Below are 144,179 nucleotides of genomic sequence, written 5' to 3'. Positions count from 1 at the left end.
AGAAGTCATGGACTATAATATGGTAGTGCTGGATAGTGAACAGAACATGCTTCCTGGAAGGTGGCCCCAGCCCCAGCTGTTTCAGTAAAGAATGGAAGATAATGCATGGCTTTTGGCAGGCAGGGAATGGTGAACTAAATTACTTTAGGCTCAGTGTAACATCTTGGCCCTGCTCCACACAGGGCTGCCTGTGGACACTGCTCTGCTGGGTCCTCATCCCTCGTGAACTGTCTGTCCCAAGGGCATCCATACTGCACATCACAGGACACACCTGCTGAGGGGGCACCTGCCCTGTGCTACACCAACTCTGGAAAGATCAGAGAATCAGAATTATAGCACACCCTAAGTAGGCAGGGACCACAAAGATCATCAAAATCCAACTCCTGTCCCTGCTCAGAACAGCCTCAAGAGTCACGCCATGTGCTTGAGAGCATTGTCCAAGTGTTCTTTAACTCTGTCAGGCTGGTGCTTTGACCACTGCCCTGGGGAGCCTGTTCTAATGCCCAACCACCCTCTGGGTGAAGAACTTTTTCCTGAAATCCAACCTAAACCTCCCCTGACAGAACTTAAACCATTCTCTCCGGTCCTGTCACTGGCCACCACAGAGAAGAGATCAGTTCCTGCCCCTCAGGTCTCCTTCAGTCTCCTCCAGGCTGAAAAAAAGAAGTGTCCTCAGCCCCTTCTCCTATGGCTGACCCTCAAGGCTCTTCACCATCTTTGTAGTCCTCCTTTGGATGCTCTCTAATAGCTCTGTGTCTTCTGGATATTGTGTTGCCCAAAATTGCACACAGGACTTGAGGTGAGGCTGCACCAGCACGGAGTAGAATGGGAGAATCCCCTCCTTTGACCAAATGACAATAAGAGAGACAGGAGATCACTCTAATACCCAGAGCACCTTGCATCTGTACAGGCATCTGTCCAGTGATGTCTGGAAAGGTTGACTTCAGAGGTACTTGTGGTCTCCACTTTGGGAAATAATTCTGTGTATTTATGCCATCTTCCAGGTCTGAAGGCAGGTGAACTTTGCAGAGAGCTGCAAAGCCAGGCAGTTCTGCCCAAGCCACAAATTGAGGCTGTTTAAAGTATCTCGAGTGGCCACTACAGCAAGCAGGAGGTATGGCGTACCCCGGTTGTGCTGGGACCACCAGTAGGACACACTATCCTCTCCAGTGGTATCCTGACCACTACATCACCCAGTGGGACACCACTGATGTGTGCAGGAAATTTACTGACATACCTTGGCCATACTGGTCACCCACAAGATACCCTTGGTGTGTCTCAGCACTGCCTACCTTGATGATAAACTTGACACTCGGTAGGAGGAAGCCAGTGGTCCACCTGAGGCCATCCAGGTCCTTCACCCAGACTGTGCCAAGGCAGTAGGGACCCTGACAATGCACTGTGATCCGCAGAGGGGACAAGAAGCACATGCTCTCTGTGCATACATCAGCAACGTCCTCTGGCTCTGTAACCTTCCACATTACTCTGCACCATGACTAGCAACACCTATGCTACTGCCTACCCTTGAGATTCTTCTTTCTCTTTCCATCACTTCAAATTCCATCCCTTCTAATAGTTTTCCCTTCTCTGTGCCCTGTCTTTTCTCATGGCAGAGTCCTCTTTCCCTTCTCCACCTGGCTGGATTTGCCAGCCCCTCTCACTGAAATCCTCCTTCTGTGACAATGTACTGGTTTGAAAAGCAAAACCAGTGAGACTTCAAGTCAGTAATACAATTTTTAATAGGGAAGAGAAAAAAAAGAAAAAACAAAATACATGCAATAATAAAAATAAAACCACTGACAGAGCCAGAATACAACCTGATACCCTGTCAGTCAGGGTGCTGGTGCAGTTTTCCTCCAAAGGGTCCAGCGATGATGTGGAAAAAAGCCTAGTTCTTCCTCTGGAATCCAGTGGAAAAAGGTTGCTTTTGGTGTTCGAAACCTCAGTTTTTATCTAGGTAGGAAAGGCTTGGCTTGTCCTTCTGGCTGGAACATCTCCCAGTGGGATGATGTAATCTTATCAGTTATACAGTAGGACTCAATGGCCCATTAACAGAAGATATTTCCCACAGAGATAAGGATGATCACCCTTCTCAGATGGTAATAGAATATATATCTTGTATTGTAAACCAGGACATAATCCACCCCTTATTCTATTACCATCTTGTCCTGGTTTGAAAGACAGGTGTTTGCCAAGGAAAGCAGAAGCTTCCCTTTGGACTGACAAAAAAAAAAAAGTGATTCTTCCGATTATTATAATTTTGGAATTAAGAGAGCTCTCAGGCAAAGATATGGGGGTAGGAATAACAGTTCTTTACTAGTATATCTAACAAGACAAACAAGAACAACAAGAGCTATGAAATTACCCACAAACAGAACAGTAACTCAGTCCCAGTGTTTTTTGGCTGCAGGCACCTTTTCCCTGAGCTGCAGTTCCCAGTGCTGGGGGGGGGCGGGTCCCGCAGAGCTGCAGGAGGGCTGGGGGTGATGGCAGCGCTGTCCCAGGGGGAGAGAGAGATGGAGAGAGAGAGCCCTCCGCTCACGGTGTCGGTCCCGATACTCAGCAGAGTGCTGGATGGTGGTAGTTCACAGCGAGAAGACAGCAGGGCAGGGTCCGATAGCGGTTTCCCGACGCTGGGATGGCAGGGATGGGACACAGGCGGCGATCGTCCGTCTTGTCCGAACTCCGCGGGGGAAATGGGCCGAGGCCCAGCCTTCCGCTTCCTCTTCTGGCTGTTTGAATCTCGCGGGGCTTTCCCTCTTCCCTCCCGTCCCCTCCTCCTTGTCACCAGGGCCCAGTCAACAGGTATCTTAGCATGACAATGGGGAAAATTCCACAGAGGGAAAAGGGAAAGAACCAACCCCCAACATTATCCACCCCAAATTTTCCCCTACCATCATGCCAAATCAAATTAAAATCTTCAAATTATAGACATCCATACAGTTACAGATACAGGCACAGTATTGTAGGTAGTTCACCCTAAAACAAGGTCTCCTTGGGGTATGCATAGTGTCTTTCCATCCCTTTGCATAATCCATCAGGTACACCCTGGCCCTTGAGCAAAAACCACCCCACGAATTGGATTTTCTTTGCTGGAGGCAGGGTTCACCCAAACAGTTTTTCCTAGCATACCTCTCATATGCACCACTGGAACCTTGTCCCCATCTGGTGTTCTTAAGGGCTCAGACTGGGCAGGGCCTGCTCGATTAGTGGAACCTCGGGTGTTCACTAACCATGTGGCCTTTGGTAGATTAATCTCCCAGTTTTTGAAAGTCCCCCCACCCAGTGCCTTCAAGGTGGTTTTAAGCAGCCCATTGCACCGTTCCATTTTCCCAGCCACTGGTGCGTGATAAGGAATGTGGTACACCCACTCGATGCCATGTTCTCTGGCCCAGGTGTTTATGAGGCTGTTCTTGAAATGAGTCCCATTGTCTGACTCAATTCTCTCAGGGGTACCATGTCTCCAAAGGACTTGTTTTTCCAGGCCCAGGATGGTGTTGCGGGCAGTGGCATGAGGCACAGAGTAGGTCTCCAACCATCCTGTGGTTGCTTCCACCATGGTCAGCACGTAGCTCTTGCCTTGGCGTGTCTGAGGCAGTGTGATGTAGTCAATCTGCCAGGCCTCCCCATACTTATATTTAGACCACCGCCCCCCATACCAGAGGGCTTCACTTGCTTGGCTTCCTTGATGGCAGCACACGTCTCACAGTCATGGATAACCTGGGAAATGCTGTCCATGGTTAGATCCACCCCTCGGTCTCGTGCCCACTTATAGGTAGCATCTCTGCCTTGGTGACCTGAGGCATCGTGGGCCCATCGAGCCAGGAACAACTCTCCCTTGTGTTGCCAGTCTAAGTCTATCTGTGACACCTCTATCCTTGCAGCCTGATCTACTTGCTCATTGTGTTTGTGCTCCTCATTAGCCCGACTCTTGGGGACATGGGCATCTACATGATGGACCTTTACGGGTAGCTTCTCTACCCGACTGGCAATGTCTTTCCACTCATCAGCAGCCCAGATTGGTTTTCCCCTACACTGCCAGTTAGCTTTTTTCCATCTTTCCAGCCAGCCCCACAGAGCATTGGCTACCATCCATGAATCAGTGTAAAGGTAAAGCTTTGGCCACTTCTCTCTTTCAGCAATGTCCAGGGCCAGCTGAACGGCTTTGAGTTCAGCAAGTTGACTTGATCCACCTTCTCCTTCAGTAGCTTGTGCAACCTGTCGTGTGGGGCTCCATACGGCTGCTTTCCACTTCCGGTTCATCCCCACGATGCGACAGGAACCGTCAGTGAAAAGAGCGTAGTGAGTTTCATCTGCTGGCAGTTGGTTGTATGGCAGGGCTTCATCAGCCTGGGTCACTTGTTCTTGCTCCTCTTCATCGGCAAGACCAAAATTTTCACCTTCTGGCCAGTTTGTAATTATTTCCAAAATCCCAGGGCGATTTGGGTTTCCAATACGGGTGCGCTGTGTGATGAGGGCAATCCACTTGCTCCATGTGGCATTGGTGGCGTGGTGAGTAGAGGGGACCTTCCCTTTAAAAATCCACCCCAGCACTGGTAGTCGGGGTGCCAGGAGGAGCTGTGCTTCTGTGCCAATCACCTCTGAGGCAGCTTGAACTCCTTCAGAAGCAGCCAAGATCTCCTTCTCTGTTGGGGTGTAGTTGGCTTCAGACCCTCTGTAACTTTGGCTCCAGAATCCCAGAGGTCGGCCTCGGGTCTCACCAGGTACCTTCTGCCAAAGGCTCCAGGACAAGCCCTTGTTCCCGGCTGCAGAGTAGAGCACATTCTTCACCTCTGGTCCTGTCCTGACTGGGCCAAGGGCTACAGCATGAGCGATCTCCTGCTTGATCTGGGCAAAGGCTTGCTGCTGCTCAGGACCCCAGTGGAATTCATTCTTCTTCCGGGTGACCAGGTAGAGAGGGCTCACGATCTGGCTGTACTCAGGAATTTGCATTCTCCAAAAGCCTATGGCACCTAGGAAAGCTTGTGTTTCCTTCTTGTTGGTTGGTGGAGACATCGCGGTGATCTTATTGATGACCTCAGTGGGGATTTGGCGCCACCCGTCTTGCCACTTTACTCCCAGGAACTGGATCTCTCGGGCAGGACCTTTGACTTTGCTCCTCTTGATGGTGAAACCGGCTCCCAGCAGAATCTGGATGATCTCTCCTTTCTCAAATACTTCCATTGCCGTGTTCCCCCACACAATGATGTCATCAATGTATTGCAGATGTTCTGGAGCTTCACCCTTTTCCAGTGCAGCCTGGATCAGTCCATGGCAGATGGTGGGGCTGTGTTTCAACCCTGGGGCAGTCGGTTCCAGGTGTACTGCACGCCCCTCCAGGTGAAAGCAAACTGAGGCCTGCACTCTGCTGCCAGAGGAATGGAGAAAAATGCATTGGCAATGTCAATGGTGGCGTACCACTTTGCTGCCTTGGACTCCAGCTCGTACTGGAGTTCCAACATGTCCGGCGCGGCACCGCTCAGCGGTGGAGTCACTTCATTCAATGCACGATAGTCCACAGTCAATCTCCATTCTCCGTCAGACTTGTGCACAGGCCAGATGGGGCTGTTGAAGGGTAAGTGGGTTTTGCTGACCACCCCTTGGCCCTCCAGCTCACGGATCATCTTGTGGATGGAGATCATGGCATCTCGATTTGTCCTGCACTGCCTGTGGTGCACTGTCGAGGTGGCAATTGGCACTTGCTGCTCCTTCACCTTCAGGAGTCCAACTACAGATGGGCTCTCTGACAGTCCAAGCAAGGTGTTCCATTGCTTAATGTTTTCTGCCTCTACAGCAGCTATTCCAAAAGCCCACCTGAGTCCCTTTGGGTCTTTGTAATAGCCATTCCTGAGGAAGTCTATGCCTAGAATACACGGTGCCTCTGGGCCAGTCACAATGGGATGCTTCTGCCACTCCTTCCCAGTCAGGCTCACCTCAGCCTCCAGCAAAGTCAATTCCTGTGATCCGCCTGTCACCCCAGCAATAGAAACAGGCTCTTCCCCCACATGTTCTGATGGTATTAGGGTGCACTGTGAACCAGTGTCAACTAATGCCCTATGTTTTTGTGGCTCTGATGTGCCAGGCCATCGGATCCACACTGTCCAAAAGACCCGGTTTTCCTGTGCCTCTCCCTGGCTAGAGGCAGGGCCCCTCTAGCACTGGTTATTATTTCCTTCCTGGGCATACATGTTGGAGGTTCCCTCAAGGGGATCTGACAAATTATCCTCCTTTTTTTAGTACCCTGCATCTTGGTTATGGGAAGCTGAGTCTACCTTCACTTTAGTGGAGCTCCCTTGGTCAGTGTTTCCCTCCCTGAGTTGACGCACCCGCGCTGCCAGGGCAGAAGTGGGTTTCCCATCCCACCTCCTCATGTCTTCCCCATGGTCACGCAGAAAGAACCACAGGTCAGCTCGTGGGGTGTATCCTCTATCCCTAGCTGGGGGGCGTTGGGCTCTAACTCTGGCATCTGTGACTCACACTGGTGCTGCACTGACCTTCTTCATCTCCTCCCTCATCTCTCTCATCTCCTCTTTGAGTTCCCTAATCACAGCAGAGACCTGAGCCTGCATTGGGCCATTCATTATACTCTCAAAATTTCTGAGCCTATTGGCAACAGAACCCACTGTCTCGTGGTTGGTGTCAGCATTAATGGCTGCAATGAATGTGGTGTATTGAGATGGCCCCAGGTGTGCCAGATTCCACAACATCTGCCCTGTGCACCTGACCTTGTCGGGGTCATTGTCATGTTGTCCACCCCTCCCAAAGAGTATCTCCAGTACTGCCACTTCTCTCAGCTGTTGGATCCCCTCCTCAGTGGTCTTCCAGCGCATTCTATGGTGGTGCTCCTGCATTCTCTCTCTATGGACAAACCTCTCTCTTACACTCATTAAAAGCCGCTCCCAGAGGGAAAGGGGGCCTGGTTCCCTTACAAATATGTGATCCACACCTGAGTCCTGGATCAGGGGTCCCAAATTCCTTGCCTCAGTACCATCCAGTTGCACACCTGTACCCATAAGGTCCCAGACCCGCAGTAACCACGTTGTAAAAGCCTCACGGCCCCTTCGTACAACATCTCTACACAGATTACGGAGACTCTCGTATGACAGGGACTCCATGACGATCTCAACCTCTGGCTCCCCTGCTGGTTGTGAGGGCCCTGCTTTCTGATCCTTATTATCCAGGCGCTTTGTTTTCACCTTAGACTTTCTAGTTTCCACAGGGGCAACTACTGCTGGCTGTGAGTGCCCTTGCAGTTCAGCTGGAACCTGGCGAGATGTAACATTTGTGGGTTCCACTGCTGCACCATCAGGTTCTCCCTCTTTAAGGCAGGGGGAGAGTTTCTCAAGAGCTGGGGAAAGGTACTCCTTCAGCATTTGGCCCATCTCCTTCACTAGAAACCCCACCCCCTCTGGATGGTTCCTTTCTGAGGTGAGCTCTGGGGCAGAATCAGGCTCAGGGGCAACATCCTTAACCTCTGGGGCAGAATCCTTAGTCTCTGTGGCAGGGGCAGGGTCAGGCTCTGGGGCAGAATCCTTAGTCTCTGGGGCAGAATCCTTAGTCTCTGGGGCAGGGGCAGGGTAAGGGTCAGGCTCTGGGGCAGAATCCCTATTTCTTGGGGGACGTATCAGGGTTGTCATCCAAGTCAATCTCCCCTCATCTCGGAATGTTAAATAGAACAGGTTTACAAGGCCTATTAGCAATGTCAGCCACTGTATGATATCATTACTGCTTAGAAGAGATTTGAACCCCTCAAAAGCTGGTGGAGCAGACCCAAAAAACTGTGTAAGGGGTTGGGACAAAATTTTTCCTGGTGTCATATCCTCACAGTATGTACCATTATTAAAGTAACCCCAGAAACATACAGTTAGAGTGTGATAGCTCTGAATCCATGTGCCCACCTTCCAGAGGAAGTTAAAAATCCATGAATTTCTCATGTTATCAGCCCACAAAAGGAACTGGATAATAGTTACAGCAGCCTGAGTTATAGGACCCATGTTCAAGTAAGGGATTGCAAATGGGAGAGATAAAGCTGTGGCCACATGGAGCCCAAACCACGGTAAGCTGGAAAACATGATGCCACCTAATACAAAACTGAGGTAACTCAAGAACTGTTATTCCTTTTTCACCCTTTTCTCTCAATGCCCTCGGGCCCAACGTTGGGTGGCCAAAATCTGTCCTGGTTTGAAAGACAGGTGTTTGCCAAGGAAAGCAGAAGCTTCCCTTTGGACTGACAAAAAAAAAGTGATTCTTCTGATTATTATAATTTTGGAATTAAGAGAGCTCTCAGGCAAAGATATGGGGGTAGGAATAACAGTTCTTTACTAGTATATCTAACAAGACAAACAAGAACAACAAGAGCTATGAAATTACCCACAAACAGAACAGTAACTCAGTCCCAGTGTTTTTTGGCTGCAGGCACCTTTTCCCTGAGCTGCAGTTCCCAGTGCTGGGGGGGGGCGGGTCCCGCAGAGCTGCAGGAGGGCTGGGGGTGATGGCAGCGCTGTCCCAGGGGGAGAGAGAGATGGAGAGAGAGAGCCCTCCGCTCACGGTGTCGGTCCCGATACTCAGCAGAGTGCTGGATGGTGGTAGTTCACAGCGAGAAGACAGCAGGGCAGGGTCCGATAGCGGTTTCCCGACGCTGGGATGGCAGGGATGGGACACAGGCGGCGATCGTCCGTCTTGTCCGAACTCCGCGGGGGAAATGGGCCGAGGCCCAGCCTTCCGCTTCCTCTTCTGGCTGTTTGAATCTCGCGGGGCTTTTCCTCTTCCCTCCCGTCCCCTCCTCCTTGTCACCAGGGCCCAGTCAACAGGTATCTTAGCATGACAATGGGGAAAATTCCACAGAGGGAAAAGGGAAAGAACCAACCCCCAACACATCTACATTATACCCAAACCAATACCCTCTCTCTCTCTATATATATACATATAATACAGAATGAAACCCTAGACACAGTTCTCTCTTGAAATAAGGTCTCCTTGCGGTACACAGCGGGTTTCCCCATCTTTCTGCATTACCCACCAAGTGTAACCAGGTCCTTGAGCAAAAAGAATCCCACTGATTGTTTTACCTTTGTCTGTGGTGGGATTAATCCAAACAGTCTTTCCTAAAATACCTTTCATGTGTACCACAGGGATTCTGTCTCCATCCACTGTGTGCAGGGCTTCAGATTGGGCAGGACCGGCTCGATTGATGGACTCTCTGGTGTTGACCATCCAGGTGGCTTTTGCCAAGTTCATTTCCCAGTTTCTGAAGGTTCCCCCACCAAGTGCCTTCAGGATAGTTTTAAGGAGTCCATTGCACCGTTCAACTTTCCCGGCAGCTGGTGCGTGGTAAGGGATGTGATATATCCATTCAATACCATGTTCTCTGGCCCAGGTGTTGATAAGGCTGTTCTTGAAATGGGTCCCATTGTCTGACTCAATTCTTTCAGGGGTACCATGCCTCCAGAGGACTTGTTTTTCTAGGCCCAAGATGGTGTTCCATGAAGTAGCATGAGGCACAGGGTAGGTTTCCAACCATCCTGTGGTTGCTTCCACCATGGTCAGTACATAGCGCTTGCCTTGGTGGGTTTGGGGAAGGGTGATGTAGTCAATTTGCCAGGCTTCCCCATACCTGTACTTTGACCATCGTCCACCATACCACAGAGGCTTCACCCGCTTGGCCTGTTTGATTGTGGCACAGGTCTCACAGTTCTGGATGACCTGTGAGATGCTGTCCATAGTAAGGTCCACCCTTCGGTCACGGGCCCATCGGTATGTTGCATCTCTCCCCTCATGACCAGAGGCATCATGGGCCCAACGAGCTAGGAATAATTCTCCCTTGTGATGCCAGTCTAGATCCACCTGTGATATTTTTACCTTGGCAGCTCGGTCCACCTGCTCGTTGTTGTGATGCTCTTCATTAGCTCGACTCTTAGGTACGTGCGCATCCATGTGTTGAACCTTCATGGTTAGCTTCTTTACTCGGGTGGCAATGTCCTGCCAAATCTCAGCAGCCCAGATGGGTTTCCCTCTGTGCTGTCAGTTGGCCTTTTTCCAGCACTTCCAACCATGTCCACAGAGCATTAGCTACCATCCATGAGTCAGTGTAGAGATAGAGCTTTGACCACTTCTCCCGTTCGGCAATATCTAAAGCCAGCTGGATGGCTTTTAACTCTGCGACCTCACTCGATCCGCCTTGTCCCTCGGTAGCTTGTGCAACTTGTCGTGTGGGGCTCCATACTGCAGCTTTCCATTTTCGGTTAGTGCCTACAACTCGGCAGGAACCATCAGTGAAGAGGGCATATCGTCTTTCAGTCTCTGGTAGCTCATTATATGGTGGGGCTTCCTCAGCATGTGCCACTTGCTCCTCTTCTTCAGAAGATAACCCAAAAGTCTCACCTTCAGGCCAGTTTGTAATTATTTCCAGAATCCAGGGCGATTCGGATTTCCAATACGGGCGCGCTGAGTGAGGAGGGCAATCCATTTGCTCCATGTGGTGTCAGTGGCGTGATGTGTGGAAGGAACCTTTCCCTTGAACATCCAGCCCAGTACCGGTAGTCGAGGTGCCAGAAGCAGCTGTGTTTCAGTGCCAATTACTTCAGAGGTTGCTTGAACTCCTTCATAGGCAGCCAAAATTTCCTTCTCTGTGGGAGTGTAGTTGTTTTCAGACCCTTTGTAACTTCTGCTCTAGAATCCCAGTGTTCAACCCCGAGTCTCACCAGGCACCTTCTGCCAAAGGCTCCAGGATAGACCATGATTTCCAGCTGCAGAGTAGAGCATGTTCTTTACCTCTGGTCCTGTCCTGACTGGACCAAGGGCTACTGCATGAGCAATCTCTTGCTTGATCTGGGTGAAGGCTTGCTGCTGCTCAGGGCCCCAGTGGAAATCATTCTTCTTGTGGGTAACCAGGTAGAGAGGACTCACAATCTGGCTGTACTCAGGGATGTGCATTCTCCAAAAGCCTATGGCACCTAGGAAAGCTTGTATTTCCTTCTTGTTGGTTGGTGGAGACATAGCGGTGATCTTGTTAATTACCTCTGTTGGGATCTGACGATGTCCATCTTGCCATTTCACTCCTAGAAACTGAATTTCCTGAGCTGGTCCCTTGACCTTACTTTGCTTAATGGCAAAACCATCCTTCAGCAGAATCTGAATAATCTTCTCTCCTTTCTCGAAGACTTCCCCTGCTGTGCTCCCCCATACAATGATGTCATCGATATACTGTAGGTGTTCAGGAGCCTCACACTTTTCCAGTGCAGCCTGGATCAGTCCATGGCAGATGGTGGGACTGTGCTTCCACCCCTGGGGCAGTCGGTTCCAGGTGTACTGCACGCCCCTCCAGGTGAAAGCAAACTGAGGCCTGCACTCTGCTGCCAGAGGAATGGAGAAAAATGCATTGGCAATGTCAATGGTGGCGTACCACTTTGCTGCCTTGGACTCCAGCTCGTACTGGAGTTCCAGCGTGTCCGGCACAGCAGCGCTCAGCAGTGGAGTCACTTCATTCAATGCACGATAGTCCACAGTCAATCTCCATTCTCCATCAGACTTGCGCACAGTCCAGATGGGGCTGTTGAAGGGTGAGTGGGTTTTGCTGACCACCCCTTGGCTCTCCAGTTTACGAATCATCTCATGGATGGGAGTCACAGAGTCTCTGTCGGTACGGTATTGCCGACGGTGTACTGTTGTTGTGGTGATTGGTACCTGTTGCTCTTCAACTCTCAGTAGTCCCACAGCAGAGGGGTCATCTGAGAGACTAGGTAAGGTATTCAGTTTTCTGATGTCTTCTGTCTCTACAGAAGCTATCCCAAAAGCCCAGCGATATCCCTTTGGGTCTTTGAAATACCTATTTCGAAGATAGTCTATGCCGAGGATGCATGGGGCCTCTGGGCCAGTCATGATGGGGTGTTTCTGCCACCCTTTCCCAGATAAATTCACTTCAGCCTCTACTACAGTCAGCTGCTGGGATCCTCCTGTTACCCCAGAAATAGAGATTGACTCTTCTCCTTCATACCTTGATGGCATCAGGGTACATTGGGCGCTGGTGTCAACCAAAGCCTTATGTTTTTGTGGGTCGGATGTGCCAGGCCATCGGATCCACACAGTCCAATAGATCCAATTGTCCCTCTCCTCTACCTGGCTAGAGGCAGGGCTCCTCTATTCCTGGTCTTGGTACATGTTGCTCTCTTCCTGTAAATAGGTTCTTGAGGTCCCTTCAAGAGGATCAGTCATATCATCGTTCTGATACTGTTTGGAGTTCTGTGCACGAGAGACTGGAGCAGCGTTGACTCTAGATGAGCTTCTTGTGTTCGGTGTCCCTCTTTTCAGTTCATGTACCTGGGCTGCTAAGGAGGAGGTGGGTTTTCTATCCCACTTCCTCATGTCTTCTCCATGCTCCTGAAGGAAAAACCAGAGGTTACCTCGTGGAGTGTGTCCTCTCTCCCTGGCTGGGAAACGCCGGCTCCTAATGGCAGAGACTCTTGTTGGTTCTGGTGAGATCTGGTAGTTTTCTGCCTTAAGTTCTTTTTTAGTTTCTGATGGCCCTCTTCAATCAAGCTCCGGACTTGCTCAACCAGCCTTGTTTCCATGGTCGAGACATGGGTACGAAATGGGGCAGTGACAGTGTCCACATAAATTCTTAGTTTATTGGCCAAGACGCCTACCATGTCCTCACCTTCCCTCCATTGCAGCATTGCCAGGTAACGGGAGTACATCTCTGGTCCAAGCCGTGAGAATCTCAACCACATCTGTGACGTGCACTGGACACAGTCTGGGCTCTTAGGAAATCTCTCATCTTCTGAGAAAATGATCTCCAGCACAGCCAATTCCCTCAGGCATCGGATACCTTGTTCCACTGTGCTCCATTTTCCTTGGTGCACCTGGAGATCTTCTTTACAAAGGTATCTGTCCTTCACACTTGTCAGCAGTCGGCGCCAGAGGCTGAGGGTTCCTTGGGTTTTCCCGATCCCCTGGTCAATGACCACATCCCGGGACAGAGATCCCAGTTGCCTGGCCTCACTTCCATCCAGAACTGTGTCATTGGCTGCAGCGTCCCAGATGCGGAGCAGCCAAGTCAGGATGGACTCATTTGCCTGACGGGTGAATTCCCTCTGCAGGTCACGCAGCTCACCCAGGGATAGAGAGGGAGTGATGATTTCTGGCTCTGTCTCTTCTGCTGGGTGTGAAGGTCCTGCCACGTCCTCATCAGTGACTATGCGAACTGATTTGCTTTTTGTTTTCTTCTTCTGAACGGGGGCAACTGCTACTGGTTCGGTGACAGTTTGTGTGGAGATGCTGATGGCACTTTTGGTTCCTTCTTCCTGGATAAAATGCTTAGAGACGGATACTGTTGCTTTTCTTTTGGCTTTTTTCTCCTCTGTGGCAGTCTGCATAGACACGGACGCTGTTGCTTTGTGTTTGGTTCTTTTGTCCTTTGTGACACTCTGTGCAGAAATGGACACAGTAGATTTGTTTCTTTTTTCCTCTTCCTCAAGAATACGCTGCACTATACCATATAGTGTTTTGTTTCTAAGCATTATGAAGGCTGTGCAGAGAAGACAAAGCAGAACTAACAACAACATTATGCTGTCCTTGGCATCCAGAGAGAACTCAGCATTTCCAAAAACTGCTGTGCCATGCCTGAAAGATTGGAAAAAATTGTCCTTTTCCCCTCCCCCCAGGGGCTGGGTGAGATTGTTGAGACCCCAGATGTAGCAGCCTAGACTAGGACAAACAAACAAAGTTGAGTATATATTCTGAATGATGTTCATTACCTCAGAGGTTATCATGCAATAGACATAACAGACCAATAAAGCAATTTTTATACCATACCCTGGTCTACACAGGAGCATTACAACTGGCAGATAATTCCCCATGTGCGGAAAGATATAGAGAGTAAGATATAAAACCCACGTAAGCATGTTGAGAATCATGGTGAATAGGTGGCTGGCACAATTCAAAATTGTAATGCTGACTTTTTTCTCAGTACCTTCGTGCCCCATGTTGGGCGCCAATAAATGTACTGATTTGAAAAGCAAAACCAGTGAGACTTCAAGTCAGTAATACAATTTTTAATAGGGAAGAGAAAAAAAAGAAAAAACAAAATACATGCAATAATAAAAATAAAACCACTGACAGAGTCAGAATACAACCTGATACCCTGTCAGTCAGGGTGCTGGTGCAGTTTTCCTCCAAAGGGTCCAGCGATGATGTGGAAAAAAGCCTAGTTCTTCCTCTGGAATCCAGTGGAAAAAGGTTGCTTTTGGTGTTCGAAACCTCAGTTTTTATCTAGGTAGGAAAGGCTTGGCTTGTCCTTCTGGCTGGAACATCTCCCAGTGGGATGATGTAATCTTATCAGTTATACAGTAGGACTCAATGGCCCATTAACAGAAGATATTTCCCACAGAGATAAGGATGATCACCCTTCTCAGATGGTAATAGAATATATATCTTGTATTGTAAACCAGGACAGACAAAAAAAACATTAATTCTCTTTTGAACTCATTATCTGAAGCGAGAGGTATAACTCCAAGCTGTGAGGACCAGCTGACTGACTGGGACATCCAAACATACATTTCCCAGCTAACACTTCCAAATGTAGGCTTTGTCTTCTTCATGTAGATACTCCAGCACAAGGGTGAGCAGGAAAGAGGGAAATTTGGATACTTTGTGCAGCCTCCATCACTAGTGGGTAGCCAATTAGACAATTTCACGAATTCCTCTATATGTCTTAATACAGAATCTTCTGGAAACCTAGGTGGTTTTACATGTAATTGTCTCTTTCAGACCTTTGTTGAAATATCGTTTGTTTTGCTACCAGCTCAAGTCATGAGTGGAGTATTTGGAGGGTTACCCTGTTCTTCAGTGTAGAAGCTCCTCCTGAAACTGGACCCTTCATGGGCCATAACATTCTCCATTCTTTGAAGAAACTTTTGGTGGATGAGTGCCCTTCTACCACCCCCTGGTTCATGGTGTATCCAGAAAAGCTGAACACCTCTTGATTGGTGTTGCAATGTCCTTTACATTAAAGGTCACGCTGTGGTCTCAGTCCTGCTGTGACCATTTAGGCTTTTGTCAAGCAAGGATGTAGCCCTGCAGATTCTCACAGGTGCAGCAAGATAAGCGCTGGTAATAGAAAGAGGAAGGCTCAAAAAAAATATTTACCTGGAAATACCCCTTTAAACCCATGACTCATCATCACAAGCACACTTTCGATTCTCTTTCCATTCATGTCTCAAGGACCAATACCTCAGTTCATGAAAATTTTAGGCAGTTGCTTTTCTGTGTGGTATTTCAAATTCTGGCTAATGGATGTGGGTAGCAGAGATGACTTTGTTATGAATGAACAGTGCTCTGGTGAATAAGTCCATGCACTTCTCTAGCTCCTCACCAGAACATGTGAGGCTGTGAGTGGGTTTGACAGGGTCAGACTTTGACATCTGAAATGGAGCAATGATGGAGCAGCTGCTGCTTCATATGCTTGTCAGTCAGCCTCAGAATGCAAAACAACCTGGATTTCAGGGCTCTGTTTTAGAGAGAAAACCCTTTGAGTCAAGGAGCAGGTCTAGGCATAATGCAAGGTCTTATCCTACATTATTGCATTGATTATTGTAATTATGTCCTTTCAGGCAGTTTCAAGCTACACTCTATCCAATTAGAGCTGTTTTAAATACCTTTGTACTGTGCATCATGTGGTGCAGGAGAAAGGAGGTAGTAAATATATTTTATTTAGCTTCTTGTTCTTACAGCGAGGCTTTTCATGGCAAGAGATTTAGCATTATTCATATTCTTTATTTCACTGATTGCTATATATGAAGCTGTCTTCCTGTGCACCATGCCAAAAGTATTCTTATAATTGTGTTTCTGCAGTACAGAGTGTCCAGTTTTATATACAGATGGAGAATAGGCCCTTCTTACTCTTGGCCCATTCTTTTCTGATGGGTTTTATACATTGAATTTTCATACACTTCATTTGCAGCAGAACACATGAAATTGTGGCATCATCAAAGTCTGCAGCAGAAGTGGGAAAAGGATTTCTCCTTGAACATCTACATATGTAGATCAATAGTGTTTAGAGGAGCTGAGTCTCCTGGGTTTCTTATGCAAGTGAGTGATTCTTCTAGATTTATCTCCTCCTCCATTCTTTTCCTTCCTCCTATATGATTTAGGTTTGATTTTTTTGTTAGTTTATTTGGTTGATTGGTTGGGGTTTTTGTTTGTTTTTTTTTTTTTTTTTCTTTTTTGGTTTGCTTGATTTGGGTTTTTGTTTGCCTAAACTTGAAGACAAACTTTCAGCACCAAGATGTTAATTTGCCCAAAAATGGATCCTCCTTCCCTCTGTGCAGAGAACAATACTGATGTGTAGTTTATTTCCACTACCTTTAATGGATTTAAATAATGGCTTTCTTTTTATTCCTTCATGGAAAATAATCTTAGACTGAGAGAACTTCCACAAAAGCCATTTACAGATGGAAGTCACATTGTTTCCAGTTCTTTAAGCTGCTTTTACACCCCACAGAACACCTCTCCTCTCCTCTCCTCTCCCTGGAGATAACAAGTTTTCCTCCTAGGAGACCTTGTTTTTTTCAACATACCCCTGTCAGGATGAACGTGCTTCATCTTGTTGCTATGCATGTGATTATTTCATATGTAGACATCATCGGTGCTCTCATGCTTTGCTGAGCCAGGTGTAATTTTACAACTGAAGCATCAAGTGTCCCTACGAGGTCTTGTTTTACCTCTGCCAGAATGCCAGTAAGCTCACTCTGGGTGCTGCAAATCATTCTTACCTGATCTGTTATTCCTCCTGCCCAAGCTGAGACCCTCTGACCCTTCTGCCCTGATCCTGCTGGTTTCCAGCAGCTCTGATGACCTCTCTGAATTGGCCCCATTGGTGGCAAATGCCTGCAACCTCCCTGCTGCTGAGCAGCAGATGTGCCAGGCAGATCTCCCACCATGGCACAGTTTGAGGTATTGGTGGCTCCTGCTGGGGTGGAGAGAGAAGAGGAAAAGCAAGCCTGTACTGTTTAGCAGCCTGCTGGGTAAAGTCTGCTGGCTTAACAAGGAAAAGAAAGAGAATGAGATTATTATCCACTTTATTTTCTTTTTTTCCCCACAGTTTTGCTGTACACTTTCAAGGAGTGAAGGTCAAAACCGAATGCCAGTACTTCCTGCGCATTTGTCAAGTGTCATCAGGGAAAGGAACCCCAGGTGGGTCTGTGGATGCTCCATGTTCCCTGATGGTCCCACTGCTCAACTCTCAGTGGTACTGGCCCACTGTAGCTAGCTTGTGTAATGAATTCCCCCAGTCATCCCAAACTTCAGATTGTATCTGGGAGCATCAACCTCACATTTGTGTTGTTATGAGTTAATGTCTTCTGGTCTCTGAGTCATTGCTGATGAATATTCGGGTGCTTGGAGCCTCATCCCTTGCACACATGAACATTTTCCAGCAATGTTAATGAGATTTTCAACCAATCCTTGTTGACTGGAGCATAGTCAGAGCCAAGCAGAGCAAATAAAAAAGAAAAAACTGCTGTGCTTCCATAATCCAAATATCCTGACAGCCAGATTCTGACCTGCTGGACATAATGCTTTTAGAATCAAATACTTCAAAATTACATGTACTTTTGCTTTGTTCTGAATAAAAATACTTATTTATAGTCAAAAACAGAAAACCAAAAAGCCCTACAATGCCCAGAAGCTATTTCTCGGACATGACTGAAAAGTACTGACTTAAGACCTCTTAAGTCAGCGTGAATATAAAGTTTCAGTAATTCAGGAGGGAGAATTAAAAAGTTCTAAACACCCTGAACATGTGGGTTTTTTCCCAAAAGTGATCATAATTGTGATAGATTTTTCTGTTTAAGCTCATGTGGACCTCCTTGTCTCTATCAGTGCTCTTCTTATAGTAGCAGGCACTGAGATCCTGTATGTAAATCATGTTGCAGACTCATTAGTGTTACTGCTGCTTGCTTGCTAGCTGAGACACCAGTTCTGATTTAGGGTATTTTGACACTTAGCAACAAACTAGGCTTTGTGAGCAGGTGGCTGAGCCAAAATAGTAGCAGAATTTGCAGTTAGCTGAAATAATAACAAGGAATTGCTGGTCAGAATATGCTTTCTTTCTTGGTTTATTAAAACAGCATACAAAAACTCATTTGTGAAGGATCCACTCCCACGAGACACCTGCTTCAAAGCCACCACAATACAGATGTTTTGCTTTGCACATAGAGTCACCACATCCAGAGTGTTCGACCAGTGGATCCATTCCCCTGTTGTGGCCAAAGTCATCAACAGCTTGTGTTTCTTGCCTGCCCAGGAGATTTTTAACTGCCCAATTCTAAGCTCTCCTAACAGTTGCTTGCACCTGCAACTCTAAATACACCCTCCTTTCTAGAGCTTCATTGCTGTTCTCTCTGCCTGAAGAATTGGAAATTGTGTCAGATGGTCTCTCCCAGCCCTGGTATGGCAATTCCCTTTCTATCACTCCACCTATGCTGTAGAGAGAGGGCAAGGATATCCACCTTTCCTTTGAGGGTCTCAGTGATACCTTGGATCAAGAACCTCATCTCACTGTTTTTCAGCCTGGCTGCCCTTCACAAGCAAAACAACTTTCCAGACACTGGAGATAGCATAAATCTGTCACTGTATGCAGTGTCCACAAACTTTCCCTTTCTGAGAGGGAAGGAGACAACACCTCCTCACATGAGACCTTCTCAATATGTCAGATAGCCAGATTAAAACAAAAGAACAACTGAAAAATTGGAGGAGAGATCAGTTTTCTGCTTTGGACAATGTGCATTGGACTCTCTGGTCACCTTTCACTCCTTTTCTGCTACATGTTTGCAGCCTAATGCAGGGATTTGAAACCCATGGCTGACAGTCAGACACAGCCTGAAAATTAATCTCTCATGGGCTGTGGCCATTCAGTTTTTAAAGGCATAACTGCTGGCTTGCCCCATGGCCTCAGCTTCCGGGGTGGCTGGCCAGGAATGGTTGAAAGAGCAGCAGAGCTCTGGTCAACAGAGCAAACCCCACCCTGGCCTCAGGGCTGGAGGATGGTGCTTGGGGAGGTCCGAGCATCTGTCTGCTCCTCGCAACTCTGTGATTTCACTGCGAGGCTGTGAGCAAGCCTCTTCCAGAGCTCTTGTGTTCTGCAAAATAGGACTAGAAATAGAAATTTGTCTCATGCGCGAGACTTGCCATCTGTTTGGGAACCTTGCTAGCAGGTTCACCAGCTGAAAGTTAAGTGTTGAAGGCTTTGTATGGGAGGATGAGAAGGTGTGTGTGTGCCTGGGGGGCAGGTTGGGGTGCTAGCCTCGCAAAGGTTCGTGCAGCAGTCGTGAAAGCAGCAGAGGGAACTGGGGGAAATAGCTTTGGTTGGGATGCTGCGGGTGTTTCCAGTGGGCTGAGTTGGACATGAAGCTCCACACTCAGGCTCATAGGCCAGTGAGTGGTAGGTACTTGGTAGTTTCATTATGGACATGCAGCCTGAACCTCTTTAGAGGGCAGAACTTATTTTCAGAAGGCAGAGGAACATTCTCTAGGAAAATAAGCTTTTTGCAGCATGAACTTGCAGAAATCGCTAGTCACTTTCTAAAAACCTGCCTGTTTACATTTACAAATCATTATGTATAAAGAACTTAGTTTTATTAACAGTTGTAGAAGAAATCAATGAAGGTATTGCAGAGAATTGTGATCCAAATGAGGAAATTAGCTGCAGGAGAGGAGGAATTGTTGACAAGCAAGAAGCTTTTCCCAGAAAAATACCACTGCCACTATTAGGAATGCATAAGGAAAAAAGATATATATAACTCAGGACGTCAGTGAGTTGTCTGGCTTAGGGGAAAAGGTAAAGAAGGATTGTTTTCTAAAAAGTTATTTTTAAGATGTAAGCATCATCTTTAAAGCACAGGCAAGAATTCTGCATATTATGTTTGCCAGCACAGGGAATTCAGCAAATGAGCACCAAACCCAAAGGGTTCCATTTCAGATGATAATTCTCACGCAAGGGGTATTTAAGTGTACCTCTGGGCCCACATGGAGAGATTGGACAGGGACTTCTGTGACAAGTGCACTGCAGAGAAAGAGGAAGAATCATCAGCAAAGGCCATGGTATATATTGGAGTTATCAGAAATATATTAACCCTGTAGAAAGTGGTCAGATCCTGTTACTGCTTCTATGAACCCTTAGCCTGATTACTGCCACATGGTACCTTCGACTATTTCTTCACAGTAGCTCTTGGAAAGCCCTTCATACATTCATGAATAGACATTGAAAACAAAAAGTAAGCCATTTTCTAACCGATTTGATACATTCCAAAGGGCCAGGGCCCAACACCCTTGGATAGACCAGTGCTTTGAAGATGCCTGAAGGTGAGCATGCATGCGTATGTGTGTAATGCATGTCTGGAGACCTTGAGGGCATTCTGGTTGATGGCGCCCAAGCATTTAAATGGAATGACTTGGAAGACCTTCTAAGATAAAACAAACACAGGGAAAGAGTTTTTGCAATGAAGAGGTGGCAGTAGAGAACCACTGGCCCTTGGGTTTCCGGTGTTCTTGCCTTTACACCTCAGTGCCTGTTTTTTGAGTTGTTTGGGGTCTCAATAATGTGCTCAAGGCTACTGAGTCAAACAGAGCTAGGCTCAGACCTCAAAAGTATTACAGACCTTTCCATCAAACCTCCAGGGAACCAGTTTAACTTTCAGGCTTCAGGCTATGTAATGTACTATCAACAAAGTTGATTCATTTTTACATCAACAACCTGTATATCTGCTAGTATGTCAAAATTCAGTGGATCAGCTGAAAAGGAAAACTGTAGGCAATACTTTAGAGTCATTATCAATTGAAGTGACTGACTCAGATGTAGTAAGAAACCATCAAGACTATGGCAGTAGAATTAAACAATCTTCTAAGGAGGTAGAGCTGTGGCTAATTTTGAGTGATAGCCATCAAAACATCATTGTTGAATGCCATAATTGCATCTTTCTGTAACATACAGGGTGATGGGAAACCCAAAGTTGCCTGGAAAACTGAGACGCTCAATTAACAGCTGGTTTTTGAGAGGAGTTGCACTCCCTGCCACATTTAATGGATTCAGCATATGACTCTCATTAGCCTCTCCCACAGCAATGAGTTGGCTACCCCTGCACCCAGGATCCCTGTGCCAACAATCTATCTTCCAGAGCCACAAACAGCTGAATGCTCATCCCAAAGAGGCTGACTTATTCCTCTTTCTGAGCACTTGGCTTTGTCATCTGTTAATGTCTTCTACACAGACCCAACACTAGTAGGGTAAGGCACATGCCTAGAAAGAAAAATTCCTGGAGTGTCTTTACATGCTCAGACCTGTCCAGCCAGAGCTACCAGCTACTGACTAAGCAGACATAACTGGGGGTACTGTAATGCTAAAATCTTGGAAACCTTTAGCCTGAAGCTGTGGCCCACCACCATTATCAGTTTAGTCCATGCTTTGTTTCTAAGCACCTGTTTTCTAGGCACGGTCTTTGTGCAACAGAGATATATGGGCTGAACAAATTGTTGTGGATGAAAAGCACCCAAGAAGGGGCGTGAGCCATAAAGTCCCCTTCCTGCTGCAGGAAGAGATATTTGACCACTGTTTGTTTGAGCAGTTATATAAAGGAACCAAGTGCCACTTGGTGACAGGAATTCAGACAGATTCAGAGAGTGGCATAATCAGTTTGCCTGCTGGCATGTCTGTGTTGTTCTAGATACAGTCTCTTCTGCCTCTCTCCCTCAACATTGTCCCTAGTTTCATTTGTTTCCTGCTACTCAATTTCTAAATATGTAAAAATCACATGCAGAGGTTCTTTTACTTTCCTCAATTCCTGCACTCCCTGTCTGTTTTTTTCCTCCTTTTCCTCAAAATGGTGGCTTTTCCCATTTGCTTAACCTCACACTTTCAATTGTAACCACAGTTGGATGCAAGTATAGCCTCTGCAAGATAATCTGCAGTTTGATGATGACACTTCCTCATTGCTGAGTCTCTGAACGCAAAGGTATTTTTTTTTTCTTGGGCACCAGTAATGCTGATGAGGTCAACAGAGCTTTGGGAATAGGTTTTATTACTTAAAAGCTCTTCCAGAACTAGCTGATCGGAGCTCAAAGTATTCTTTTATATTGCAAAAACTGTGCCTACCTAACTTAAACCAGTTGAAAGGCAGAAAATAAGTAATCAGCATGTTGCAGTGGGGTTTATAATGGCCCTGTGCAAAGCTTATCTTAGTACAGGAAAAGTCTTCCTACAAACTAAACTGTTTAGGCAGCAGAGGCTTTGGAACATCATCTTTATAATAGTCCCTAAATTAGCTCAAGTTTTTTGTTCTATAAAGGACAATAAATCCAACAAACTTTTAAGCAAACAGCAGGGCAAACTTTTCCAGCTGCAAAGGGGATTTGGAGGCAGTGTACATCACTAGTGAAGTACACAGCACTTGGTTAAAGGGAGACCAGTTCTCAAAGCATGCATCTTGGTACAAGCGCAGATACAGCTAGGTCAGCATAAAGATACTTCTAGGGATCACACAGCATTAGTGTGCCACTCTGGAGAGAGCACCACCAATTCCTGCTGATCCAAAACCAGACCTGTGGGAGACCAGAGAATCTTTTCCTTAAAGCTGGACTACCAGTTATTCCTGCCATTACTTAGGAAAGTGCACTTTCTGTAGCTCCTGTTGGAGTGAGCAGAGGTGATGTGAGAACTTTTGTACCAATACATCTACACAGAGAAATACTGAATGCTTCAATGCTCTCAGGTAGCATTGCCCAGGCAGATCTTTGCCATGCAGCTGCCACAGATGCTGAGCTCTTGACCACCCCTCATATCTTCTGACCAGTAACATGTTTTTGAGACAATGGCTTACAGTGTTTTAAGTCACGTCACAGTGATCTAAGAGCACACATTGGATCAGCTCAGTTTTGCCTAAGTTGATTGAAGAGTGATTGAATTGGAGAGTGCATCAAATGGCTCTCTAAGGGCTCACAACCATTCTGACCAGAAGTTTAATATAAATCCTTCAAAATACAGTATAGCTATTGGGAACTCAGTACCAGCAGCTTCACTCTAAAGATCTGCTCCTGTAAAACTTCCTAATGCAAATATAGCTGAAAAATATTAAAATTGAGTTACAGATAACAAGATTTACCTCTTACTCTGTGATTTTTTTTCTATGCAGTTGTCTGAAGTTCACAGCAGCATTTTACTATTATTCTATAGGTTATTTACATGTGGAGGAATTTTGTAATCAGATAAAACAACTGAATAGCACCATACAACCACAGAGAATCTGAGACACATTTACTTTGAAGAAGAGCAGCAGGCAGATAACATTTAAGTGCATCTCAGAATCCTATGAATTTACATAGTGATGAAAAAATCAGTTGGTTTTCAAACGTTAATGCCCTACTTATTGTTCATACACAGCTGTAGAAAGATGATCTGTGGTCTTTTCAAGGGCAAAGCAGAGTCTTTTCTATGCCAGAGTAGAGGTATTTAATGAAACAATGCATGCAAAAGCACAAAATGTGTTCAACCTTCATGGTACAGATCTTGCAGCAAGGGCAGGTTTTGCATCTGTTTCAGCCACAGTTTGGTCCGGGTTTAACCTAATGAATCTGGGTCCCAAGAGACCCACATTCTCCTTGCACAGGTAGGCCAGTCATTCATTAGCAGTGTCCTTTCAAAATGCAGATGCTTAAACCTGCTGTGTTTAAATGGTACTTAAAATGACATCATGTTGGGAGAGGTTCAGAAGAGAGAAACAAGACTAAGCACAAGCATGGAAGAGCTTCCATGCACAAAATGACTGAGGTAGGACTCCTAAATCTGAAGAAGATGTGATGTGGGTGAAATGCAGTTCAGAAGTCCATGAATCTATAGGTCACATACTGGAGAGGGAAGGTCTCTCTGATTCTCCCAGTACCAGAGATACAGGATGTCAAAGGAGGTCACTGGGAGAATGTGGTTCAACGTAAATATGAGAAGTTTGATTGTATCTGTTGATAGCACACCTGGGAATTGCCTCAGTAGTTGCCAAAATCTCATGAAGGTCTCAAAGATCATGGAAGAAAGTGCCACCAATCTCTATTAAACAGAGATTCTATGTTGTGTTTGTGTCCAACCAGGATATTCCTGTTGCATAAGCAAAATACTTGCATCTGCAACACCTCTCATTGCTACTACAGTTTTCACTAGACCACGTTTCCCACTCCTTCCATTAGGGTTGTCATGATGCATTTAGATTACTTGAAATTACAGGGCAATGTATTAAAATGAATACATAAATTAAACTCAATTCTATGAACACACTAGGAAAGAAAACAGACACTTCAAATTTTGCACAAACTAGTCTAACATGCCAATGCAGTGATTAATCATTTAATTCATGATGTTTCCAGCTTGCAGTTCTCTTATTCATAACTCACAACACACACAGCAATGAACAAAATAGTTACCTAATAGACAGTGAGACTGCTCATTCTTCCTCCCCATCACTTTGTGGGTGTCCCCTGTTTCACACCTGGAGGCAAAAATGCCTCAATGGCCCACCTGTTGTTGGATTCACTTTAAAAGATTTTTGGGTAAGCCAATGTATTTATAACTTCCAGCTTGGAAGCTTGATTCTACACCATTTCCCCAAATTATTGGATTCTGAGGAAACGGTCACACAATCAATATTGTGGATTATGACTGCAGGAGATGGCAAGCTGCAGGTGATGGCAGCTGCATCATGTCCTCCTCCCCTCCCTATCAATCACATCCTGTCTAAGATTTGTTGTGGCTTTGAGTGGTGCTTCCAGCATATGTCAGGGCCTTGTGTCCACTCTGTGGTAGCCAAAAGCTGAGCAGGAGCTGCGTGAGCAAGGGCTCCCTTTTATTCCCAGACTAATTCTGTGGAGACCAGACAGGCACAGCCCTGTTTGAGTTAGAATGCAGGTGACTTTTGGAAAAGGCTGAGCCCAGCTTGGATCTCCTCACAGGGTACACTCTCCCTCACTCATCCAGCTATCATGCCAGCTCCAATACACATGACAATTCCTTCGCTTCCATGGACACTTATAGTATATTTTAGACTTTCCTCTTTCATAACAGGGATGTTAATTCTGGTTTTCCCACCTCGTTCGATCTGGTCGTCTTCCATTGTCTTCCTTTGTTGTGCCATCACTCAAATTCAGAAGTTAGCACCAGCAGCCACAGCCTTCTCCTTGGGAAAAACAAGGATAAATATGAAAGCAACATGCTGAGAAAATGGCATAGCAGGAAGGAAAGTGCCCAGCAGCAGAAAGGGGCGGGGGGCCGGGTGTGTCACTGATTTGGCAGTGCTTATTGATTAGCTTCAGTTCAAACCAATTATCACTGGTAGTACCAGTCACTAGAAAAGTCAATGCTCAGTCACATTCTCTCATTTTGCTGCACAAATCAGAGGCTGCCATTGCTTGTGAAAGGTCACAGCTTGGTGATAACCTAGCAGCACAGGCACTGAGGCTTGTCAAGCTTTTTACCTGTAAAAGCAATTATCTAATGCCGTGGTATCTACTACTGGATTGCTTTAATTGTTTTCTGTGCTTTATCCAACCACATGGGGAAATGCTTGCTGTTATACGTCCTTTTTGTACGTAGTAGACAGTAAGAGCAGGTAGTTATTCCTTGTAGAATGAACTATGTATGACCTCAAAATATAATGCAGCATAAAGGTTCACTAGGATGGGATGGTAATAGGGGACTTGACAGTGCAGGTGGAGGATCGTAAGGGAGGCATCAGGCTACAAATAGCTCACCAGGAGTTAATAAATGGTTGTCAAAGGGTGCAACATTAGGAGGTAGGTAAGAAAAATTCTAGATGTAACCAAAGAGACCAAACAACCAGTACCCAACACATGTAAAATGCATCATGTAGCAAATTAGGATCTACTGTGGAGCTGAATCAATAAAAAAGGGACAAGATGTGGAGGGTACAAATCTGTAAAATCACCTCTGATGTATCATAGGGTGGCAAGGAAGAAATTTTCTGTTGTGTTTATCCCAGTGAAGAGGAAGATAAACTCTCCCCAGTAATATCAGACTCTGCTTGGTGGAGGACCTGGGACACTGGTGACTTGCTCTTACACACACCCCCACCCAGACCGAAGATATCATAGGGGCAGTGTAGAGGTGCATAAAAAAGCAGAGAAAGTGGACTATGCTGTAAAGTTTATCTGCACCAGTTTTACCTAATATAATTTGTACTATAAATGTTAGTATCACTGTAATAAAGATACAGGAATATAATTCCATCCTAGTTATTTCAGCTACTAATAATTCTCTGATTAGATTATCTTTAACAAGACTAACAATGTATTCTCCCCAGGTGTAAGATATGTTTCCTTTTGGTCATAGCAAGATTTGGAATGTGACAAGTTGATGGCTATTGGAGCAACATGCCCCACAGCTTGAATGTAACAAGTTGGTAACAAAACAGGTGTGTTTCAGGAGTGAGTTTTGTTTGTATTTAGTGTCTCTGAGCTGCTGGACTGTGAGAGCTGTGGAAGCAGAGGTTTTGTTTTGGAATGTTTCCACCCCAGTGCATCTCTGAGCTGTGATGGTTGTGTTGAGGACCCAAGTTCAGCCCGCTCAAAAAAGACCCTCAGCTGAAGAATTTGAACGCTGTAACTCTTTTCAGGTTCAGAGCTCCTCCCGATCTGAGGTTGCCAATCTGTCCTCACTATTTACTGATCACACCCTATGTGTACATAAAGTGCAATCACAGCACTCCCTGCTTCTCCAGTCAGGTTTTGCCCTTGCTTCATGTGACAGCCTATGCACGGGCTGGCAAGTGGCTGAAATCCTACAGGCTATCCTCATTTTGTCCTTATGGTTTTTGTGAGCACCTCGGTGCACAGTGAGCAGGCTTGTGGTGCCATGGGCTGCTGACACCCCATGTCTCTGTTCCCAGCCATCACTTCAAAATACCCCTCTATAAATTATAAATAAGAATACTTCCTGTCTTTTGGCAAAGGTAACTCAGCTTAATGTGTGTTAGTAAAATGACTTGAAATATGTAGCTGAGAGAAGAACTCTTTAAAAATGGGACATAGGTAAGGTTTCATTAGGGGCAAACTGGTGCCTTAATGGTCTCTGACAAGGTAAAGAAAATTCCAGGGATTTTCCTGGCACTAGTGATGTTTTCTGGAAATCTTCACCTTCTCCAATTCATCAGGTAGCCAGTTGTTAAAACAGAATGAAAACCAAAGGAAAACAGTTAAAATTAGCCTGTATTTTTTTTCATTTAAATAAATGTAAGTTTTTTCTCCTTAGCATCAAAAAAGGCACTGTTATTAGCATGGCTCAGAAGTGCACTTTTTAATTTTTACAATGAAGATGCAGCAACTGGTGTCTACAGTGCTACTGTGTAGAAGTAATTGATCAAAATACAGAACACAACACACAAGTGCAATCAGACACGCTTTATTTTGAATTCTTATTACACTGTATATATAAAATGTCTGGAATAGAAAGCAGGTTTGTATGCAAGAGCACAAAATGGATAATTGTATTAGAAGATGAAGATCTTGGTAACACTGCTTAATTACCTAACAGAGATTCTCACCTTGCACTGACAACACATTGTCCAGTTTCTTCTACCCCACAGGACTTATATGGGAGACTTTGACATTGCAAGGTTTCTAATGTGGTCACATAAGCTGTATGAAATGAGGGTGTGTCCACGCCTGAAGCGAAAACCCCCAAAAGTCTGGTTTTCCTGGATCCTGGGGTAGTCCCGGAGGATTTGAGGTGGTATTAATTTTTACTTTGTTCCCACACTTTGATAAAAAGAGCAGCTGTGTTTTTCCTCTCCCAAGATTTTAACAGCTGGTTACAGGTCTTGCAGGAGGTACTGTGGGCAGTGCGTGGCAACAAGAGGAGCAGAAGGGAAGGCATCTCCTTTGCTTTTCACTGAGACCACTGACATGGTCATCAAATGATATGGCCATCCAGTAAAGCCTCAGGGTTTAAAGAGCAAGATGTTCCTTTTAACTTTAGAAGCTCAACTTGCTCCCCTGGGCTGTTAATCCCTGATCTGCTCTTACATACACACTGTGGCCAGAGGGGAGGAGTTGCTGTGGATTGTGTAAGTTTCTGACTCTCAGGATACATCTTTATTCCTTTCCCAGATGAGTTTCTGTCCCTCAGTACTCCCGGGGTTACTCATGTAGTTCTGATTTAGCCATGACTCTTGGGAACTTTCAGGCATGATTTAATTTAAATACTCAAATTTTTAGTCTAAAGTTGCCCCCAGCTCCAGTGTAGGATATTGGCTAGGCTTGTGGGACTGGCAGGAGAAGACCCTCAGGTTCCCTGCTCCTCTCCTCTTTCCTTCACCCCATTTGCCAGCCTGCACTGCTCCGGGACAGCGAACACTCCTGACACACTCATGTGGGAGATTGGTCTACAGGGTGGGCTCAGGGGAGAAAAAAAGGCAGAGTAGGGTGAAGACAGAACACATCTTGCACAAGAGATATGACCAGCAAATGCAGGTTTTGTGTGATAAACTCTGAGCAGAGACAGAAAAACTCTGGATTTTTGCCCAGCAAAGTAGAGGAACAGCATACCAACTGCATATGGGGTCTGATGAGGCTATGAAGTGAGTATATGTGAGTGCCTGCGCACATGAGACAATAGCAGAAAAAGCATAGGGAAGATGCAAGATGAAACAAGGGGCTGAAAATATTCTGGAGATAAAACATCCTGAGAGATGCTTCCAGCAAAGTGGGTCTCCACAAACCAGAACGTTATAATTTGCAAAGATAAAGCAGACCTTTTAGCTAGAAATACCTGTTTCTATTGCAGCCTGAATGATCTATCATAATATTGTGTAGTTCAGTATAAGAATTTATAACAATTGCTTCTTTATTTTTTCCATCCCTCTTCAGTGAAATACCAGGCCTTAATTAAAATTAAAGTTCAAATTACTCTGGCGAATGGAGCTTTTCAAATTCCCTTGCAGCACTAATGCAAAAGACCATAAATACAAGTGAACTACAGGAATAATATGACCTAGAATTGCCTTTAATTACATATAGCTAATTTTAAATCATTCAGCATCCAGGTGCTTTTTTATTCTCTCCCCAGACATACCAATTAGTTTGCTTGATAAATTTTTTTCAGCACAAGGATGATCAAAATAACAATAAGCAGATTTATACCTCTCCATCAGCCACCCATGATATTTTTAAATATACCTAAGTGAGAGAAGAAGGCAGCACCTTGGTTCACGGTTTCTGAATCTGAACATTCAGCTCACCATACACATGCCTCAAAGCATCAGAATTCAGGCTTGCAATCAGCTTTCGTAAACCCGGTCGCATTGGGAAAAATTTTACTTCCCAGGTCAATGTAGAGTTCATTGGGATTCTCCTGAATAAAAAAAAAAAAAAAAAAAGAAAAGTAGCAATATTGTAGTCAGTCAGCCAGTGCTTTCAACCTGACACACAACTGGAGGAACTGAAGGTGGATAGTATAACATGTCTAAAATCTTTTATGTTTCACTCACTCTCATAAACATCATACAAATTACTCTCTCCATCTTCTTTTCCTCTCAGAACTGACCCTTTTAAAGCCTCTTCTAGCCTTTCCTCCAGGCTAATTTTAAATTTCCAAAACGAATCAATTTTCTTATGTCTCCTGTCTCTTCCTCTCATGATCACTTTTGGAATGACCTTCTTTATATCTAACATATACTTTTCCAATTTACAATTCCATTTTTCTTGGTTATTATAGCCTATAGCCTGGCGGTGATTCTTTACATGATTAAAGAAAGTCCAAGTGTCCAGGTCATACCCCTGCAAACCCTATGAGATGTTGAAACCCTCTGTAACTCCTACCCTGAATCTCCCTAGTAGCATCAGCAGATCTCCTCAGTGGCCCCTTCAGATGACTTCTTCATGTCCATACAAACAAGTCAAAGTATTCTTGGGAGTCCTGCTGTTGTTGGCTACCCTCTTACATTATGTATGACCCTTGATAACTCATATACAGAAGAACAGTATTCTGCACTGTTCTTGATTTTCAATTTCTTTGCTGCAATTAAGATGCATGGAGAGCCTCAGGTATTGGGTTTCTGTGTTTTCTCAGTGCTTTCACAAGATTCTGTGTGCAGATTTTGAAGGCTGGTATTGATTGATTGATTGATTGATTGATTGATTGATTGTGTTTGGTTGATGCTGGGATGCAACTGCTCCAAAGGAAGCAATGGACAAAGTGGTGTAGTGGGGACCTGTTTATGAGAATTAATGATATTTTCCTCAGCATTAAATAAGAGGGTTCTAAGTTCACTGTTCTTATCTCATATGGCTACAGTCTCCTGAAAACTGAAAAAAGTGGGAGCAAAGCAAGCCTATACTTCAGTCACTGTTTCAAATTCTCATCTGATAGGCTTTGGTTCTCAGGTTCCATGTCCTATGCCAGGGTCAGGACAGAAATGTCTGCCCAGGCTTAGCACAAGCTGCCATGAGACAAGAAACCTTAATTAGTTCTAAATGAGCTAGCCTGGAATCCTCCCACCTGAGTATTTGTTTCAGTGCAAGACTGCCTCTGGTAAAATTAGGTATTCCAGCTCCTTAGACGTTATCTTAGGTATCTCTACATGGCACTGCACTGCATTTTGCAGATACAGATAGAGGTACCTTGGGGCATGTACCTACTTTTAGAAAGAAAAAAAAAGCAGAGAAATACCATATTTTTGATGTGAGCATGTGCAGACTGCTTTCAGCAAGTGTTTTCTCTCTTTTTATCTTTGTTACTAATGAGAGAGATTCTCTTCCCCATAGCTGGTTGGCTTGCATCCACCAGATGCCCACTAAAATGGAATTATGATAAACCAGCAACTTCAATTGCTAAAAAAAGTAAAATACCTTTTAGAGTGTATGGCAATTATCTGCAGGGGATTATCTGAATGGAAAGTGAATAAGTTATTTTACAAGTCTGCTGTGCAGAGTATACTTATTAAGCAGTTGGGGGGCCAGATTCTCTAAGGATGAAAGTTTTTGGGCCACAACTTCACAGTACTCCAGTGAGAGAGGGTAGCACTACCATCTTTGTTTTATAGTGCTATCATCTCAGTACATGTTTATATGTGTGTATGTGTGTGTGTGTGTGCAGGAAGACAACCACTACACTGGGAAACCAAACCTGTCTTTTCCTGTCTCTATACTGTCCTGTTTCTAAAACAAGTTGCTTCTCACTACAAATGCTAATACAAGCTTAGCTTTGACATATAGAAACACCCAAAATTACTTACCTGCTAGTGTGAAAGTATGCTTGGCTATAATCCTTCTAGCACTATCCATCACTGCCTGGTTAATTCTCATTTGTCATGCAAAGACTGTGCCCTGTATAAGAATTGCTGCTGCCAAAGGTTTTTCCATAACTCATGCTCCTCATCTGCCTGAGGCTAATAGCTAAATATCAATATCTTTATCTATATATAGACTTTATGAATGGTCAAGACTGAAGGACTGAAGCCCCCAGGCCTCTACATTGCCAGAATAATGTATCAGCTGGGTCACACATGACCAGTGAGTTTTATGGAGCCATTCAAGTGATGCAGAAAAGCTACCTGAAAAGTACACAGAAGCAAAACCCTGATCCCTACACAGAACTGTAAAATCTCCATCCCATATATAACAGTCCCTGGTAAATAGGGAAGTGTTGGGAGGGTGGGGAAAGCCTAGAATGTGTTTAACTCTCTTTGCAAATGGAGTAAGCCACCCTGATCTGATCTTCCTGGGAAAGAACTCAGTGATGAATGATTCTGCATAATATGCTGAGCCATCACCACACTGGAGCCATTTATCACTGTGAATGCATGGAGACAAATGTGACTATTATTTACATAAACTACAACTGCCCCTTGCTCTCTCCTTTGTGTGTATCACCTGCATCCTACATTCACCTCAGAGAAGCTAAACCTTAAAATTACTAAGCTGATCCATTTCCATGTTCAGTGCTGCCAAGGGCATTACTGGAAAAGGGAAAACATGGTGACTCTAAGGAAAATGACGTGTGTTCCATGAGTAATTTTTCTCCCTTAACCCTTGTGCCTTTGATGCACCTGATACTTTCTGCATCCTTGAAGGTGAGGGCAGTCCACAGCAGCTTTTGGATTGAAAAGGATGCAGAACAACAGGGGAGGCTGGCACAGCTGGGCAGCAATGAGGGCTATTGCCACAATTTGTGTAACTCCTGTGGACCATGCTGAGTCATGCTCTGCAGCACTTGTGACATACCATGTGCACAAAGCAAACACAGTATGCTGCCCTTTCACGGTTATTTTTCTATCAGCTCCACTCTGGAGATTAGTTGTGATCTTTTTATCCCTGTCCCAGGTGCAGTCAGGCTCAGACCTCCCCTGCTGGCTGCAGAGGATGCTGACAATTTATGCAGCTGCTGAAGCACAGGCAATTTTTCAAACTCCTTTTACACACACCTGGGGACCATCAGCTCAGGTAATGATAGATACTAAGTCCAGATAGATAGATGCCCAGGACTAAGCAATAGCCTAAAAATTTTCCAAGTTTCCCCATTATATACCCTTGGCTAATGCTAAGCTCATAACACTGAACTCAAATGGAAAGAGGATTTACAACTCGCTTAGCGTAGGGATATAATGGTGTCAGGGTAAGGTGTGACTCTGAGAATAATGAAAGTGGCTTTCCTTTCAGGTCTGGGAGCCCCTGTGCTGGGCACATGCCTGTGTGCCAGGGCAGCCCAGTGCAGTGGAGCTACTGGGGGGAGCTGTGTGCTCTCACACACTGCAGCATGCTATGCCAGCAGGCTCTGCAAACAACACACATTTTGTGTCTTGACATGAGCTTGAAAAGATCATCTGAGGTACCTGAATGTCTTGTATAATCATGATTAACATGAGCAGAGAAAAGCCCTTTCTGAAAAACAGCACAGGACTCGATTTGCACATGCTGAGTGAGCGGCAGTAAACACTTCAAGCGCAGGATAAATCTTCCTCTCTGTGATAGCGGCTTGTAGGTACTATTGTCAAGTGCTAAAAACAAAGTAATACAGTGAAAAAGTAAACTTGGGCTGCACTAGCAACCACCCACAAACACTACCAATTCCTCCAGTCCTAGTGCTGAACAGATGAAATGTTCTCACAGTCTCTCTGGATAGCCCAGCTTCTACTGACTATTGAGACCTATAGCTCCCCTGTGTATTGGATTTTAAAGTACAGAGAGTGTTTGAATTAAATTACTCAGCACAGCATTAGTTAAGTGTCTCTTGTGAGCTTCCTACTGTGAGCAAGCAGGGGGCAAACTCCCAGCTGGTTGTGCTTTCTTCCGTACCCGAACTGCTTTTTTATTGTTCTCAGCACGCCAGGTCCCTCGAGGCGGAGTGTGACATTCTCCAGGGTTTGTTTCAGAGGATTGGTGAATTCCACAATCACAGACGCTTCTTTACCAGCTACCAGTTCACCTTTGGTCTGCAAGACAAGGAAAGGACAGTGCACCAGAAACTGATAACAACAGATACATGGTACTGGCAAGGCAGAAGAACAGAGCGCACAGCAGCACAGCACGAGGCAAAGGAAGCCTAGTGAGAAGAAAATTGTTGGATGGCACATTTTTCCACCCACTGTAATTTTCCTTCCAACCACATGGCAGATCAAGAGGCAGGCCCTCATTTCCATAGAAAACCAGAAGTGCGCATGTACAGTTCTGGAGCTGAGGGCCCAACTGAGGGTGAATCCAGATGATGGGGTCTCTCTCCCAGACTCTGCCCTGCTCCTCAGGCTCCCCACCAGCACTGAAGTGATCTGCTCAGGACATAAGCTCCAGAAGAGAAGGGCAGCTCTTCGTACCCTCAATTAGCAACACCAGGCTGGAGTGGTTGCACCCTCAAAACTGTCGTGCCCATCTTCTTCCTGCTTTTGCATTCTCTTCTTATGCTCTGAATGATTTCTAAAGCTGCACGTGTGCTCTATGGAGGCCTGAAGGCCAGTTTTCCTCCAAACCCTATGTAAGCAAAAGAGCAGTATATTTTGCACTGGAAAATAGTAAACCTCCAAACAAATGTGTTTTTTAAACAACAGCTACATACATGGGGGTTTGGGGTTCTTTAGCCCCCTGGAAACTCAGCATTACTCGCAGAATGTTTGTACTTGCTCAGGCAAAGGTTTTCAACTTATGGCTGGCAGACCTTCCAGCCCACTTCATGGTCCATCAACTGACTTAAAGGGCCTTGAAAAAGGAAACTAAGAAAAACAAGTGTCTTGTCAATAAATTTAAAGCAGTGTTTTAAGGAAGTATGACATTTGTAAAAAGCTGCATTGACTCTGCTCTAAAGGACTACTCTGTGCCAAAAAAAATAATAAAATTACTGGAGTAAAGGCCACCTGAATGTGCAAAAGGACATCAGTGGCATTTTCAGAAGTCTTGGCTCAATTAGAGATCCTAAAATCTCTTTATTTCAGTTGACCATTTAAGATCACTGGGTGTGATTCACAATCATCCCAAAGTCCCACACTTGCAGCTGAGACCATGACATGTATTTGCTGGTCTTGTTTTTGTAACCTGCTCTCAAGGTTATATCTCAATATGGTGTAATTTCCTCAACTGTTGAGTCTGACAATCTCCTTAGACCAACAGAGAAAGATCAAAGGTGCATCTGAAGACATCATGGAGGATACATTTTTTTCATTCTTCTCTCTCTCTCACACATTAAGAAATTTGGTTTGCCAGTCATATTCACTGAAAAAAAAAACTTGACATGAAAACTAAACACATAAACAATCTAAAATTTCTTTAAAAGCAATAAATCAAAATTTCCTCTATCAATGCATGCTCACACACATGCACACACACACACACACACACACATACACACACATACCCCCCTTTAAAAAATCCAGATTTTAAAATGCCGGTGTGTTTTATCCATCACAAAGAAACAGAAGAGAGAAACTTAGTTTAACTCGAAAACATGGGTTTTGGACAACAGTCTATTCTATATGCTAAAAATCCTTTCTTCAAAACAGCAGGGAGTATAAACTCTATTGAAGTTGAAAATCTGAGATTATGTTGAAGATGTTCTGTTTAAGTATTGAATTGAAAGAATTCTTTACTTTTAAAATTTGGTTGTTGAAAGCAGGTATTTGAAATAGAGTTTACTTGTCTTCTTTACCTCCTCCCCCTCAATGCTCAGTAAACCAAAAATACTTTGTTTGAAAGTACAATTTTCAGATCAGAACATCATGGTATTTCTAAAGACCATGAAACAGAGGAGATTTTTTTGGCAAACTTTGCTGTAGTCTTGAGCCACATTTCTAAAAAAAAGGCTTTTTTTGCCATAAGGCTGCAGTTGCTACATAAATTATCATATGGAAACCTGAGCACTGGTTCAAATAAATATATAGAGGGGAACAGTTGTATAAACTTTGATTTCTTTGAAGGTCCTGAATTTTACAGAGCTGCATGAATACAGCATGAAAAAAGCAGGTCCAAATTCCATCATTCAAAGCAGATGAAGGCTTGGTGCTTTTGAAAACTATGCTATTCATTTGTATGCTTCGTTATGAATTGAGACATTTAAATCCCAATTAAATTGCTTGTTAAATTAATCCCAGTTGAGTTAAAATGGCTTGTCTTTTCCATACAATATAGGCTCCTTGTAGTATCACAAGAATTACCCTTCTCCATTTTCATAGGTACCACACTGTCTGCAGAAATGCTTCAACTTTCAGGGAACACCAGTGACAGTACATTCAGAGTGGCAGCAAAGCACTGAAATCCCAAGACATTGTCCCAAATGAGTGCTGCCCATTCAGGTTTGGAGAAATTTTCCAGAAGCCCTCCCAGCAAAATCACTTCAATAGCAGTGCTCTTCATTCTTCAGCAAGAGGCCCCTGTGCTGCGTTGCTTTAAATAAAATGGACTTCTGGAGTAGTTGAAGAACTTGAATGACTTGAGTGAGTAATCTCTCTAACCCTCTCCGTTTCTTCAGCTTTCTCAGATGTTTCCCCCTCTTTCCTGCACTGAGATAATTTCAGCTCTTCACTACCAGTGCTGCTGTCAGCCTCTCTCTTCAATGTAGGGACACTCAATACACTATATAATGTACCTATCACGTCCTCACACACTCCAGCCAGCCACTGCTCTATCAGGTCCATGTTAGATTCTCTAATGGTCATAAACATGCACACTCCTCTGCCCCACAAGTCAATGCAACACCCTTGTAGAGAACACATCCCTTCCACCACAACCTTGAGCTACCTTGATCCGCAGGGTGGGAATTTCCAGCATTATCGCCTTCTGCACGGCCAGAATCTTCCCCGTTTCATTGATCCTTGCAGTCACAAAGAAATGAAAGGAGGCTTGCTCCAGCAGGTCACTCATGTACTCGCTCGATTTGATCACGATGTCGAAAGAGCTGGCTGAGGGAAGACACAGGAAAGAAAAAAAGGCATCTGAAGCAATCTAATCACTAACTGCTCCTCCCATGGAGCAGTGCCAATTACATGAGTGCCTTGGAAAAAAGGTGGCTTACGAGCCAAATAATGGCTTTGATTTTTTTTCTCCAAATGAACTTAATTTCTTTACTACACCATTTCCCCTCTGATTTTTCCCTCTTTCCATTTAGGCTCTGAGCTTCCAGGGGCAAGGGCTGGGTTTGTCCACAGCTCCTACTCAGTGGCCTCAGTATGGACCAGGTCACTGTGGAAGGTATGTAGGTGCTACCACAAAATAAAGGAGAAGGAAGGCTGGAAATATATATCTACTGGGCACAAATGTCCAAAACAGCTTTTGAGTGTCATTTCTGTTAATGTTTGCTTTTTCAATTTACTCCTGTTCTTTCTTTGCCTCTCTTCTTGGCACAGGGATGCTATCAGAGTAGCAACTGGAGGGTGTGAGCCCATGAAGGCTACCTGAGAGATCACCTGCTCTCCAGGACATGGCTGGATGTCTGCCTTTGTTCTACACTGGACTTGCTTGCAAAATTTAGCAAGGTCTTCCTGTCACCCAGCACACCCTCCAGAGAGTTTTCACGTGGTCTCTGACAATAATTATTAGAAGGAACAAGTCCCTGTAGGCTAGAGAGTTGAGAAGCAGGGAATCATTAATTTTAACTATATTGAACTGCAATTCCCAAGCCAACAATGGTGTGGGAATGTGATGCAGAGAATCAGACCTGCTAACTGACCAGGCAAAATATATAGACCTGGAGCTCTTCTCTCTATAAACATTCATTACAACCCTAGTAAACACATCACGATCTCCCATCTGTTACCTGTGATGATTACTGTTATCCGTTATTTGTATTGTATTTGTGACATACACTGTAAACACTGAGATAATTGAACTCAGTTGGGTAAATGAAATTCACCCCTTTTTGCTCTTTTGATCCGCTCACATCAAAACCAGTTCCTTGATTTGGTTTCAGATCTATTCCCTTGGTGGCCACCTGACCTGGATTTACTAGGCCAGCTTTAAATTTACTTGATGTGCTCCTGCTCCCTCCCTCTCACTCTTTATCTTGTGTAAAAGAATTTCCCATAGTACCATTAACTGTAAATTATAAATCAGGCAAGGTATTTCTCATCTGAGAAGTAAATAATTAAATAAATTAGTTACAAACAGGAGAAATTCACTTTACAGTGGAAGAAAAGACAAACTTTTCTGTTTAAATTTAATTGCTGTAGGAAAAAAAAGAATAGACTTCCATTGCCTTAGCACTGGCTGTGCTGGTAAGCTGTCAGTACCACTTACTGCATCTGGGAAAGCCAAGGGAGACACAACACTGAGGTGCCTTACAGTTTTTTTCAAAAAAACAGAGAAAGCTAAATATAACTTAGTAGATGTGAGAGCACCTTTGAAGGCACTGGAAGGTTTAAGCTATTCAAATCCTCAAAGATGTTCTCAACCCACACAATTCCTTTAATCATTATTCTGAAAATTGTTCACTCGTTTCCTGTTTGAAAACTTAGCTTGCCTCATGCTTTCAGTATTTTGGGCTGGAAGAAAGCCTTTAATACATCTGTTTAGCATTGTAACTTTTTAATGTATGTATATATATATGTGTACATATGTGTATATATATAGATATAGGTAGCTATATCTGTGTATATACATACACACTCAATTCTTGCCCTGAACAAAGCCTACAAATCCTGCTTGGGTGCCTTGGAAGGTACCCTCCCATTAGATCCCTGACAGATTGTTTTCATGCACTTGCAGATAATCACACTACCTTCCTTCACACTGCCCACCTGCTCTGACACTATTCTTGATTCCACATGTACTTCTTTCCAAGGAAAAGGTGAAAGAATTCATGCTCAAATTTCATGTAACACCTTCACACCTTCAGAAATGATGTAATTTGTGAGGAGTTTTTGTCCTGTTGCAGAACACAGTGCCCCACAAGTTGATGACTGTAGCTCAGATATAAGCAAATTCTCACTTTGAAAAGTGGGATTAACTTTAAAAATGTCTTATTGGCCAGAAGGAGTGATAGGGACATACTCTTGGTACACATACATAAAAATCCATGTTATGTTTTTTTCAGGTCCCTCTGCCCAGTCTGTGCTCACTCACCATTGCTCAATTCAGAGTTTCCAGCACTATTTCAAGAAGCTTTTTTCTTAGCATTAACTTAACTTAGAAAAAATGAATTATGATTCTCAGTGATGTTTAAACATCTATTCATTTCATTTCTTGCAGAGAGGAGCCAAGTGATCCTGAAAGCACTGCAGAAGCTGTATTTTAGGTATTAATACCCTACACAGACCTTTGATAAAAGAGCAGACATAAATAAGTCCTGGAACCATGCACAAATCACAGCCAGAAAATGTAGCAGGCACTTCTCCTACAAGATGACTGAATTTTTCCTCATCAAAGGAGTGACATAGAATTTAGACAAAGACTATTGAAACTGATTTTTTTTTACAGTACGTATTCAAGCCTCCAAAAGTTTTGCAGTATTTCAGATCAGATATTTAGAAACTGATGTAAGTCACTATAAACCCTCACACTGTGTTTTGATAGCATGTATTGGAGCAACCCAATGCCCATTTCCAAGCCCCCTGCAAATGATCCACAGAGTTAGAAAGAATCAGCAAGCAGGTCTCAGGGCTTTTTTACAGGCTGGATGTAGAAGTTTTATTAACCTTCACCAGCAGATCCTTATCTCCTACTTTTTGGAGAATAATCAGTTCCAAATAAAATGTGCAGTTTCAGATGATGTTCAAAGTGAGGAAGAAAGCAGAGGATTTTTTTTGTGGCCTGATAGGAACTGTTGCTCTGTGGAGGCTTCTCACTGAGACAATACTCATCCTCTTTGAGGAAAGAGGGCTTACAGTGTGTCTTGAGCTGGGATAAGGTAGACAAGACAAGAAGCTCAGAGGTCAGCCAGGATTGCTGTGCTCCAGCAGCAGACCCAGTTCAGGAGGCCAAACATTTGGGCTCCCAAACCCCTGCTGCACTCAGAAAGATTGATTTGCCCAGTAGCAGTGTCTAGAAGGCAAAGTCATGGCTGCTGACTCGCTCAGCAGGGAACTCAAGTGAAGGATCCTCTACTTCATCTCCATAAGAGCATATTGTCACACTTTTGCTGAGCTGGAAGCAGTGACCAATGACACAGGCTGTCAGGAGAACAAGTGATTGTCAGTCACTTGTTGCTAGACCCTGCTAGGTAGCAATGGAAGAACAGCAGGTCCTAAATACCTACTGCAGTGGCTGACAGGAAATAGACTCTGTCCAAATTTAAAAAGGGGAACATCCCTCTTCCCTACTTTGAGCAGTACAAAAACCTGTCCACAGCCTCCTGAGCTAGTCTGCCAGGAACTGCTTATCTGATGAGAAGTGGGAGGCAGGATGTCCCTACTGTATTCCAGAGGGCACTAGGAAAAGTAAATGCTGCATCAGTAAAGATAGCTCACCTTTGTTGTCCCTGCCCAGCTGACAAATGTCCCTGCACATTTCAGAATGTCCCTTCTCATTACAGATAAACTTCTTAGATCACCATAAATATGAAATCCTGAACTACACAGTCCTCCAAAACCAGATATTCACTTGAATCTGCTCAGAACTTGTCAGCTTCTACCAGGTAAGACAAGAAATACACCTTTTTGTCTCTGTATATGACACCCTGCGGAACCAGAAATTCCCCTTCACTTGCTGAGATACTACTAGGAAAACAAAGAAATTCAAAGGAAAAACAATACCTTGCTGCTTAATACCTGTGCTCCTTTGATTTCTTTTGTACTAAAGAAGAAAAATTAACAATTCCCAGACATGCAGCTTGGTGTAAAACAGCATTATGCAGGGAGAAACAACCTGAAGTACACAGCCTCAGCTTTAAATGACCATGGTATCCAGCCTAGGGTAAGGAGTGGATCCTTCTGATACCCAATAGAATATCCTACCCCTAGCTACTAGAACTGGATCTACCCAAGGGTGTAAACACTGGTAACAGTTAATAAAACAGAAAAAACCTAGCAGTTAATAACACAGAAAACAACAATGCAAGTCTTACATGAAGAGGGTTCCAGTTTTGCGCTGAAGGAGTGCTTCTTGAATTCACTTTTTGTGACTCCTGTATAAAACACTATGTTGCCCGAAAGGTAGGTAGTTGCAGTATAGGAGTTGCGACTCTTGTTCCTGAAAGTTATAGTGACTTTAAAGTCATTGCCAAGGACTGCCTTTTGTGCTTGGAAGTCCATATCAACGTCTGTCTGTGGCTGGTACGTGGTATCTTGGATACTTTGCTTTTTAACACCATACATCACAGCAGTCTCAAGAGCCAGCCTCTCCTCGTCTGAGCCTAGGAATGAATGAAAACCAGATTTGGAAAAGAAACAGAAGTGCAGGGTTAGCCCACCTACCGATCACAAGGATGTGTCTTCCATAGTTTGTAGTAGCTGAAATGAGTGGGTGAGGACAGTGAAACCTCCTGGGGTAACATTAGCAGTGGAAGAACTTCACATCTGCCCAGAGAGTTGGTGTTAAAGCCGTATCAGACAAACTGATGTAGCTGAATTCCTATCAATACAGCTACACTGGTTTACTCTGTGTACACGTCTGACCTGAATTAGAATCATCTAAACATCTTTACAGAAAGCCTTGAATTGTTTTGAATGCTATGAGTTGCTCCATGACTAGCCTTTATTTTCATCACAACTTACTTAGTCTAAAGCATTTCAGAGTAGCAAAATCTGTGCTCTGTTTGTGCCTTATGATCAAGGCATCTAAAGTGTTTCTGGGATGGAGTTACAAATCAAGAATTCCTGAGGGCGCTTTGGCAGCTTTTCATGAAGCTCTCTCAGTGACAGAGGTTTCCAAGTCATCATCCAGGGTCTGACTGAGATAAGTTTACATCCATATGGTCCCAGCTCATTTCAGGTTACCTTCTCGGAACTTGTACTCCTCAGTAATGTCCACCATTCCATCACCTCCAACTTCCTTGGTCACAATCAACTGCCCAATACGGGCTGTGTCAATCTTTTCTACCACTTGTGTTCCATTTTTCTCCACTCTTGTGTAAAAAATGTCACTATTCACCTATGAAATTAAATGAAGGAAGATTGAGATATATAGAAGTAGAGAGAGGAAGAGAAGTCAGCCTGTCTCCCCCCAAATAATGACACAAACAAATGACTTAATTGACTTAAATCCCACAAATTATTCACACTGGCATTTCATGTTTAAAATTAGTCATATGCTGAGATGCATTTTACTATTCACAGCTTCAGAATGTCTGAGAATATAAACTTCACAAGGCTACAGAGAGGTCATTAAAATTTGGGGAGTACTACTACATATTTCTTGTACCAAAAAGCTTTAGAAATAGAACGTAGAATGCTTAATAGCCAAAATATCTTCATTATTTTCTGTTCTAAGCCATTTACAATTCAATTAGAAGGAAACTTTTCCTGCAGTGTTGCAATTCTGGGGATTCCTCCTCTGGTGATGCAAGAGGTTAGAACTCCAGACTAGGCCCTCTATCTCCTCATTGAGATATTTCCCTCTCAGATCTGTCAGTCAAATCACCCATGTGAGATCTCCATGACCCACAGCAGCCAAGAGCAAGGTGGTGAGTAAAAAGAATGAGCAGCTAGAGCTAGTGACCCATTTACCTCTAGCTAAAGCAAGTGACCCACTCAGCATAGCTGAATCTTGGAAAGGAAAATGACTGCAGCCTGAAGTTTTGATTAAGTCAGAGCAGATTTTCTTATTATTACATTGGGGAGCAGAGATTAGAGAAACCTCTGTCATTCATTAGAGCCATATCACACCTGCTGGCATGTCAAAATACGAGATTGTTCTGTGATACAAAGTATACATGAAGTAACTTCTCATTCTGTAAATTGAAGTAGAGTTTTATCTTCTGTGTCACTATGATCTCACTGATATTACTCATTGCAGTAAAAAATTTTCAAATAGGTACCTCAGCATAGACAAAAGGAGCATCAAATTGGAAGCAAACGTGACCATGCTTAATGGCTTGAACTGAGGCTGGACCACACCTATACATACCTATAGGGAGAAGAGAGACAAAGTGAGAGACTAAATAAATTTAAAACATGTATTAATATAAATCAAAATATTATATTTTCTCAAAGACAAAGGATTCTTGGGGTTTGACGAAATCTTCTAATAGTTTACAGGAATTCCTCACCAAGAAGCAAAAAGCTTAATTTTGTTACCAGCCCTGTAGATAACACAGACTTGAGTCTGGAACAGTCTGGTGGCTCAGTACCTTTAATGGTACTTTAACATCCACTGTAAGTGCTTCAAGCGCTTGAAATACAGTTATAGCTGGTTTTGGTTAAAACAGATAATTTTGGGAGGACTCAGGTATACCACAGGCTGAGAAAGATCTCACTACAAATTTGAGAAGATTGTATTTCAAGAGCTGAGAAATTAAGGATTAGAAAGAAAGAACAGTGACTTTTCACTTTTTTCTCTCCTGCCTACTGTCTGCTCATGTAGTTTAGTTAGGGCTGCATAAAGCAAAGGAAAATTAATTTGATCAGGCTCCTGTATAGGTACTCTAAAATGTGAGAAGCCATTTTTGGCAACAGGATTACATATCTTCTGTACCAAGCAGGCTCCTTCTCATGCAGGATTTTGTGTCCCAGGGCTTCATGAGCAGTGTTAGAATGACAGATTTATTCTAGAGTTCAAAACAAATCAGGAGAAGGCCCTGAGGTGAGTGTGGTTATTTGTCTCAAGAAGTTGTCATTGGCCATATGGTACCAGGTGTCACTGGCTCAGCTATCATCAGCTCATTGCTTGAAACAGAGATCCCGAACATTAGAAAGTGAGCTAAGGAAGGACTTCGAGCAATATTACCATCACTGGTTTCTTGAGGTGTCCCATCAACAACCTGCCATCCTCCAAAACCAACAGGAAGGTCAGGTCTGGTCATCCAAGCTTCGTTCCAGCAATGATAATTCCTTAGACAAGAGATGGGACCAGTATATCAAATTCTTGAGAAGAAGCACACAGACCAAAACAAATCCTGTGTATTTATGCCCTGGTATTATTTCAATAACACCATTTGCCAATTCAGGCACAAAAAAGTTGTCTCTTTTAGAGAGATTTTTAGGTCTATAAGTTTGGTACCTATATGTTAAAACCCAGAAGCCACAATCCTTCATTGTAGTTTCTTGACTGCAAGTTGAAGAAACTTTTTTGTTTCTTCTAAAGTGTTCTGAGTGTAAAGGTCTCAGAAATTATGCCAGTGTTTAGAGATTGTTGGGGTATATGAAAAGCTACACAAACTAGAATCCCTTTCCAGACAGAAACTTCCACTTCAATCTGCCTGCTAAAGCAAACTTTGAATCTTCAAGCCAATGAAACATGATCTGCTTTATAATTATTCAGACTGAAGCTCTGGCATTTCTTATGAAAAGATTTGGGATCAACTCCGCAGGGTACAGTGTGCAGGTTTTTTTCAAAACAAGCATGCTCTGCTGGTTTCCATGCTGGTTGAGAAAAAGACCCTGCATAGCCTTTCTAAAACTATCTTCACTGTGGACTCCTTATAAGTTTTTCCCTGTGTGTCATGCCAATGCATTATTTCAGAGCTCCTAAAACATACATCTTTTCATAAAACCCACCTACAACTTATGGGGGCCAACTTGCATCTTTAGGGCCCAGGACAGTGACCTGAAAGATGAAATTCTGAGAGTAGTTCATCTAGGTGCTCAGGGTTAAAACACTCTCACCTGGCTGGATGCTCAGGAGAATTAAAAAGACAATACAGCACCATCACAGTCTGCCCTGGGTGTTTCAAAGACAAGCAGAAAAGACAGACAGATGTTGTAACTTCCTGCAATGCTACTGATGCTCAAGGAAAAGCACAAGCAAGAAAAAAAGATAATCTGGAAAGAGGGTCTCACAGTAAATAAAGCCTGAAAAGGGTTTTAATTTCATTACTGCAAAAAATAGTAAAGAAAGAAAGAGTAGAGAAAGGGGCAATTTTGCTTGCAAATTATACATATCCTACAGCAGATCTGAATAAAATTACATCTGTGTTGCTGCTGATATAGCCTCTAGTACACGCAATGATATTAGCAACCAAAATGGGGATTGTTAAACTCTGACCATTTCATTAATAATAGGTGAAAACCAGCAATTGAGCAGAGTCAGAAGGATCTGAAGCTTGTCTAACAAGACATTTCAAAGTGGAAATGAAAGCTTGGATCAGGGTAAAACTTGTCAGTTAGGAGAGTTAATGAAGCAGCACTACAGAAAAAGGAATTATTCAAGGAAAATGACGCACACTCAGAGAATTTTTGATGCTGCTGAGAGTAGTCAGTGCTGAATCATGCTCACAGAACTTTCCTGAGGGCTACCTGAGAATGGGGACACATTTCATGGAAGGTGGGTTTTGCAAACTGCTATGCCAACATATGAGAAAGACAATCCCTGAAGCCTTCACTGGTTCACTTTGAATCAAAGTCAGATGTGTCACTGGCTTTGCATTCTGAGAAAGAAGAACCTGAAGAGCAGGCAAAAGGAAAGGATGATAAAAACAAGGCTGGGAGGGGGATAACAGTGTGGAATATGGCACATCTACTTCAGTTCTTTAATTAGGTAACAGAGTTTTTCTATATTTTTTCCTGTATTCATCTCAGGGACAGGAATTTTCTTTCTGTTTTCTATTGGTGTAGTGCTGGACACAACAGAATGGCAATTTCTTTAGGTCTGTTACCATGCAAATAACAAATACACATAAGGATATCTAATGTGGATGAAAGACACTCTTTGTAGAGCAGTGAGCATTAAGGAAAGGAGGATGAGGAAAACATTTGCCTCTCCAAAGGTAGAAGTGAGCATATAGAAGTAAGCATAGCTGAGGAGCTGATTCCATGGCCATAATTTGTTGAACTGATTCTATAATTCTTGTATTCTACAGCTAGACTGAGACATTAAAGAAAGCAAGAATGGCAAAAGAGATCAATGTAGTGACCATTAAATATTTACAGATATAATTACGGATAGACTAAACAAAGCAATTGGGAAATTAATAAAAGATGACCAGGTGGGTTTTATGCCTGGAAGACAATTCAAGAACAGTAGTTCCTATTGCTTATGGGACAGGCACATGCTGGAAGCAGCTGCTCCCCTTTGATGAGCTAACAAGTTCAGGCATTGAGGTCAAGAGAGACTGCTAGGGTCAGGCACTGGTAATATTATTGAGAAATTAGAGCAAAGTGGTCTGGAAGTAAGTGGGAGAGCAGAAGTCTCAGAAGGGCTTTCTCCACATGCCTGGACATGGACGAAATCCTATGGGGTTGGGTGACATCAAGAAAATTCCTGCTGAGATGCTGATGTTGGTCTGCTCAGATCTCACAGTAGGAATGAGTCTTGATTCCCATCCAAAAGAAATATTCTTTAAGTATCTTTATATCATCATTAAGAAAGACAAGGAGAACAGACAGTACTGATGGCTCAAATCCGGCCAGATTTATAAAAATAACTTCTTGCAAAGTCTGTGTAATTTTGTATATGTGTTTTTTTTGTGGTGGTGTTATTTCCTATCCTGAGGGAGAAGACAATCTTTAATAAAAGTAAATAAATGTCAGATAACATTCAGAGGGAGCCCCACACTCAGAGATTGATTGGACTAAAACTCATGGCTCCAAGTATCTCTGAAGTCTGTGAGTATTTAAGACCTGAAGATAGATCAGCACCAGCAGTACAAGGCTAGAGTACAATAGAAATGATATATTAATAAAGAAAAAGAGCTTTACTTCCAGTTTGCAAAAGATTATAAATAAAAGTGAGAAATGCATTTAAAAATCATTATAAATACCTTGAGCTTGTCCTCTTAAAAAAAGAAAGAAGAGACATTAAGGATAAAATCAGGGTTAAGACACAAGTCATTAGAAGTCAGCATGTGGGCTACCAAGGAATGTTACAGAGTAATGAAAATAAAGGACACAGAGGAGAAATGAAGAGATGTATATATTAAGTCATGCCCAAAGGGTTATGTGCACCATGTACTAATAAATGTGCTGGGAGGATAAAAGGATAAACAAGGCAGTTTAAAAAGCTATCAAGCCAAGGAAAAGCAATGTAGGATGGAAAGATGAAATGCTAGAGTCAAATTGCATATGGATTTCATGGGGACTAGGATGATTTTGGACGATCTGACCCTGTCCCAAAAGAATGCAGAAGAAAAGAGATTAAACTAAGAAGTCTTGGGAAACAGCTGGGAAAAATAGAGGTAGGGAAGTAAAAAGAAATGTCAGAAGTTGGTGGAATGTATTGCATGGATCAGGTTAGGAGAAGGAGACAAGGGATGAGACAGTGACAATTGTAAAGCATAGCAATGATCCATTACTGGGTGTGTGTAGATGGAGCACTGAGGTGCCCAGTCACTGGCTCTTGTTTCACATCTTTTATAGGCAGAGGAGGTTCCAGAAGACTTCTCCTTAACAGCTCTCTGAGCCATAAAAGGACCAGCCCCATGAGACATGCTGAGGTCTGTCTGTCTCACAGACAACAAGCAAAACTGCCCAAGGATACTAACAGGAGGCAACAAGACAAATAGAAGAACCACAGCTCTGGATCACAGGAGAGTAGACTTTAATGTGTTTCATATCCTGCTTGGAAGAATCCCATGGGAGGCAGCTCTGGGTAGAAGATGGATGCAGGAGTGCTGGTTGTTTTTCAAGAGTCACCTCCTCTAGACTTAAGAACGGTCCATCCTCATGTGCAGGAAATCAACCAAAAGTGGCACAAATCCACAAGGTGGTCCCAATTAAACTCAAACTTTTAAAAAGGGTGCTTAAGAAAGAAGAGGGACAGGTGATCAGGAGGAATACAGATTCACTGTCTGAGCATGCAGGCACAGGTATAGAAAAGCCAGAACAGAGCAAAATACATCAGTGGATATGAAGAGCAGCAAGAAACACATGCAAATCAGTGTCAAAATGAAGCCTAGAGAATATGGCTCTGCTGTTGAACACAGAAGGCAACTTGGTGACAAAGGATTAGAAGAAGGCATTCAATGTCTTCTTTACCTTGGTTTTTACTGCTAAGATTTTCCCTCAGGAATCACAGCCCATGAGACCAGTGTGTAGGTTTGGAATAATGAAAACAAGACAAGTAACAAGATAGAGAACAGTTAAACAAACAGCACACACAAGTACAGTGGATCTGGTGGAAAATATGAGGTAATCTCATTAAAAATGCTGAGGGAGCTTGCCTATGTCACTGTAAAACCACTCATATCTATCTTCAAAAGATCATGGTAATTGGAGGAAGTTCCTGCAGACTGGAGGAAATTAAATATTGCTCTATTCTTCAAGAGAGAGGAGTATCCAGGGAGAGAAAGACTTGTCAGCTTCCCTTTGATCTCTAGGCAGGTTATAGAGCAAGTTCTTCTGGAAAACATTTTAAGGACTGGGTGATTGGCAGTAGTCAGCATGGATTTACAAGCAGCCAGCTGTGCCTGACAAATCTGAGAGCCTTTTCTGATGAAACAAGTGACTGAAAGGACAAAGGGGAGACCAGTGCATGGAGGTTGGTCCTTTTGACTTTAGTGCCATCTCCCAGAACATCTTCACAGACAAACCTTTGAAGTATAGACTAGACAAATGGACTACAAGATATATTGAAAATTGGCTGAATTGCTGGGATCAGAGGGTTGTGATCAGTAGTGATCACCCCAGCTGGAGCTCAGTCATTAGTTGTGTACCCCAGGGGTCAATACCGGGTCTGATACTTTTTAACAACTTCATTAATGACCAGGATTATGAGACCTGCTCTACCCTCAGCAAGTCTGCTGATATAGAAAACTGGAAGGAATGGCTATTACAACACAGACTGTATAGGAGGAGAAACAAAGGCAGCTGGGACTGCTCAGTCTGAAGATAGGAAAGCTGAGTAGGATCTTATCCATATGTATAAATTCCTTGTTGGGGAGGGGGATTCCTTGAGGGAAAGAAGACAGAGCCAGACTCTTCTCAGTAGCCCAAGGACAGGACAAGAAGCAATGGGCACATACCGAAACACAAAAAAATCTGTCTGAAGATCAGGAAATACTTTTCTTACTGTGAAAATGGTTAAGCACCGGCACAAGTTTCCCAGAGAAGTTGTGGGTTGCCCATACTTGGAGATACTCAAAGCCCAACTGGACACAGACCTGAGCAATGTGCTCCAGGTGACAGTGCTTTGAGCAGGAGTGTTGGGTGACTTCCAAGGGTCCCTTCTAGTCTCGACTGCTCTGTATTGCTGTGACACAAGCATCACATGTAAATGAACCTGCTTTCCTTAGATTTCCTCTTGATTATGGAAATCACGTAACAGATGTCACAGCAACAGATTCAGTCATTTCCTCCACCACATAGTGGTTTTAATAGTTTTAATACGAAGACTTCCAGAGATTAAGTTATTAATGAAACATGCTGAGTAGCTGCTTTGCTAATGAGTTGAAAATATCATTGACACAAGTCAGGTATATTAACATTGAATAGGACAAGTATCTCCTGAATACAGGAATGTAGAGGTCACATTAATTTCTTCACTCTGAGGAGGAACGGCTTGAGGGCCAATATCCCCCACAGAGCATATAATCAATATATGCTACATTTGTTGTGTCAGACAGAAGACAGTAAGAGTTTGAAGAGCCAGTTAGAGGACTGCCTTCTCAAAAAGAATGTGTAAACTCATTCTCTTGGCCCTAGGGACTTTTCCTTTTATAATTCTGATGATAGCACTTAATTATCTTTTATGATGCCTTGACTTGTTTCTTTTTCAGCTGAATAGGGTTTGTTTTGGAAAGCACCTCTTTGCAACAATGACTGTGTGTACACAAGGTAAAACCAGTCTACAAATATGGAAACTGGGCACAAGCAGATCAGAAAGGGTGTTTTTCTATAGATGTTGAAGTAGCTCCAGAAGGATGGAAGTGCCCATCCTACCCCATTCCATTTTTAGAAAAGCTGATCCCTAAGGAGCACAAGCCCATTCCAGCGCTCCAGTGTGCTTAAATGAGCACTGTATGGCAACATTAACAGCAGGATTCCCCAGGGGTTGCCTGTTTACACAACAAGGTTTAATATTACTCAACCAACCCCCCCAACAATCCATTAATTATATTTCACATAAGCCAGCAGTGTTCATCAACGCACAGAGAAATACAGGCATTGCCATCATGTTTATGCTACTTTTATCATTGACACATTAAAGGCATTTTCTAGCAGGACTTACCAGACAGAGTCTTTTGTAAGTCTGGTGTCCACTTTTCCTTCGTCATCCAGAAAGAAGTCCAACCGTAAATTTGCATTGTTATCATGGGCAGAAGAATAGTTGGTAATGAGTCTTGCAGGTATCCCCAAGCATCTCAGAACTGTGGCAAAGACAGAAGTGTGATGAAAAGGACAAATATGGAGACTGCATTCATGGATGACAGGATGAGAGGACAGAAATATAAATAACTAGGATAAAATGGGAAAACTCAGTTAAATCAACCCAAATAATTCCTCCTATCTGTTTTTATATTGCACATGCTAAATATTTTGTTTGGTCCCTAAATTATGAGTGTTAAAGACAAGTATTGGTACAAGGGTTACAAACAAAGCAGCTGATTACCAATAGTTTTAAAGCAGCTTTGCATAGTGACCACATTGCAGAACTTCAGGTCAAATCTGGGTGGAACAACTGCATGACCAAATGTGATACAAAGAAAAAGAAGTTTGAGCTTGCAAGAGATACACAATATATTGCGCCTCCCAGTATCAGTAACTCAGAAGAATTATGAGACCATGCTAAAAGGAAAATTAATAGAAGTATCTCCTTTGGATTGATTTGGAGTTTTCCTGTTTGATGATTGATGTCTGCTGTCAGAAGGGATCTGGAGAACACAAAGAATTAAGTAGAAGATTATTGCTAACAATGGGGGAAAGCTGCATTATTTGCAACTGAAATTACAAGTTTTGAGAATCTGAATAAAATGCATTACAAAATCCATACTGCTAGCTAAGTAGCAGCATTTTGGAGTCCATAGTCTCTTCCAATAAAAGACCTTAAAAGGAGGATAAAAAAAAAGCCCCTAGCCCTAATTCTCACACCATCGCAATAAAGCACTGATAACCCTTCTTACTGTTTGACAAGTGTTAAATTTAAGAAATGTGGAAAAATTGTGGAAATGCTACAGCTATGTCTTGTAATCTGCATCAGTGCCTCAACAGGCTTCTGTGTTTGTTGTGCACCCTGGCAGATAAATAGGCATGGAACACATTTCCGGGCTAGGGGAATGGGTCTGTGGGGCAACACATCATCTCAGCTACTCCAGATGACACACTTTGTCTCAGCCAGAAAAAATTCCTGGCTTTCAATTTAAGAGCCAATGTTCTGCAGAAAACAGAGGGTGAGGGGTTTTTCGTAGTTGATGCTGTTTGTTCTGGGGGTTTTTGTTTGTTTTGGAGTTTTGCTTGTTTGTTTGGGGGTTTTAATTTACTTTTTTTTGTTGGGGTTTTTTATTGTTTTGTTTTTTGTTGTTCCTGGTGCTGGTGATTTTTGGTTTGGGGTGGATTTTTGTGGGGTTTCGTGTGGGGGTTTTTGGTGCTTTTTTTGTTGGTGGTGGTTTTCTTTATTTTTTTAAATTTTTTTTAAGGGAAAATATTTTTATTGAAAATCCTATTTAAAAATTGTTCCAGTGCTGCAGAGTTGAACAGCCCTGCTGCTACTGCTGGGTTTTGTATATTCATTACTGTCACTATGTGACTCTCAATAAAATGTAACACTGCACATTCATTTCAAGTTCCTCCGTGAAAAATTACCTGGATGCATCCAATACCATATGTACCTATTGATTAAACTTAATTCAAGTGCCCTCCCAGGCTTCCAGCACATGAGCCATCAGGGCTCATTGGAAATAATTTGTCTGACAATTTCAAGATTAATGACCATTTTTTGGAATGTTTTAGCATTTTTAACAGATGAATATCTGGAGTGTACAATATAGTGACCTTGGAAAGCTGGAATGGTCACAATGATAAGACGTTGACAGATGAGAGAGACTCAGAAACACCTCAAAGCAACCCTGATAATTGCACGTGATTGTTTGGACCTTTGCTGTCCCCTATGCAATGGTCAGCAGCGGGATGTGTCAGTGGTTATCATAAGATCAGCCACTGGACAATATTTGCATTTCATAGCGCTCAAAAAACTTTATACTTGCAGTGCAAAGTGCTAGGTCTCTGACTTGATTAACTTAGTCAGCAAACCAAGTCTAGTTTTGGCCCAGATAAATACACCTCTCCCTTTAACACAGCAGGCTCCGGGCCTCTGCTGCATTGCCCCAGTTTCACAGTGGCCTGCAGGCAAATTATTGCATAGTGATGATTTAGGGCAAGTGTGGGGGGAAGGTGGGACAACTGGTGTGTATGTGTGTGTGTGTGTGTGCGTGCGATCAAGAGAAATCCAGATAAGGCAACCAGCAGAGAAGACAAAGCAGCCCATGGAATTCACGGTGAGGAATTACATCCACAAGAATAATTTGTATGAACTTTTTCAAACCCATTGTGTGAGGCTCAAAATAACCAGGCAATAACCAGTGCACTCGCAGCCCAGAAAGCCAATTGTATTCTGGGCTGCTGACCAGTAGGCCAAGGGGAATGCTAGCCTTCTGCTCTGCTGAGACCCTATCCAGAGAGCTGCCTCCAGCTCTGGGGTCCCCAGCATAGGAAGAACATGGATCTGTTGGAGCAACTCCATAGGAGGCCACAAAGTGTGTTCCTGTGCATTAGCAGCTGATATTGTTGGAAAGTGCTAGACAGTCAAAATACGGGACCAATCCAATGCTGATTTCCCCTCTGTTTCTTATGACCTGCAACACTGTTTACTGCAACACTAGAACTCTAGCTTGAACAAATGTGTTTAGACTTAATCTTGTATTGCTACACAATTCATAAACTAGGCCATCATTTATTTTCTCCATTCTTCTGGCTCATAAACTCCATATAAAATGTTAACAGTGCTCAGTTAACAGGTGCAGGCACAGTGCACCACAGTTTTCCTAGGAGCAATCCTCAGTAGGTGAGATTTGGTGTTTCAGGAGCAGAAACACTACCACATACGCCATATTGGGTAGTAATTTAATATTTTGGGTCTAGACAAAAAGCACTCTGTCTAAGAATTCCTGAAAGAAATGTGGACTGTGCTGAAGGACACAACTTTCTTTCACACAAACTTACCCTCATGAGTCACTGAGTAGATTTCACTGAACCAACAAATAGTTAACAGATTTGTGTGGAAGAGCAGCTGACCTGAAGGACACACCAGAAGTTTACCTAAAGACCATGTCTTTTACACATGTATTTATAAGTATCTCTAATATTTACTTTTGAACAGCACAGAGCTAGGAAACACTTTAGTTTGCTTTGCCTATAAACTCTGTAAAGCAGGAACCACATTGCAGTTTGGAGCTTTTCTCACTGATACCTACATGTGTTGAAGACACCAGCGAAGACCCAGCACTGGCCATATCGGACAGGTTGCTTGGAACTGTAATACTCCAAGAGAATGTCCACACTTCCCGTCCAGGCTGAAGGTGCAACGCCATAATCGTATGAATTGTTCCAGGATCCAGCAATCACACCATTTTCATCCCTGGAGTTAATCTCAAGTCAAAGGAAATGAGCATTAGAGATGTCAGAGACTGAGTAATAAGAAGCTCTTGAACTCAGCAGACCAATAGGATGAGAGAGAGTGAATACAGCCAAGTTTAGGCTAGATAGTAAGATAGAAATGTTTCATTATGAAGGTAAGGGATAAATACGACAGTCTTGTTAAGGGCCACGGATTCTCCATCACTGAACAATTCTGAATGAAGGTCACACATTTAAAAATAAATCTGAAATTAAATCACTGGGTATCCACGTTGCCAGTTAATAAGTTTTATTAACGTTAAACATGTTTATTGTTACATATTTTTAATAAATGCAATCAGTTATAAACTGGTAAGCACGCCTTAGAAATATTAAGCTGTATTCTTTCCATCATCTGTTTTTCTGTCCATATCAGCCCAGAAATATGGGTTCCTGATTTACAACAGCTTGAGAAGAGAACCAGTCTACTGTTATTTTTAGAGTAGAAACTAATTTCTTTGGTCTGGCACACATGGAAACAAGAAGGAATTTGCTGTGTAAGTTTTCCTCTGGTAAGATCATACTAAGCAAAGAGTTTTGCTGACTAATGGTCATACTGATAGGCATTAACAAGCAATACGTCTCCCAGCTGCAATTTGAACCAAACCAGTTGAGGCTGTGCAAAAAGCTCATTCATGCTGTACCTTTTAATTATGCTAATATGGAACAGCTACACACCAGCCAAATAAATCACAATTCTCATTTAAAAGCTTTTGGCTGCATTAACTACTCTTTTATAATTAGAAAATCGACTTCCTGTGAACTCTAGGACTGAACAGAGATAAGTATTCAGAGTCATAACCAATGGGTTAAGAGGTTGTGCCCATCTCACTGGTGTAGGAAACATGCCAAAAAAATAATCACTTCAAGGACAAGACAGCATGTTGATCTTCAGGCTCTACTCTGATTGTAATGAGTGGAAGAGAGGGACTCCACCAACTCTGCCATGCCAGAAAGCCTCAGAAGGATTCCAGCATGGGGGGCATGTCCTCAAAGTAGCTCAACTCTGCCATATTTCAACTTGAGCAAGAATGAGGTTAAGTAACACAGGTGGGATTTCAGCACCTCTTGCTCACTTCTCACTCAGGTCCAGATTTCAATGACCAAACCCCTTACCCAGTTATGGCCCAATTCTGCAGATTAGCCCTAAAGTCTATTGAGTCCTGATTTCCAATGGTGAACTCCTCCACTTCTCTAAAATGTTGAGTGGCTCTAAACCTAACTAATATCCAAGCGCTAGTCAGATTCATAAATGTTGTGCAATTCTGTCCTGATGACTTCCACAATCCTTACATGAGGACTTTTAAGTTCAGAGATGAGGAAACCACCTTTGATTCTTTCTACTATCTCTGGGTCCAAAGGTATATTTCTAATGTCTGGTGTGAAAGAACTAACTAGATTGTTAAAAGACAAAGAGAAGTAGAGGTGTTCTCAATACTTCTTGCTGAGGCTATTTTATTTAACATGCAAGATTAAGAGGCTGGAGATCCCACTTCAATGTCTTCTAAGACAAAGAGTTCATTTTCTTAAAGCTGGGCAAATGCTACAACAAGTGTGTTAAAGAATCATCTATCTCCAGCAGCCATGTTTTGTGGGCAGTATATTTTAGTAGCTGGCTCAGGAGAACATCTAATTACTCTAGCTCAATGACTAAAGTATTATTCTGGGAAGCAGAATTGTCAGTTAAGACCTCTAATAAGGCAAAAGAGAGGACTTAGCCTCTGTATTCCACAACATGGATGAGTCTAGCATCTTGAATATTAGGGATGGGACTGCTCTTGCACCCATGGCATGATTCCTGGTACCTGGCAACTGGAAGGCATAGAGATCTGGACAGTCTTCCTGGTTATTTTAGGTACTTTCATTCTGAGTGGGATATGTTTTGTGGACCTCATGTTAAAGAGCACAATGTTTTCTTCTGGGGCCAAAGCAACCCACTTATATAACTGTTCTCAGCCTGATAAGGTCATCTGGGGCTTGGATCAGACATAACAACACAACCATTGCAGTGTTCTAAAACCCCACTGAGGTTAGCAGAGTTACATGGAGTCCACATAAAGTCCCTCAGGTCCCCATCCAAAATTCCACCCACCAAGCCACTGTATTATCCAGAGCAGAAACAGCTTTCTCAATTATATTAGCTACTGGAAAATGAGCACATTGTCACATAAGAAACTATTATGCCCAGAGTGCAATGCCTAAAAGTGGCTTTCCCACCACTGAGGCATCATTCTCAGGAAAAGGCAATGAGGCAACAGAAGTTGCTCGAACTTCAGTGGAGAGAAATAAAATGTCAGACCTTAGAATGGACTACTGTCAGAATGGACAATTGTCAGAATAGACAATTGTCAGAATGGACAACTGATCTGTTGTGTGTTGTACAGAGCACATAAGGGCAAGAGGGCCAGTGAAATCAGCCCAGCTTTGATTTATGAGTCCCTTCTGACACGTATCAGGCATCCATTACATACCACTGCTGAGGCAACACGGCAGATTTTGATCGGGTTCCCACGACCAGAGAGCTCCAGTTCTGCCTTGTCCATCAGGAACAGACAAGCATCCAGAATGTTTTCTTCAAACTAGATAAAAGAAAATAAGAAGAGACACAGGGGAAAAATTGACTCACTTTTTATTCTGGAAAGGACAGGCAAAGCTATTTTTCCCTGTTATTTGAATTACCGATCAGTTTCATAATTAGCTGGTCACATCAAAGCTCTGTGTTTAACAATAGAAATTTTCTTCTGGAATAATCATTCATGTGTGGGAAAAAAAATAAAAAAAAATGTGAGAGGCTATGAGGGAAGAGAGTGTAATTTTCAATTCAATCTCATTCCAGTTTCCAGAAGGTTGAAATGACAACACAGACTTTCTGACAGGACATGAAATTTTAAGTGCTAACAAGTATATAATAGGTGGGTATTATAATAATAACTACAAGAAGCTTGTCTACTTGCAAAGGACTTTATGTCCTTCACAGATTCCAGTCCTGCTAATTTCAGGACTTCTCCGACGCAGCCAGTGCATTGCTGGGAACTTGAACAATAAGTGGTTTGCTAGTGGTAATTTGAAGACACTTGTGTTTCAAAGTTATTTCAAAAATCGGTTTTAACAGTGACAAGCCAAAAGTTTATTATATAGATTAATCCTGGTCTACAAAATTTAGACATCAAAAATACCAAGTGACCTAAAGCAGTCTTCTTCAAAAATAGAGTGAAAAGGTACATTTTTTTCAATCTAGCATGAACAAGCACAAGAACGAATTGAGGGCAGAGGTGTCTAAATAGACCAGAAATCATTTGTCACAGAACTTGCCCTGCTATGTATTTCATTTTCCTTTGAAGAAACTGCATAACAAAGGAAAATACCTCTGTCCCCTGGAAAACGGTAGGAGACGGGGAAACGCACAATAAAGAAACAAATACCTCCTAGATACACAAACTTATATCAACATTCAAGGCTGTGATAGAAGCTCCATGGTGTTAGGTTTTATGTTCTATGCTTGCATCCTGAAATATATGACGCATGTTAATAGGATTTTTGCTCTCAAGCTGCTACTAGAGCTGGATCAATTTCCCAGCATTCTACAGCCTGGCTTAGGGCTCCTTGGCAGATAAGGCCTTCCCAGATTTTGCCTCCTGAAGAAAGTGAGCAAGACCCCAAATCAAACTGCTGCTTTGGCAGTCTGGGGAGAGGAGAATGAAGAGAGGGGTCAGAGAGAAGAAAAAGGAGTCCCAAAGAGTAAAGACTGCTGCTGATACAGCAGGGAAGATGGGAGGGATAGAAGTGATGTCCTAGACAGCAGCTGAGCTCTTTCTTGGCATAAGCCAAGAAAGGGCAAGCACCATTGTGTTTCACCATCTTCAGCCATTTCCTGGCCAATGGAAATCCTTTGCTTCTGCCTTGAGGATACTACTGCCATATGGATCCTTTTCAGAAAAAGTCCTCCAAGGCAGAACACCCGTCTCATTATCACCCACACTTACACTGAAGTATTTTCTCTCGAGCAGGCATTCGCTAATGATCATTTTATAGTCTGAGCAAAACTGAATTCATGGTGTTTGGGAATAGGGACACAGGGATCAGTGTTTCTCAGAGACCTACTACTAGCATTTTGTCATTACTGGAAAGCTGAATAATTGTATATCCCAGTCCACTCCACTGGGATGTGATGCAAAGAATGTCAGGTGAATGACTGTGCTGTGGAGAATCTCCTTCCCAAGGAGAATCGTCATAACAGAAAATGCAAACTCCAGGCCTTCACATCTGTCCTTCCTTGTTCAAATTCACTTTTCTTCTGGTCTGGCCCAATCATCTTTTACCAGGATCAAAGTCTGCTATCTGCACTTCAATCAATCAGACCAGGGCTAGATCAATAAGAGGTTTACTCTGGAAATTAAACTTTTCTTGTCTACAGTTTATGATACACTGTCAATCTTGCCAGTATATACAGAAAGAATGAAGAGAAAATAAATGGCTATCAGGGTTGTTGCCTTCCACCCTAGTATTTACAAAGTGACATGAATGCTTGTGAAATAACTGGATTAACAGGGAAGACAGGACAAGCTGCAAGGGCTAGCTGGCTTACACTGCTGCAGTAATGCAGGATGCAGAGTAGCCTTAACATTGGGGTCAGTTTTGCCCCTCTTGACTGCTCAGGGATTTAAAAAATATTAAATCAAACTAAATCAGTTTTCTGCCCTCACTTTTTGCAAGTAAATCCTATCTAGAGGGAAGTAGAATAGAAAAATTGCAGTTATAAGGCTGAACATTCTGAAATATCAGAGGAACCAGAGAAATAGTAGGTAGCACAGCTAGGACAGGTGAATGAACCTGATCCAAGCACAGTTCCTGTCTGTTCCATTGAAGCTGAAATGAAAATAAACCTATTTCAGGAGCAAGGGACTTTGGTAAAACCACGTGGGAAAAAATGCAGGTGGAAAATCAGGCACAAGAAAACACATAGGTGAAGTGCACACAGATATGCCTTGTGTTACAGAGCAACACACGTAGCTGTCCTGGGCATCCTCCTGCATGCTAAACTGTTTCTAATAGATGACTTTCTATTTAAACCAAAGTAAGAGAGGCTGTATCACTTTTTGTACTGGTTGACTAAAGGCTGTGCTTCTCACAGTCAGTTGCAGGCAGATGTTGCTTGTGGTCTGACCTGACCAAATGCATGTGCTGTAGAACTACATGGGCACAGGGAGTTTCCAAGCTAAAGCAGATCAACATGTGGACGTGAGAGAAGTCACAATGCCAACAGAACTCTATGCCTATCTGTTTTGTTTTATTTTTCTAACAAAAAACAAAAATTAACATTAAATGATCAATATAGCATCCAACAACTGACATTTTTCAGCTAGAGAATTCCTATGTGCCTAGATTTCTTCCAAAGACAAATTTCCCCTGAAACCTCCATGGAATTTTCTGAGTGACTGCCTTTTACAGTTTCTTAGGAGGAATCACAGTCATGTTGCAAGGAACACCTCCATCCTCATACATTGCTGCCATGTTTCAACTGTTTTGTTGTTTTCCCTTCCTCTGTCCATGTTTCATGCCTTTTCTCCTCTCATGCTGATGCTTCTCATTACAGACAGCAGCTTTGAGAGCCATCCCCAACTATTAACCCAGTTTTGAATGCTATGCTCCTTTTCAATTTACAGCTTGAGTTAAAGTTTCCAGCTGTCATTGTCCTAAGCAATTTTTTAGCCTAAGAACATTACCATGCACAAGTCTATCTGCATTTTTATAAATGACCTTTTATCCCTATGACTCTGTGTGGCCTCATGCTTTTTACTTACACGTTGTAAAGGGCTATATATCATAAATATAAAAAACATAATGGTATGATATATTCATAATATAGGCCTTTCTGCTAGTACTTTTACTCACTTGCAGGAATGCTCTTGTTCTTAACATCTAGGATTGCCAAAAGTGTGTCTTTAATGGTTGGAAATGGACAGGGTAAGATCAGGAACATTCAGTCCTCGATTTCACTGAAAGTAAGGGAACCAGAACATTTATCTGTTCCTTTGCAGATTGACATGTCTGTTAAACCTCTACAAAATTATCAATTCCATTAAAGTTCTTGGCTTGGGATTGCTGAGATGCATCTGCCACACCCAGCTTTCACATGGGCAACCAATAGCAAAAGTTGCATCACAGCATAGAGTAAAAATCAGGTCCTCTGATTTCAGCCAACACAGGAGTTTTCATTTCCAAAGTACATGAAAAAGGACTATGGAATGGCCCTAACCTCCTGGACAGAACTAGCTCCTAGCAAAACCAAATAAATAATGCAGTTTCTCAAGGGAGGCTGGTATTTGTATCAGGAAGATAACAGATCCCCAGAATATAAACACCGCAGGCCAAGCCACCATAGACCATAAATTTAGCATCTTAGGACATAAATCCAGCATCTGGTTTAAGCAGCATCTTCCACCTCCAGCTGCTTATTCCCCTCTCTCCCTCCCCCTTACATCTGTCATGGAGTGAATCCCAAATCTAGGAACAGAGCAAGCCCAAGAAATTACACAGGGGGGGGAAAAAAAATCAGGGGGATGCTTATTGAGCTAGATCAGCTCTCCAGTCTGAGTCACCAGATGGATGCACAAATACTTGCAAGGGGAAGGAAGGGCCAGGAGGGGGCATTTTTGGCCAGCTTACATGCAAGCCCAGCTTTGGCCTCAGAGGTACCATCATATCAGAGGTACCATCAGCTTATGGAATTTCTTCCCTGCTCCTTATTTACGGTTGTTTTTGTCTCAGTCAGGAAACCAGTCAGACCCTGCAAATAACAGGGCTGGCACAACCAAAGGAATGGTGCAGAGGCAGGAATTCCCTAAGGCAGTGCTGCCGCAGGAGAAAAAGGATGAAATTGTACCCTTAAATAAGGAAGAAAGAGAGATGTGAGCTCAAAGAGCTCTCCAGGGCAAGCACACTGGCAAATCCATCCAGCTCAAGCTTTGAGGTGGTATCTGTGTTAACAGAGGGAAAGCAAGATGTAAAGACCCTTCTGCAAGGCTGTGCTAGGGAGGTGTCACAAAAACTGAATGGATCCATCACCATAGCAGTAAGGAAGTACCTTCTTAATTGTGCTGTTGTAAAAATCCAGGAGATGAGAGGAGTTCACCATGTCCAATATCTGTCCATAGGAGTCCCTTTGAGTGACAGCTTTGCTACCATTTTGATTTTGCTTGGCAATGCTTTTTACCCATTCTAACACAATAAATTAACTCTTCCATTCCATAGGGATTTTTCGGCTGGTTAGTTCTTACAAGAAGGTTGAGGTAAAATAGGAGAGTAAAAAGTCTGAGACAAGGGGAAGTGGTTTTAAACTAAAAGAGGCCTGGTTTAGATTACACACAAAGGAGTTTTTTACAATGATGGTGGTAAATTACTGGAATGGGTTGCCCAGGGAATTTGTGGATAGTCCATCCCTGGAAGGCTGGACAGGAATTTGAGCACCTGGTCTAGTGGAAGGTGTCCATGTCCATGGTGGGGTGGTGGAACCAGATAATTTTTTAAATCCCTTCTGACCCAAATTTTATGTTATTGAAGGCACACCAATACCCCACTCCAGCCTAGTGGAGGGTGTCTCCCCAAGAGACAAGTGCAAGAGACCACTGGAGACTGATGTTATCAAGCCCAGGCAGAAAAGGGAGAGAGTCTCCCAGAATTTAAAATTTTTGGATTAAATACTAGCTTGTCATAGGAAACTTGTGACTATCTGACCCCCAGGAACAGAATTATTTCCACCAAGTTGCTAAAGCTAAAAAGCCAAAAAGCAATGCAATCTGTTGTCAAAAAATGAAAAAACAAAAAAACAACTATTTTTCATAAACTGATTTGATCCTAAAGCAACAATAATGCAGCAGCAGAAATACCTCTGCCCTGTGGAAACCTCAGCTAATGATTATAACTTCCAACAAGCAGCCTTTTAGTATCTGAAATATGCCCCTGAAACAAGGTCTTTAAATATCAGCTATTATAGCATTGCTTTTCTGGATTAGGCATATACCCACTTCATACAATTTTAAAATGATACCCCTTATCTTTCTGAAGGAGAAACCAATAATGCATTCCAGAGCCCACAGTCTCAACCACAGTCTGGTGTCAATTAAACTCATTAGTTGTCCTACTGGGAGCAGCCAGAGAAGACGTAAGCAGCTCACCTGCCCATAACTCCAGCTTCTTGATTTTACATCTTCGACGTTTCCATGGAATATAATACCAACATCATTCAGGACATATTCTTCCCTTTCTTTCTCATCATCCAGGTACACAGCATCCACTGCATTAGTTTACCAAAAATAGATATTAGTACAAGTGCTTAATTTTCAGATAAAACATCTTAGCATATAATACATTCATCTTTGATGAAAAGTACTCCTCTTCCATCAAACAGAGCATTACTTGCTTCAACAGAGTACAGGGATAAGGAGGCAGTGATCCTAGTTAGGAATATGATACACAACTTAAAAACATGCAAGATGGAAAAGTGCTAGCAACTCCTGCCAGTTTTCTCAGGATCTGTAAAGTATGATTAAAATGTCACATCAAGAATTTTATGATTACTGTGTACAACAAATTTAAAAGCTGGAGTACCATGATGCAATTCTGCACCTGTACAAACAGATCAAAGAACATTTTCAAACCTACTAATGTTAGTGGAAAACAGCTCAGGTCAAGAGATCTACAGAAAAGTCTTTAGTGCAGTTTTTATAACATATTAAGAGAAAGGTTTGATTGCCTTTACTGTACATTGGTTATTGACTGGAGTATCCCTTCCCTATATAGCTTGACTGACCAGGTAATATGAGGAGAAATTCAAGTGTCCAAGTGAGAACTGGAAGTAATTGGATGAGATCTTTATCAAAATATATACAAAGGATACATTCTAGATTGGATTTATATCAAAAATCAAGAGCATATGCACAGATACTTGACTTGCAGCCATGATTTACATATGTAAATAATTCATTATTAACATTTACAAGGAACCCTGAATGACATGAAACCATTCAGACATTCACAGTAAGTATGAAGCAGTCCATGATGCTGTGATGCTAGAATAGTTGAAGATTTCTTTCCTGCACCAATGCTTGCATTTTGAGACTAAAAGATTCACATTAACAATTAATAGCATGGGAATTAATTAATTTGAAGAAATCAGTACTGTGGTCCCAGATAGCAAATTAAAGGGAACTTCCAATACTTTGATATGAGCAAGTACAGAATTACACTCACTACTGTCATAGTAGATTTCTTCAGCAACCCCCTACAAATTACTAGAGGATTATTTAACTTTTAAAAGCCTATTGATTTGCTGTGTTTTGTTGAAATGCAAATCAGATTTGCACTTTCTTGTAAATCTCATCCTCAAAAGCTTCCTAATTTCTCCATGAAACTGTGATTTGGTCAAAAATAAGCTAAAATCTGAGCCCACAAAAAAAAAAAAAAAAAATCAGTGACAAGACTCACATTTGCCTCAGCTAGGTGAAGGGCTTTGCCAGTATACACACCTCACCCTCCTGGAAGTTTTGTTTTCCCTCAAAATATTTTTGTATTTCTATGTCTATATATACATAAGGGATTATGCCTAGATATGTAACATAATGACCTCCAAACTAGTGTGCAAAGGATGATAGAGAAGCAGGGGTTAAATACAAGAAGCCTGCATTGCATTTGAGATCAGTGCTTGATCATAAAGCTGCTTATGCTTTATGGCAGCTGCTGTACAGGCTCTGATGACTAAGTATGACTTGGAGCAAGCAGAGGTACAGGAGGTTTCATGGAGTTTTACCTAAAGTAGACAGGTCTGAGACCCACTCTTGTATTTGGCAGGATGGTATTCATCTGGCTTCTAAAGGCTGGACCATTAAGAAATTTATAAGCTTTTCATTACCCATGACCTAGTCAACCTTAACGTGCAACCAGGTACAAAGTGGATGATCATGGGTTTACTATGTTCAGAGGCTACAAGGTGAAAGAGGGAGTTAAAAACTTGGCAGTGAATGAAAAGGCTGCAGCCGTTTATGCAACCAGGGACTCTCATACTTATGAAACTACATATTACGTGACTTTTTTGTGGTCCAACAAGTTCTGTATAACATCCCACTAAAAATATCTCACATGTTACAGATCATGTAGGCTCTGTTCCATTGGGCTGGATTTGCCTGATTGGCACACTGAACTATTATCTGCATTTTTTCATTGAGCTTTGGATTTTATTAAAGACTGTCCATACAAATAGTACAGAGAGTTCATTTAAAGAAGGAGAATTCACACCTTTTTCTGTGCAATTACACATTCAGTGAAGTGTGTGCATATGCCTTCTTGACAGCTGTTGTTTGCTTTTGGGGATTAAAAATATCAACATTGATCTTGCTGGTATCAATTGAGATGCTTATGTTATTTTGAAACTGCATGATCTTTGCTAAATCAGATGAAAATTGATTAACTTCTCTGTCAATTGTTTTAAATATTTGTGTTTTTGATAAGGTAAAAAGGTCTACTGTGTTTTACAGGGAAGCCAGCTGCTTTGATTTTTGACAGCTTTCATTGCCCTTGAGACTGTTCAGAAGAAAATATGACGCATTTGTGAGTACTTTGATGCTAAGCAAGCTCTACATAATGCAACTCCTAATTATTTTGTGCAAGTGGAGGCTCACATCTGACAAACAGAAGAATTCCACAGAAGTGTGCTGCGTTTGTTTGTTCTTCTTCTCTAGCAGTTCAGAGGTTTTTTTACTCACTTCTTTTATCCTGGGAATTTACTAAGACACCAGCAATGCTACAAAGAAGCAAATTAGCTTCTATGCTGCTCTGTTTGAAGTTGGGTAAGGTGAAAATACACTTTACGTGAAGACAGCGCAGCGGGCGAGGAATCCCTTGCTAAAGACACAAGGAGTGCAGAGTAACCCTTTCTATTTGAGAAAGTGAATGAACATAAGAGAACTCTGCCCAGAATGGAGGGACCCCAAGCCCAGCACAGCAACTCTGTGGTGCTGGAAAAGCCATTTCTTCATGCAGGCAGTGACAGCTGAGCACAGCAGCACCAGCATACAGATGGAAGTGGGAGCAGCAGGCTTGCCCTGAGCTCCCAGCCTCCCTTCAGAGTGCTCCTGCAGGAATCCAGGCATCTAAGGCTGGGCCTCACTGGAACCACAAAACCACCAGGGCTCATGTTGGGAAGAGGACAGAGCTGTGACAAACCCCAAGCTGCAAGAGCTAAATGCAGTTATCTACAAAAAACACTCTACCCAGGATGAAGATCAGTATGCTGCCTTGAATAGTGCTAGTGCTTGCCTACATTAATGTAGCAGAAGGACGAAGCTCTGTGTGAATTTTTCCCATGTGGAATCTATGACACGAGCAATTAAATTTAAGATTTACCTATAAAAGTAAGAAAATGTTATTGGGCCAAATTTGAATGACTGGTAACATGTGAGATGAGTCCAAAGTCAACCACATGTTCCTAATCCTCAAACTCTATTAGAACATTTAAGCAGAAGAAATATGCAGCTGACTCAATAAAGTTGCAATATACTTGATTTCTTAAATGTAATCCACTTTGCATGAGGCTTGGGTGAGCAAAATGCACATCTCAGCCCAGAGGGTCTGCAACTTATTCAGCTACACTATGCACCTCCACCTGTGAGAGAGCCACAGAAGTCAGTACGAGGTCTTTTCCTGATAAGCACTTAATGTTCCCCAGCAGAAAGTTGCACCTGCTTGGAAAGAGCTCACAGCTTCTTGGAAAGAGCTCACAGTATCCAGATCAAAGGAGCTCTACTCTGCTTTCATGTAGTCTGATATTGCCAAGAGTTTAGTTAAATTCCAAGAAGTTATCTGTAACTAGTTGCCATTTGTATCTTCTGTTCCAGAACTGAAGAGACCTCTGCATGCCCAAAAGCACATCTGTTTTATCCAACCATGTAATCTGACTGTAGAAAGGATGCTCACAGACTACCTCACTTGTTAAGTAATGAAAATTTCACCTAAGTAACTGAAATCTTAATCCACTGGTTAGGTAAATTCACAGACGTTTGGGGCTGGTGTATATAATTTTGGAGAATCAAGTCCAGTGTCTTTAAAGTATTATTGGTTATCAGTCCTCAATGTAGCTAAAGGGATTAAAAATATAAAAGCATTCGATGATTTTTGAAGCAAAGTACTCTGTAGCTTGACTGGTAAAGTATTCAAACTTCTTCTGAAGCAGCAGGGAAAAAAAAGCCAGCCCTGCCTGGGAAAATATGTCAAAACTGAACTATATTGAGAAAAGGAGTAATAAGAAAGGGCACAAATGCCTCTATCTGAAAGAAAAGCTCATACTGACATATTGATGTTCCTCCAAAATGATGAGTTGGAAAGCTGCACCAGGCACTAAAGCCCATACTCTGCTCCCTGCTATAACAATCCCCATTCGTTCCTGGCATCAGTCTTCTCTCTTTTTAATGAGGCTTTTCACTCAGACTTTTCTGCTTAGTTATTAACCCAGCAAACAAGTCTAGAAGATTTTCAAACTATTGTTTTCGCTGCGCTTTAACTCTCTGTTTTTCTACCCTTTTGTCATTCCACTGAAAAATCTTTTCCAGCCAGGGGATAAAGCATGAAGAAACAGTCCTTGATTCTCTAACACAAGGAAAGGAGGGAAAGACAGATATAGCAACCAATTAGCCCAAACTACCTTGGAGTAAAAGAGGAACAAGAAATGAGGATATATCCAAATCCAAATGAAACAAGCAGAAGATGAAAACTACAACAGTCAGCAAGGGACAGGACCTGAAGCCATTGAGACACACCTGAAAACATAAGCTGCAGAGGAAAACGTGGTCCCCAAGGTGCCTGCCCTGGATCTGGGGTCACACAGCATGTCCTTGCTGCCCAGAGACTCTTCTTTGCTTTCCTAAGGGAGACTTTTTCCATCAGCCTTGCAGATGCCTGCCACTGGAGACAACTGCTGCATGTCTTACTCCCTGTGGGTTTATTCTCATGTTGTGGTTTTAATCTTGCTGGCTTTTGGACTCATTCAGCTCAGATGTGAGGGAGGGAGGGCACAGGAGAGCAAAGTGTCCACAAAGCATGAATAATGGTGCATCTGTCTGCATGTAGAGTTGCTGGGCAAGGAGGTGTGAAGTAGAGATCGATTTTCCCTTTTTCCCTCTGACTAACACCTCACATCATCTTCTGTGGTCCCAGTCACGCCACAGTGGGGTAGGCAAACCTCCCTCCCCCCCCCAGTAACATATCTTGTCTCTGCATTAGGACTGTGTACATCCCTGGCTGGTTGTCTGCAAATCACGAGGCAATTTAAGAAGCTTTTCTTTGGATGTGCTGAGCACTGCATTGTCACTGTTCTGGCTGTTACAACACCCAGGACTAAAACCAAGTAGTGATCTACCTTTAGGTGAAGAATTGCACTTCCCTGGCTGAAGTTGTGAGTCTGATGATGCCAAAACAAAATAAGTTTTGTCTGCTTACAATGGGTCATAGCTTTGGCAATGTTTCCTCTCTCTGTTGCACACCCTCCAGAACAAACTGTTAGCACACTGATCTGAGGTACCTTACACAGTTTTCAGAAGTATCTCACAGTTTGGCAGGGCCAAAGGCCCTGCCCTTCCCTCCTATTCCCACTTAACTAACTCCTCTTCATTCAGCATTAATCTATATCTTCTTAAATAACGCACAAGCTAATCATAGTTTATATTCCCTCGGACTAGGGGCAAGTAATGAATCCAGCACAAATCATACTATGTACTGACAGTATTGCAGCTGAATAATGGGCTCTACTAATAATGCTAAACTTACTTGTCAGTTGGTAGGAGGGCCCTTGTTTGGTAGAGGATTATTTGATGCAAATACTGTGGTTAAAAAATGGAAAGATGAAGGAAGGGTAGCAGGAGAATATTGAAGTTAGCTGGTGACCTAAATATACTGCAGTACATGTGACTTGGAGCCTTGCAAGTGTCAGAAGCTGTGATACAGTGCTACAGCCTGTCAGAAGGCTGAGTCAAACCTCTCTGGTCCTCCTTGCCCTCTCCTGAAAGCCAGACACAGAGTTCATTGGGTAAAATATGACCCTGACATCAGTGAAGCCTGATTTCTTCCAAGGATCCTGGGAGACGTAAAAAAATTAAATTTTTCTTCAACCCACTGTAGTATAAAAAAAGGCTCATTTGCAAAACACTTTGTTCCTCAGAGAGGGCACCGTTGCTAATTAGTCACCATAGAGGGGAAGCTATAAGGGCAAATGTCATGTAGTAGCAGGAAGGCACCACTAGTGATGCCACAGTAAGCTGACTCCACTCAGCCTGTGCAGGAACTGCAGCTCCCACTGAATTCCTGCAACATTTTGACTTCAGATGTTCAGTCCCAAATGTGGCAATTAGCGATGTAAATCCACAGAGTACGTGAGGCTGCCACATCCTGCCCCACACTAAATCCTGGAAAAAGTGTGCCCATATTGACTTAAGGCACACACAGGCACTGGAGACCCTCTGTGTTGCCTATTGAAGTCAGAGCAAAGCCTAGGGGTATGTTTACTATGAGAAATAGAGCCTGAACTGGCAAACACAGGCCTGGCCTCATAAAACTGCAGAGTTTAGATGAAACAAAGGCATTCTTTCCAGCATGGAGCCCTGCTCACACAGGGCTATTCCACACCCTGAAAGACTTGACTTTTGGCAGAGTTACTGTAAATTTTCCAGACCCAAATTGCTCCTTGGTACCATGCTCCCAACCCACCCAAAACCTGATGAGGCCAGCAGCAGAAAGTATAAGCTTTTGACTAGGTACTTACGCTGGCACCAGGGATTGAACAAGATGTAAGTGTCGATCGCTGAATTCCTGCGTGTCCGAAGGATGCCATAGGGAGTCAGGACAGCAACATAAAAGCGAAATTTCCCAATTATGCAGGTGGCAGAGGACATGATGGACAGCCGAATGGAGTTGTTTTCCCTGTGGATAATCTTTGCTCCCCATTGACCAGGTTTTAGCACATTGCCTACTAGAATTGGGATGTAGGTGCCTTTATTTTGCTGTGGATAACGACCTGGAAAGAGAGGTGAAGAGGTTGACTTGTTTTGACATTTAAAAAAAAATTTCTAGCAGTCCTCTGTCCTTTTGTCTTATTTTCAATGGAAGTGGCAGGTTTTAGTGGACAAAAATAACCTACTCTCTCACTGCCCCTCACAGGGCCTGGTAACTTGACAGCACAGCCACACAAATACCTGCAACAGCTCCCTGCAAGCAGCCTGAGCCCACACCCCCACCCACCTCACACCAGCAAGCTCCAGTCACACTGGAGCATAGATAGGAGCACAGATAGCCCTGCCAGCATGAGAAAGAGCTGTCCAGGTTTTTCTTGCTCACCATTGTTTATCCTAATGCAGCAAGCTGCACTCTAGCTTGCTCCTTGCCTTGGTGTCAACAGCACCAGCTAGACTATTGGTAAGTTTAGGAGTTCAGGTAAGAGCTACTTCCCCAATTCAGATGTACCCACCACCATTGTCACTAGCACACGAGTGCCCTCTGGGGCACAGATATCAGGTTTGGGGCTCTTTAGCAGAGCAGAATCCTGTTCTTCTCTGTACTACTGCACTGCCAAGCAGAGACCAAGCGCTCTTTCATGAAGTCCATGCAGATGGAGGAAACACAAATGAGTCCACTTGTAGATACCCAGTGCTGGGTTCCCACTGAGCATCCACTCCTCAGGGACGCAGTGGGAACCAATTCTGGATGCCCAGAATATAAACCACCACACTGGGGCTGAATTGCCAAACCTTCAGTGCCTGAAATGGGTCCCAAAGTATGACACGCCTCCAAAACACTGCACGTGAGAGTCTGCCTCACAGTAAGACAAATCACACCCCACCAGAGCTTATTTTACTCTGCCAACTCTAAAAACAGCTAGACGGATAGGCTACATGTAAACACATACAGTGCCAGGATTCAAAGTTGTGCAAGGCTCCACCCCTTGAAACTGAGGTAGAGCCAAAATAAATCTGGAAGCCAACCAGAAGCATAGACTGAAGAGACACTTGTGAGAAGGATGAGTTCCTTATCTCATTCTCAAATCTACTCTTAATTTCATATTTTAGGCTGAAAGTCAGTCTCTTTCATTCAAAAATAGGGTAATGAAAAGCAACTATGGCAGAAGGAGGGACAGACTTCTATATTTTTCATTCCTACTATTTAGGAACTTCAAAATTAAACTCACTTTCTTGCTTGCTTATTTTTATACTACTGATGTAGAGATAACCGCAAATCTGAACATTGCTACATTTTGGGAAAGGACAACTCCAGCTTTAAATCTGAAACTTGCAAGCTGCCATGACATTTGTGTTTCTGAGAAATCTGGGGCTACTGTGTTTCATCCAAGAGATTATTCTGAGCACATGAATTTCCATTTTGCAGATATTCAGTGCATATAAATAGCCTACTTTGCCCTGCAGGCCAGGCATGCTGTAACCCATGAAACTCATTCAGATCAGTGAGGAACACAATGGAAGGAAAAGACCTACAGAAGAATAAAGGACTAGAATAAGAGAGCAAAATCAATAGGAAACACTAGAACATAGAGCATTGGACATTTCAAATATAAACCATCAAAAGAAAACCAGTGTAGAGAGAAGAGCCTATAGAGGTAATAGATCTGGGATCTGAACACATTCTTGTTCTTTTAGTGCAAGTGTGTATGACCCAGCTTGCCTCTACAGTTGATATTTTGCTTCTAGTTTTGATACAATCTTTTCCTAAAAAAAGCAGTCCACACAAACAAAGCAGCAAAGCAAACCAAGAAGTTGAACTGATATCCTTGAAAACCGTTAACAAGTTCTACTTTTAAAAATACCTCCCTTACCTCCTTCAGAAAGGTGGTGGGGGGAAGAGATTGCTATTTTAACGTGGTTAGGAGCTGACATCCTTGTCTTTGCTGGAAGCTGCATGTCAGTTTAGGAGCCTGTTGGGGACAGGAGAAGCTGCACTCTGGCAGTGACTTTGTGCCACCATGTCTGTGTATGCCACGTGTACATGGGGAGACTGCAGAATCACTTCCCAGAAAATCTGCCTACAGGAACAAGATAGGATCTCAAAGAGGCCATGAAAACTTTTAAAGACATCTCTATGGGACCACTGCCACTGGTACCTCATAAGCAGGTTTGGCAAAGTACCAAGCCTCTGGTATTCTCACTTTTTCTGAAAACTCAAAACCCCATTTTCCCTTCCAAAAAAGCAAAGCCACAAGATACCATAATATACCTTTTGCTCAACAAGCATATGCTTGAGGAATATGCAAGGTTCTGTCATCCCAGAGCCCTACTCAGCTGGTCCCACTGAATAAGAGGTCACTGCATTAGCTTGTTCACCCATGAGGAGAAGGTGCTCTGGGGTACCAAGGATGCTCTACATCCCTGCAGACTTAGCAGATTTGCCAGGGATGGAAATCCTAGAAGTCAGGATACTTTGCAGGTGTTATAAATAGTAAATACAAGAGAATGTTGTTTGTCCTGACAGACAATCGTGATTTGGTGCTTGTTAATGGTTACATAAATTCTGAAACCACAAGGAAGTTTGGGAAGATGGGCAGAGCATTAAGAGCACAGTGAGCAATTTCCAATGTTTTCTTTGAAGAGGGGACAGGTTCCCTAATCTTCTGAAATAGTACCAAACCAAACCAAAAACCAAACCAAACAAAATCCAAATGGAAGAATAAGGGATGTAAATGAACGAGTAAGGGAATTGTTACTTCTGTCAGGAGCTTGTGGAGCTGAATTGTAAACACACATCTAGACATCTGACAGCATCAGCCACACTAGTCTCATATACACACATCTGTTGTCTTGATACTAGAGTGCTGTAAAGCTGAGTAATTTTGGCATTGCACGCAAAGGTTGCTGGCCAAATAATTCTTGCATAGGCTCAGTACTACGTTTATCAACTTTGTAGGGAAGTCCTATCAGGATGGCTTGGCCTTTTGACCTTTACCTACATCTTGAGCACACATTTCTGGCTGCAGTGGAAAAGTAGAGCCAGCTTTGGCTCACAGTTGGGATATCTGCAATGTTGGCCATTTCTCAGAAGGGGTAACATGCAGTGGTGATTTCATTCTTTGGCTGAGTCTGTAAGGAAGAAGATTTAATACTATCCAAAGACTCATTACCAAAAGCCTGTGAATGCCTGGCAGAGCGCTCTCTGAAGGGTCTCTGGTGCTAACCCAACCCACGGAGAGGCAGAAGGTAGTTTGAGTGCATGTCAGGACTGGGACATGTAGACAAGATAAACCCTTTTTATTCTGACAAGAGGGTGCTGACATTATGCCAGTAGCATTAGCTGGCTCAGGATCTCTCCGGTTCTGATTTACTCCAGGAGCTGGCAGCCTAAACCATACTCCACAGCCAGTTCTTTGTGGTTGCCTCACTCCCCAGTGCTCACGTTTGCTTTGGGTGTAGGAGGCCCTGGCCCTCACACGAGGACATTTCACAGCCAATTGCTCTGTGGCAGACAAAATCGTTGTGTGACATCATGCTGTTGGGATGTCCCTGTCTGCTCATGCTAACAGCACATGGTAATGAGAAAATCCAGCCTGTCAACTCAGAAGGTCTGGAGATTCCTGCACTGGAATTTTTTTATAGACTCCTTCAAAGATATCATGTACTGAATAGAAGCTGCTGACTGTCCTGGCTTTGAAGCAGGAGAGGACAGGAGAGAACTCACAGTGACCCCCATTCTCAGGCCTCCAACCCCTGCATTTCAGTGCTAGGTCCTGAGCCACAACACCACCAGAAGACACTACTTTTTACAGAAATCTCCCTTGTATAGAATGTTTAGTGGCATGAACAAATCTATTTCCCCTGATGCACAGTGCGCTGGTCTGCAATCCTTTGATACTTCTTTCTTATGCTTTCTCATTCCACTCTGGTTTCTGTAGCTAACCAAGCTGGGGTCCTAAAGCTCCTTCTCACTTTAGCTGCAGCCCAGCTCAACTCTACACTTCTTGGGGTTTCCAGGCACCCAGGAAAAGAGGAACAAAGTAGCTGCTGTTGCTATTAAAGGAACTCATAAAACAAATTTTTAAAAGCCATGAGTAAAGATCTACATGGCAAAAGGCTCCATAACTGCAGCATGTGTGGATGTGGGCATGCATGGGATGTCCCCTGTCACACACAGACATTTTACAGGGACAAAGAGCAAAGTGCAGCATTGGTTCAAGCTTGTCAAAAATCCATGTAGCACCAAACAATGAGCTATCTAAACCATAGAACTGTGGCCACACACATGCTTTCAAAGTGAGTTATTTTCAACATATGCCTTTCCTCCCTAGCATGTCAACTCTGGGCCCATCAGACACAGAGGCAAGCTGTGTTAAATTCTGGATAAAACTGCCATAGCAGAGAGAGATTTACAGCAACAGAGAGAGGGTGAGAGATAGGTACAGTGAGTTCAGCTGTCAAAACACAAGCGGTCCTCCTCCAGTTATCCAATTCTGCTCCTGCTCTTTACAGGTGACTAACAGGAACCAGGGCTTGCTTGGACTATTCTCCTCCTTCTCTGTCCTGGCCCTGCAAGCTCCTGACTACCTGTAGTTTAGTTTTCCCCTTGACCCCTAGTGGACATGGACACTGCTCTGTATGTGTGCGTGCATTAAACAGCTCATAAATGCCATGGCTGAATTAGTGCCATGCTGTTGGCACAGACACTGGAGGGACCAGCAGGTGCTCTTGGATAGGTCCTACACAACTGAGCTTTACTTCCAGCAGCAAGGAGGGAAGGTTTGGTAGCACAGAGATTAGAGATCTAGTGAGCTTCACAGGACATTTCCTTCCTGATGGAAGTGGGATACCTAAGAAGAGAAGGAGGTGAACGAAGCTGTATCTCAGTAGTCTTTGTCTTTTTAGGAATCCTCCTTGGAAGACTGGCTTTTCAAGGAGCCAAGTGATCTGTCTCCCTTTGGATTATATATTACACCCAGTAATTAACAATTTTCCTAGAAGTTCATTGTTTTAGCTAGATACACTCTTTCATATAAAGGGTAAAAAATCTATTTCAACAGCATCCATCGAAGTATAATAATTGTGATATGTTGAAAATAAGTTTGAGCTGGAAGTCACCAGTACAGAGTGTAGCAGAGGTAAGCCTTTAGATAGCAAGCAGCCTTGGAGATGGGTGTTAGCATATGGGACTTATGACACAAAACACAGGGTAAAACAAATCAGAAAGAAACAGGAGAGGTGCTCCAATAAAATTCCAAACAACCAAAAGAAAGAAGAAGAAGAAACAATTGTTTTGTTAAAAGCAGTAGCACCTAGATCTCTAACATTCCTCCCACCCTCAAATTCAGAAGTGCTACATACAAACTTGGAAAAGTAGTAAATGCAAATATCTTGAAAGAAGTTTTGCTCATGGCTCCAGTTATGAATCCTCAACATCTGGCCACTCTGTCCCAGTATTGAATGTTTCCAGTACTTTACAATTGTAAATCACACATCAGAGCCACACACCTTGGCTAGTAAAACAGCTAAAAAATACAGCCAGATTTTATGTGCCACTTGATGCTGCTGCAGCAGTGCAAAAGTCAGCCTAATAAAGATTGCTTTGCATGAAATACTGCATTCATAGACCACCTCAAGGGACTCCCTCCTCTCTTCTCCTGGGATTTCCAGAGGGGAGGAAAAAACACCCCAATGCCTTTGTTCAGAAAGTGTAGAGGTTTGTTTTTTGCTAAGAGCTGGTAAATAGGTCTCTTGTCTGCTGGGAGTCAATCTCTAGGAAATATGCTCCACTGCTAATAAATTATTTTTTTCTGTCACAAAATGAGACTCCAAGTTTAGACCATCAGGTGTTTCTGTATCTCTGCTCAAATTTTTGTACTTCTTTGTGAAGGATCTAATAAACTCACAGTGCTGAGTTACCTACCAACACAGTATGTTCTCAAGACCAGTTAGTACTCTTGATAGTGCCAAGAAATCTCCTAATATATAAAGATTCAAAGTTTTCCAAAGAGCAACTTTTATCTAGAGTCAGTATTCAGCTCAACATCCTATCCCTAGTGCTGGGGGGCATCTCATATTCCAGCACCTCCGTTGGCTACAGCCTGCCCTGTCCCAGAGCTGCTGAGGTGGACAGGTGACAGCAGAGGTAACAATACTTCCCACTAAGGCAGAATTACTGCCGGACAAAATAATCAGAACCTCAATAATCTTGGAATCATTCCTGGCCCAACTCTACTGTGAAAACAGGGAAAGGCTGTGGACACTGTAGGGCAGTATGAAGAGCTCCGTTGATTCTCGTCTGCGTATCCTGAACTGGTTATTTAGTTGAACTTAGATATCCCTGTGACTATAAGTGGGAATTTGGTGTCACCTAAATAAGCCATACGGGATCAGCTCTAACATCTTTATGTTCTTAGCTTCTTTTATGTGTTTATAACTACCCCTCTGGAACTGGCTTGGGAAGACTGGAAAAAGGAGCCATAAGTCTCTCCTCTGATTTCAGGCCAGAAGCCAATGATTTATAGAGTCCTGAGGAGAGCATATGGACAGGTGTGTGGGTGTCCACACATGCACACATGTGGAAAGGTGATAGTAGCCTGGGGGACTGGAATTTATGGTCATTCCAGAAGTGTGTCAATGAATAAAACGTTCATAATAACATTTAGGGCTGGACCAATAGAAATGGATTTATGAAACCATTTAAGGAAAACACAAATAGATAGCAATTTATGAGGATGTGGGGAAATACATCATTAGAGTCAGGATGCACCATATAAACTCATCAACCCCTCAAGGATTTACAGCCATGTACTGGAAACTACTACTGAAAGCAAGACCGAAGGCTGTATAAGCTCATCTCATCATACATCTGCTTTTCAGAGAAATCCCTGCCAGTGCAGCAGCGCCAGTGGAAACTTTGCAGCACTCACACCAAATTGACTGTCCCAGGTGTGGGAGCTGTGCTTGGCCAGGCTAAGCCTTGCATTGTGGAAAATGAAGAGAAACACAAAATATCCCCATCACCACAAAGGCAGGAGTCAGGACAGATTGAAATGAGTGAAGGAGTCCATTGGCTCCGTTGGAGCTCTCACTGAGGCTCCAAAAATACTGGAATTAATACCACTGTGGGAAACTAGATGTAAGCACAGCATCTGCACTTCTCTTGTGGCCTTTTCATCACAACCGCAGACCAATGAAACGAGTATCACCCAAGTGGTGATGCTCACCTTTCCTCTTGCAAAAGCCAGGAAGTTGGCAGAAATAAAGGAAATATATGGTGATGGAGCAGCTCTTAAACCATAGGTACTGCGCCAGGGCTGAGGTCCAGCACAAGAACTGGAATTACATCTAATTACTCCTTTTAAGTGGGTATTTTTCCATGTGGATTTTTTGGCACATTCATTGTGTTCCATACTTTGGCAGGCAATTATGGTCCTAATTTAGTGAAGATTATGTGCAAAACTAAATTATACTAATTCACATGTTTGCATTTCAGTCAATTTCATCTGGGATGATTCTACAGAAAACAGTCTGTTAAAGCAAGAATGACTTCAGTCATAAGGAACTATTACAGAAGAATATCTGTAAAAGTGACTTTCAAGATATTTGGGTGAATTATTTATATATTCACATATATATATACATATACACAAAAATTATATATATTTAGAAGCGCATATACATTTTTTATATGATTTGACCCATGAATTCTCTGAAAATGGCATTTAAATGGACTGTGGATTAAAAAGGATTGTAATTAAAGGTTGTTTCCTCTGTGTTTCAGATCTGGTTTCACATGACAGAAGAAGTATTTGTCCCAGGTACCCTTGATTCATTATCAATTAGAAGGATTCAGCAGTCTCCCCTTGCTTTACTTGCTTCATTAATCATCTTTTTAATGATGTAAAAGAAGAAAAAATAGGAGTGAAAAAGAAAAGAGAAAGAGAAGTAAATTTTAGGGAATAACGGAAATAGAAAGTTCTGTGCACACCACAGGATCAATCCATTACAATTGTCACATTTTTCAGGATCAAAATTAGTCTTTAATGGATAAAAATTCTGTGATGGATTAATGTCAACCTTGGGAACTTTCTCAGAGTTGGGAACTGATAACTTCTGAATGGCTTCATAGGCACTGCTGTATAAACAGCCCCCACTGCAGGCACAGTCCTGCAAAAAGAGACTTCAAGTTTTCCCAGCTCCAACTGAATTCCTTGTGAGCCAAGGACAGCAATCCCTATAGAGTAACTTTGTACCTGATGAGAATAGAACCTTGAACCACTTGAAATATTCTGCAGTTCAGGACAGCCTGGTCCACATTGTTTGGGATAATATCCACACTCTTGGAGATACTTTAAATCTGCTCATAGGGAAAGACCCAGAGATGCTGGAAAAGCTGGACCTGCTTTTGTTTTTTCTAACCAAGGGCTAGAGATGAGACCTCCAGAGGCCCCTCCAACCTAGGATATTATATTCAACAGTTCTGCTGCACCATTTGAAATCTACTGCTTAGGCACACAGAGTGCTCCTTGGAAAGGTCATCTTACAACAGCCTGCCAATATTTCTGTGTGTCCATCACTTTAATCTCCCAAACTCAGCACATTCCTAGGAGCTATACTACTTTCGGAGGGAGAAGTTTCTCTGAGCTCAAGCAGCCTCTCCTGCAGGGCTGTTGTCTGAGCCACTCCCTAGGGAGAGCTTCTACCTGACAGTACCAAAGAGCAGGATTCACCTTCCCTGCCTTCAGTCTTCTTAAAGTCAGACTCTGAGAGAGAGTCAATAGGGGAAGAAAAAAAATCCAGAAGAAAGTTCATTCCACTTTAAGACAACAGGGTTAAACTCTGCTTGGAGGTGCCTGCCTCTCTCCCTTGCTCATAGGCAGCCCAGGCAAGAGTTTTTGGACTGGGTTCTGCTGTTCAGGCAGTACAAGAGGTGAGAGCCAGCTGTTCAGGACGACAAACTGGAAAAAACTGGATGAAAATGGTCACATCTCCCTGTGGTTTGAGAGTGCAGCATTGCGACATTCAGCAGTCTTTCCTAAGTAAGAGAAATTTCCTGTCTCTTCTCAGCATTAAACATTGGACTTGATAATAAAAGGAGAAATAGCAAGAGTCAAGCATATAATTTCCGAATTTTCCTTCTCTGCTGTGGACTGTTTTTGTTTTGCTTCCCATTGCTAGCCTCTGAGAACAAATATACTGCATTTTCACCACATGTTCACAAAGAGAAACATTTGCAGAGTGCCAAGAGTTGACCAGTTCTCAGAAGAGGAGCTTGAACACCTCCCAGCTGAATCTCTGTGAGCTAAAGTCCTTGCAACAAGAGGGCAGTGGTGCTCACAAAAGCAAAGAAAAATCTGGGGAGGGCAATAGCACTGAACAATAGTGTTGAACACTATCTTGTATCTGCAGCTAATTGTCAGCCACCATGCATGGACCCCATCCCATTTCACTGGAAGGACGGCAACAGTGAAGAAGAGGGAAGGGAATTCCACCACACACCCAGGGCTAGCTCCAAAGGAATCATTCAGAGCTGTGTTTACTGCAGAGACTCCCCTGGCTCAGGCTGTATTAACCCCATTCTTACCATGGCGGAAGATGAGAGTATTTTTATCCATACTTAGAGATTCAAGGTACAAAACATGGATGGATGCGTTAGGAAAGAGCAACAGAAAATAAGTGAATGTGTTCTCTTAAGTGGATTGTGCAATGTCAAAAGAAGTGTTAATTTTCTTCTTCCAATATAGAATATCTGATTAAAACAAATGCAAACTGCATGGAGTGCAATAAAAAACAAATGTTCCATTTTCCACATCTTCTTGATACAGCTGTTTGTTTTAAACATATAAAGATTAAGGGAACAATCTTGAATTTAATTAAATCCCAAAAGAACTAATGATATTTATGCATATTAAATTTTTAAAGGCACTTGTGGCTGTTCAGCCAATCATTCACTGGACTGTCATAACATGCCTCCCAACCCTAATTTAAATTAGAAAGAAGAGACCCATAAAAAAAAATGTGCAGACAGTAACATTTTCACTGCACATATGTTTAAGAGATAAACGCCCATCTAGCTTTAGAAGGCAACAAATCTAATAAATGGCCACATCATCATAATTCAACGATGGAAAAGACACAGCGTTACAAATTTCAGATCTGCATCTCACAGGAAAGTAAATTAAAACATCAGTTATAACCTACTTTAAAGTCTTTATAAGGGGAACATTGTTGTCTTAACACAGAAACTCCCAAATCAATCTAGATGAAGCTGGGTGATTCCCAGAGTTGTGTTGTAGGGACCAGAACTTGGTGGGGCCATCTTTGGACCATAGCAGGAAACCCTTTTGCTTCTCTCCTTTTCTACTGACGTTATGCCTTTCTGTAGTCCCATGCCTTCAATGAGTCAACAATTACCTTAGAACCTGGGTCTCTGATGAAGACTTCTCAGAGAGAGGAAATAAATCGGCAATAAATCAATAAAGTCTCTGACATTGTCCTAAGTTTCTCAGTACTGGTGAAGCCACACCTCAAATCCCATGCCCGATCCTGGACCACAAAGACAGTACAACAGTACTGTCAAACAGTACAACAAAGACATTGAGGTGCTGGAGCATGTCCAGAGAAGAGCAACAGAGATGGGGAAGTATGTGCAGCACAAGTTCTATGAAGGGTGGTTGAAGGAGCTGGGGGTGTTTAGCCTAGAGAAAAGGAGGCTCAGGGGAGACCTTATCACTCTCTCCATCTGCCTGAAAGGAGGTTGTAGCAAGGAGGGAGCTGGTCTCTCCTCCCAGGTGATAAGCAATAGATCAGGAGGAAATAGTGTCAAGTTGTGCCAGGGGATATTTAGACTGGATATTGGGAAAAATCTCTTCAATGAAAGGGTAGCCATGCATTGGAACAGGCTGCCAGGGAAGTGGTGGAATCACCACCCCTACTTGGGTGCATGGTTTGGTAGTAGACATGGCAGCACTAGGCTAACGTAGACTCAATGATCTTAGAGGTCTTTTACAACCCTAGTGATTCTATGGTTCTGTTTCTGGTCCAAAATTACATTGCTGAACTTTATCTCTTGCTACTAAGTTGTTCGTAAATGCAGGCTGAAAGGTTGCAAGGTTCTTCCATCTGGTGTAACTTCCCCTCTTTATGCAATCAATATTTTGCTATCTCAGTTCATAGTCACCTCTCCTACCTCAAACAGACTTCTCCTCCATACATCTCCTAAAGACTAACAAAAGAGGTTTCCTGTTCCACCTACCCTTCAGCATTGCCATACAGCATTAACCAGATATAACTCTGAAAGCTCAAAAAAGTACAGCTTCTTATGAAACAGAAATCCCCAGATTTGCTCCTTCTTTTCTCACATAAAAAATTCTGCTGATTTTCTCAAGAAAGGATTCAAATCCTGTTTAGAAAAACACTTCCTTGCCTATGGCTAAGCCTGTTTTTGTGGTTTATCAATCATAACAGGAAAAAATAAACAGCTATTAAGTTATGTTTTCCCATTTATGAGAGACCATTGCTTTGCTGATAAGACACAGCCTTTGCCAGGCACTTACCCATCAAAAACTCCAGCCAGAACTGGTCTGTTTCTGGCTTGTAGGGTCGGTTGAAGTCAATCTGGATTTGGAAAGCCTGTCCCCGACGTACTATCAGCTTGGGGTTGTAGTACTTGTCAGTGTGGTGCTCCTGCTTGTTGATCTCTTGAGGCTCCTTAAACATATAAATATCCACAACACGCAGGTAATCTGCAGAGACATGTAAACAAGCAGAGGGGGAAGGAGTCAGTGTGCTGAAATGTCAGCATTGGTATCAACATCATTAGAGGTCCTGTCCTCCCCTTCTCCAGGGAAGGAACACCACGCAACAGGAACATGTTGGATCTGTCTGGGGCTTACATGCTCCTGGCTAAGAAGAGACTTATGGACAGACACTCCTCTGTGCGCCTGCCATTTTCACAGAGGCTAAAAGGCTTTTAGTGCATGGTGAGAGCAACCACAGAAAGAGCAGGCTGCTAGGTGTTGGAAGATGAATGGCCCCAAGGAGAGTCTGGACCCATCTTTCCATTGGCATCCGCTTTCCACAAGTCTGGACCTTGCTGTCACAAGTTTACCAGAGTAGTCAGTGGGACTTTGATGGCTGGGGCTTTGTGTCTCCCTTCTTGCAGCCCCCCATTTGTAAAATGCAGATTCACAGGGCGTTTGTGACACTTAATGTTGTTTGCAAAATACTACCAGTACTGAGAGCTGAAGAGCCTGAGAGGCAATTAATGATCTTGCATTCAGCTGAGAGCTTGGATTGCCTGTATTAGATAAGGTTTGGGTGTACTGTATGTGTCTTGTCTCAGCTTCTCAGTGCACCTCCACTGCTACTAGTGTCTTCTTATGAAAACTAAATATAACATTACAGCATATAATTACAGCATAGAGTTACAGGCAAGCAGCAGTAGGTATCTATAACAGGAACAGGCAAAGCTTTCTCCCTTCAAATTCAGGCTGTCCAAATGGTTATAGCAAGCTAGAAGTAGTTTGTTCAGCAAATGATCAGTGTGGGGTGGTACTGGGATAGCCACAGGCACTTGCAGTCACCATAAGCTACATGACTGTACCACACCATGAATCTGCACAGTGGGAATCTTCTCACACTATGAGAAGCCACATGAAAATGAGCTGGACATTGTTCTTTTGTCTACATGCTTAGGCAAATAATCATGAAACCTCTGCCAGGAGGAGCAGGACCATTGCTACTCACCACCAGGAGAAAGACAGCAGAGTAAAGCTAGATTTGCAGCTCTCAGCTTGTCTTCCAGGTGCTGACAGTTAGAAACAAGCTAATTCCTGAATTTTATACTTAGAGTGACAGAGCCAAACTCATGCCTGGCAAAAAGAGCTGCACATTTACAGCAGCTGGTGGAGCTGTGTGTACTTATGATGGTGGCTAATTTGGCCTTCTACTAAGCACACTGTGGACAAGAATGATGTACTCAGTAAATGAGTTGGACATTCAAGTCACTGAGGGCTGAATGGGGCTCCTTTCACTGAAGCTCAGCACAACTGTTTAATTTGTCAGTTCTGGACAAGCAGCAGAGCCCTGCAGGCAGCACCTTCTCTGGATGGGAAGCACCGTCAGCATGGTCCTTCTCCTGCTCCAGCCTGGGCTCTGGGCAACAGCTAATAGGAGACAGGGGAGTAATGGCAATTCGACTAGGTCCCAGTCCTGCTTGCATCATCCCTCAGACCCCTATCTGGTCCTTTAAGAAACAGGAGGAAAGGAATATGCCTGAGGACACAGCATAATAAGGAAACTTTCATGAGAAAGCCCTGCATAACTGAACCCAAAACCATCTGCCTCCTACTAACCATAATCTGCAAAAAGGCTAGAATACTCTGTTCAATCCTGAGTCAGGCTTAAAGTCGCATGACAATGTTATTGTTATTCTCTGTTTAATTCACCAGGCTTCTGGAGTAACTTCTGTAAAAACCCACTGACTTTAGCACTGACTAAGGTTACAGAGATGTCTGTATGAAACATTTTGCTCAGAAATCATTCTCATTGCCCCTCAGTGAAGCAGGGCAAGTCTTCACCTCCCTCTTTGCAAAATTTACCAATGCTCCCTCAAAATTGCTGACAAAATTCACAGTTGATTTAAACGAGGCAGGAATTTTCTGTACAGGGATAAAGCAGGGACAGGGGAGAATCTCTCCTCCTATATCTTTCAAACCCATATGGGCCAAAAGCACTACATGTAAAAGCTGTGTATTTTGGGGTTCTGCGAGGAGTAAGCTATCAATAAGAAACTGGCTCAGCTTCTCCCTCATTCCAAGGAAGCATAAAAACAGAGCTGAGGGTTTGTTTTATTTTCATCTCCTGTTTTGCAATAAAAGGCAACAGTGACCTCACCCTTCCTCTGCATGTTAGCCCATTGAAGGAAATACAAAGCTAAGCCACCCTGGGCTTTCAGTTCAGCATTTGCTTCATTTTATCACAGGACTTTACACAGCTCCTGTCAGAACACAGCCATACACATCAGCAAAAAAAAAAAAAAAAAAAAAAAAAAGAAAAAAAAGCACATTTCATATTTGGTCTCAGTGTTAAAATGTACGTTAAGCTTGCCAGATGAAGATAACCCATGGCTGAGCCTGTGCTAATTACAGTAATGGTAATTACGAAGAGCAAATATAAGCAGGGTAATGGGATGTGCTAAAACCAGCGCCAGAGTGTGATCCAAAGGAAAGCTCCAGGCTATGCCCATCTGTGAGTGACAGGTGGCCAATCGAGACCTCCTTTGAAGTCAGGTCCACTCGAGGGTTTGCCTGTAGCCTGGTCTTTTGTCCAGTGCAAGCAGGTTTGCTGCACGAGAGGCAACAGTGTGATGGCTTCTTAAAGCTTGTGTAAGCTTACAGGGACATAAATGAGCACAAGCTTGAGCAGTTTTTCGACTAAAAAGAATAGCCTTTAAACATCAGGTTTCCTCAGACAACCAGAGAGAAAGGGTTTCAATTGCTACAAAAAATAGCGTGCAATTTCCAAAGGAAGCGCCCATCACTCCGCTAGCAGGGGAAGCACAAATGCCTGGCGAGTCACCGGACTCTGCCGAGGAGAGCGGCGTGACAGGGCTGTGTCCTCCCGCCGAGCCCACCCACGACACGCTGTGGTGAGATGAGCTGGCCAGGACGAGCCGGGAGGAGGACACGGCACAGGGATGTTCCCGGGGACACGGGCTTCTTGCTGAAGAAGCGCTCCGTGACCCTCATGAGCGTCTCCTGCCGCAGGCGAGCCGGCTCCAGCAGCAGGCAGCCCGCTGCCCGGGATGGGGACGCCGCCGGCCCCGGCAGCCGCTGCGCTCGCCCCGGCTGTGATTCGGCGGAGTAGAAGTGGGTGTCAGCAGAGAGCCAGGCAAGCACAGGGTCTTACCTCATCCGAGAGTAGTAGCTAAAATAGGTCAAATGAATCACACCCTAAAAATGCCTGTTTCTCTCTGTTGGCTGTCAAGGGAAACGAGGGTGACTAGCTCAGCTGTAGACTCCTACACTGCACAGATCAAGGGCAGAATTCAGTTAAATTTAGGCATCTAAATGATGTGAGCCTGGTTTGTAACTTCTTATTACGGCCAGTTGATGGCTGGTTGCTGCAGTCAGTAGAACTGAGAGAAGGGTACAGGTCACTTTGGAACTGACATCCAGCGACTCTCCGGACAACCTGTGCCCTCGCCTCCACTCACTGGATGGCTCTGTGCTGACTACAATCTGACACAGGTGAAGACACAGGTGTTTAGATATTTATATCAGGTTTCCAAAGGCTAGAAAGTACTCTGTTGTAACAGCAGAGATAAAAGCATTTGCATGCTTTTTTTCAGTGTGTTATGGCAACGAAATCTGGGAACCACTACAGAAAAATCTGGACAGCCCAGAATTGTAGGGGTGGGCAGGAGAAAGGGAAGGTGTCACAAGCAGCTCTTTGCCAGGATGTGCTCACAGCTCTAGAGCCTCATTGCACTGTGCTGCTTCTGTTCTGCCCATGGACAATAATTTTATCCCCCAAGCACAACACTGAGAGTTCTCTGGAGCAAGCTCAGCTCCCGAATGTCAGGTCGAGCTCCATGGGGCAATAAACGTTTAACATGGTATGACAGATGACTTAAGCATCCTACCCCCAACAGTATGTCCAAGGACCACACTTGTATCAGCTGGTACCACCAGATTAGACCACAGCTGATGTGCACCAAAACAGGAATGCTGCTACAGTCCCTTCAGGGGCCCTTCAGGTCCCCCTTCGGGTCACCCCTTGTACATTTTTGCTAAAAGCATTGGAGACAATAGCACAGCAGAGCTGACCCAGCTGTACAAAAAGAGTTCTGCTGTTACACACAGATTTATTTTTCAGCCATACCAGTCCCATACCAGGTTTACCCAGTGGCCACACAAACTCTTGCTCTGGACAAGAGCAACACCTTCTGAACAACAGCATCACCTGAAGGACATGTTGCACTCCTGCCTCAACTCACTTGACCCTACATTCCTCCTTTTCCACTGCACTTCTGAAAAGCAGGAGGCTGCCGCCCACAAGCACCACACTTCATTCAGAGCCTGATGTGAAGCACATCAAAAAGCAACAGGAATCTTTCTCTTGGTACTGGTGGGCTTTAGCTACAGGCTGCATTCCTTCTAAGGTATCCCATAGGTACACATCTCCAGTTACTGTGAGCATATTGGGTTTGAAACAGTGTCTAGCCGGGACCTGCACTGCATTGCACTTGACACACATTTGCCCCAGAGCTACAGGGTTGTCAGAATGGGTTCAAGCAAAATTTCTGCAGTCTTAACATGCCAGTTGGTCCGCTCAGGCATTTTAAAAAAGAAAATTAAATGTTTCTAAAAGAAATGTGTATGTAGTAAGATGAGGGTGGGGAGGGGTGTGTGGGGAAGGGAGTGTGGTTAAGGCATATGATTAGCATTACAGAAATAATGCTTTGTAACTTGTCACTTAAAATCTCTTTGCCTGTTTCCCAATGTGTGAAATTCAGTAATTAATTCTTGTCCACATTTATTAAGCATTCTTTCAACTCTGGATGAAAAGTCTCCTATGAGCATTAAGTAGTATTACATCCAGCTACCCTGAGTAGCCATGATCAACAAGTTCTGCTGTTCAATTCAGACAGGCAAAAAAAAATTAATATTATTTCATTAATGAGTCATTCAGAAGTTCATCCTGTTTTCTTTTAAACCAGATCTTACATATTTTTTATTTCTGGTTGACTCCAAAGAGCTGACACTGGGAACATACTTTGATTTGTCTATTCTCTACCATGATATTGTTTTGTTTCCCCAGTGAAATGATGGAAACACTTTTCACAGGAAAATAAAAAACCATACTGGTATTCCTTTTAGTCTTATGTTATTTTTTTGTGAGTGAGCAGAACATATACATAAAAAGTTTTCCCTGCCAGACAATATTTTGCAGCAGTTTCACAGGCAGTTTAGAGCCTTATAAATGAGACAGGCCATTAACACTCCTTCTGGCCCTTCCCTCCAATGCTGCCACAGCCACTCCTGAAGCCAGTAGGTTCTTAAAGTGACTCTGATTGTGATCAAACTGGAAGAAGCAGTTCTTGCCTTATTTAAATCAGTTCCACAGTTCAAGCTGATAACTTGTCATTCAGCTTCTTTACTCCTCACTTTCCCTACCCATAACCCATGCTAACACTCTCATACACACAGGTGGTTTCAGTAAGTTTCCCCATGAGCAGCAAGAAAAACTCAGAATTGGAAAGATGTAAGGAAAAAGTGGTTTGGATTTAGTTCACAGACCTGTGCTGAAAGTATGGAACATGTAAAATTATATTTATGGCTTAATTGTACGCTGTACCTCTAGGATTAAATCCTCTAGGTATCAGTCCAAAAGCTTCCATCTCAGGAACCTCATTTTCTTCATCATTGGAGTAGTTTGGTGGGATGGCTCTTCTCCCATTCAAAGGAAGTTTATTCCCCTCATTGGTGCTCATTGTTTCAGACATCCTGTACTGAAAAATTTGTAATAGTATGAAAGAAAGAGTGCAAGGAAAAATGCAAACATGAGCTAGTATGGCACGTGCAAGATGGGAGAAGCCAAAAGCAGTGTAGGGTGCCAGTGAGCTACACATTTTTAGACTTACATAAATAAAACCTGAGAGGCAGAAAACATCGGTCTAATGATAAGCACAGCTCTCTAAGGATTGGAAGGCATTTTGTGTTCATCAAAACACATGAATAAGAGAAGAAGGGGGCGGGAGAAGGAGAGGAAAGTCTAACACAGAAGTATTTGCCTAGGAGAAGCAGGGCACTAAAAACATTAGGAAGTTTCAGGTAAAAGAACTGAAAAATCTTTCACTCATCCTCCATAAAAGCATTATTGGATCCAAAATAGCAAATTATATTTTCAGAGAGTGCATCACACACTACCTCTCCCTAATAAAAATGACATTATAAGTCATACTGCAATCAAGCCAAATATTGCAGCCTACAACAGTCTGTGGATGATAAGTGGAGACATATTTTTGTCCCTATGCACACAAACACCCAGTATCTACAGGGCTAACTCCTGTACCCAGACAATCCACTTTTGAGAAAAAGAGGGGGGAGAGGGGAACAGAGAGGGGGGTAAAGGGGAAAAAAGGAAAAGAAAAAAGCACTTATCCACTTATTTCTCTCCCGCTAATGTCCTTAAGGGAAATCTTAGATGTAGGCTGATCAGAGACTTCTCTTTGAGCTACTCAAAACCGCTTTCACATCTATTTCAGTGTAAGCATGTAGCAGTGAAAAAGCCATGCAACCCTTCTAAGAAAATATTAATGACTCAGAAGAAAACTTCTTCCCAAGGCCCCTGAAAACAGCAATTTAAAATGTAGCAATTATTTAATAGAAGTAAGCTCTAAAAGGAAGGGTTTTTTAGTTATCAAGGGTACCTTGTTTTCAGATAGTCTTTTTTTTTTCTTCTTCGTTGCAGAATTCCTGCAGTGCAATAGAAGCAGGGAAAAAGTTGGGGGCTTTTAAGTAACCTCTGTGTATCCTCCTCCTTCCTGTTGCAATAGGACAATGCTAAAAGGGTTGTCAAGCCCTCCCCACACCACCTCGGAGGATCTGTCACCATAGCTGGCATGTCTTTTCTTCCTCCTTCCCCTCTCTGCCTTTCTTACCCCAACTCTGCTCACCAGGAACATTTCAGGGTGCTTGTGCTAAGGGAACAGCTTGAGCATTGAAGCTTCAGTTCTTTTTGAGACAAAGTTGGAGTGCTTATGGCACAAGAGCATAACAAATGGGAGACTGGAGGAGATTATCTGAGGCACGTAATTCAAGAAGCCATGCTTACCATGTCACCACTCTTTGATGGTGTCTCTGCCTCAGGGAGCCTGTGATGCAGCTTCAGGTGCTGGTTTTAAGAGTCCTCCCAGACAGACACAGTGATGGCTCCCCTGCTTGATCCTCACAGCAGTCCTTTCAGAGGGCTGCAGGACACATGAACACAGAGAGCTCGTTGGCAGCCCAGCTTTTTCTAGAGACCTTGTGCTGTCCAGGACAATGAAGGTGTTTTGCACCACACAGCTATATTTGGGTCAAATGACCTTCAGCTCTTGCCCATAATAAAATGTCCATCATCTGACAGGTCTGGGGCTGCACTTGATGGGAGTTTTTTTTTTTTGCTTCATGTCAACTTTCTTCAGTTTCATCAAGCTCTAAGGTAACTGGAGACTGTGTGACACCTCCTCTGTCAGACTTAACTCCACAGGACAGTGGAGCTACAGGGAGAAAAAGCAGCTGACAGTGAAGAATTCAGGCCTATGTTCTGCCAGCTGCTGCTGTTTGGCAGCAGAGGTAGAAACCACCTGAGAACATGCATGAGCAGTGGAGAGCCTCACACACATGGCACCCACCAAGGGCATGCACTTGCCTCTGCTGCAGGGCAGATGAAGGAACAAGGAGACACGGTTTAGACAACTCTACTGCCTTTCAGGCAGCTATGACTTCCAGCCCCATAGCACCAGAAAAGCCTCAAACCTCCACTGGCTGAACACCACTGAAATCAAGCCAGAGGGCAGAAAAGGAGACATACCTGTAATGGGAAGCAGCAAATAAATCATCTGGAAGATAAGACCCCTGTCCTACCTCCCTGGGGATATCCCAGCCACAGCAAGATAGTTCCACAGAGGTCAGGACACATGGCAGAGTGTGGGTCAGAGATCCGAGCTGGGGACCTGGGAGCAGCTTGGCTGCACCAGCATGGCATTGTAGGTGGGATAAGGAGCTTGCTAGGGCTGATTGCCAAGGCACAGCATGGGGCTGCAGCAGTTTGGGGGGCAGCCTGGTTACCTGCATGCAAGTGTTGCACTCTGCTTCCTCACAGCTGAAGGGTATGAGAAAACTGCTGAACACTGTTTGCCGTGTAACACAGAAAGCCACCTGGCTGGAGGATTGCCATTCACCTGTCCTGCTCCCCCAGGAGTGCAAGCACCCTGAGGGGACAGATTTGATTTGATCCCATCACATGCATCCTAAGCTGCAATTGCCATTGACTCACTTTTCCACAGATGGGCCCTGTGGCAACCATCTGGAGGGCAAGCAGCACCCCTGGCACCCGGGAACACAATGAGCTTTCTGGGGGAGGAGGCTGGTTGCCAATTTTCTTTTCTTTTTTATTCTTTTTTTTTTTTCCCCCGCTTGCATCCACATTTCTATGTGGCATGTTGTGCTTTGTGCCTGTCTCTCCCACTTCCAGCCAGCACTTCAGTTCCCAAAATTGCAGCTGCTGCGATGATGTTACAAAAACTGATATAAATATTGCCTCGGTGCCATGCCTGCTGGAGGCCTGCAACACAAATAAGAAACGCCGTCTCCCAAGGAAGTCATGTGCTTCCCCAAGTGGCTGCGGTGCTGTCAGAGCCAGGAGGAAATCTTTCCATCAGAGCGGGGACTGGAGCAAGCGGATGCAGCAGAACAGATCCCGCTCCAGCCATCGTGCCTGAACAGGCAGTGGTTGCAGAAGTCTCCCCGTGCCCAGGCACGTCACCCTGGGGCTTTCAGCAGAAACCAGTGATCGCGCAGAAAGTGGGGAGGCCAACATTTTTGGTGGCAGTGGTAGGAGTGGGACTTTGCATCCAGGGAGAGTAATGTTTTGCAGGCTGTGATTTATTTATTTCGTGGGGAGAGATGTAAATTCATGCTTATGACAGCTCCAGATGGCAGGTATTTTCTCATTACCTCGGCTTCTTAGCATTTGTTATCCCTTGCCTATTAGACTGCACTGGCCTTAATTTAACTTCCATGGTTCCAAACTACTGACGTCAGGGCTGATGCAGGACGGGGTACGGAAAACACAACCCCCTGATTTTCCTGTAGGGCATTATGTTTAATGAATGATGCACTGGGATGACCGGTGGAAAAGTGCTCTCTTCTGCACAGTACCCTGTGGGGAACTGTGAGCCCATATCCATTTCTCAGAGCAGCCTTCAGATGCTCATGGCCTTTGCCAAAGACCTTTGCAGTCACAGGCACCCTTCCCTCAGCAATAGACTTTGGATGATGGACAGCCCTTCATCCCTAACCCCACAGAAAAGTCCTTAAATGGCTGCAAAGCTTGCACCCTAGAGGGTTATCTAAAATGTACTTTTCTGTTTTTGCCAGAGCCAGGGTTGGTGTGTTCCAAGTCCTCCCATGCCAGACAAGAGTTTGTGGGGGAAAAAACACACAAGTCAGTAAAGCTTTACAGCCAGAGGAGAGGGTGTGCCAAGATCTGCCACAGGCAAACTGATCAGCCAGGTGCTCACATAAATGGGTTGCTGTGCTGTGTGCCAGTGACTAGATGGGAAGATGTTTTGCTGGCTGTAGCTTCACCAAGCACTCCTTGGGAGCAGCTGAGCATTGTAAAGCTCTCCAGCAGGGTGGTTTCATTTCTTCTTTTTTTTAAAAAATATCATCCCTGTGCCATTTGCAGTGTAGATGGATGTACGGATCCATTGGAACATTATACTACAGCATGTGCACAAGAGTTCCTGCCAGTACATCATCCTCAAGAAACCAGACTCTCAGCTCTGGCCTTCTATACATAAAAACACAACTGTGCCTCTTTCTTGTCCTCTCACAGCTTAACTTAGGAATCTGCACTCTTTCTTAGATGATCAGGTCTTGTCTTCCTCCTTCATCTGCATCAGCACTTGTCTCCCTTGTTCCATCAGTACTTGTCTCTCTTGTCCCTCTTCCTGTGATGCTCTGCCTCACCAAGGCAGACTAGAGTAGATCCTAGAAGAAAAAAAAAAAAAAACAAACTAATAAAAATGTTATTTTTAAACAGAAGGAATTTTCAGAAATGTTCATTTAGTGTTTTTGTTTACATATTTTGTTTTGGACTTTTTAAAAAACAAACCCAATTAATATATCTGTCTGTTTGTAACAGCAGTTCTAGTTACCATACACAGAGGAATATATTTTAAGTTAATGCTGAAAACTCAGAAGGCCCAGCTCTGAAATATGGTATGTCTGTATGTGTGAAAGAGGGGCAGAGGCAGAAAGAGATAAAATGGCAGCTCTTTCAGATGGTAGAACATTTGGAAGGGGATATAGGGCCAGTGTTCAAAAGATATTGTTGCAAATGTTTCTGTTGCAGGGAGAAAAATACCATAGATGTATATAGTCATACACATACTCTGCTAGGAAAACGTGGCTTAGGAAATTTTACTCTTCTCTGGAAAACTGTTATTCCAAACTAAAAGCCTAAATTCAAGCTGTAGATCTTTACAAGCATCTACATCTGTGCTGGCCATCTTAGGCTCCCTTTATCCTCCACACAGATCTAGTCTAGGCAGTGATTCATCTCCTCCTACAGCAGACATGTAAATAGGTCAGATGAATCATGGCCTAAAAGTGACTGCTCCCTGTATTGACTGCAAAGGGAGATTGGGGTGATGGGTTTTGCCATATGTGTCTACACTGCTGATGTCTGCAGTGAGGGGAGATATATCTTAGCCTAGGTACAGAAACAGAAAAACATTTTATTTTGGTTTTGAGGCCTGACATTCAAGTGCTAAATCATCCTTTACTTTTATGGAAATACTGCTGCAAGTCACTATCAGTGATACACAGTGTATCATTCAATACTTTTTTTTCTATCAGAATATGTGTCTGACACTGCCAATTATATAAAATGTATTATTTACAGTAAGTATTTCTGTATTTCTTACAGTCAGATTACAGTAAAGTATACACAAGCTCAGGAAAACACATCTTTTTATACTCATTTGTGAAACTGTTCTGTTTCTTGAAACAGAAATATAACCATACCATGTAGCCATGTAGTAACTGCATAACTGCAGCAAAATATAATAATAATAATAATAATAATAATAATAATTATTATTATTATTATTATTATTATTATTAACATAGAATCCAGGTTCCCACTCCTATTCTTACTCACATCCAAGTCCAAAAAATTCTGTTGGCTGGATACTAGGAGCTGCCCTCGTTTCTTTTACAGGAAGAGTAAGAGAGGAGACAAGCAAGGGCAGAGGGGTCTGTCATAAGGGGCAATATTCACAGTCTCCAGCTAAACTTACTGGTTTATGTTTTGCTGGAGTTGAGGCCTTAAAAGATGAAAGAACATCTCTCAAAAATGAGATTAGACAACTTCTCTGCTGGCCAGTTGACCTGGAAGCTGATAGAGACACAAAGACTGTGAACCTCAGATATTTATTTCAACACCAAAAGAAAAGGGTTGGACATCCAAGCAAAGCCATAGCTACCTAGAGACTTAAGCAGGAAAGGCTATTTTAGATACAACATTTGTCTTAATAATTTTCACCGCAGGTGCCATGTGCCCTGGCCACAGAAAGTTTCCTCTCTAAAGCAATTGTTTAAGTCTTCTTAAGCCTACCTACCCAAGTAAGCCCTTGGCTTGGGGATCAACCCTACTTGATCCGTCAGACAATGAGGCTGAGAAAAGAGATTGTAACTTGAAGAGCAGGGGGAACAGAGTATGATTCCCATTCATAGACTATTTCCAGATATCTACTCCCTTTTAAACAAGGACTATATCCATAGACAGGCAGAACAACCAATATATTCAGTCTGGTAAGACTTTGCCTATCATTTTTGCTATATACTCACAGAGCTGCTTGAATTTTTCCCAGTGCATTAGTCTCCTTATAGTGAAGGCTGGTTCCACAATACTGAAACTTTTTCAAGAAAATGACAGTTGATTTTGGTAATATAGTTAGTAAGAAGTCACCAAAACATGCTTAGCTTTGATTTGGAAAATTTAGATTTAGTTTAAAACCAGGCTGCAATCTTCAGGTAGTGGGATATCCATGGCATAACAGGCTTGAAGGTTCCTGCAAAAACCCAGCTTGAATTTAAGTAGCTGCAGCTTAGTTCTGCACCCTGGATGGCTGCTGCAGAGCTGCTGCCCTCAGCTCCAGAGGGACTCAGTTATCATGTACAGCATCAGATGAAAATGATGCTGCTGTGCCCAAACTACCATGATTCCTGGACAGTATGGAATCATCTTGGATACATCAAAGGCAGAACCAACAAGCCAACCACCTACAAGCAAAAGTAAAGGGTCTGTTCCCTGCATTTCTGAAGCACTGGAGGCAAAGACCTAGTACAAGACACTTGAGATGTCCCTACCTAAACCCAGTTGGACTGAGTAGGGTTTAGTAGGTCCAGGTCTACTTTGTGCACAGATGAATATCCTTTTTTACTGCTCAGCTGAGAAGCATGTTCATGGAACACTGCATCTCAGCCAAGAAGGTAGAACAGACCACAGCCCTTTTCTGTATCCAGGGTTGGGGTGGTAATACACAACCCAGGCAATCCCAGCATGCTTGGCTAACAGTTGCTTCTAATTAATTTAGTAACATATGCAGACATGCAATATTTCAATCTTAATGTCTCAAATAGTTTCAACATTACTGACACACAATATTTCAAGTATGCTCAATTACAAGATTTCTGGAATTAAAGATCTCCTAAATTTCATTAAAAGCTAAAACTTCCTGTTCCAGTTCAGAACAAAAACACATTTTAAAATGTCTGAATGTCTTGTAGAACAGCTTTTCTTCTTAATACAAACACAGATGTAGAGTGTAGGCCAATACACAGCAAAACACTTAAGCACATCTTAATTTCAGTCATGTAATTCCATCTTCAGGCATGTGCCTAAACCCTGCAATGGACTCAAACAAACCAAGGCTGTACAATATCTGTTTGCACAGAAACACTTAAGCTGCCTGTTGATGTTGTGTTTCTGCAACATGAAGTTGCAGTTTAACATGTTTCTACTGCAATTGCTTCTTGACCATTTCAAAGATGGCTTCCAGAGAGGGCTTTTGATTCAATTTTCAGTCCCAAGACTGACCTTATCTCTGTGTAAATGAGCTGGGTAATTGTTTATTCAAGGAAATGTGAAATCTTTTGAGAAATTGGATCAAATGTGGGTTGTAAAACATTGCAACTGGTTGGTTTGTTAATGGAGGATGTTCTGGAGGGAAAAGGGAAATTGAAAGTATGAATCATTATCCAGATGAAGTTCAAAAGCAATTCTAAATTCATTTCATAATCACAGATGTGAGCCAAATAAACCCACCCAGCACAAGCTGCAAGCTTTGATTTTTGTCAAGTCTGCAAATTCTTTCTTTTGCTATTCCCACTATAACCTTTGGAGTGTGGTTAAAAATTATAAATAAATTTTTTAAAAGTTGGAATATATTATTGTCTTCTAAATGCTCCATATACCTGTCTCTTTCTAGAGTGTTGTGCTGCATCCACAAAATTACTGTCAATGTGCACAGTGGAATACAAATACTTTTCCCTCTGCGCTTGTAGTGAGCTCATGGTTGGAATAAAGATATAAGTCAGAGCAGCTGAGAGTGCATCAGGAGTGCAACTTCAGCAGGCACCCATAGCAAAGTCCCTGGACTCTCAGCTGAAGCGAAAACTCTATGTTACAAAGAACAGGCATGCACAGTATTTCCCTTACATGACTCTATAAATCCAGTCAGGGCTGAACAAAATCCAAGGTAAAAGCCACAGTCAACAGGTGCTCTCTCTGTTTGAGGCTTATCCATCCTCTCACACAATTCCACCTCTGGTGGTGTGTCCCTAACAGATCAACCCAAAAATCAACAGTTTTAGTTGTGCTGTTCAGGCTATGAGCCTGTAGTAAGGTATGTTAGGACAAAACTCTGCAGGCAGCTATCTTGTCCTTGATCCCTTGGTCTCTCTCTGGTCTCTGGCCCATCCCTCTCTCAATTGTAAACTTCACAAACTTTTGCAGCTACTATAGGAATGGTATGATCTTTTACTCTTTTCCTTTCAAGCCCTTTTCTTCAACAGCCTTACACTGCTTTTGATTTGCTTTCAAAACATCAATGGCAGGTTGCTGGGGGAGCATTTACTACTTCACGAATAGATTGGAAACTCATCCAGAAAGCAGCAGTGCAAAACAAAACAGGAATTGATCTATCTTTTATATTAAAGGATTTTTTTTTCAGAAAGACCCTTGAAATTTTTAATCTTCAGACTTATAAAATATTATAGGTTGCTCAACTCATACAAATGAAAGGACTTACTGGCTGTAGTTGAGATGTCTTCACCCAAGTGCATTGTTTGTTTGGGATTCCTCCTGAGACTCTGTTTTACCTGTAATTTGCACAAATAATTCCTTAGAGATGAGCATGAAACGTGGTATAAAAAGCATGTTAGGAAATGGTAAAAAAAGTGGTAGTAAAGTTAGGTTGAAGAAGTGGCCAATAGATAAATATACTACAAAGGCATCCATTGGAATACACAGGTGGAAACGTGTTCTTTTGAAGTCCCGTCCCTTAAAATGGTCCATGTCACCATCTTGCAGTCTGCTTTCCCACCTCTCCTTCGCAAGTCAGACAGATAATCAATGAACAGAAAGAATATCATAACACCATAGGAGTTTCTAGTCGAGAATAATGAGAATCAAGTAACTTGAACAAATGGTTTTAGAATGACCAATAAGCTGAATTTCTTTGTATTATAAAACAATATATTTTTACCAAGATCATGCATTCACTAAAAGCAAAGTTGATTTGTGTATCTCTGAAGCAAAAAGTTGGGACAAGTAAGCAAATTGGAATGTCCTACTTTTTCAACTTTTCCCATTGGTAGGGACAATGTCTTGCTAACACTTCTCTACCTGCTGACAGTCAGTGTTCAAAAGTTGAATCTCTAGCTCACTGACACTACATTTGCTGCGGCATTCAATGGCAAATTTTTGTGCCTGTTAAAAACCATTAGGACTTTTTCAAGAAATGTAGCTCAAAATAAAATACTTGATTTGTGGGTCTAAAAATTATGAAAAACCTCGGAATGTGTAGAGAGGCCAGTATTGCAAATGTCATCTAATGAACACAACTCTAAGGTTGTGTTTATTCTCACAAATACCACAGCTTTTCACAAAGGCAGCAGAAATATGTATGCAAAGCTTCAGCAGTAATGCAAATGATGATCTAAACTCACTGTAGCCATGATATCTTTTAGAATGAACTCTTATCAGAACTCCTCATCTTCGCAGCTCTGAAGGCTGAAAACATTACACCTTTTCAAGACTTTAACCATACCAAAAAAAGAAGTGCCATCTCACTTTAATAATTCTGTCTTAATTATGTACAATACTTAGCACTAGTTTTACACTAGATGAGTCATGGTAGAAGCTTGTACTTTACTGTTTGACTAAATCCCACAGCACTTAGAACTCTGCACAGTGAGTGCTTACCAGCTTGTGCTTAGCTCTATTCTCAGACCATGTCTGCTGGATCCTTTGGGGAAGGTTGGTTTGAAGGGTGCTGCACTAGGATAAGCAGATACTGTGGTTGGAAATAAGGTCTCAGAGTCAGTGAGAACATGCCAGAGAAATGTCTTGAAAGCTTCTCAGTTCTTCAGTCATGTCCATTTTAATTAACTAGGATTCTAAAAATTATAGAGCTGGGTTTCATTTCTTTCTTATTTAAAAGTAGTTTATCTTCTGAGTAGAAAGCTGTTCATTTTTTTGTCATCTTGCACTGTTTGTTGTAACAATTAAGATGATGCCAAACAGGTAACTGAAACACTGCTATTGATGGAATCCTTCTTTAGTTGTCTTACACGATCTATTCTTTTACTGCTAAAAATAATCCCACAGAAGCAGATACCTATCATTTTATGAAAAATGTTTATCACTGGGATTTTCAGCAAGATAGCATGGTCTGCTAGGCACTTCTTCATTTGTTCAGATTTTTTTCTCTTTCCTGTGTTTTGAGGCTTGATGAGATCAGTGAAATTTCCTGGTAAGCACAGGATTTTTTTTCCCAGGTCCTTCTAAATGCCTTGGAGAATACTGGCTATTCTCAAGTCAGTTGTTACTTTGACAGTTCAGCTTTCTTCATCTGAAACATGAATAATATCCCTTTTGAGCCTTCATAAATGGTGCTGGAAACTTCAAAGGAAAAACACTCTTAGATAGATTTAAAAGAAAAAAGTTAAAGAGCAGATGGACTTGTAGCCGAGTATGCCGCAGTCTTCATTCACAGTCAGCTGGAGAGGTAGATTCCAGCCTCTTTGAATCTCTGTCTGGAAGACCATGTGGGAAATCTAATGTCAGACATTGTGAAAAATTGGTCCCATCTGCCCCTCTCCTTCACCCAAAAGATACACAGGGTGCCTAAGTACCTGGATATCACAGATCACTGGGATCACTGCTGAAGCCTCTCTCTATGCAAATGACAAATATTCTACTCATTAATCATCCCTGTAATGAATGCCCTGCTATGGAAACTTCCAAGAGATTCTTGATTAATTGAAAGAAGCAAAACACTTCATGTTAAAGTACCAGCTGGCTATGGTACTTACCAGTATCAGCTGATAGTCTAAAGACAAACACTTCAGCAGGAAGCTTTCACTCCTGCACATTATTTAAATAGAAGCTGGACTTTTGCAAACTTGGTACCTCTAAACTGAAGTCTACTACATTTGGCAAGTAGGGTCCTTCTAGTAAAACAGTCAGTGTTTTTTCAAAGTCTTACCAAAAACTTTGCCCTGAAGAAACCCTAAGGAGTGGCATGCATGCCACGCTATTGTGTGATGCTAAAAGGATGCATTCAAGTGAAAGGACAAACAAATCTTTCTGCTAATGAAAATATTTCATTTCTATTTTAGCCAGGAATGCACTAAATTATGCATCATGCCTCAGCTACTCGAAAGGTCACCTTTTGGTCTATGAGCAGCTGCAGCAGCTGTGCTCCTTTGAGACCCTGCTCTGAGCACAGAACAAAGCGTGAGAACTGACAACAAGCTTGAGGGATGCAGGTATGGGACAGGCTTCTGGAGGCCTCACAGAAGCTACAGTCGAGACTCGCTGCCAAATTTTCTCTCTCTCATTTTTTTACTTCAATCTCAAATAACCTCCTTCCTTTCCCTCCCTTCCAAAGTAAATTAGTCATATGCAAAATATGAGAAAATTAACAGCCAACTCAGATTTTGACACCATGCAGAGACAAGTATCCATGGAGATTAGGGACCTCCTGCTCATCACTGATTTCCCATCACATCTGACAGGAAGATGCAACAAACAGAATAAACTAGTCCCCAGAAAGGTACTCCATGAGGCCAAGTTCAGCTTTGAGGCTACCAAGTCTGTTATTCCCAAACTATAGTGCAGGCAAGACCCACAGCTGCTTTAGATATGCCCCTCATATTTGAGGCTTTCATCCTGTAAATCTGAATGAAAGAAATTGCTGGTTTCTCAAATATTATCTCATTATCAGGAACTCAGATATGAGTTCTGCAGCTGCGAATCTCTTCAGATTTCTAGACTGGAGTACTGGTTATAACATACAGACCTTAGTTTGGAGACAGTGATTTTGAAGGGAAAAGAAAAAAGAAAATCAGTGTTCATCATCATCGAGTTCAGAATCTGTCCCCCTAACAGGTAGGTCAGGGTGGTATAGAGGAGACATCCTGATTAGACTTGACTTTGACAGGATGGTGGGGGAAGAAACATGTTGTTCTGGTAGGATTTTTGCAGTTGTATTTTCCATAGATCTAATCCTATTCCATTTCCTGAATGCCTAGATCAAAATTGCCTCCAACCTGAATAGTTTTTGTTTCAAATTAAATCAAACAAGCAAGGAAAGTAATAACAACTACAGGGAAAATAAACAAGAATATAACTCACTGTAAGGGTTATCTTGCATTGATGTATAGCATTCACTTGTAGACTACAGCTTGGAGAACACTTTCTTTTTAAAGGTCCCACACACAATAAAGAATCATACCAAACATGCATCTAGCCATACGTACTACTCATCTTTCCTTACCCAGGTAAACAAGCAAATCTTAAAAAGAGATGGGGAAAAAAACCAAACAACCACCAACAAACCAAAACAAACCAACTAATGAACAAGCACTGAATTAAGTATTAGAATTCCAGTGCTTATTCATTCCATAACCCATTCAGATGTGTTTTCATCTCCTTCACTCATTCACATATCAAGATTACAGCAGCCCTCTATGAAAACCCTCTGAGCTCTGGGATTCCTGTCCTTGATCTTGGGTGATGTAGGATTCATTAACACCAGCTGCCACTGTTAGCTTTTCCCCACTGCAGTGACTCAGGGTCACCACCAACCAGCACAAAACCCATGCCATGTGGCAAGGCCCTGTGGTTAAACAGGCTGCCAGCTCTGGAGCTGCAGTGGGCACAGCAAGGTGGCAGCCATCAAAAGGCAGAAAAGAGAGCAAGGGCCCACAGGGCTTTTCTCATGAGTTGGCAAGAAATTTTTAAAATATGCACTATATAAACAAACAAACAAAAATACTGCAGAGCAACCAAATTCACCATAAACTTCTCTTTGCAAGCTGTAAGTTAACAGCAGGAGTTATCAGCCAGTCTGAACAAACCAAAACCTTCTGCTTGCTCATGCGCCTCTCTGGAAGTGGCACCTGAAGGCCCTGAACAGCATGTCAGCAAGTCAGGAAAGAGCCCCACATTATTCTGACAGCAGCCATTGTAACCATTGTCCAGCCATGTTACCATCAAGTATGGGTCATCACCAGAATTCAGTCTGCATGGACAGACTACAGATACAATATATACTGGACCCATCATTCAGTAGGTACTTCAAATGGGGCCAGGATATCACTGGCACCACTTAGATCATCTGGCCAAGCCCAAGCTGTGCTGACCTACATAAAAAAAAAAAAAAGAGTAAAGAAAAGCAAGTCTGTTGTCAGTATGTTTAAATTTGTTCAGCAGGAGCACACCCCTCCTTTGCAAAACATCTGTGAGTCTGGAAAGTAGAAAAGGCTAAAGACACAGACCAGTCAAGCACCATTTATTTAAAATGTGTGATCCCAAAAATAACTGAGGATCCTTTCTAGCAAGAAATTCAAGCCAGAAAGCAATAGCAGCTCCCTGGACAGACAACAATCCAGGGTTTAACTCTGGACCTACAAACAGCTAAACAAGTGCTCATACGAATGGCAAGAGAATGGGAACACACAGCCTTTGCACTCTACACCTCTTCTTCCAGTGCTCAAAAGCCATGTGCTTTGGGCTTCCATGAGATGATTTTAGAGTCTTTAATGCAATATGAATTCACCAAGGAGCTTGACATCATTTCAACTCTTCCACGTCATATCCTTAGACTGCCTCTAAAAAAGCCATCCTATCTCCACTGAGAGTGTGGGCAGCCTGGAAAGAGGAGGTTTCCAGTGCAGACTCCTGCATAATGTGCTTCAAGTCAAGCAGTGACAATATTGCTCCTGCCCCCTCACCCTTCCACCCCTGTTCTTCCCTCTTTGGCTAACGAGATGTTTTATTTTGGCAGAGCCAACGATGCCAAATAAGTACAAACAGCTACAAGACTGGAGTAAGAGTGCATCTGTGTGAGCAATGCAGCCCTTTCTCAGCTTCACATTGGCTCAAGACCAAGTGAGCATCAATGTGCTCCATCCCATCTCCAGGCCACCATGGGCAGGAGAGCCCAGCCCAGCAGCTGGACGGGAGTCCCTCACTGTTGCAACGAGCAGTACCCTTCACATGGTATCTGCTGGTCAATTAAGGTGCAACCACAGTAATTTTTTGTCTCTTGAGCATATTTTCAGAGTTGCATCCTTTGACTTAAGTCTTTAATGGATTGCAACCCAGTTAACACATTCACACACACTTCCAGACACAAAAACTCACCAAGTTGCTTACATATGGCTTTCCTTACAGTTCTGATAATTTGGGTAATTTATTCAGGTTGGCAAAGTTTGAGTGTTTTTCCATTTCCTCTGCAGAAGGGGAGCAATGTGATTGTTGCTGTGGTGATCCTTCCCTTAATATTTTTAGCCATAATCTGACTTAAAGTCATGACTGGCAGTGGAAAGTGTCATTTTTTAAGGCACAATACCAAAACATTTGTGAAGAGCCTTTTATTTTTCACACTGAATATTACATATATATATATATATATATACACATACATACATTTCTTGAAATTCATATTGATAAATGTAGACATGAAGATGTTCCTGTATCATAAACAGGAAAAGGCCAGAGTTTGGCCTTTCTTTTGTAAGCCCTGTTTTCCTCCATCCACTTGGGCTAAAGCTGCACAGTCAGAATCACTACTCACCTGGGTTGTGTTTTCAGAAAGGGAATAACTTACTCAGACATATCAATGCTGACACTAAGAGCAGTTGCTTGTCTAATCCCTCAGGCATGGGGTAAAAATCTACCCCATTCCCTGTTACTCTGGTTAATGACTTCTCTGCAGATGGGGAGCAAAGTGATTTCATGTTTTTCTTTCATTTAAGAGATTACAGAGCCAGCATTCCTCTCTGTGCTGAGAGGACAGCAAATGTCAGCTCCCTATGTTCATTTATGCCTTGGTCAATGAAGCTGTTGGCAAAGAAAACTGTGACACACAGTGAGGAAAGGAGCACAAACCTGATGGAAACGGTGATGTTATTCCCATTTGTAGCATGGACTGTAGGCATATCCCTGCAGGGCTCAACCAAGGCAAGGTGGTAGCTCCACCCCACTTAATCTAGAGCTCTGCTGCCACGTGGCAGTGGTGCAGAGCACACAAGGAGATGAGGTGGAGGTCCTTCCCTCAAGTGTCCTATGCTTGTGTCCTTCCATTCATTACAAATAGGAAACTTGAGAGGCCTGGGAATGGATGTGTTGTGAAAGTCACAAAACTTTCATTACACTGCCTTTCCATAACCAGTTTCACAGTGAGTGAAATGCTTAACATTGAATTATCCCATGGGACTAACCATGGAAAAGGATGCCATGAAGCATAGATGAAAATAAACTCAACTGGGCCAATGGAAAGCTGCCCTCCCATTTAGTTGTGGTTTCCTGAAAATTATCATTTGAGATGAATCTTTGTTTGTCATTTAAAATCCAGGATTAATCATTTGGGAAGACTGACAATTCTGTTTCTACATTTTATACCTCTGGTGGGTGTTTTCCAGCATTTAAAGCAATTTCCAGATAATTATTTTTTTGAGATGGGGAAAAAGAAGGGGCTGTTTATTTTCCATTCAGGCAAATAAAAAGTGATATTCCAAAAGATTATGTAACTTCCATCATTGCAACTAAATGCATTTGGTGTATCTAAATAAACCAGATTCAGATATTTGTTCCTGAAATGCACAAAACAGAAACTACCACAATACTTTTCTTCTACAATGGGATTGCAAATACAGATTATGTGAAACCATATAGTCTCTTAATTTTAATATGAAGAACTCCTAGAGTCGTAAGTAGAGAAACTATTTAGCAAAGAGATGAATACATACTTACTAACACACACACATTTACTATGAACTGCATTAAATATGACAGAATACTCCAGCATGATTATGCCCATCTCAGTGCTCCTCTAGAAATGTCAAGATTTTAGGGTTTCATCTGCAAGTTTTCAGTGAGTGCTGGAGACTTGTGCCTTTCAAAAAAGCAGCTCAATCCTCTGTGATCTTAACACTCCCTGCATACTCTGGTAGATTTAGCAGCCTGTTGATGCAGCAGATTATGTCAGAAGTGCAAAAAAACAACCACTGCCACACTGGTGGAATTAGGACACAGCCTTCAACCACTGCTTCAGTATTTCCCCACCACCACCACCCTGAGCACTTGGACTCTGCCTTCCCCACTGATCATCCTGAGGCAATGCGTTGGACACAGATAACATACCTGTGGCCAGACTGCACTTGCACAATGTTTTGGGGACATCCTGGATCCTCTGCAGTGGCTGAACAATGATGCTGTGCTTGTCATATGGGTGATACCAGCAGACCTCTCACAGCTGCAGCCAGCATGATGCTGCTCCTCCACAATTCCTCACCAGACTACATAGGACATGCTACACCTTGGGATATTAATCATGTGCTGGCATGGGAAGGGCAAGAAGTGAGCTGATTTGCTTTCACCTTGGCCCATTTAATGCCCAGTCTCACACCATTATCCCACCAGCACCTGAGTAATCTGCAGGCATGCATATTGTGTACATGTGTATTCTTGCCCATGCTGTGCCTTAGGAATGAAAGAATCCTGCAAATAAAGGAAGGGACAGCTCTGGGAGATGGGAATAAGCTCACAGGGTCAGCTAAAGCTCTTTTCTAGGTCATTTTAAGAGATTTCACTACACAGACCCACTCTTATTTAAACCCAGACCCCCTGTGAGAGAAAAAGAACCAAAATAAAGCAGACTGTTGGATGGAGCTCAGCCTACTTAGAGATATTTTGACACTTTTCATTAGCTATAAATGCCAGGTCTTGCTTTCCATATTGACCCAAAGGTGCTGGATCCTGGCTCACTTTCCCTTACCATGCACCATACCTGACATAACTGCAGTTTCATGGGACCAGAACCTCCAAAGTCCTGCTCTGCCACACTCAGCTTCATTTTCTCACAAAGCCTTTGAATTAAGATAACCTTCCACCACACCCTCCAAGCAATTAGATTTCCTACCTGCTGTAAGGCAGCCTTATTGTGAGTGTGTGTCACAACATAGTTTTTTTACACGTTATTCCACACCAGGATTGCTGCCTTCTTCGCAGGGGACTGAGCTACAGTCCCTGTGAAAGCACTGAATGGTGCATTTGCAGAATGTAGGTTTCTGTGCTATTTCTGAAGCTCTGCAATTCACTTCCTGCCTTGCACGTGGACCAGGGTTTGCTTAGATGCAAAGATGAGATTGAGCTGTCAGTCACAATATACTTCACTTTTCCCCCATTTTAGCAAAAGGGATTCGTATCTGTAAAGGATGCGCTCAGTTCAAAACAATGTAGCCTTAACTACATTGGCTCTGGAGCAAAATACCAAAGAGAGATGAAGGTATGTGCCAAAATTAAGTCTGTGCAATGAAACAAGCCTAACTAATGTCTAAATTCCAGCCTTGCTGAAGTACAAACTGCAGCCTCCTTTGCTATGCAGGTAAAACCAAGCTGATTTTTTAACAGTGTATTTCCTAGCAATTTCAATGATTCTTGCTGACAGTTTAGTTTTAAGGACCAAACTCTCAGACAATAACTCATGACCTAATTCTGAAGTCAAGACTTCAGTTCAGAGACAATTTTCCCCTTACATCCCTCAGCAATTTTGGTGAAAAAGGATTCTAAAAGAAGGCCACAGTAAGCACAAAAGAGACAAAAGCAGTTATCCAGACATTTAAACCAGATAAACCCAAGTACTAAATATGGATTCTCAGCAGCAGTTTCACAAACCTGTGTCAAGGCAGGTAAGAAGCTGGAGATTGGGAGTTAGCTGGTCACTGCCTTGACACCCACCACCTGCTCACCTCCACCCCACATGAAATGAAGGCAGAAAATAATTCTCAATTAAAACCAAACAGTATGCTCCTCCCTCCTCCCTACCAAAAGATATTAAGATATTAATCTATCTTTAGTCAAAGCTGTATTATAAAAGACAGAGATAGCATTCAATTGTTAAACAAAGGGAAAAAACACATACAAACTGAAAAAGGCAGAAAGAACAGGATATTTACTGTCTCACCTGCTACAAAGCTTAATTTTTAATTATTTTGTGGCTTGGCTACTTGTCTACACACTTAGATATTTAAATTATGATTGATTTTTCCAGTTCCTTAGAATATAAGCCTAATTCTAGTAATCACAGCTGCTCATTGCTATAGCTTGCTAAAGCTTATTTAAATTTTGAGGGCCCAACTTCAAGCCTCCATCTCTGGGTATCTTTAAGGAGGAGTTAGACACACATCTGTCAGGGATGATGTTGATAAATTTGCACTTATGTTCAGAAGGACATATGGTTTAATGATCTTTTAAGGTCATCTTTGGGACTAAATGTCCATGGCAGAGTCTGATCATAACACAACCTAATTGCACTAATTCAAGCAAAAGTTACCCTATCACAATGGCTCTCCCTCCCGCTTCCACCTCCAGCTTCTCTTCTATTTCTATTTTTGATTAATCTTTTCTCTGTAGTGTAGGTAGGCTATAAGAAAAGTAGGAAGTATATATTCGAGAAAGAACCCTTAAAACAGATTGACAACTTTCTGAAGACAGATAGAGAACCATCAGCTTTGTCTTTCTACTGTACCATCAGCTATATGTGACACAAAAACTAGGAAATTCCTCTCCTGTGAGGAGAGAAGTTGAGTCTCTCACCATGGTTTCACTGTCACAGACTCCAGGTTTCTCCACCATCAGACTGCTCAGCAGGACAAATTTGATCTGGGCAGAAGACTGCATTTCTATCAAGTTAGTTCTAGTACCTGAGGTAAAGGCAACATTTACTCCAGCACAAAATTTGTCATTGCTATTTCCAACCTCAGAGAGTCTTTGGACATTTGAACCATTCCTGGAGATACGCGAGTGATGTCTATGTTGTTGATATCTGTGATATCAGTGCTCCAAATGGTGCGCCCACTTCATCTACAAAAGGTTCCTGGGGACCTTCCTGCTGGGTTTGCTCCACTGTCAGAGTGTGGTCTGAAAAAATGAGAGCTTTTTCTCCCTAACATTCCTGACAGACTTTTTGAGGCAGAGCCCATAAAAATTATGGAGCAGTTGACAACCCACATGTGCATATTTTTGAAGTGTAAGATGTTCCAGAAATTCCTGGTGTATTCTCCACAATTTCTACCTTCTGTGCTGTTTTCCTCTTCCTTTTTTTTTTTCTTTTCTTGGATTTCCATTCACTCACTACTTCAGTAAAGACCAAAAGTCAGTATATTGTTCTGTTTCATGGATCAAATCCTTCTAGACTAATCTCTTCAATGACATACAGATATGCAGATGTCTTCTTGTAGGAAAAGTTAAAAAGCATTTGAATATTGTTCAGTATATTATAATATTTTGTCTGTTCATTTTTAATTGCCTCTAGAGTGAAGCTTTATGTTTTTTATTTGAACACAAAGATTTCTTTTATGCCTGAGATTTAAATTAGCAGTGGGCAAAACAATTCCATAAAGAAGAAAGGAGAAGGGATTAACATTTCACCTTCCATCAGAAAATAATATATCCAAAGTGACATACAGAGGGTGTGTGCCCTGAGCTGGGACCCCCCATCTTCCCACCACTCTGTCTTGTGATTTGGTGTAAACTCAAACTCACCCACCCCATGAAAGGCTCCCTTTCAACTGCCCCCAGGAGACTTTGGAGACCAGCACAGAAGCTTTAAACTTCCCCTGCTCAAACCGAGAGTTCCTCTTTGCTTCCTTGCCAAAAAACATCTGAGAGGACTTCAGTGGCACTGTTTTACAGATCCTGTTTCCTAAGCAGGGCTGTGCAGTGTGGCAAGCCATGGTAGCAGGCAACTGTGCTTGTCCCCAGAAAAGTGTACAGGCATGAGAGCAGGAGGAGAGGACCTGGCCTGCGTGGAGCTACCAGAGTTTCAGCAAACACAGACTGCACTGGAAGGGGACACTTGGTTTGGAGCCTGTTGGATGGTAGTGGAGGAGCAGAAGAGTAAAGAAGGAGTTCCTCAGTTACAGAGGAAGAAGAACATTAGGTTATCAGGACCATGTGGATGTCAGGGAAGTACCTGGACATCTCTCTGCATTTTGCAGCTGATCTCTGAATATTTAGTGGAATGCTGCGCCCCATGCAGCATCCTTATAGGGGACACAGTTATGCACAATTAAAAGTCTGTTTCATGATACTGTGTTATTTACAAACACGGTCACATGAAAAGGATGAAAGTTGGTGCTGGTTTTAAGTGCTTTTGGTTTTTATTTTAGTTCTCTAAAATTAACTCTGATAAACCTGACTGTTTCTGATGGCAAGATAAAACATATTCCAAACCTAAATGTCTGCCTCTAAAATAATCCAAAACAAAAGTAGTAATCTAATTTCAATTCCCTCCTCTAAAATCCTCTGACTTTAAATGCCTTTGACTTCTTATACAATGAAGGGTCTTATCCCCCTCATTGCCTGTACACAATCCAAGGGACAGTACTGAAGACATTTCTCCAAATGCATATGACCATCAACTAAATCTGATCAAGTAACCTCAGAAAGAGTTTTCCTAGGGGGGTGTGTGTGTGTGTTGTAACCTGCTATGGGAAACAACAAATTTCTCTGCACTCTTTTGGTACAGCACTTCCATTACACAGCCCCAGACAGATATATGTGATAGTACTGCGTCAAAACCATGAAAAACAGACAAGGTGTCAGAGATAGAAGAGAGGTAATGGAGAGTAACAATTTCCATTTTCTGATCCTCTAGCAGATGTACTGTCAACACAGAGCTTTCCTTTGCAGAATGGGATTGACAAAATACTCTGCTGCTCTCCCACACACTTGTCCTTTGGAGCAGAGCATGGTGGGAGGCAGCCCATGATGAACTCTCCTGCCCTTCTCTGTCCAGCATAATCTTGAAAATTGGTCTGGTCTTACTGTGTTTTATGCCCAGTCTCCCTTGCAAAGGCTCAGTGCTGTTCAAAAGAATCATTTGATCAAGCATTTGTCCATCTGTGCTGAGAAAACAATTGCCACAGTCCCTCAAGGAGTTCAGTTTTGATCAGATGAGAGATACAATGATGCTGCACTAACACACAGTCCTCACGGTCTTTCATAAGATCCTTGGTGTTGTCTAGTTTACACTAAGCCAGTTCTTAGGTACCATAAAATTTCTCTGTTCGAAAATACTCTGGAATTTGTCTGGGTAGGCTTTTTATGCAAGCGCATGCCCTCATCTATTGGTTTTGTTCCAGCACAAGGTGTTAGTTTTTCCTGGCATAGTATTGGTCACACTACAAAATAAACTCACATATCCTGTCCTAAAGGCTGCAGAATTTTCATGCTTTTTGAAATCATTGTGTCTGTAATGCCATCCCTCCAAGGATCTACTAAGAGGTACTAGCTTATGCATCATTTTCTAAACTGTACACCACAGTTAGGAAAAAAATCCCAGACACTACACATGAAGTGTCATTGTTGTGAATAGGATTTATAATACCTAAAGAACCACAAGCAGACTGGCAATGTGATGTACTTGGATTCAGATGCTAACTTCTCATGAGATGAAGTACTGTCATTGAGTGCTGAAAACTGAACCTGGTCACAGAAGAGCTCCAAACTGTATTCCAGTCTGACCAAGTATAAATGGTTTTCAAACGAGGGGTTAATGGATTTGTCAAAGATATAAAGAAAGCCTGCATTAACCTACAGGCTGCAACAGGAAATCAAATGGAGAGTGTCACCCTAACACCTAATGGAGTATCTGTATACTATAAAGACAAGAGAATGCTATGGCCCCACCAAAGAGCCTGCCATTTAATTAAACAGTTCTGTGAACTGCAGTCACATTCCCTGTCTTGGAATGCCCAAAAGAGTTTGGCTCTTGCCTCCATCTAAGTATTCAGAAAACCTGGGAGATGTCAATTACAACCCTCTACAACACAAAGAAAAAATAAAAAAAAAAAAACAATAAAAAGATACATCAAGTACATTTGGACTGGGATGAAATTTGTTTTGGTAGGGAACAGAATATAGTATGGTTCAGCTGCAAATAAAACCTAACTGCTCTTAACAACATCCTGCAAAGTTTTTAAGGACCTATACAGAGACAACAGGATCAATATAAGCTAAACTTGCATTTCACAGCTGAAATCAGAGACACTTCATAGTGACAAAATAATAAAACAGCAAAAGAACAATGAGACACTCTGGCACATGTGTACATTTTCTAAAACCACACATAATGAAGCTTTAGTAATGCAGAATTCAACCTCCCAGCTCAAAGTTTTATTGGCCATTATCTCACTGGATTTGGAACAGCAGTTCTGAATGCAGTAAAAGACATTCATTTTTCACAATGTTTCCCCACATAACTGACAAATTTATTACTGTTATAAAAAAGGACACTATTTTGAAATCCTCAGGGTGCTTGACTTGCAATGGTGCCAAACACGTTTCTCTTTTCATTAGCATTCAGGGAACACTGAATATGCCCAAACCAACCTCATCTACTTTTCCCCCTCACACCGATGGAACTGATGTTGGATCTCCAGCCATCTCAGTTGTGGTCCAAGGCAATAGCTTAGGAGCAGAGTAATCAGATACACTGAGAGGCTGTTTCCAAATAAGATTGAAGACTGCTAGGCATTCCCAGCACAGCTTCACACTTGCCTGTTCCAATATGGTGTGAACTCTGAAAAACTTGTGGCAACCTCACCTCACAGAACAGGCAATGTTAGAAGAGACCACAGTGGGTCACCTGGTCCAAAGTTCTCCCTGCTTGAGAAATACAGACACTTGTCTCAGTTTGTAGGATGGTTACGAAAGTAGATATATTCAGAAATTTGATTGATAAGAAAACACCTCACAGGTGTTACATAAACCTCTGGAGTGCATGAGTTCTTCAACAGGTTTAGCACATCTTCCACCTCCACAGAAAAAAATAAATGTAATGGCAGCACAATGTTTTAGGTGGCATCTGAAGAGATTACAGGTCCAAAAAAAAAAAATACAGTAATTAATATGGCATCAAGGTACTTGGTTAGTCAAATTATGCTTCTCCCAGGGAGAACTCCAGTCCTCCTTTCATATTGCAACCATTGTGAACAAAGCAGGAGCTCACAGCCCAGAAACCTCCTGCTGTCTACCAAGACTGCTCATCTCATCTCATCTCATCTCATCTCATCTCATCTCATCTCATCTCATCTCATCTCATCTCATCTCATCTCTCTCAGCTTAATGATCCAGATCTGAATACCAAAATTGTTCTGAAATTAGCTTTGACATCTTGTGTCTCTCATTCACGAAGTCACTTTTGGGACCTTATATGATATAAACTTTGTTCCCCTCCACTGGACATGCCTAAATTTCCCTACTGGATAAAGGCTTTTTCAGGAAGTCTGGACCCTTTTTGTTCCACAACTTCCTCACTCTGTGGTCTGTTCACCCTCTTGGTCAGCACAGGCCTCTGTCTGCTCTTTGCCCACTACTCTCCTTTCTGTCAGAAACCCATCCTGGAGCTCACTATATCCAGTGATACCAGGGTGCTGGCCTGCTATCCCCTTGTATCTCTGTGTCCTACAGGACAGCCAGGCTTCAGCAGTTCATGGTATCACAGCAAGTGCCACTAATTCAGTCACACCCCAGACCCTGAATTAAGGATTTGTCATCTTAATTTCCACTTGGCTTCTTCTCACCCACCTGCACTGTAGCCCTCACTCTTGTTTTGCTTTCTTTGACATATTCAGACCTATCTCCAGTGGGCTCGGGTTAGATTCTTCTCCTCTCACCATAGATAGTTAGGACTTCGGCATAGCCTAAATCAGCTCAGTTGTTTATGCTTTCTCTGCAGTAAAAGGAGAGAGACAACTCCAGAGAGCTGTTTATTCCAGTGTACTCAGGTACACCAGAGAGGGGGGTGTACATCACCTTACACAGAGTAGATCAGACAGCAAGCTCAACATTCACATGGCTACAGTTCAGCACTGCAAACCTTAGAACACGAACAATAGAGATCTGGAAACCAGAGACTGAGTGACTGATTGAGAGCTTCACTCCCATGAAGTCCAGATGTCCTCTCTGTCCCATTATCACTTCCAAGTTGAGGGGTGGGGATGGTGTCTTCTGGTATTCCTAGGAGGTTGTGAAGATGTTAAGGGCATAGTCAACACTGTTCTGTGGGGCTGACATCAGTTCTGCGCAACACCATGCTCAGTGTTAGGTTATCATTTGGGTCAACAGCCACAAATGTTTCTTTCAAACTTCTTTTCAGACTATGCATCAAGGTTAAGTCTAGTTTTCCAGGATCCACATCAACCTCCATTTAAGGCAAGGAAAACAAAGGGAACTGTTCCTTTGAAACTACTAATGATTGAAGCCTTTTAATTCTTTTCTGGTTTGCCATTAATTTCTGCCCCCATGAGTCTCAGAGCTTGCTGCTTTATCTTCTAAGCCTTAGAAGCCTTGTTCTCCTCAAGGACACATTGGATTTATGAACATTTCTTTCTTTTTTCACCATGCCCTTCCTGATTTTTTTCAGAATAGGGAACTCATTACAGCATCAGTTCATTCTCTCTCCTTGTCAAGTGAACTTTGAGTATGGAAATTGTTTTCTGTATGCAGAGAACCCTTTCTTTCTTGATAATTTCCCAAGTAATACAGAGTGCCTATTATAAGAAAGAAATCTCTGCATATTCTTACAAAAACATAACATTGATAAAAAGAGATAACTCTAGACTGATCCTCAATTTCCATATCCCAATCTTCAAAATGACTAAAGAAAATTACATAGTATCTTCATTCAGTAAAAAGATTGTCTCCTTTGTAAATCAACAAATCCACTTTTTCTCAGGTCTGCTTCTCCCTAGCAGCCTCACACATACTTTCCTCCTTGCCCTGACTCTTCTGTCTCTGTTTATTATCATTAGGAGTCCTATTCTTACCAGGCATGAAACAAGAATCTTGAAGACTTTCCTGGCCACATTTCTGGTCTCATTTTTCCTTTATGACCTTCCTTCTGAGTCCAACATAAGCAACACATAGTCACATCAGAGGCTGTGTATCGTTGCTGACAGTGAGTTTTACTTAAACACAAAAAATTCAATCTCTTCCCTAGTTTCACAAGTCTATCAGAATGGATGTTATTTCATTCTAGGATATATCCTCATAATAGAGTTAAAAGTTATTTCAGGTCTTTAAATTCCCTTTGCCAATTTTCACAGGCAAACATCATCCAAAGTACTTTTAAAAATAATAATAATAATCCCCGAATGAATGAACAAGTGCCATCCCACTGGACAAACGTGAAAATTAGTCTGTATGACAGACCACTGAAATGTGTTGTCAAACCATCCATGCTGGCAGGGGAAGTACTGAAATAATGAACCAATGCCAGGCTGAGTTAGTATACACATTTGTTACCATAATCACTGTCTTGAGGTGACTTTATGATGCTTGTGTATCCCCAGTCATCTGTTCTGTTAGTGTTGAATATTGAGTTCTGCAGCTTTAAGGCTGGTTCCAGGAGTGAAGGGGGAGAGAAGAGGTGCAGAGTTTGTTATCAGAGACTGCACTTGCTCTCCTGCATCCTTCACACAGACTGGGTTGTCTGCAGTGGACAACAGGAGAGAGCTCTCCTTTGCTTTTGGTTAGTTTTTCTGGCTGCCTGAGGAAGAGAAGCTCCCTGGATTGTGTTTTTTCTCCTTTTTCTTGGAATGGTTCAAACCTGCTCTGGACTGAAAACCCAGAGGAGCACCAGGAGCTCACACCTGCATCCCACCAGGCCTGGCCTGGGCCATGACATTTCCCAGCTCTGAGAAAAGACTGAGTGAGTTGGGCTGCAACCCATGGAAAGTACTCTGTGAATTTGTCATCTCTTCAGAGCAGCGAGAGGTTTTGCTGTTTAGTATCATTCATTTTTGTGCTTGGAAGAGGTTTGCCTGTTAAATAAACAGTGTTTTTTTCCACTTCTCTCTGAGGCAATATTTTCTCCGAACCAGTTAAGAGAGGGGCTGCTTGAATCTGTTTCCTAGAGAGAGACCCCCATTCAAAAGTTTCCTCCCAAATTTGCCCTGCACCAGGCCAATCAGTCATAAAGTGAACCACAGAAAGGCACCTTGTGCATCTCTCTGATGTGCTGTGGAAGACAACAGCAAAGCAAAGGGCAGAGCCTGGCCACATGCAAGGGAATGATGGGAACCCACTTGACCAAGGAGACTGAGGTATTTCCTACTGGAGGGTTGCTTGTGATCCACTTGGAGGGACAGACAGAGAAGGGAATTTCCAGTCAGCAACCCCTGTGCTTACTAGAAGACTCATAAGACGAACAGCTCTTAGTGAGGTCTTAATGTTCCCAGAAGTGGGAGAGAGAGTCAATCCATGGAGGAAAAAAAATAAAAAATAAAAGACAAACAAAGAAATGTATACATTTGCAATTTATCCCTCCATCATAAGCTCAAACTTGTTTCAAGGGAAGTCAGTGGCAATCCAGGATCAGGGTCCATTACAGTTTATATCTTTTAATGGATATTTGAAATATCAGCAAACATGTAGGTTTCCAGTTCCTTTCAGCACATAAACTCATGTGCTCTTTTAAAACATAAATATTTAAGAACTGTTGACTCCTGCATCTTGCTCTTACTTTTACAATCCTCAGAAGCTATGATACAACAATTGTTACCCATACTTAGTCCATTTATTTAAAATCTCATCATCTTGTCTGCACAACAAGGGTTCTCATATGGCTGAAGCCACAGAGATTCCCCAGGCATATTTGGGCTGCTCTTCAGAGCTTTAAGGAGAGCAAAGCACAGCATGAGCAGCAGCCTACATCTGAGAGCTGCCCTCACCTTCCTGCTACACCAAGGTGCAGTAAAGCACACAACCCATGTGAAAGATCCTTATATGACAAAGCCAAAAAAAAAGGAGATAAAAATCAGGAAAAGAAGCAGAGTTCAAAAATTTCTTACTCTGTTTCTCTGTTTTTTGTCTCCTCCTGAGTATTCTTGGACATGATGAGGAGGTGCAGGAAGGTTACAGCTTTCCTAACAAGCTGGACTCAAGCCTGAGTCCACATAATTCACAAGAGCTGATGCAAAAAAAAGCTGCAGAGTAAACAAAGTCTGGACACTTCATCTTGCCCCCTCCTCTTGGAATGAGCTCTCCTTCCAAGTCACAACATCAATATTAAATCAAAAGTTGTGAGAGAAAAATTTACGTGAGTGTAAAAGACCTGTACACAGAAAAAATGTGGAGGAAGCTACCAACCCTGGAAAAGAAGCAGCCTAAATGAAATTAAATTTGAAAAAGAGAGCACAAAGTATTGATCTGATCTTTGCCAGAATAAAATATTAATCATAAGACCCTCCCCTTACACCAACCACAAACATTATAATGATAAAAAACATAGGAAGATAATAAAGTCATCTCTCAAAAGGGGAAAGAAAATAACCTAGGGAGATATGGAACACCATTTGTACCAAACATGTTTTCTTAAAATACTTTGCCACAAATAAAAGCCTTAATAAAGTTTTTTCTTTTTTTCACTTACTAAAGTTTTACTTCCTTTTCATGGGCAAACATTTGTAAATCAGAGAGGAAAATGGCCAGTAACAATCCCTTGCAGATTTGCAGGAACTTTCTCATTGCTTATTTGCAGGAACCTAGCCACTGTGTGAAAGTGATGTCCATTGGGATGGCTGGGATCACCACACAATAAATCATAGAGAATTTTACCAAATTAATCTCCCCCTCATCTTCCCCTGTGTTCTGTCTAGTCATCTGTCTCTCTGCGATTTACAGGATAACACATCCCAATTCTATGGGTAACTCCAATTAGCAGCAGGCAATAAATCAACCTCTTCTTGATGCTGAGTGAGTTGTCTACCCTACAGCCCAGGAGTCATGGCTTTTTCATAGTTTCTTCATCTCACATCCTGCAAACATTGAAATAAGAGCTCTCAGACAAAGGATATGGGGAATACTCAGGTCCTCTAGGAAGAAGAAAGAATTTATACAAAGCCCTGTGAAGTCCTGAGGCTTCCATTTAGTTCCATAAGGTTATTTAAATTTTTCTGTGGTTTTGGGATTGCTTTGTAATTCTAAGTCTTCTAATTATAACTAAAGCATTTGTCTTCATGAGCAAATGCAAACAGTCCCAATTTGTCTAGTTCTCAATGACTTCTACTGAGTTCTGCTCTAGCAAAATCCACCAAGCTTGTAAGCAGTACAAGTGGCACAGCCCAAATTATGTGCATGATCCTACCCCAAGCACAGCCCATACACTCCCTGAGTGACTGAGCCTGTTTGCATGCACACACAGCCACGGGACAAAAGTACTCCAGTATCAATACTCTGCCCATAAGAACTACATAAAAATACAAGGCTGGTCACTAATACTCAGTGGTCATGCGCTGGTTTCTCTTTTGAGAACTCTCCCAAGAAATACTCATATGATGTTGCTCAGGGTGCCTGAAGAGCTCAGGGAACTCTGAGTAGAGCACCCAAAGACAGACAGACAATTTCTTAACCTTATGGATACCACTTCATAAGTCCGTTCTGTACATGTGAAAAAAACCCGAATGTTGCATACCTTAATTGGAGACATGGAGGAAAAAATAGAGGACTCAAAGAGTTACGAGGTCATGGAGAGACACTCTTCAGTGGCTTCTCACACAGCTGGCCCTTCAATAGGACTGCAATGCCTAAGAGAGACCTACAAATACACTATCCAAAAGAGGATGGAAATGCTGCAGAGTATTTAGTGAGACACAAGGCCAGTAATGTCATCAGTTTTGAAGTAAAAAGGGTATTGAATGGGAGAACTTCCATGTTGCTAGTCAGCCCGTGAAGGAATTCAGGGAAGGATGGCAGAGTTTAAACAGTGAAAATGAAAAAACCCCTCAACACTTGCAATTTGGATAAAACAATGGTAGCACAGGCATGGAACAACTGAGAGATGCAGTTTTCTATAGCTCTTGAAGAAGATCAATTATTTTGGCTTACATTTTTCCTGAGCAGTCACTTATACAAGTCCTCAGAGACATTCTGCAACTTCTTTTTCCCCAAAAAGAAAGATGAGTAAGAATTTGGCCCAGGTGAATTTGCAATAAAGGAACCATGAAACCACGGAAAGAGAAACTGCATTTAGAAGGATTGACAAGGATCATCTATACTGTTGCCAAGGTAAAAAAGATCATTCAAATATACTTGATGAAAATCAAATATATTTCCAGCTGCTGCCATTTCTGCATTATGTGGTCCAGTACTCCCAGAAGAGAAAAGTCAGTGTGTCTTTATCCAGATCTGATTATGATACTCCAAGGGTGGGAGTTGGGCCAAATGTGTCTCATAAGTAACACACCTTGTCTGACTATGTCTGCACTGGAAACATAAATTGCTTTATTTTTAAAAGTTCAATAAAAATGAGACTGCCTTTAACTCTTAAACTAGAAGTTAACTATTTGTCAGACAGATAGATCTTGTTCTATGCAGAGCTAAGGGAAAAATTAAGATAAAAGGGCATTTTCCTTACTCCCAAATTATTTAGGAGTTCTTGCTGCTTTTCCCTAGGTCTTTTGAGAGACCATGACAACCCTAGTTATTACTGTGTCAGGGACAGGCAGAGGTCAGCACCAGAGCTCAGCTCTTTCTTCTGGAAAGAACATTTCTTTTTTTCAAAGAAATGACATTGCTTCGCTAATACCAGACCAGTAACAATAGTATTGAAATAATAACTTCATTTGGATCATCAGTTTTTAAGGGCTGAATTTTGCCTCTGAGTTCCATGACTGCTTCTAAAGGTAAAGTTTGCTTGCTGCTCTCTCCTTCTGATGTGAAGAAATCTGTGCCTGCCTGACCATACAAAGTACTTGGTGCCATCAAATATGATGGAAGGAATCAGGGAGTAGGCTGTTGAAAAGACCGGGTTCTCCATAGATGATCATGTCTCAAATGAAATTTTCCAGGTGGAAATTCCATTAGAAACCTTCTGCTTTCTGCTTCTTTTTATTGCAAGATTTATTGCTCAAGGGAAAAACAAAATCCAGTCAGCAGACCCACTCCAAACCTGGTTAGCCACAGCAGTAACCATTACAAAGCAGATGAAATTCTCAGTGGAAACTTCTATCTAATTTCCAAAACCTGTGGAGGAAGCTACTGGCACATATTTACACTGTTCAAATTTGCCTTCAAATGATCTAGCTTCAGCTTTGTGAATTTTCTGCTTATGTCTTCAGATCTGGAGCTCTCACAGATCACCTTCATTAAAGATAGGTAGCCAGCCTGCCAAAACCAGAATTGAGATCAGGCTTCAATGATGACAGAACTCAACTGAGTCTTGACTTCAGGGCACCAAATTTTTCTGGTACAGTTAGAGATTTGTGAAATGTGCAATTATGCAAGACTTCCAGGAAGTCAGGGGAGGTTAAAGGAAGAAAACAGAAATGTATCAACCCTGTGCCCTTGCTGGGATGCTGAACAAGAATTTTGATGTCAGATAGTATCTTGTGCAGCCAGGCTAAAACTTTGCAATGTCTTCATCCCCCATTGAGAGCTTTCTCACTGAGAATTTGGGGGAAGGAAATTGTGGGTAAACTTGAGTGCACATTTCTGATGAAAGCAACAAGAAGACAGAAGGGATAATTTCCAAGAAAGTGAAAGAAAATGTTTTTCTTTAGTCACATTTAATTCTCTCTTCCAATAGCTACAGTTCTCTCTGCTTATTTTTATTATCAGCAGAGTACTGGAATGTCTCCACATTAGAACTGACATTCTCTTCAGAACAGAGAGGTGATGATGAATGCATTGGTCATGATTTCAGTTCACCCTTTTGAATGGTTGTTATTCCAAGCTCCATTAGTTCTGAAGATCCAAGATCCATTTAGTTTTGGATATATCTGCTTCCTGCATCTCCTTCTCACATGATTTAAAAAATGTCTGCAAAGTACTCTCAGCTGTGTCTGAGACATATATGGAAAGAGATGTGTAAAGTACAGGAGGTGTCCTCAGGTTTTGGGGTAACTAAACATCAGCTGAGAACAATAACAAAACTGGAAGTCACCTTCAAGTCACCAAGCAGCTTAGACCCATAAATTTATGTCTCTGTCATGGCATTCCATCACTGACAGGATGAGGAGTCCAACTCTATTCAGCTTCTGCTTTCATACCTTTGAACAGCTTGGTCTCCCTCTCCATCCATACTTTTTCTATCAGTACCCAAGGACTCCCTCCCTGAACGCTACAATTTGTTACATGAGTATTTCTCTCACCAGTTGCAGCATTTTGCTGAGTTTCCATCAGCCCTGCCTCGCAAGCCCTAGCAGCAGCCATTTAGGCAAGGATACCTTTGAAGACTGTATCCCTTGAGTCTTTTTTTTTTTTTTTTTTTTAATTACACTATTTCAGAGCAGGCAGAGACAGTGCCTGATCACAGATCCCCCACATGCAATGTGGTAGGTTAACTGACCTGAGCTGGTCTTTTTCTCAGCTTCTAGTCAAACTCTGGCTCTTCTCATTTCAACACTTTTGAGCTGCAGCCACCTCAAAGGATGTCTTGCTGGCAGCAAATTTCTCTCTAGTTTACACCTGAAGTCTGGTTCTCTGTTTTCCATCACAGTCTGAGGGCCTTTGAATCACTCCGTCTCCTCCGGAGGGTTGCACACACACCTGTGATTTTCCAACCACAGGATGTTCTGTACAGAGAAATTTCAAAAGACACACAGAAATAAGAAAATGCTGATTCACAGGTACTCTACGGCAGAAATAGTGGGAGTATTTCTTTAGCACACTACTGGAAAATCTCTCTTTTACTTCAGGGTGAACATGTAATTTTAAATACCATGCTATGAGTCCATGTGTATGTCATAAATTCCTTACTGATCTCCAAGGCTGTGGCTATCTGACGGCCACTCTGCTACAAGCCACTAATTTTTCCCAGATGTCATTAGTCTGTGGAAGCTCCTTTTTCCATCCCTGATGCCTGTGAGATCAAGTCCCAAACCAGGCTGTTTCAACAGACCCTCATCCTGAAGAGAAGTGCACTGGGGATGTGGGCACACAGTTTTCATTTTAAAGAGCCTAATTCAGGACACTCCATTACCATACCTCTAGTGTTACTGATATCTTGCTCTAATTTTGAAGTAAATGCATACAGAATGAATAAAAGCATTTGAAAAACGGACATTTGACATTATCATACCTAAGCACTTCTATTCCCTTTACTTGAAAAGCAATTTTTGTTTTTCCAGTAAATAAGCAATATTTGGTTTCTCTTTTGAAATTCAGACAAATGTATTAGAAATAATGGAATCCCCCATGGAACTGATGTTTCAGTTCCTAAGAAACATGGGTTTGGATTACTGTTTTGCTTTATTTTCTAATAAGATCAAGTACTATTTGGATAAGTTTGGGGTAATAAGTAATTTTTTCCAAAATAAATAGTTAATACAACAAGATTTCAGCAATTTACAATGATTGTGAAGTCTTCTGAAGGCAACAGAATTTTGTATGTCAATCTCTAAGCAAAGTAACAGTAAAAACCCAAAGATAACATAAAGCCATTTTTATTCTTTCAACTGTTCAATTTCCCAGAAATATTGCCAAATTAGTGCTACCCAGTTCTTTAGAACTAGTAAAAACAGGCTTTTACAAAAATCACAAATTTATAAAAGTACTTTCTTTGACATTCTCACAAGCAGAACTTGAATTAATAAAATGAAATAGTCCTTTTTTAACAGTTCCTATTTTAATTGAGATCCTTTCAATGGACATCATTCCTTCAAATTGAAATTTCTGTTTCTCATTTTTGAACATATATGTATGTATAAAAATGAGTGAGCAGGGGAAAAAAAACACCAAGGGAAAATGGGATTTTAAAAAATAATAATAAAAATTGAAAAATTCTTTTAAGAGAGAGGCAATTTTTTAGCTGATTCTGCATACAAATACCTGAAGATATAGAAAGGACACAACCTATAGCCCAAAATGTTGTGTGAAAGAGCATGAAATATTTTCACTTCACCCTGTCAAATGCGTTTTTAAAAAATTCTTCGTAAGATTCCCAGTGTAGGCCATTACTGAAAATGGCTTTTTAATGTATGGTGGGCTATGCCAAGCAAAAGTTCTACCCTGTATAAGCAAGAATATCAAAGGTTATGGCACACACACTGCTCAGCTTCAGCTGCAGCAGAGAGGTTAAGAGGGCTCTGACTGTGACACTTTAGACCTGAGAATATGGATTGGCATGAAGGAAAAGAGTGACATACTATATTAAGAAAAGCATTTTAAGATAATGCCTGGAATGTGCCAAAACTGGAAGAGTATAAGTTAAGAAAACAGAGCCACCAGGAGAGCTAGCTGGTCAGAAGCCAGGTAGTGTGAGAGGTTAAGGGGAGGGATGTGAGAAGGTATGAGAATTTTTCCCTGTACCAGCTCCAGAACCTCTCACACATGACCTGGTTGAGCTCTTTAAGATAAAAAAAAAACCCTTTAAGACAAGTATTGCATTTTCTCTTGTAAGTAAGAGTGTCTTCTGAAAATGGACCAATGCACCTTTTGAATTGTGTGGCATTAAGGTATGAAGCCTGCTGTGGCTTGGCTGCAGCTGTGGTTAGTGCTGCACAGTCACCACTCAAAAGGGATTTGAAGAGTGCAAAGGTACCTTTGTTTTGGGGAGGCACAACACCACCACTAATACATTTATTGAGTTTGTAATAGGGTGCTGCCCAAGGACACCTGACAAATGCTGCTTAAAAATTAACACTTTAGACATGAGTGTTTCCAAATAATTCCTGGAAATCTAAGCCACCTCATTTCAAACACCCACTTGTTTTCTTTCAGCTTTTAGAGCCAAACAACTTTTCTGCCTGTCTGAAATTTTATAAAAATTACTGTTGATCAGAAGAGGTTGGCAAAGGTCAAGGTGACCTTTTTTTTTACTGTATTCCAGCAAACCATCACACTAATTGTTCTCCAGCTGTGGAACACTGTAATATTAAGCAATGCATTCTCACACATTGTTATGGTTGAATTTTTTGTCCTCTCTTTGAAGCCTGTTATTTTCTTCAGTAACAGTCCAAGAGTTGCAATTTCTTTAAAGGAAACGATTTCCATTAATACAGTGTCACTTGGTCAGCCAGAGACCTGGCCCTGCAAAGCTGGCCTTAACAAGCACCATTTGTATGAATAATCTGTATTCTCTTATTAACAGATCACAACAATAAATTTACCCAGTGACTATTCCTCTAATGTGTATTTACAAGAGATATGTGAAAGAGGACTCCAATTTGACTTATTACATAAACATATTTTCCTCATGTGGACCTCCAAGTAGGATTGTTACTGCCATTACAGCCAGCGTTGCTCAAAAGAGATGTTTGAAGAAGCATTTCTGAGGTCAGCATTGGGATTTCAGACTGTTACTATCAAACTAAGAACTGACCTAGCGGTGCTTTCTAACCTAGTTACAACTTTCTGGAAAAATAATAAATACTTGATACAAGAAGTGGAAATTGAATGGGATAGGCTCAGACATTTCTGATGTAAAATTGAAAAACGGAAATAAATGTGTTTTTAAATTTGTCTCCTCAGAGAAAATGTCTCTACTTTAAATTGGCTGCTCCCAAAATGATTTATAACCTTCATCTTCAATGATACCAAAATCTTGAAAAGATTTGAAACTTGATGAATCATGGCTATTCCATGGGGTGATGCAGCACGGTACTGCTTGAAGATGCACCCAGGCCTTCCATGGTTTGCATTACTTGGAGATAAAAATGCCATGGTGGAACAAGAGTTTGTGAAGCACAGTAATTTTGCTTCAGCAGTAAGAAAATGCTAGGATTGTGAAGGTATGCTTTGAAATGAGTAAAGGCTCATTGCTTCTCACTCCTTCCAAAAGCATGGCAATCCATCTTTGTACCTCTCATCCCCTGGAACTGTATCTTTCATTCCAGTAATGGACAGGACTCTTTACACAAGCTATTCACATCAGAGATTATAAAGAGGTTCTTCATCACAAATTCTGTTGACCAAACTGGTCAACAAAAATTATTTCAGAGAAAAAAGCCAATTCTTTTTAAAAAAAAAAATCATCATCCTTTCTCACATAAGACTTCTTGACTACTAGAGCAGCTGTTATTTGATGATTTTCCAAGATCTCATCCACAACATAAGAGAACAGCAGAACAGGAACTTCATCAAGTTTCTCCCTGCTTTAGTCCAACAAGCCTTTCTTTACCTGGAGAGCATAAGGAATGTTGGTTTCTTCTTTGCCAATGTGAGAAGTATCACCATTGCAAGTGAACTGAAAAGTGTTACTGGAATGAAAAACATGATTTTTATTCAGCCATAACATATTTAAGTAGTCAATCAGTTTAATTATAGATATGCTTCAAATACAATCAGTTTCTTCATAAGGTTAAAATTAAGACCTTGGAATACCTAACACACACCTCAGGTTTCAAGGAAGTTTCAGACTGAGGAAATCTATATCTGACTCCTAGTAATTTTACACCTTGAGAATGAGACCTGGGACTGTGACTGGTGTGAACCAAAGGAGACCTGGAAACAAAAGAAAGGAGACCCTGATACAGTGAAGGACCAAAATCCCTCTTTTTATGACTTCTGTCACTTAGACTTCATGTTAATAGGCTCCTCTTAAGCCTTTAAGTTGTTGGCTGAACTTCAGTCTAACCCACGAATGAGGCTGAAATTAAGCCCTGGAAGTATTGCCTCCTCTAACTAGGAATTATTACTGAACTAATAGTGTCCTCCATTATGACAGCTATAGAATAATTTACCTCCACTCAGCACTTTGAGAAAGAAGGCTGGGTAACCAAAATGGGAATTTGAACAGGGCTTGACTTGAGGTTTACCATAATAGAGAGAATTAGAAGACAGTATATGTTCCATAAAAGAAAATACTTGTCTTCATACATTTAGCATATCAACATATACATCAGCAAGACTATGGATTCGCATCAAGACCCAAACCACATGTTTGTTTAGAAAGACAGGCAGTATGTTTTTTTTTTCAACCTTTTACTGGCAAAAAATAGTGTAAATTGTTTCTTTACAGAGAGACCGTATTGCAGAGAGACTATTGCAGGTCTCACTGCTGAAAACCCCAGCACAGCAGATTAAAAGGAAAGCTGTGCAGAGGCAGCAAGGTGTTGTACCACCCAGGGAGATTTTGGGTACACATCAAATGAGCCCAACTTTCAGCGTGTGGGTGTGCTGAGATTTTAAAGAGGTTCCTAGTCGAGGAGAAAGAGGAGTCTCCATTTAAGCTAGGTGCTATGTTCCACGTGCAAGCAAGATGAATTTCTGGCTTTCAGGGACCCTGCCTAAGATGCATTTACAGTATTCCAATAGATAAAATCCTCTCTGAATACTGCATTAAAACACAGCTAGCTGAGAGACTGACCTCTGCTCTGCCATTGTTCTTGATGCTAGTAGAAGGCAGGACAGTGGGGAGACTACAAGGTGGGGAAAAAAAAGCAATGCAGGACCCCAGACACAGGGTAGCTGGAGCAACAGTGCTGAAAACAATTTATTATTTAGAATATTTATCTATTCTGGCAAAATCATGGTCTAGACAAGATAGCCCAGCACCCTTTCCAGCTGAATCTTAAAAGTGGCCAATATTGGGGAATGCACCACTTTCCTGTGAAAGATAATTCCAAGAGCTGTTTGTTCTCATTGTGAAAAATTTCCCTCTTTTGTACAATTGGAATCTTCCTGAGAATAATTTGTAACCCTTGTTTTTTCTATGTGACTTCTTGCAAATGGGAATATCTATCTTCTTTGTAGCCACACTTGAAATACTAGAACATGGTGATGAGGTCTCCCTAAGTCTCTCTTCTCAAGGCTAAACAAATCCATTTCTCTCTCAGCCTTCCCTCACATGTCAACCTTCCCAGGACTTTGATCATCTTTGATGCTCTTCTCTGGACCCTCCCCAGCCTGTGCACACCTTTTTGCATTGTAGGAACCAAAACCCAACACAGTATTCCAGGTGCAGCCTGAGAAGTGCCAGTTAGAGAGGAACAATGACTTCTCCATCTCTGCTGGTGATGCCCTTGTTGATGCAGCACAGAATCCCGCTGGCTTTCTTTGCTGCAGCAGCAGCAGCACACTGCTCACTCAGATTGAGCTGTTTGTCTACCAGGACTCCCAGGTCCCTTTCCACAGAGCTGCTCCCCAGGTCTCACTCATTTGTTAGCCTCGGGTATAAATCATGATGCTCTGAGAAGTTCGACTTTTTAGCATACAGCCTGAGCCATGCCAAATTTCCTCCATGGCCTCCAGAGAGCCCCCATGTCCACCCACTGTGCAGCAGTTTGGACAAGTTTGTCTGCCTGCATAAATGAATGCACAGGCAGGGAAGGAAGGTGCACATGGATGCTCTCAGACCTGACTTGCTGCCCCATGACAGTACGTTGCTCTGCCAGCTGAGACACCACACTGCAGCAAGGCTGGGAAAATCACCCAGTGTGCATCCTCCCAGACCAAAGGGAAAATCAGCCCTACACTGTTGGGGAGAAAATTGGCAAAGCATGGACCTCAGCCTACCCATTTACAGACTCGTAGCTGCAATGGCTTTATAGCATTATGTCACAGCAAGAGAGTAGAAACATTATTGACCTTAGATCTGAGAGCCAGGAAGATGAGTGATGGAAATCTTCCCTTATCTCAGGCCTGCGTGAAAGATAAGAGGTGTAAGTGCTTTCAAACCTTCACTGGCATACAAGTAGGGATGTAACAAGCCTATACATCTGTCAAAACTATCAACCTTTTCTTTGTAAAACCAAACCAAATACCTTCTGAGGGCAAAATGAAGGTTAACTACTTCAGGAAGTTTAGCCAAATGAGACTGATGTTTCGGGGTAGCACAGAGTGCACTTGTGTGAGTTTAAAATAAAGCTGTTGATTTAAGGAAACAGAGTCTCAAGGTCATTTCCTGTAAGTATATATATGATCCCCTAAGCAACGTTTTCCAGTTCTCATTCTTGATTAAACCAATGCATCTGATCCAAAATACCAGAGGGAAAATATTTGTGGTGAAAACTTATCTGACACTCTAACATCCCACTTGACAGACACTATAGGTCTGTTCAATGTCAGATTTTTTACACTAATATGTCTTTGATTTCATTTTATCACACAGAATGTGATCTGCCAGCAGCCCTTCTCTTACCTGTGCCAGTACACACACAGCTTCTGGGTTTTTCTTTACCTCAAAGGCTACAGACAACAGCTGGTTATTGGTAGGAAGATGTAGTTTTCACAGGCAATGTTCAGGTGTGAATCACACTAATGTGAGCAACTTCATCGTTCAGATCTCCTCCCTGCCCCCTTGGGGATGACATGTTGATGGGGTCTTGAAAATACAGAAGAAAAGAGGGGGGAAATCCCACTCCCTGACTCCTCCATTTCTCTGAGGAATTTTCCCCTCCAACCCAACATACTCTGGTGCCTTTTTCTCTATGTGCATGGAAGCCCCTCCCCACCCACCTCAGAGATGAGTGCTGCACTACTGAAAGGTTCTGTACTGTTTTCTGAAACCACAAGCTGAGCATGGGTCAGCACCTGAAAACATCACCTCCTCCACCTGCTGCTCCTCCAGGTGACTGACATCAGGACACACTACTGTCACAGCTTTTGCAAGCATGTGCAGAAAAACTGTCCATAGAGGAAAACCCTGAACTTGGGGCACATGAAAAATTTGTACTTTTACATGTTTTTTACATACTTTTAAAATCCTCTGAACTGAGGCACCCTGATGAACAGTAAATTGTTGTATTTTAGCAGCTGTAAAAAAGAAAAGCTATTAAAAACCTTAGTCTAAGTAGTTTTTAAGAGATGTAAAAACATAACACAGAAAAATCCCCAACCCAATTCAAAATTACATTTGTTGCTTTACATATTTATTTAACACTTATCTGGAAACTTCCAAAAGTTTAGACTGTAGTATGAATTTAAACACCACTTAATAACTTGGCTCCAGCTGCATATATCTTCATTAGGCAAATGTGTCTTATTTTGTTCTGATTAAGCAATAGTCATTGTTCTTTGCCACTGTTATTTGAAACAACCCCTAGAATGGTTCCCAGTAAAGCAGTCATCCCAGCTAAACACACTCCCCTCAGAATGAACCCAGGGAGTTCAGACAGGGTTCCTTCTTTGATGTCCACTAAGTGTTTAATCTGATTCTATGATTATTTATAAAAAATCCCATACTGCCAATGATAACATCTCACACCCAAATTAACGGCCACAGATAAAACAAAAGGAACTTCTTGAAACCTTGTCTATTCTTCTCAGTAAGGACAATAGGGTAGATCTTTTCAAGGCCGAGGAAGAGTTAATCCTCATAAGTCCTATTAAAATCAGTCCCTAGGAAGAATTCGAAAATTTCAGCCCTGACTTGTTATCTTGCTGCTCTCACAAGGGACAAAACACAGACCATGAAGGAAAGCTCACTGTCACGGGCAGGCATTCTCACCAGCCAGGAGAACGCTGTTACTTGGCACAATGGTATTACTGAACATGCAAATTAAATATGGGTAATATGCCACGGGATGAAGGCCCTGTAATAAACTGTCCAAGGAAGGAAACGCCTCCCGCTGTGTTTCCAGAGTACCATGTAATTTACAGTCACTGCTGTGAGTTCTGCATGAGAATATTAATGAGTACATTTCTCAGCCAGAATTATTAAAATCGTTATTACCATCTGAGACTGTAGACTACAGGATGGAAAGAAAGGGGAAAGGGACATGATTACCTAGCTAGGAAAAGGAAATTATGATCTTAATCCAGAATCTGCTTTTTTAGCATACTCTAAAAGTAAGAACAGAAATAGTTGCTTAAGTAAAGCATAGCTAAACATGAGTTGAGTCCTAGGACTATACTTTTTTTCCTCCTGTTCAGCAAGGTAACTTTCAGATTCCCACTGCTTCTGGGAACCTAGGGCAACTTCATTAACCGATACAAGGAGAGTTTGTGATTCTGTTCAGACATTTCTCTCAGTAAGCAGAATATCACCTCACAATTCAGACTATCTTTACATGATCAGCTAGTGTGATAATGGCAACAAATTTAAGAGTGTTCTCAGCAATAAAGTTCTGTGACTCTACAGTGTCACTGTTGTGAAAGGTGACAATAAGATGTGCCTTCTGCGTGTCATGTAGCAGCTCCATGCTGCTGATTAACTTGGCCACACACTCCAGTGAAGTGAAGAAGGGTTATTTACTCAAACATCTTAATTTCAGCTCTGACCACAGAGCCATCTTTTTAATGTCAGCTATGACCACACAGTCAAAAAATGGGAGAGCTAATCAGCCTGGCACAGCAGCAGACCTCTGCTGTGAAGAAACTTTGTTATCTTGTTAAGTCAGCCACCAATTATACCATCAGAATTCGACATTCCCAACTACTTTAAAAAGAAAAGTGTTCTGATGAGGTTTCTGCATTTTCCTATGTATGCCAACATACTCATGTGGTGAACTGGGAACCCAAAAGGAGAAGAAAACTTTTAAGGTGATCCAAACAAACAAAAAACAAAACAAACAACCCCAACCAGCCAGCCAAACAAACAACCCCAGCAATAAATGCCACATATAAGAACTGAAACAGGGAAGTTTTATGAATGTTTTCAACTGCTCCATCTACAAAAATACACAACAGCCATACAAAATGGAAATGTGGAGACCATCCCAGTCCCAAAGCTGTTTTACATTAGTATGTAATTTCTGTATTCTATCGGTAATGAGCCAAAAAATGTGGGTCTCTCCTGTGACAAGATGCCAACAACTAGTCAGAGAATTCTGACCCCAGAGTAATCAGGCATGAAAACAGGTATTTCTAGGAAAAGCTAGAATTAGAGTGAGCCTGGGGTCTTGTTCGACCAAGGTGATAAGCTGTTCTTCTGAGGAAGAAACTGGTGGAAGCAGGGGGCTGAGAAAAGCTCAGTGAACTGCCAAGTGCATGCATGACCAAGGACAGCTCGTACAGTTTGTACAGTGTGATTCAACATCTGTGTTGAGTCTGGGAATCTGACCATCACACCAAACTGAGATGGTCAAAACTGTCTCCCATGAAGATGACACTGGGATTTCCAGAACTGCAAGAAGCTACAACTAACAACAGAAGACACATATTCTGTTTATCTAAAATCTTTAATGGAAGATTGGGTCACTCTGAGTGGCTGGCAGCAGCTTTGCAAGAGACATCCAAGCCACAAGGGTAACGAGGGAAAGTTGGAGGGCACACGTACACAGGCTGGTACAGATTCAAACTTTTCACTGTCCATGCTCCATGTTGGCTGGATTTGGAGCAGGGGGTGATTTACGTAAATCCCAGAGTGGGGGTAGAGAAAGTGAGGATGTCAGTCCTAATTTATATAGGTGTGCCCTCAGACACTGCTTCATTCAACATTTTACTCTCTGATTGCAAAAAAAAAAATGCATTAGAAAAACAGGGAATGCTGTGGTCATCTGTCCTTTAACTAAATATATGTTCATAAATCATTCAGCATTTGGAGATACTTGGTTCCTGATTCTTATGCCTGTCAAAACACATTGTAGCATTCTTGCAAGAGCAAAGGAACTTTTCTGCTGCTGATGGCACAACAAGGGCACAAAAAAGGGTCTGAGTAAACTGAGTCTACAGCTTTTAAGGTCAGACTTGGTTCCTGACTTGCAGTAAAGCACTCATTTTTACTGTAGCAGTTAAAATATGAGAAAACACATTTATGATAGGTGATGGTGGCTGTTCACCACCATGCACTCAGAAGCTTGGATAAAGCTTCCCTAGGCAGAACTATGAGACATGCATTGTGAGTCTGCCACTTCCAAGAGGCAGAGACACACCCAGGCAGAACTGTGAGCTGTGGTGGGTCTGCACAGGTGCAGAAGACATACACTGGGTTTCTACATGGTCTGCAGATTTGTTGAAAGTATTTTGGTTTGGTTTGCTGCTGCAATTTCTTCTTTCCAACCAGGAATTCTTGAAGAAGTCTAAAGTGCTCAAATTCTTGGGGGTGGGGTGGGGTGGGGAGGAACTAAAGACTCAACTGAAGAATCTGAAGATAGGGTTCTATTTTCTCTGAACTAAATAACAGAGGAGAAATCCTCAGTGACTTGCAGAAAGCCCATCTGCTTCAATGGTAAAATCAAGATTCCCACTGCTTAGAGTGGCTGAGGGCAGGAACAGAACATAACGAGCAAGAAATGAGAAAGTCTTTGAAAATTTTTACCTCAGGCTGGCAGCATTCTGTGTTGCTGTTTTGGGGAGTCCTTTGTTGTTCTCATATGGCATAAGGTACCAAACATCAAATATGTTTAAAAGGACTCAAATTCAGAAGAGCTCTACAGCTAAGGTTTAACACCCTTAATTTTCCTCTTTAAAGTGTCCCTGCAGTGCAGAAGGTGACTTTGTAAACACAGAGGTTTTGTGCAACATTCATTTTCCCTTTCATGTCAGATTTGCTTCATTTTACACAGCTACACTTCTAGGTAACCCTCAGCATGGCCATACCAGTGTGGCTTTAAAATCCAACCTGGAATTATTTCTTTTTTTATCAGAAGTATTTTTACCTTCTTTAGTGACCATTTCAATAGCCCAAGATAATTCCTAATTCTGTATCTTATCTAGAAATTCAACTTATTTATGTACAGAAGAGCAAGTCAAAACTGTCTGTTTTGACTACAAACAGTCAGCCAAGCAGAGCAGAAGGCTGAAGAAACACATCTGGAATAAATATTTAAGGAAAAAGAAGTCTTCACTGATAATGACATTAACCTGAACAGCGAAAGGGGCATTTTGCCTGAGCCTCAGGCTGTGAAATTTCATTTAGTTTTCACTCACCACTCTCATCACCTGTTTTCAAAGTCATGAATTTGAAGCTAGTTACCTAACTCCACATCTGGGCTCACAACTAACTGAGATGAATGACAGAAGCACTTAACCCCGCCACATTTACAAAAGAACCCAGAGGGTTTGATACAATAAAAGCTGTAATGTTAAGAATCTTAGCTGAAATATTCAAAAGTGAGTTGAGGCACTTAATGACCATCTTAATTTTCTGTAAGTGCAGAGCACATTCGCCTTAAGTAAAGCAGGCTCTTTGGAGAGCATAAGTTGAGCAATTGATATCACAGATGGTTTTTAACATGTTGGTCCATAGCCTGAAAAATGTGGTTTATATTTTTAAAACATGGCCATATCTAATGAACTTGTTTAAATATTAGGCAGAACAGCCAACATGAGTCGGAAGTCACAGAAGAGAATATGAAAGGATGAAGTCACAGGAGCCCATGGTGGGAATGTACTACAAACCAACTCGTACGTTTCAGAACAAAAGTCAGTATTGCCCCAAACCAGAGTTTCCATTTAGCCCACTAAAAAGATGCACAATGCTACAAACTTCACAGGCAGATCTAAAGATGTGAGAAGGGGTGAACTTGCATCAGATTTAGGGAGTAATAGAATTTAGTTTTCAGTCCTGGTCTCTCACAAACAAATACATGTACAGTAAATATATATGCACTGCTACATATTCACTTTTCACAACTTTGCCTTAAAAGTAGGAGGATGCTTTAAAAAATGCATTAAGCTTGACAGCTGGAAAAAAATAATAAGGCTGATCTAACATTTCAGAGTACACAAGATTTTATTTCAATTTGAGAGAGATATCAAACCTCCACCATGGAAGATCAAGATCATCAGTGCCAAGAAATGGAAAATCTGGTAGACAAAAGCAGACTGTGGTTGAAATGTTGCTAGAGTATTAAAATGTTAACTCTAGTTGACCCACATGCAAGGCTCAAATTTAGAAGTATGAGTTGTGTTGCAAGAACAGCATACTTTCAGTCAGGGTTTGGTGTTATTGCCATGTCTGTGGACTGGTAAATTAGTCACACTGTTTCAGTAGGAAAGAGTTTGACCAAAAAAAAAAAGAAAAAAATGTTCTTGCAAAACTGAGGTTTTTATCTTGTCACTTATGAAATCAGAAGTTTGCTCTCCCACCACTGTGAACTATGCCAGCCACATCACTCCTCATGCTTCATGGAGTTTTGCCCTAAAGGTCATAGTGGTGTTTTGCTCTACTGTGGGGCAATGCAGCCAGGTTTTGCTGCTGCACAGTTAAGGCCAGAACACAGAAATGTGCTATGGCAGCACATAAGAATTACTCATTCCGTGGGTTAAGTACCAAAAGGTCTTTATCTCAGGAGTTAGGTCTACTAGGACCAAACACTGGCAACTAGGTTATTGCCTTATTCCCCTGCAAAGCAGAGAATATCTTTAGTAGATTTAGCTCATCCCTCATCCGCTTGTCACAAAAGCTGAGCACAAGCTAGTACCCTTCAAATCTTCTGATGTTCAGGCTGGAGATAAGAGGATCAGAAGCATGGCAGTCCAAATTCAGGGAGACAGAGCCTGAAAATGCATACACACAGCCTTTACCTTAGGTGCACTCATTTCCAAAGCAAAATTTTCAATGCTGCAGACACCAAATTCAAAACACACTTTGAAAACAATTCTAAATAGCAACATTACATCACTGCAGCTATTTCTGTGCTGTGAGATGCAAAAAAAGAAATTATTCAGAAATATCACTATCAAACCTATTCATTAAAATGCCCTTTTCTTACCTCACCATGTTGTCCTACTTGGAACTCATAAAAGCAGTGAGGTTGACAGGATTAGGACACTGCCTTGGAACATGACTGTTCTGTTTGAGCAAACACCATGCAGTGCTCCCTTTACCTCATGCACCGTTTCTTGGCATGTGTCTTAAGTACAAGTCAGCTGCTCTTCATATTAGCACTGAGCAGGGGCAGAAGCATTGAAATGCAGCCATCTCATTATTGAATTTCTGATCCATATAAGACTATCAAGACACAGGCTATATATTGCTACTGAGGCCTGCTGATTTCATGTGCTACTGCAGCTGCATGTAGCCCATGGATGTTCTGAACCCATCAGCCCATGTAAAGGAGGTGAGCTGCTCCTGTTTGTCTTCAGTTTCAGCATCGAAGGAAATTATGGGTAGCTGCTAAAGATATCCCACCTGACTTCTCGGAAGGGTATCCAAAAAGACACAGGTGACTAAGTCCACTATTGGGCTTTCAGGATTTTTTGTTAGACTTGGATTTTTTGTCTGACTAATTACTGGAGTTCCATGGGTAGCACCAAATTGCCATGATATGAAAACAAAATTCTCTTCAGTCATTTAATCACACTCTGACAGGGCCAGAAGAAGCAGTGCTAACTCCTGGGAATGGCCAAAGCTCAGAAACTTCACTCCTGTTACCAGAGGCAATGGCTGTGGGTGTGCTTTGGGGGACCAGCATGCAGGGATGGAGTCAGCATTCCCTAAGGTACTAATTCACTCCTCTTTACCAGTCTGGATGGACTCTGAATGGACGAGGAAGCCATACCATTCACCAGAGAACTGTGTCTAATTGGAAAATTAGGTCTTACCTGTTTATGGCTAGGAATGTAGACATTTTCCCTAGAAACCACCTTCGGGTGGTGGGCAGACACCTTGCTGCAGTCACCTGCATGAACTGATTTAAAATAGTGCATGGATTTCTTCCAATGTCACTGTGATTCTTGGTCCTACAGCTTTAACAGTTCTTCAAGACATGATTTCTCTGCACGTCTGTAACACGCACATTCCAGTTCCACATATCTGTTTTCTTTCAGTTGCCATCAAACAGCCCTTCTCCACACCTCCAAAAAATAAAAATAACAAAGCCAACCCCATTTATCTTAAATGGCAACTTCATGCAAGGTTTCAACCCAAGGTTATTTTTTTCTACCAGTTGTTTCTCTGAGAACAGATGGCGTTTGCAATGGTTGAGGATATATCCTATTTTTAAGTGTCATATGTTTTTACTCTTCTGCAGTGGACTCAGCAATCACAGGAAAATGCCACAAGAGATGAGTTTTTTACATGATATACAAACCATGCTGTCTCATGCCATTCAGGAAATTATCTCCTATTGCAAGTGCCCCAGCAGCCAGGGTGCCTGTATCCACCCTTCTGGTGCAACATTTCCTGCCAGTAATGGATAAGGAACAACCTGCATCCGGCAGTGCCAACTCAGCAGAGCACCCAAATATTAACACAACAGAACTGGCAGTGAGAAAGTTTAAATTTACATACCATGCCATGAACTCTAGTACATGGTGTCCCAAGGAACAGTCCCATCTTTCACCACAAAATTCAGTATGATGAGAAGACCACATTTGTTGCTTGATTTTCTTTTGGTATCTTCTTCTGCACACATCATATTTTGACAAGGTAGCAGCTCCCTTAGAATAGGAAAAGTAATGAAAACTGGAGTCAAGATCTGGCATGCTATTTACGTTTGTTGTTACACTGCAAATTCGTAGGATAAAGTCAGCCTGACTTTGCAAGTAACTGCAAGCACAGTCTCCCTCTATTTTGATCCATCTGCACAAGAACCCACTCTTATAATGGAAAGCCACCTAAAAAAATCTGAGCTTAAGCTTTTAAAACCTGCCAGAGAGATTAGACCATGTTTTGGACTTTGCTAACATGGCTAAACAGGTTCTGGGTCAAACATGGCTTCTACCCAGCAGAGAAGAGTTCATATCAATTTGCAAAGGCCTGGATGTACCTGAAGTTAGTATTGGCAAGTAGCCACATGAACAGGGAAAAATATGCTGTTGTGAATTCTTAAAAGGCATTTTAAGGATTTAAGCACAGCCACAGTGACTCATTCACCACGGAAACACAGAAGTTGACATCTATAAACCTCTGCCAAAGGCCTCTGGGATGCCACTGGTACTACAAGCACCTCCACTTTGGTCATGCTCCTGAATAATTTCCTTTTTGTTTCTCTATCAGGCTGAGCACTGAAGCAGCATCAGCTCAAAGGCAGTGCTGCCTAAGGCAGCTCTGGCTGCCTCCCTCTCTCACTGCCACCCCCTCGGGGTTCAGCAAGCCTTGCCAGGAACTTCCAGGCAAAGGCTGGTGTCAGTGGCTTGAGGAAGTGATAGTCAATGGCACTGGGATGGATCCTCCTCAAAAAGACCAAAATTCAGGAGAAAGGAAAATTTAATCAATCTGGAATCAAACTTCTCCTGTGAATTCAAGCAGAAAGAGACTGAGGAAGGAGGAACTTTCCACACGTATGCTTCACACCAAGTCAACGGGAGTCTGGGGTGGAGGGACCCTTATTGTTTTCCACTAGCTCCAGGTATTCAACTAGGACACTGGAGACCAGGGTTCTCCTTTCTGATGAAACAGGAGAAGGATTTGATCTTAAGAGAATTTCTCACCCACCAAACTATTTTGAAGTCAGGAGCTAGAGGACTTTTGAGTCTCTCCTGGTTCCTCTTCTTCTAACAAATTGTGGGTGTCTGTTCCCTGGCTGCTGTGATACCAAGTTATTCTCACTCTCTTTGGCCCCATGAATATGCACTGTTTGCCAAAACCCCAAACTGATCTTCTGCTCTGCTTTCCTGTCACATGGAACAATGAGAGATTTTTAGATGCCCACATTTGGAAAAACAGAATGGAAACATTTCTGAGAAATTTACTGTTTGCTTACTTCTGCATAGTTTTAAATCAACAACTTCTTGTAACAGAGAAGTCTCAGAAGGAAACAAAATAAGATGCATTCCTATAAAAATGAAGCTGCTTTACCATAAATACCATAGGCAAAAATAATAAAACCTCTTGGGTTTTATTACCTTCCAGCCAGCTTACACAGTCCACTCCCTTAATGCCAAAGTTTAATGCCTCTGCCATTAGGCTGGGTCCTCAGAGTATGTCACAGTAAGCTTGAGTGAACACATATGAGACTTTCTAGTAGGATAAATGTCCTTCTGGTCTCACATACACTTATTTTCTTGCTATTTTTCTACAGCACTTTAAAAACCAGTCTTGCTAGATACTGATCTCCATACTAGTGCTATTTTGTAGCACATTACTTTGAACTTAGGAGGCTACTTGTCAAGGTGCTCAAAAAACTCCATCTTAAGAAATCACATAACCACAGAGAGCAAAATCTGAATAAAACCTCCCTTTTCAGGCAAGCTGCAGAAGACTTCCTTCTGAAAGGCCAAGAGCATGGTCCATAACCCTCACTTCAAAGAAATAAAGTGATTCAATTTCTATCCCCAAAAATGTCAGGAGATGCCTGTGAAACCCCTAATTCTTTCCCATGGGTTGAATACTCCAGGATCTGATGTTCAGTTACACAGTGTTTTCCCACAGTTTCCAGCCTCCTTCAGTGTACAGGAGGAATTCAACTTTGGACATAAAAGGGGGCATGTTGAAGCAGACTCTGGTCTGATAGGGCTTACAATCACAGAAGGTGGGAGATGTGTGGTGCTACCCTTTGATGATAAACCTGCAGATAAGGCACCTATCCAAATGCAAGGTGCCATGGACTGCTTTCCTGCATACTCACACAGATCTGGAAGCTTCATGGGATAAAGCAAGAGGTCTCTTGTTGCCCTAAATCCCTTCCTGTTATGTCATTAGGTGAGTGTGGCAGCAGAAAAGAATAAACACCTATGTGCTAAGTCCTGTATATGGGAACCTCTGGAGTTGTGACAGAAGTCCACAGAGAAGTTATGGAAATGCTTCAGGTTTTACAGAGAAACCTCTCTTGTTCAAGCCCAGAGGTCCTAACCCTAAAATTGAGCAGTGTAGAGAGGGGCTGGCTGATACTCAGAAGTGTCCATGGTCTACATCAAAGAAGGGTACAGCTGAAACACCTGACCTGGGGAAGAGCTGCAATTCCAACAATAAATTTGACAGAGAGATGGAGCAGTTTCCCAAATTGCCTTGAAAGGGTAGGCTTGTAGTAGTGTCAATTCTGTGCCACTCCAAAAAAAAATATTTTACCTATCTCTGGACACAGCTTTTTACATCACAGAGTTGCCTAAAACTCATTCTAATCCAGCATCCTCAATGTACTTGTGCTTCATTTTCAAGGTGTCCATTTTGGGATATTTGGTACGTGGATAACACATAAGGAATTCCTGCCTCCCACTGAAGGTCAGTGTGAACTGTGTTTTAATGTGAATGCAAGAAGATAAAAAAATTAAAAGGATCTTGGTCCTTCATATCCCAGGTACAGAATCAAAGATCAGTGGGCACATCAGGAAGTAACAGCTGTAACATCTGCATCTCAATGGCTCACATACGAGGACACCTTACATCAGTGGAGAGCTAGCTGTGGGCAGAAATCCACTTGTGTCCATTAACAGCTTACAAACTATGATCAGAGCACTTCCTGTCCCCTGAGGAAGGCCTTTATTCAGTCCAGGGTTCAGAGGATGTGTATGAAGTAATGTGAAGGAGAATAAAGCGAAATGAAAAAGCACAATCCACCTGGACTGAGGTGAGAAGTCCAAAGTGAGAAAATACAGTGTGACATGAAGATTTAATGCAAATATATGCACACAGCGAAGAAATGGATGGGAGGACAAATCAGGGGTTTGGACAACTGAATTTAAACCAGGCACATCTAAACATTTAGCATTTGGTATTAAGAAGACATATAAAAATACACAACTATATTGAAAACTGATTTAGACAACTCTTACCACTATCAAAAAATATATATATTTATATGTTTGAAAACTTTCAGCCAGGGCTACTCTAACCTGAGCTCCTTTCCCCTGTGGACATAACTCATACATGGTATACTTAAACAGCCCTAGGCAGTGAATTAAAAACACTGTTTTATTTACAGTTCTGTAGCAAATGATTCACTGTAGATATACGTCAACCTTTCCATTAAATATTCATCATTCGGTGGTTTGCTCCTGCTGCTATAAGGCAATGCCATGGCAGTACCAGGGCTTAGATAACAGCAACAACTGCCTTAGGATTGCTTAAAGTATCCACTTCTGCAATAATGCAACCTATTTAGCAAGAATATACATTTTGAAAATTACTTGATTTTCCTTTCAAGCAGCACTTTGACCTAAAGTTCATCATCAAGCACTGAAGCCTCTTTGACACTACAGTCATCTGTCTCACTCCTAGGATTGGTTGAGTTCAGTGGGTGGATGGGAAGAGGTCAGTTGTATAGGTTCAACAAGGTGAACTGCACATTCCTGCATGTGGGTCACAACAATCCCCATGCTACAGGCTTGGGGAATAGTGGCTGGAAAGCTGCCCAATGGGAGAAAACCTGGGGGTGCTGCTTAACAGAAGGTCAACAAGAATGACAATCCTGTGTGGCCAAGAAAGGACCAAGATACAGTGTGGCCAGCAGGACCAGGGCAGTGATCATCTGTCTGTACTCAGCACTGGTGAGGCCACACCTTGAATCCTGGGTGGAGTTTTGGGGCCCTCACTACAAGAAAGATATTGAGGTGCTGGAGCATGTCCAGAGATAAACCCAAAATGTTTGTAGATAATAACACATACTGCCTCACTCACTACTGAAGTACTAGTAAATGCACATACATTTTATACAGTACCAATGGGAGATACTGCTTTTGTCCTGAACATGGAGCCAACCACGTAGCTGGAGAGACTGGAAACATTTTTGCCAATTTTTAGATATTCTACATAGATATATTTTCCAAAGAGTCTTGGGGTTTGGGTTTGTTTTTTTTCCTGTTGGTCTTGCTCAGTCATACACAAAAGTAGGGAGCTTTATTCCAGTTGAAAACTGAACAAGATCTTATTTCAGGCACTTAAATACAAGTGACTGGAAGCAGTTACCTCTGAAATCTTACCACAAACAGCCACAGAGCTCCACTGACCTGGATTTTTCTCTTTGCTGATGGTATATTTCATACACAGAAGAAAATCAGGGAGCAGTTTACACTAATATGTCTTCCTGAGCTGTTGGGAAAGTTACAAGAAGGCATGAGTTCAGCAGCTGCACATCAGCTGACTGATGAGAGCTCTCTGGGTCAGCCACACTGAACTAGCAATTTCCAACTGTACAGAAATATCTGTTAAAACAGATGCATAAGAAGGATAAGATCCATGCTGACTTTTGAAAAAACAAAGGAGAAACTTTTACCTTTTATAACTACTAGAAGTAATTCACTTATAATTGTGTATTTGCCAGTCTCTGGTACACTGCCACCACTTTTTGTCAGTGTTGGATGACTGTTATGACATTATTTAGTGGGATCCATGTTAAAAATGGCCAACATATTCCGCCATACAAATACCTCTATGAATACATAAGAAAGGGGAATGAAGTACTTAAAAATGTCTCCACCTGAGCAACCACTGCTTGGGATGTTTGTTCCAAGCCAGTCACACTTCCCTGTGCTGCTGCTTTCAGAAGTAATGATATCTTATCCTACAGCCAACTGCAATATGATTTCTGGCTTTCAAAGTCTCACAGGAAACACTTTCCATTCCGTTCCTGAAATCAGTCAATACTGCAGTACACGCAGTTGCTTCCAACACAATTTCATGAAGAGCATGTGTAGGCACTGGGTGAGGGTTACCAGAAAATGACCCCTTTCCAGCCAGAACATAACATTTTTTGCCCAGAAAACTGTTTAGTTCTCTGCTGAGTACACTGCTGGGACTGTATTTCTACTTCAGTATGAATCCTTAGTGAAGAAAGAAGTAATGAAATGCAACTATGAAAGTTGAACACCTCTTTTAGAAAGCCACTCTCAACTGATGTTTGTGTTGTGCAGAGAGCTCTGCATCCAGAGGTTTCCTTAACTCTAGTTTGCTGTGCAGTTCTAGCATTGTGTAATATAATGGAAGACACAACCATTTTGTAAAGGAGAGACAAACAGTTCATAATCAAGATTTACCTGTATGGACAAAGAGAATCAAAGCAAAAAGGAGCATGTCAGCCACAAGCAGCACTGACCCCAGAACACCAGGCTCATGTCTCTGGGGGCCTGAATTTTTAATGAAGTTTTCCTTCTCATGACATAAATTCTATGTACTGTAATAAAATTTACTTTACTTTTACTTTGAAATGTACCCAAAAATGTTCAAACAACATCCTCTTCTGGAAAATATAACCACCCTGTATTCACTGCAGAGCTGTCAGAGCTCCAAATTCCATCATCACTTGCCATCATGGGAACCTAACCAGGCACCTAATCAAAACCCAGCTGAAAGAACAGAGGAGTATGGGGAGCCAGGCTGCACCACAAACTGGTAGCAGGGACATAGCAGAGACTCTACCCTTGCTCGTACAGGGTACAAATCTTGCAAGATTTGAAAAAGCCACCACGGTTTGTGCATGTTCACCAGAGAAAAGCATTCCCCTAAACTGTGATACAGCCCATGACAGGCAGCTCCCACTGTCAGAAGGGAACTCGCTAGGCAGGGGCAGTGACTGCTGAAAGCAGCTGGCCCCAGTCTGCACACACTGACCCTGATCCCTGCCCTGGCATCGACAGCAAATCTGATTTTCCTCAGGCACTGGCAGAGGCAGAGCAAGCAATGAAGACATGACCATTCTGCTGTGCCCTTGGCAGGCTGCTGCTGCCCAAGGCAACAGCCACATCACCTATGCTCCCAGCTGGCCCTGTTTTGAAGTCAGTTCTCTGTTATGTCTTCAAATGACTCTATTAACACCTCAAAAATAAGTCATTTGGGCCCCACCTAAGGTCTGGAGAGATTTTAACAGTTGCCTTGACTCATGGATCTGCAGACTAAATGCAAGTATCATCCAGGAACATTAAATCCCACACACAATTGTGACAACTTTGATATTATTGCTTAGAACAGTGCCCACTTGAGTCATGCTTTAATTCAGTCATTAGTATTTTCATGGAAAAAGGCATATTTCCCCCAACCCTGTTTCACAGAGTGGAAAGCACACAGGAAGGATTTATCACACATAAAAATAAATTGTTATTTGCGTGTCAAAAAATGGCTATGGAAAACAGAAATACTTCAATTATTCAGAGCAGAAAATAAACAAAAGTGAAATTTTCCCAAATATTAAAAATAAACAGGTTATCTGCAAGTGATAGCTCCATTTCCCCCCTCACAAAAGAATTGCCATATCCTTTTCTGTATGGAGTATAGCTATCAAGTCTGGCACATTGGTTTGATTACTGTGAGAATGAGCAAAGCAATGAGCTTTTACAGCCAAAGAGCCTTGAATTCAATCTAACCTGTAGAGAGATACTCCATCGTGTCTTTGAAAACTTGCCAAAAAAATAAAATTGAAAAAAAAGGAGAAAAATAGTCTTTCATACATTATTTTGAGAGAAAAAGAGATGTTTTCCCCTTTTTATCGGTGACCTGAAGATCAGTAAGCTCCGATCAGTAAGCTCCTCTCTTACTCATTACCATGCCATCAGAACACAAGCTCAGGACAATTATCCTGGTAAATGTGACTAAATGCAGTCTAAGACACCACAGACAGAAAGAAGCCCATAAATCCCACTGTTAAATTATTTACATAGCTGTTGCAGCCAGACGTGCCTGTTGGGTGGGGATAAGATTGCTCTCTGCAGCCTGTGTGCTCAGTTTGGGAACATGGGTAAGTGTCTTGGCCTCTCTGTCTTCTCCACCACTTTTTCCCATATAAAGTGGGAGGAATAGTCCATCCTGCCCCTAATGATGTTCCAGTGCAATTATTTCCCCTGTTGAATGAATAGGGTCCAGCCTTGACTTGATCATCATGGGGAGGAGCAACAGCCTCCCCCCCTTTCCTAGACAGAATGAGCTCACGGTGGATTTAGCTAATTTCTTATTCTGGCAGATTTTAATGAGGATGGGAAAAAATAGTGAACACATAATGAAAATGGTGTTTTGTGCAGAAAGTTAGTTCAGTATTAGTTTGATAAAACTGGAGGGATAAAACGGTAGTCTCTGGATGGTAGAGTTCTCTGCTTCATCATCTATTTTTTTAAGATAACAAACAGCTAGCCAAGTGCTCATTAATGGATAGTGGAAAGTAGTTTCCTGTGGTCTTAAAACAAAACATCAGTTAAAGAGAGTGTTTTCAGTTCTAGAGGCCAAAACCCATTCAATACCGTTCACCTAGTAACACATTTTTTGTGTGATGAGAAAACGAAGATACAAAAAAAAGCAGGGAAAAAAAAGAGAAACTATTGTGCTTTCTTCCCACCAGTGTGCCTCAAAATAGCCTAGACATTCAGTGTCCCTGTAAAACAAATGGCCCTTTGAAGAGCTGTAGCCTGATCTTCATCTGACCTGATCATCTTTGTTTGGCAGGTCAGTAAAAACCCAGGTCCCATAGATCAAAGTACAGAGCAGCAAGAAGGCCAGGGCATAGCTTTAATGGATACTGCCAAGAAGGTTCACTCTCATCACCTTTTCTTTCCATTTGAACCCTTCTGCACTGACAAGTCAAGACAGAGATTTCAAACCGCTTACCAGAAAACATCACTTATGAAAGGCAGGAATTTTCCCGCTGCTAGAGTGGCAGTGAATACCCATATACTCCTACTAAACTGGCCCATTTTTCCCTACATTTGAAAAGATCCCAGTGAAAAAGCAGACACTGTGCTGGCAAATGTTACAAGGCTGGTTCCTCACTGTAACAGAAAGAGACAGAAAGAGAAACTGGTTGCGCCACTGGAACATGCAAAATAACAGCAACCTAAAGCTGTATCCCAAAACAGAACATTGGATATTTGAGGGCTATTCATCTGAAGAAAACCAAGAAATCTTCCTAGATGCCCTTGCAGGAAGTTTATAGGGTCCCAGGTAAAACAGAGTTACTGCATTTAAAATGGTGAGAGAAACATGCTGTTGAGCTGTGGGCACAGAGTGGGCACCCACAGTCTGGCTGTACAAACACATGTACACCTTTTACTCAGTAGATGTGAAGTTTGGAAAACTTGGCTGTAAAAAGCACAAAGTCATACCTAAGCATGCCCTGCTATTACAAGATCCATGAAGCATTTCCAGTGGAAGAACTGGCTCTGACCTTCTTTTCACAAGCAGACTGCAGCACATTGTAGAGATGTTCTGAGAGGCCTTTGTGTTAGGCATTAGCTACTGCCACACAGCATGGCTGGTTTTGTGGATCTCTCCTGTAGCCAGTTAGAGCTCCCAAGACCCAGAGCACTATGGCTGAATGTAAGACTCAGATATTTCCAAAGTTCCATGGGGATTGTATCCAAAGGTCCAGTTTAAGATCAATCTCTAGTCCCTCACCCCCTCCTTCATCAACAGAGATACACCTGTACAGTGGGGGAGCAGTACAACTGTATCTAAACTAAAATAAAGAGGCCTCAACACACACACAAAACACCCCAGCATAAGCAAGAAAGCTTTTTCTGGACAAGTGTAATGTGGACATATCCTTTTTAAACACACTATGTCCAGCTCCAGAGGGACAAGGGCTACCAGCCCCTTGTGCTCACTGAGGGTGCTCAGAGACAAAATTCCTGCCCTTGTTGCTCACAGCCAAGCACCAGACAGCAATTATGGGCTGCTGTGCCAGCACAAAATAGTAAGTGCATGCACAGCCACAGCTGCTGGGCTGAGTTGTGTTCAAGGCAGCTCATCATTCATGAAAGGTTTCCCTGTCTCTACAGCAGGGTCTGATTTTGTCTTTGCATGTGTATACTTGTTGAACTTACAGAGAATGTGAAAACAAGAAGTACAGCAAAAGGTGGCTTTCTGTAAGTGGAAAGATCTTTCCAGACACCTGATTTCTCATGACAACAGAGGTGATTGTTTGCTTGTGCTGTTGAATTCCCACTGCATCCTCATGATCCCACCCTCCTCCATCCCAGCTGTGTGGTCATGCCATGACCAATAAAATAAGGCCTGTTGAGCCATTTCAGGTTCAGACTATCCTTATTATACACCCCTGCGGATATTGTGCCTTTTAGATAGATGGGTGGTTTCACAGGAACTGCATGGGTTATCTTGCTATAGTGTAACCACAGTGCCAACCACAAAGAAAATATTTCCGCCCACATGAATATTTAATACAAGCATTTTCTTCATGTAGAAGGAAAGATAGCAGGGACCCCTATGAGGCTATCCTGAACCACACCAACTACAGCAGCACCACTTCACTCCAGTAAACATTGTCCATAGCTGATACCTCTCAAAAGCAAGACTTGTCAATGTAAGTTTTATAACCTTATTCAGGGTGAGTTGACTGAAGTCAGAAATTAAATATGAGAACTCCTATTAGTGTGACCTCTCCACATCTTGGGTCAGATACCAGTGAAAAAAACTCTCTCCCTTTTCAGTCATAAATTATGTGCTTAATTATCCAAATGTCAAACTGTGCTTGCAAATAACTAGGAAGGTCAGATCAGAGTGAAAAAGACCTTTGAAAGCCAGTTTCAGGAGCCAGTCCTTTTCCACAACAGACGTGAGTACCTTACAGTTAGAACGAACTGACACCTCTTACAAGTTGCTTCTACAAGGGCCATGAGCAAGGAAAGAACTTCTGTTATCACCTGGAAACTTCCAACACCTTGAATACCAGGGACTGTCCTATGCACTTGCAGGTAGACAGGATTTCAGTTCCAGCAGTCTCCTAGGTGAGCATGTAACATATGGAGAAGGAGGTAATCAACTGTCTTATAATGGAGAACTGTTCAGACTCCTCATGACTAACTACCTTTCACACTCAGGACAATCTCAAGGGGAATAAACCCAACAGAGTGTGGAACAGAGAATGGGTTAAGGCACTGGGTGTTTTCTTGGAAGTATTATTCACATTAGGAAACTAACAAATCGATATTGGATTGCAAAGGGCTCCACGCAGGGACCATGGGCCAAATTATCATGGCTGTAAGAAGAGACATACTGAAATTCTTAATGGGAGTTCAAGGGAGACCCACCCTGAATTTTGCTCCTTGTCCGTTTTTTTTTTTTTTTTTATGGACTGTAAACAGGCCGGGTCCATCTTCGCAGACTCAAAAGAGTGCTGCAGACTTCAGTATGATTTGGATGGAGGCCGAGGTGCTTCTAGAAAACATGAACCTTCAACAGACAAACACACACATTCCCTGACTTCTTCTTCTTCTTCTACTGGCATAATGTACATGGAAGCAACTCAAATGGAAACCACTGGCGAGATGTATTTGCCTTGGCAGCAAGCAGACAGCCACAGTCACTGCCCTGCTATAAGCCTGGGCAATCAGGACTGCTCCATACACAGGCACCTGGCACAGATGAACCAAGGAATGTCTGAGAAACCAGAGATCAGAGGGCAGAGATCAGATCTGTCTGGCACGGCTGCCAAAAAAGCAGCCACAATCTATTCCCCACATAGATTGCACATTTGTTTTGCCAGGTTTGCCAGACCTAAGCAAACATTATGAAGCCCATCAGGTAGTAAGAGGAAGGCTGCAATATAAAGCTTCCCAACCCTGAAGTCACTGGAAGATGATGCCAGCTTCCTCACCTGGGTAAAATCAACAGGTCTTGCAGCAAACTGCTTTGCATCTCCAAAAAACACAGATGCAATTGTTTTTCCACCTAATGCTGTTCTTACTCTCTCTTCTCACTGTGGGGAGGCAGCACTCCTGGTTGTTATTCCACCTGCATGAGTCTCTTCTGCTCTCTCACAAAGTAGGTCACTGTTGTGATGTTCTCTACATTTCAAATCAGCTGCTAATTTTCTGTATAACTCTCCTCTTCTCTCCAGGCTGTTTTTTGCCCCACTGAACTTTTTGTTAGCAAGAGTAGCAGCAGGCCCCAGATGTGCTAGCCCCTTGGCATTCATAAAAAAGTAACCCTTGAGCTCTGCATGCCACCACACATAGGTGCAGAGGCTGCTTCTGCAGAGCAGAATTGGCACCCTGAACAGGACCGTGCATGCACCATTTCTCTGCCAGCATCAGCTCTACTTATCCCCACACAGAAAGAGTCAATGTCTCAATGAACCCAAATCAAACATCCCATTTCCCAGGTGCTTTAAGGGACCATATGATTGACTGAAGGGATTTCATTGTGGCTGAAAGGAAGAATAACATCCCTTTGCCAAGGAAAAGGCACTACCTTCAACCATTTCATGTGTAAATAGCTGCTGCCTGTGCTTTCACTGAACCTCCAGGCTCATTAGAGCTTAAATGCTAACTCATAAGAAAATCCCAGAACACAGAAAAATGGCAAGAAGACATCACAGATTCAATCCTTCATAGTATTAGGTTGTTTAAATTTGATGAGATAGAAGAAAAAATAAAGGATACACATGAAAAGATACCTGGTTATATCACCTCAGCAGTTCCATTAAGTGTCTTTTCTTGTAGTATTGTCTTCCCTTTCTTTTTTAACATTTCTAGGGATCTCAAGTGAGTCAAAATGTCCTTTATTCTCACGCACAAGAGAAGCTGCAAAACATGTTACATCTTTGAAGAGCCAGGCACAAAAATCAGATTCTGCTGTAGCATTAAACATAAATTACACAGTACAAACCCTGAGCTTTCACCTAGTGCTGGCATCTTGCTTTTCTTGTTTCCAAACCTGCAAGCACTGCTTGAATGTGTTTTGTGCACCCCTGCCATCCATTCTCCAGGAAAAGGAAAAAAAAACCCTCAGGGCACAAAGGTTCATTTAACAATTGAAGAGAGAGAAGGAACTGGGTGGGAAATGTTGGCATCACATATGGGCAAATGA

General features: G+C 42.4%; 1 protein-coding gene across 3 annotated transcripts; it reads right to left on the bottom strand.

Moving 5' to 3' along the window:
• Positions 1 to 27,429: 27,429 nt before the first annotated feature.
• On the bottom strand, positions 27,430 to 131,908 carry F13A1 (coagulation factor XIII A chain). 3 transcript variants are annotated; one of them, XM_062491318.1, is made up of 17 exons: positions 131,787 to 131,908; positions 94,242 to 94,311; positions 86,990 to 89,913; positions 85,511 to 85,664; positions 79,705 to 79,893; positions 67,957 to 68,208; positions 61,328 to 61,446; positions 55,625 to 55,732; positions 52,952 to 53,126; positions 49,714 to 49,852; positions 43,339 to 43,442; positions 42,431 to 42,519; positions 41,391 to 41,544; positions 40,520 to 40,807; positions 36,262 to 36,422; positions 33,337 to 33,473; positions 27,430 to 29,395 (listed from the first exon to the last, which is right to left on the bottom strand). In XM_062491318.1, the coding sequence occupies exons 3-17, from the start codon at positions 86,990 to 86,992 to the stop codon at positions 29,251 to 29,253; spliced, it is 2,217 nt and encodes a 738-aa protein (XP_062347302.1). In that variant the 5' UTR covers positions 86,993 to 89,913; positions 94,242 to 94,311; positions 131,787 to 131,908; the 3' UTR covers positions 27,430 to 29,250. The 3 variants fall into 3 exon arrangements, with proteins under 3 accessions (XP_062347302.1, XP_062347380.1, XP_062347459.1); XM_062491396.1 differs by lacking the exons at positions 86,990 to 89,913; positions 94,242 to 94,311; positions 131,787 to 131,908 and adding an exon at positions 86,586 to 86,631; XM_062491475.1 differs by lacking the exons at positions 86,990 to 89,913; positions 94,242 to 94,311; positions 131,787 to 131,908 and adding an exon at positions 86,586 to 86,606 and having other exon boundaries at positions 85,511 to 85,659.
• Between the last annotated feature and the right edge of the window lie 12,271 nt (positions 131,909 to 144,179).

This window comes from Cinclus cinclus, chromosome 1 (assembly GCF_963662255.1).
Source record: "Cinclus cinclus chromosome 1, bCinCin1.1, whole genome shotgun sequence".
Classification (NCBI taxonomy): Eukaryota; Metazoa; Chordata; class Aves; order Passeriformes; family Cinclidae; genus Cinclus; species Cinclus cinclus.
Note: the sequence above shows the minus strand (reverse complement) of the source record. Positions and strands in the feature narration are given on the sequence as shown.

Excerpts from the sequence above, each read along its gene's own strand:
- F13A1 (XM_062491318.1), bottom strand. Across the intron at positions 41,545-42,430 it reads CTCCTTTTGTCTATGCTGAG|GTGAATAGTGACATTTTTTA; the intron begins GTACCTATTTGA and ends TTAATTTCATAG. Across the intron at positions 33,474-36,261 it reads TTCCCACCCTGCGGATCAAG|ACCAAAGGTGAACTGGTAGC; the intron begins GTAGCTCAAGGT and ends CTTGTCTTGCAG.